The sequence below is a fragment of the Gambusia affinis genome, linkage group LG20, assembly GCF_019740435.1.
Source record: "Gambusia affinis linkage group LG20, SWU_Gaff_1.0, whole genome shotgun sequence".
Taxonomy (NCBI): Eukaryota; Metazoa; Chordata; class Actinopteri; order Cyprinodontiformes; family Poeciliidae; genus Gambusia; species Gambusia affinis.
Genome location: NC_057887.1, coordinates 19883073 through 19993041, shown reverse-complemented (window position 1 = coordinate 19993041; position 109969 = coordinate 19883073). Strand labels below are relative to the sequence as shown.

General features: G+C 38.2%; 2 protein-coding genes across 4 annotated transcripts; both read right to left on the bottom strand.

Moving 5' to 3' along the window:
• Positions 1-28745: 28745 nt before the first annotated feature.
• Positions 28746-77406, bottom strand: svild (supervillin d). 2 transcript variants are annotated; one of them, XM_044102284.1, is made up of 30 exons: positions 77294-77382; positions 65351-65448; positions 63317-63801; positions 60355-60389; positions 57973-58016; positions 51921-52018; positions 50229-50328; positions 48503-49050; positions 47219-47354; positions 40955-41102; positions 40569-40643; positions 40348-40434; positions 39498-39681; positions 39138-39310; positions 37747-37902; positions 37084-37220; positions 36156-36303; positions 35915-36060; positions 35053-35228; positions 34709-34844; positions 33638-33938; positions 33393-33547; positions 33187-33289; positions 32050-32257; positions 31835-31968; positions 31593-31748; positions 30515-30658; positions 30085-30197; positions 29827-29982; positions 28746-29746 (listed from the first exon to the last, which is right to left on the bottom strand). In XM_044102284.1, the coding sequence occupies exons 3-30, from the start codon at positions 63679-63681 to the stop codon at positions 29660-29662; spliced, it is 4449 nt and encodes a 1482-aa protein (XP_043958219.1). In that variant the 5' UTR covers positions 63682-63801; positions 65351-65448; positions 77294-77382; the 3' UTR covers positions 28746-29659. The 2 variants fall into 2 exon arrangements, with proteins under 2 accessions (XP_043958219.1, XP_043958221.1); XM_044102286.1 differs by lacking the exon at positions 65351-65448 and having other exon boundaries at positions 77294-77406.
• Positions 77407-78390: 984 nt separating this feature from the next.
• LOC122823062 (glycylpeptide N-tetradecanoyltransferase 1-like) lies at positions 78391-88076 on the bottom strand. 2 transcript variants are annotated; one of them, XM_044102295.1, is made up of 12 exons: positions 88024-88076; positions 87837-87945; positions 87474-87618; positions 82549-82667; positions 81964-82055; positions 81419-81535; positions 81119-81289; positions 80180-80288; positions 79879-80049; positions 79590-79757; positions 79350-79487; positions 78391-78785 (listed from the first exon to the last, which is right to left on the bottom strand). In XM_044102295.1, exons 1-12 carry the CDS (start codon positions 88041-88043, stop codon positions 78762-78764), a joined length of 1383 nt encoding a protein of 460 aa, XP_043958230.1. In that variant the 5' UTR covers positions 88044-88076; the 3' UTR covers positions 78391-78761. The 2 variants fall into 2 exon arrangements, with proteins under 2 accessions (XP_043958230.1, XP_043958231.1); XM_044102296.1 differs by lacking the exon at positions 88024-88076 and having other exon boundaries at positions 78410-78785; positions 87474-87652; positions 87837-87943.
• Between the last annotated feature and the right edge of the window lie 21893 nt (positions 88077-109969).

The following is a 109969-nucleotide window of genomic DNA, read 5'->3' as shown; positions in this document are numbered from 1 at the left end:
CAAAGTGCTGATTGTCTGGGGTCATTTTCTGAATTTAGCCTGTGGTCAGGTTGCGCCTGAGCTGACCTTCACAAAGTGCCCACACAGCACATTTCTTCTTCTGTCTTAAAGTAAAACTCCCCTGGTTCAGCCAAAAGATTGAAAGATTGGGCTTCTTACTGTCAAGCTTAAAGAATGTTGATGGTTTTTCTCTATTATTCATTAACCCAGAGTTGAACCAACATGCTGCAGCATGCTAATGTCTTAATCGCTTTGCTAGTGAGCACACAGACTGTGTGACATCTTTGAAAAAAGTGGTTCTGACAGGGGGGGACAGGAAGAAGGAGATATGAAGCTGCTGAAAGGAAAAGTAATTTGAAAGACAAAGGTCACTGCAGGTGTGTTAATGTCAAAGTTCTCAAACTGTGGAGATTAAAATGTTCAGTTTGTTTAGATCGTCACAGATCTCCAGATTTAATCCACATTGGGCTGAATTTCAGGAAAATATGTTTGAAAATTATTTTTAAGTAGCCTACACAGACATAGCAGTACAACATCAGCATTTGATGGTATTTGTTTCTGTACACCTTCTTTCAATTAGTTTTCATGAATATAGATGTAAACATTGTGTGGCCTTTACTAGGACCTAGATTTAACTTCTAGAGACCCAAAACATCCTAAAGTAATAAAGCTGTAAATGAAAATCCAAGAACATAAGTGCATAGAAGGAGTGAAAGTGGCATCTAGGTACTACTAAAAAATGTTTTGTATAAATTGATCAGGATCGACGTGAGCAGCGCTATAAAAGCAGGAGTTGAGAAGGTTTATTTTTTATGGATTTCTTTATTGTAAGGTTATTACAGACCCAATAAAATGACCTTGCAGAATCAGTTATTGCAGCCCAGCAGTCTGAAAAGGTTTTAAGCACCACTTCGTTCAGCCTCCCTCCCTTTTCTGTGTGCAGAATATTTGGGTACAGCTGTTGCTTTGGCTGTACACAGATACAACATCCTACCAACAACCTCATAAAATGCATCAGGAACACAGTTCTAATATTTTTCCAGCTTCAAAGAACTTTTCCCAGATATACCAAAATAACTCTTGTGGCTAGAAACAAACAGCAAGAAAGAGACAAAGCTACTCTTCCACCGCAAAGTATCTGGAACCAGGTCTCTTGGATAGACAGCACAGAAGTTCGGATGTTTGGTCATAATCTTCTGTCAAACCATCTGTGACCATGAGTTCCACATAATCCACAGGACAAACACCACAAAACCCAGACAGAAAATAACTTCTCATTATTGTCGCTGAAGGTGATTCTAGAATGACTTGATTAGAAACTTAGCAGGTGAATCAGCTGCTTAAATAAGATCTAATGGAGCCTGTGGGCATGTAAAACATGCAGGACTCCAGGGTTTCATTGCTGGAGTTGGATATAACATGTTCTAGACCAGGGGTGGGCAACTCCAGGCCTTGAGGGCCGGTCTCCTGCAACTTTTAGATGTAGCTCCACTTCAACACACCTGAGTCAAATAATGAGGTCATTAGCAGGACTCTGCAGAACTTGAACTTGATTCAGCTGTTGGATTCAAGTATGTTGGACCAGGGAGACATCTAAGAGTTGCAGGACACCGGCCCTCGAGGACCAGGATGGCCCACCCCTGTTAATGCAAAAAAGAATGTAAGCATATTCAACTTTTTCTTTTTTAACCCTCATTTTTGGTAGTAAGGATGACATGAAATCTGCTGTGTGCTTTAAGCTATTCCTGGTCAAATGTAAATTATTTTAGGGCACACGGCCTGGAAGTTATTTTATCATTCCAGGAACTCATGCACAAAACTCTAGAATGCTAAGACATGTTTTTTTAATTATTATTTTTTTTACCTTGAATTTACCAGCAATGGTGTGCAGTAAAATTGAATTGTACAATTTAAAGGAACGAAATGAATGCTATCATCTAAAAGTTTATGCTTACATTAATAAGAAAAGCTTATTAAAGAAGCAATGAATGGAACACACACACCATGCACCATTGAATAAAGTATTTATGTGAAAAACCGGATGTCCTTCTCTGTTTTTTTTTATTTTTTATTATTATTATTATTTTATCCTTTAGAGACATTCCAGCCCAGGAAAGATGACTTAAATCAATGCTTGAAGCTTTATGTAACTCCAGAGAGGGGAAGTTTTCTTTGCTCATTCCCACCCCTACAGAACTGACCCCCCCTGCCCCCAGCTGACTTAAAAAAAAAATAAGATAAAACCAGAGATATGAAAGCATATACATTCAAGTATTCTTCTGCCGGGCTTTTGCTTAAAAATTCATAACCCGTTCAAGGAAAGCATGTTGGTCTGCACCCTGTTCACTTGGAAAGTACTTCACTTTGTTTTGCTGACAACCTGCAGTCAGCGTTGCTGAGCTGGCCTTGGACAAACCAGCAAAAAATTGCTCAAGCACATCAACAACTACAGCAGAATTTCAGCTGACTCTGGTTTAGTGTCGTTCTGTAGTGAAAATCTATTTTTGAGGCCTTTAATGGATTCCTGCAATGAAGTCTATTGATACACAGGGATGGATGAGTTGCGGTCGCGGCTGCTGGAGAAGAAAAGGAGGACAAAGGCTTGAACTGATAATGTGAGGAATTTCTGGTTGACTGATTGGTTGAATCCTGGAGCTGACATGCAGCTTTAATTACTGCCACAGTGACTGAAACACAAAACTGGCCTTAAACTTCAGTGTTATTTAGATATTGAATGAAGCAGATATCGCACCATAACAGCAACACCAGATGCCTTCTTCCTTTCAGAATATTTCAGGAATTGTATGACTTTTGCAGTTTTAATCTTTTCTTTGTTCAGATAAAGTTAGCTGTCTGCCGTGGGACATTTTGTACCTAATGTGTAAATTTCCATTCATTTTGGTGACATTTCGTTCAATTTTCTATCATTTTCTCTAAAATCTAATCATCCTTTTATTGTAGGGAATTTGCTATTCTGTGAATATTGTCTATTAGTTCTTGCTCACTCACATTTAATCTGGTTTGATAAGGAGCCAGAATTATCCACCATTAATAAGAGCTGTACAACCCAGACAAAGACCAGAACCACACCCAGTGATGCCAAAGATAGTATCTGATTCACAGCTTGTCATTTGGTTGAGTCTGTGTTCATTTAAAACAGAGAGGCATAGATTCAAAATGAATTATTCTACAGCAGTATCTACTGAGAAATTCATTAAACAAAACCTTTGATTTGTAAAATCTTTATTATACTTGTAAAGATGACATAAATACAACTTAAGATCATAAAAAGCAATAAGATAAAACCTAGACCGAACTGTTGTAGAGTAATAATGGAGGATTTTAAACTGTCTAATTGATCTGAGTGTGCATATAAATTACTATCAGACTGACTTATTGTTGCTTTTATTGTTTCAGATAAATTGCATTGGAAATAAATCCTTTGTTTCCGGTGTGTTGGTCATGTGTTTTGATGAGATGGGCCATCCATTTACCCAGCAAACTACTCCTGCTAGAGACTTGTTAATCATTGCAGGTGGCAGATGAAAATAAAACTGTAATAAACCGTTTTCTTTCAACAGTTACATTTTTCAGTTTAACAAACTTTGAAAAAAACATGAGTTTCAGTTTCAGTTTCTTAAAAACACCACAAACTTTGCAGGCCAATTTCATGAAAATGATGAGACAGATCAATCCAAAGAAACAAGCAAAACAAACGTAACCCATGCATATTGTAAATCTTCCAAAATGTCTTGTGTTTGACTAAATCTATGTAGTAAAATTTTTAAATTTAAGCCAGGTTGGGGGAATTTCTCTTCGTTGTAAGAAGCAATATTGATTTATTTTCCACCAGCAGCTTTGTTGTAACAACTTAGAAGAATTGACAGTTTGGTTTGTGTCTGCTTCAAATGAAACAACTGACTAAACACACAGATGGTTTTACCTTTTGGTGGCTCTCAAACTTAGAGTTCCTTTCAGGCTGAATTTCTCTAAATTTCTTTGTGTCCAGACAGTAGATTGTGTTGCATCCTGTCCTCCTGCTGCCTAACTTGAGGAATTCCAGTCTGTCACATTTTGATGACAGTCTGAGATCAGTAATGAGATTGGGACATCTTAGCTTTAATAAGTAACATTTGGCATTTGAAAATCCATGATATCGGTTGAATTTAGACATTGAGCCAAGAGGTTAAAGAATCATGCAAGTAAAGAAACAACAGCTGTCTTGAAAACGAAAACTAAGACGCCAATTCACAATCCAACTATTTTCAGATCCGATAGACTTTCCAAAATGGATCAAACTATAAATTCTGGTCTCTAAAAGGAAATTAGAATCCTGGTTTTAATTTGATTGAGATTCTTTAGCATGACCTTAAAGAGACGTTTCCGGCTATAAAATCATTTAACATGGCAGAATTAGAACAATTCTACAAAAAATTGTGAACCAATAATCCTCCACAACAATCTAGAAGTTTCATCGCCATCACTTGATGACAGCTGTTGCTGCCAAGGGTGGCCCGATTAATCATTAGGTTGAGAAACCAATTAGATGCTATGAAGATGTGCACCTGTACAAAACAATGTGAGGGCAGTGTTACTCACAAACCACCTCTGGATATCTCTAGACAGGTACGCACATAACTGCTCATTCATGCAAAACGCTCGCAGCAGATGAACACAGACAGACTCCACTCTGAGGTGAGCTCCTGTCGAATGCTGCTTATTCATGCGCTCTGAAGACAAACAGGTTTCCCCTGAGGAACAGCGCACACTAATCAACTTATGATTCTAAGCTCATCCGCTGCCATTAGGTGCACACCTGATCCCGTGATCTTTTTCCTGTTTCCTGCCAGAAGCTGTAATGAACGAAGCATGAACACAATAGCTTATTAATTTCTTTTGGACAGGGACATTCAAAGCTCCTCCTCACAAGTTTGCTTGATTTTATTTGATTTTATCTCCTGTTATGGCCAGACATTGAGTCTGAAAGTTGCATGCAAGAAGACTTGAACTCCGTTTTTGAATCCTTCCTGTGTGAAGCATGTCTGCACACATATAATGTGGCAGAAAGAGAAATATTTGCTGCATGTTTTTTTCTTAAAAATAGTGATGGTATTGCTGGTAAAACCCCAAAGGGGATAAAGAGCATGCAGAAGGAATGTCATATTAAAGCACAAATAGGTATAAATGACACAATTGGCTTCAGCCATTAATTTTATGTAAGTGAATTCATCTCAAACACAACAATGACACATCAGACAAGTAAATTAGACATCCAGAAACATTTGTACGCAGTTAGTCTTGAGTTTTTCTCCAGGACATCAAATTTATTCAGTGAAATTTATTCAGTTATGTATAATAACTGCACATTATGCAGTGAGCATCTTCGAAGGAAAACATTGGGTCAGAACAGAGATAATAAAGTGATAAGAGCCAGTGACTTCCACAAACAACTAGAAATACAGACATTTTCTGTTTATGCACAGCTATACATAGAAAATATGAATGGGCCAAGAAATCAACCCTGTGGAACACCCATGCTGTTCAGTGAACAACAGCATAAAAAGCTTTAGAAGCAGTGGCATACCAAGAAAATGTTCACAGGGATGTTCAGACCAAGGCCAGTAAAACCTTAGAGTATATAGCTCAAAGAAAATAAATAAAAATAAAAAATAATTAAAAACAAAGTAGTCTGAATTACTACCAACAGTTTTGTAAGATCCAGCGCAAATGTATTTAGAAAACTGATAAAAGCAACATAATTTTCAAAGTAACTGATGTCCTAGTTAAAGGTCTGTCTGTCTGGTTTTGTACTGAGAGCAACTGTCGGGGTCCATGTTGCTCTGTGCAGTGTTGTTAGCTGGGATGTAGCTCTGACGATAGCCTGCCAAATTCACAGGAAATAAAAAGAGCAGTAGGTTATTTTCACAGTAACAGTCCAGTTAAATTTACAGCCTTAAATGTAAATCGATCCCCCATGTCAGTAACTTTCACCATCTATTTAAACCTGAAGACTTAATTACTTGTAATTTTGCCAATTTGCCATTAATGCTGTCAGTTTAATAGTCAAGCTGTGACTGAGTCTTAAAGTCACTCTCCGGTCCGACACACCATGTGTCTTAATCACAGCGAGGCCTTTTTCATCACGGCTCACTGGAAACAACCCCTGGTAAAAAAGCACAGACTCACTCCTGGAAGTTGTTTCATTTTGCTGCAAAACAAGAAGATGAAAAGTCAGTCGTGATGCATGCAATTCCTTTGCTACATACGACCATTCTGATTTGCAAAGCTTTCTTTAAAACTGCTTTTTGAATGATCAGTTAGACGAGCCCTGTAAACATGTCTATAGTGCTATTTCACAGAACTGTAGATGTTTTTGATTGTCTTTAATGGTCCTCACGAATGCTTGAAAATGCAAAAAAGTAACTTTAAAAAGTATACAATACTTCTATTTTAATTTATTGTCATTGTATTTTAGGAAAAAATATGGTTATATTAAATGAGTTAGGCATAATGTTGATTTTATTTGTAATTAAAATGAATTTCAATCAGCGATGTTGACTTGGGACCTTTTCTGTTATCTCTACACAACAGACTGTCTCTCACTGCAACTATAGTTATGACTGGACAGCAAGGAAATGAAATCACACTGAAGTGCAGCGTGAGCCTCAGAAACCACAAACGCATAAGTTATATTATTACATCCTCCCAGCAAACGACAATAAAGACCGGAAACCACAAACACACAAGCAATAATATGGATTTCATTTTGTGGTATTAACATAACCAGGGGAAGAATTAACACACAATCACACGCAGTCATACACACCCACTAATTTTCCCTCTCCTCCACACCCCATACTTCTCGACATGCAATTAGATAAGTGAGTGCTCAACGAGCCACTCGACGCCCACGCTTCCATTTCAGAGCCGCTTTTGTAACTCTGAAGCTAAACTCTACGAGCCCACTTTGACCAAAATCTGTGAAATGCAACCCCCCCACAACACTCCCCAACCTTCTGCAATGCAGAGAGTCGCATCCTGCTGTCCCTCTCCTAACACCCCAACTTCCCCCTCTGTTATTCAAGGTCATCAAACAATTTGTCAGAATGAAAGTGATTATTTTAACTCCGCTATCCAGGTGAGAAACAGCCTAATCACTGGGAAATTGTTAGTACAAACATCTCCCTGCTGTAAAGTCATAATAAAATGTAAGTGTGACCTTCTCTAGTTAACATATGATTACAAAACTAATTATTTAATTCTTCTGAAATCAGGAAGTTTGGTAAATATCTAAAAAAACATGGATGAACTATAACATTTGATGATATTCCCATTAAACCTTAAGTTATTTTGTTATACAAACGTTTGACTCTATAGTGGCCATTAAAAAACCCAAATCATCAGCCTTCCTCCACCGTGTTTTGCAGTTCTTCTAAACTTGTGTGCTGATCTATTTCGTACTAAAAGACAGTCTTCCAGATGTTTTGCACATAGTTCAGGGTAAAGATTTCAAATTGATAAATGATGACTGGAAACATAAACTGGTATAATCCTAGATGTCAGTTAAAATAGAGATCCCACAAACTGAATACTAAAGAATTTTATGAAACATTACAGTGTACAGTGTGGCTTATCTTCGTCCTTCTTTTTTACATGTCCTGTCCAGTGGGTGTTGTCTGTGTCAAAGTGAGATTTACAGTCACAAGCGAAGCATTACGGCTTTCCCATGATGCTCCGCTTCACATGAAACTTTATTAGAAATTGCCTTGGGGACGGTGGGTGGTTCACCGTGTGCAGAGGCTGCAGTCCTCGACTCGGCTGTCCTGGGTTCGATTCTTCGTCTCTCTCTAGAGTTTTCTGTCTATTGACAACAAACTCTATCAATTTACTATTGAATACAGACCACTAGTGCTAAAAAAATAGAAATGATTTAGATTTATTTCAAGTGTAATGGACACAGCAGAAAAGAAAGGGAGGAAGAGGAGCCTTTTCCTGTCCATTTACTGTATAACAAAGGCCACTACAGCCTAATAAAGACAGGGAGAAAGGTGTGGAAAAGATTTAAAGGGAAAGAAGGAAATAAGGGTGGAGGAGAGAAAGAAACACAGAGAGATCACAAGTCAACACCCTTCAAGTCTGTTTCTAGACCTGCAGAAAGAGAGAAAAAACAAAACCAGCAACCAACAGCATATGGATGTATGATAATAATTATAATATTACTGAAAAATACACAACACAATTTAATACAAGATGTATTTAGAGGTAACTGCATCTAATGAGCATCTTTGAAAAACATATAAATCTAAACATTTTCCATAAACTTCAAATCTCTGCTATCAAGTTTGGACTCACATCCACCTTCAGGCTGATGCAGTTACCCAACGATGGGTTTCTGCTTGTGGTCATTTACATGTTATTGGTGTAATAAAATTATTTCTTATGTTTTTCAAAACAAGATGCTTTATTTTCCTGCCATTTCCTGTGAGCACATTTCACTTAACAGATTCCAAACAGAATGGTCTTGGCACACCAAACACACCACCTCTTCAAAAAACAAAACATATCAAGATTTTCTGTGAGCTTCTGCTTGATTCTGTTGGTAACATCAACCTTCAGTTTTGCACCTCTTACAGGATGTGCATCATTGCTCTTTCCTCTCCGTTTAGCCTTCAGGATCTGTCTGCAGACTGTGATCTCTGCAGCAACGGTAGAGAAAATATAACCAGTGCCTGCAACATTAACCTCTGACGCCGTGGGGCTAAATTTCTTAGCTGGCTGGACAGCTTTTCATTTTTTACTTTCCCAAACAGGTCTGACAAGCACGCAACCGTCAGGCACCATTGGTTTAAAAAGATGCAACATTTTGAAGGCATTTTAGGACAAAACTGCCTGCAACTTTTGCAAATCTCCACGTTGGTGCTGATATGATTCATCTTCTCTCCCTGCTCTATCATGACAGGGTTTTATTTTCACTCTAACTGTGACCTTTTATACCAGCTATAAATGGCTTTGGCTTCGGGCGTGTTTTGATGACACTTCATACAAATTATGCTGTTTTTTAGGCTTGTTGAACTCCAAAATGGACTGTAGGTGTAGCTCCAATAGGAGCATGACTTTAATGGATATTGTTCATCCAACAAGAATGACTTCATGGTTACACTCTGCAGATTTCAAATATGTTCTTTACATAATTTTGCAGCTAAAATAATTTGTATCCAGTACGTCTTACAATGTAAATTTATTTTCCAGAACAACAAGGAGAATGTCAAATAAAAACACCTGAGTGTTTGAAAGACATTTGAAAAGTTAATACACATATTACTCACTGTCAAAGGGTCACGCTTCGTCATATTATGTAATAATCTTTAGAAATAATTAAGTGCAACTTTAAATTCAGCACAAATCACCCTTGTTAAACAGAAAAAAAGCCTTACATTTTATTATTAAAATGTAAGGCTTTTAATAATAAAATTATTATTAATTTTATTATTAAAAGCCTTATAATAAGATTATAAGGCTTTTAAAGTATTGACTTTTTACAATACAATTGTAAAAAGTCAATTGTATTTTTACAATTGACTTTTTGAAAGTCAATTGTAAAAATACAATTCCAGTCTAGCTGAATTGTTATCCTATTTATTTGTGGAATTAATAAACTCCAGTTTCTTACTGTTCACTTTCAAAGCAGCAATTTATTGAGTCAATTTGGTTTTATTCAGCTCAAGTTCTCAAGAAAAATAACGTGAAAGAACATTACGAGACAAACTCATCCATTCATCCATTTTCTGTTCACCCTCGTCCCTAATGGGGTCAGGAGGGTTGCTGGTTCCTCTCCAGCTACGTTCCGGGCGAGAGGCAGGATTCACCCTGGACAGGTCGCCAGTCTGTCGCAGGGCAACACAGAGACATACAAGACACACAACCATTCACACACACACTCACACCTAGGGAGAATTTAGAGAGACCAATTAACCTGACAGTCATGTTTTTGGACTGTGGGAGGAAGCCGGAGAACCCGGAGAGAACCCACCATGCACAGGGAGAACATGCAAACTCCATGCAGAAAGACCCCGGGCCGGGAATCGAACCCAGGACCTTCTTGCTGCAAGGCAACAGCTCTACCAACTGCACCACTGTGCAGCCCTACAAACCCATCCAGCATATGAAATATAATTCAAACTCCTTTCAAATCCATCTATTTCATTCCATTATAATTCCGTCATAGTAAATTCAGAACCAATAGTATTAAATCTGATTCAATCCTAATGCCGCAGTCAAATTCAGTAGCGGCCTTCTCACATGTTCTACTATGGATTAGGTGGAAAAGAAACAGACCCAGAAAAAAACTAGAGAGTTTGTATTTGTTGTGGGAAAGAAAAATAAGTAGTTAAGTACCCAGTTAATGGTTTGTCTAGGACAGAGACAGAGCTGAACACAAAATCACTGAGCCAGAGGTACTTTCTATGGAACAAAACACAAAGTGAGTACATGTGTAATTGGAATCAATCGTGCTGTTAATGGCCTTTTCCAGTAAAGTGATGTTCTTAAATACAAAATCACTGAACCAGTATCAGTTTCTATGGAAAGAATAACATACAGAACCAGAAAGAGACACAGACAAACACCGGACTGAGCTGATTGTACTTTCTCTTAGGAAAAAAAAACAACAATAATTGACAGCAACAGTTCTGACAAAGAGAAAAGTGATACAGTTAAATACAGAATGGCTGAGTATGGAGGTGACAACAGTAATATGGCCATTCATGGTATCATCCAAGAAAGTGACGTAGATGAAGAACTGAGCTAAGATTGATTTCTTTAGGATTGATTGAGAGCAATATCTCCAAAAAAGGCTTCATCGAAGAAAGAGAGACAGTTAACACATTTATCAAACTTTTTGAAAGTCAATGATACAAAGTATTAGAAGCTATTTAAAGATGGAGAACAGAGAGAGATAACCTCAAGAGCCGAGCAAAGAAAAGTGGCCATCACTTGCAGTTCAAGCTAATGGCTCGAACTGCAAGCTTTATCAAAACAGGACTGGGTTTATTGTAATTCCTAAAGATTCATCTGGTGCAATTATTAAATCTTGTTTTAGCAAAAGGAAAACACTCACTTTAGAGCTTACTATTTTCACAAGGGAGAGTTTTTTTCTGATCTGTGATGGGTTTACTCCTCTAAAACTCAGGTCTCCAACAAAAACTCAATCAAATCTTCCCAGAAAAAGCTGTTTGATATGTACCTCCTTCAGCAGCAAGACCTGCTGCAAGGCACAAATATGTTAACTACGTCTTGCACTTGTGGTTTCGATTGTCTCAGTCACAGCTGAATGTGTTGGAAGGGCACCTTGAGGGTCGATGGAGGGCCGCTGCCCTTCCAGAGGCTGACAGAGTCATTTGTCAAACGAGGAAGGCCATGAATTTACTTCACTCGCTGTCTTTCTCTGCATGTTTAGCCCCATGCGCCACAAACACACACACGCACACGCCCACACACACACACACACCACCTGCCTCTGCAATGCACGTGAGGGGATCCGGATCTGATGGAATTAGAGTGAGACAGGGAGAGAGTTTATTTAATTAAGAAGAGACAGGAAGAGGACTCCGTGACATCATTTCAATGTCGCCTCTCACTCTCCCACACCCGAAAATGTTAGCTGTCAAGAGCTCCATCTGGTAAACACAAGACGCACTCGCATTCACGTCCACACCCGGACCGACACAGACACCCGGGTTTCCACACTGAGTCAGCGGTTCAGATGATAAAAGAAGACAAAATCGAGAGGAAACGCTCTTCCTTTCCACACATGTGGGATGTAAATCAGCTGCTTCAGTCCCACCATATGGCTGAGACGTTCTGCCTGTGCCGGCGCTCATACAACAACTCATCCCTCCAAATCTCCCGACTCTGTCGAGGAGGAACACATGCGTGTTAGCTACTGTACAACGTGACGCCTCGGTTCACCCTGAAGGTCACAGAACCACAAACAGACCGAGTTCCTGTGTTGGTACAGAGGATGTCACCTGCAAGAAGCTTTTAAAGAAAGAAACTTCAGAATATGTTCACAAAGGACAGTTAAAAATATTGGCTGTTTAACGTAATTTTCATTAACTGGAAGAAAACTAACTTTGTCCAAGAGATTCTTTGTGCAAAGAAGATGAAAATTAGCATCTTTCTTTCTAATTCAAATTAGTACTAATTACATTTTTTTTTTCTTACGTTATGGAATTTGTAAAATATTGAAAAGGCCTTAAAACATAGCAATAAATTCAAGCTGCAATAATTTCTATGTTCTACAAGAACTATGGAGAGAATGTATTATCACTCAGGAGTAACGAGACCATCCCCACATCATGCTCAGCTAATATTAAAAATCTCATTTCCCTCACTGACGTTCACTTTAATGATTGCTTCATTAAAACTACTCCGGAAATGGAAGCTCAATTTCCCTGCAACGCACAAAAAGGCAGAGGCCATTGGCAACTATTTTAATTTCTATCGATTGCATTGTTTCAGACTTTAATCCTCTAAATACAACTGAAGCTGCAAACGAGGCTGGAGACACTTGAAAAAATGGACACTGAAATGACATACAGATTCTTTTTTTTTTTGTTTGTTTCTTTTTTATTGATTTCATTAAAACCCAACAACAATCACAGAAACATTTTGTCTGGACTGGGGACAGATTCACTGTGGCTTGAGATGCTCTGAAAGGGCTTCTTTCTATTGAAAATAGAAGAAGAGAAAATACATTTTATATTTCTAATGAAAATTAAAAACTCCAGATTCTGGAGGAAGAGTGGGAAGAGGCAGAATCCATGTTGCTTGAGGTCCAGTGATGATTTGATTTGCTTTTATGGAGATACTTTAATTCTCCAGCAGGACTTTGCACCTGCTCACCCATCCAAATATACTTCCTGATTTAACGACCAGTGGAAAGAGACTGGTCAGCAAACTGGCCTCACTTGAACCCCATTCATAAAATATTGAATTTAATATTGAAGTACTCCCTTAATATGAGTTTGAAATTGAAATAAAGGGAATTTACATTGATATTTCAGTGACATGAGGTTGTATTTGTTTTCTCTTCGATGCTGCATGGTCTTCACATAAGATGTGCGATACAAGCCCAGATTTCTGATACCAGTACTGATACAGGCACTTTTTATCTAAGTTTGATAAAAATGTAAAGATCAAGATTTTGAGCTTTACAGTTTTGTGTTTTTTTTCTTCTCTGAATTATTTACTTCAAACCTTGGACAGAAATTGAGCAAAGTATATAGATATCTAAAATGTGTTAGAAAGATCTATTAAAATGACATTACCGACTTGGTATTGAGGTCAATACTACAGATCGATTCAACCACCTCTAGTCTTCATGCTTTCCAACTTCCAACTCTAGTATTTATTCAATTGCCCCTGTAATTCGTTTTTCTGTACAAATGGTTCTTATTGGCTGTTAAGCTTTGACACAAACATGCTACTCCGTTCCTGATTCCATGTGTCTGGATATTTCTGGACTTCTGTTTTGTACTTATTTATACCAGGTATGCAAATATTTTCCTCTACTCAGCTTTTCTATACCAACCATAAAATTTAGGTGTTTTTGTAGATTCACCCTCTAAAATAAAAAAAAAATTAAAAATACTGTGACTTCCATATAAAATCACCCTAACCTGAATTATTGAAACTCTGCAAAAGCTTTGGATTAATACTCCAGAAACTGATGGTGATCATGAAGAAAACACGCCGCTGTAAATTCAGTTCATTAGCAGATGCTTGACACTCAGAGGTTTTTTGTCACCTGGCTGCTAAGTGCTACATTAGCCACCTGCAGGTTGGGATGGATTACTGTGATAGTGAGGTAGTAATAATTTCCTAACAAGGTTTTTATTCTCTGGAGTCATCAGATTCAGGATTCAAGAATAAGCTAAGAGAATGAACATGTTAGTTCATTCAGGAGAATGAACTAACATGGCGACACCTTAGTAACAATGATAAACAGAAATTAAATGAACATGGAGAGATCTATAGAACAGAAATAACATCCAAAGATCGTGACAACAACCTTCACTGTTTGATCTATAAAGTTCTTATTTCCTTCCCTGCCTCCAAACTGTCCTCAAAATTATCATAGGATCATTAATTAGACAACAAATACTAATAACAGCATCATAATCTTCCTCTTGGCTCTTTTGTAACTTTGCCTTTGAACAATGTGTAGATTGTGAGTGGTCTTGCAGTAGTAATGATTTATGTGTTTTCATTTCTGCAGTTTCCCTCATCAGCACAGATGATCACATCAACGTAATATTAATGATAATCTTTTTTGGTAATCTTTGCTGTTTATTAGCGATACCAGTTTTAAAACCCCAATAAAAAAGGTTTTAATGAAGCTTCAGATTAAAAATGAGTTTCACGGAAGTTGTTTGGTTTTTGATAACCAGTGTTTCTAGTTGGGTTATGAACAGTAAAGCCATTTAAAGCAGCTGATGATTTGCTTGATCTGCATTCTGACCAGGTTTCAGAGCAGTTTTAGGATGATGTATGATCGTCTCCAGATCCCCACTGAGTCCACTGTATCTCTGTAGCGTCATGTTTACTTAGCCCAAGGATCCCAGCACAAACGTGCATGGATAGTTAAACAGTACACAGTCCAGGTGTAGCTTAGCTGTGAGCAATTTAATCGGTTTATCCGCAGACAATGTGTTGTGAGAGTGTGAATGTGTGTGTGTGTGTGTATCAGTTTCCCTCGCAGCTTCCCAGCACAGAAACTCTGAGGAGAAGAAAGATGTTATATGCAGGGAAGTTTGCTTCATCTGTCTCAATGAGAGTGTGTTATGGATAGTCTGGGCAGAGTGAGCCTCCTGTGGAGGGATCAGTGGCTCAGAGAGGAGAGGAGGTGTACATGAATGCAGTGAAACGCAGCAGGAGCACTTCTTACACATGAGCTGCTGACCTTTTTTAGCTCTGCTCCATTTCACCACATGGAAGACTCTAAGTATTACAAAACACTGAAGTGACATTGTTCTGTACATTAACACCCCCACTCTTCCCATCTTCAGATTTAGTTCTGACAGATCAAACCTGCTCTTATTTGCGAAGGACTTCTAAGATTTCTTTTAGTTTTCCAATGTTTTCCAATCTGCTGCTCCACATTGGGAAACATGCGACCTTCAGCTGCACTGCAGGTCGAAGGTACAGTTAGAGATTAGGAATGTGAAACAAAAAAAGAACAAACCACATTTTCCTCCTGCTTACTGTTGTATTCATGTTTCCATGACTACAGCCCACTTGAGCCAAATTCAAACCTCCATTTTACTCCCAAGTATTAGACAATTACTGATAATTTTATTGATAATTATCTTATTCTTTGGCTAGTCTGCAACCTGTGACACAGTATTAGGATCATATTAAGAAAAATAAAATAAAATACAAACATTTACGAGAATATAGTCATATGACAATAAACCTGTGTTATAAATAACACAAGAATAATGTTGTAGAATTGCAAGAATAAAGTCATAATATTGCAACTTTATTTTTGTGCGAATTCAGACTTTATTCTTCTATTATTTCAACTTTATTTTTGTACAACTTTATTCCTGAATAAACTGAAGGGCATAAAACCCAAAGTAATGACAATTTGAACCTGATTTAATTTCTTGTAAAACGCTGACTCACAAACATCTTCTACAGATGTCAGCCAAAGTAAGGCGGTAATCAGTGAGACTTTGAGAAAAGGTCTTATTGCAGAGAATGGAAATTCAAAGTGATGACAAGTCTTTAAAAACCAAACAAGAAGACCACCTGGAAACTCTGCAGCAAAATATCTGAACTATACCAGGAGAAGCAGGGAGACACCATGTCTTTGTTCTGTTCAAAGGTTAAAAAAAATCCACATTCGAAGGTTCACAAGTTAACACGCTCTATTTCATTCCTCCATTCTCCATTTCAAGGGGACAAATGACAATGTCACCGTCTATTTGCCATTTCACAGGGTTGTTATGTGTGGAAAATGAAATCTTGAAATCTTGCCGTCATATTAAGGTTGCCCGGCAACAGACAGAGACTCATTTCTCCTGATCAGGAGACAGTTCATTATATCTGTCAGTAGATGTTTGTGTTTACATGATGTAATTGTGGGAAAAAAAACATGTTTTTAAAGAAAAAGAAAAAGAAATTTGTTAAAACGGATGCCAGGTTTCTCCTTGCATTTTTTGAATCACATGAATTGTCCCATAATCAGACAGATGTTTATCTCTGTTCTTCTCTTCGCTCATTGTAAGTTTCCTTTTGGTGAAGTTTTCATTAAAGTCTCTTTCATCTGCATGCTTTCTGTATTTGGGTCGTCCTGAACAACCAAACGTGACACTTTTTCAGACAAACCTCATTTTAGACGAATAAGATTTGATCAAACCTGATAGCAGACGTGAACTCAATTAGACCGAATACTGGAACTGAATCACAAAGTGGCTAATGGAAGTATTTGTGGCTGCTTATTACAGCTATTAGTTTTTGTTGCATTTTCTTGTTTAATAATACGGGTATACATCACACAGAAGGTGGATGAAACTAATATGATTCATCATGGTGCTGAAATTTTTTACATCACAAAAACAGATAATTTTGCTCCAGTATAGAAGTATAAGACTGAGCTACTCCTGTCCAAAGAGCGACACAGGAAAAATTTATGATTCCTAATCTGCAATATAAAAATATTGATATCAGCAGTATGATAAGATGATTACGTTTGGCTTTGAACAGGAAGAAATTGAAAATGTTTTTGTCATTTAACAGAAGTGCTGGTGTGTTCAGGCACAGGAGCCATCCGTAAAAGTTGAATTAAAAACTTTTAAACTTGTGTTTTCTTCTAAACCCTTTGTCTAACTTATCAAGTGAACTCCACAGAGAAGTCTTCTTCACCACATGGAAATTAGAGGGAGACACCGGGGGTCATGCTGAGACAGATCGGAGCAAAGTAGAAGCAACCAGGCAGCACGAGGTGAAACCATCAGGAGGCTGTAAAACAGCAGGAATGTTTTTTATAACCCACTGACAGGCACACAGATTGTTCTCGAAATATGTCAACATGGATGAGCGGCATTACTGGAAACTCCCCCTGGTTGGAAGCGGTGGTGGGATCACAGTGATTTTTTGCCCCATCTTGTAATAAAATCGTGCTGATGGACTGCGATGAGGTGAGAGATCATAACAATAAAAAAATTAAAATAAAAAAACGAGAATCAGGAACAACAAGTGCCAGAGACAATCTCAAAAATGACTTTCATTGAATATCTCTGCTGTTGTGTTCCATTTATTGCATCACAGGGATATACAGTATACAAAACCACAGAGAGTTTTGCAGAAACAAATCAACAGAAAATGTGTAAATATTAGGGAGAAAGCAGATAATGAAAGCATTCCATCAGGTCCTGGATTTTTTATCTTTCTACTTTTTCTGTTTAAGCCCATATTGGTGCTACAGATGAAATTGTAACAGGGATGGAAGGCAACACATCAGAGAAAAATCCACTTTTGGTGGAAGAAAATTGTAGTTTATTGAAGGAAATAACAGAAACTTCGGGGCTGAGGGAAACAGACGACTGTTTGATGTCACGATGGTGGAGTTTATGCTTTCCTCATTAAAAACCTTTCAGCGTGTCTTCAGCTTTCCAGGCGAAAAAGTAATACATGTACAGGAATTTGTATTTTGTTGATAGTACCAAAACGCAGACATGAACTTAAACCTAAAGTCTTTACCCTTGTTTTTATTAGAATCATAATCAACTAACTGAAGTCAAATGACCAAATTATATATAAAAAAAGACCATCCAAGAAAAAAGTATCAGTATTATAAATAGTGCTGTGGATATTTCAGAGTCTAAGAATTGAGAATTTGTTGTGTATTTACTTGTTATTGGATCAATACCAAAATTCCCAGTCTTGCACACCCCTGTTGTTAAGATGGCCCAGTCAAAGTCCTGATATAGCTTCAACTGAGAATCTGTAGTGATGATAGGAAAGGAATGTTCAACTCTCCATCCAATCTGAGCTTCAGTTATTTTGCAAAAGAGAAAGGGTGAAAAAAATCTCAAGATATAAAAAGCTTTACACTACTTTGTATTGACTCATCACATAAAATCGCAACAAAATACTGACAAATGCATCACAAGCTGACATTCTTTGCAGAAGCAAACAAGATCAGATTTCTCCTTTGTGATCAGAGTTTGTTAGTAAGGGATTAAAGCACCCAGGCAGTTCCACATAAACCCATTTCATTTACCCCTTCAGTGCTCCCAAACAGCACCTATGACTCTCAGTTACAGGGAAGTGCGACCGAGTTAAATGGCCTTTCCACTGCAGCTGATTGTCGATGACTCGAGTTGGAGGGCAGGACGAAGGAAGGATGAAGGTTGGTTGAACTGGAAGAGAGAATTAAAATAACCGGAAAAAAGTGAAAAAGGGGAGAGAAGAGAGAAAATGCAGTTGAAAGTGAGAGACGTGCCGCTGCTCTGCAAAGCACCTGCAGTGACACTGAAAACCAGCTGAGAGTGCTCTGATTGATTTATGGTTTTGAATATTTTTCAGATCATTTTTAGTAATGGCAGCGCGGCGTACGGGTGTGTGTGTGCGGGTGCACGCATGTGTGTGAGCGCGCAGAGAGCATCGCAGGCAAAGGTAAACAACAGTAAAAGCAATTTCACAGCATCTGCGTAGGAGAGTGAGTTTCTGTATAACCGCAGGAGAAACATACGTACAGTATGCTGTGGAATTATAACATTTTTAAGATTGCTGTAAGGCAATGAAAAAATAGAACCACAACAGAGGCTCATCAGGGAATCTCTAATCTGGGAAAAAACATCAAAGCTTTGAAGTACAAAACAGATGAGGAAGGCCTCAAAACACATACCCTCTGCACACACACACACACACACACACACTACACTGCACTCAGTTTTAACATGTTTCAAATGAGAATGACCTGTGCTTGCAGTGTAAGCCCCTCCACTGCAGTTTCCTAAAAAGGTGTCAGGATAATTACTGGTTAGGCTGTTAAACTTCTAGTTAAAAGGAAAAGTTGTGGCTGCACAGTGCAGAAAAAAAAAATATTGTTTGGTTGTGTAACCCAGTTGTTTATATAATTTATTTGTAAAAAAATAAATTATGAGTCTAATAGCCGACTGCTGCAGCAAAGCATCCCAAAGCCATGACAGTTTTCCCTGCTGCAATACTTTACTTGTAAGTGGTTTATGCAAAACATGTCCTCTATCTACAGATAATGTACTTTTTGGTTCATTTGTCCAAAGAACATCACACAAGATATTCTCACATGACATTTTGAGGGTTTATGTTTTGTTTTTTTTAGATTTTCTGCCCTTTTTCTTTCAGAATGAACTTGTTTAGACAGCCAGCTGTTGGTTGCCTTAACTGTTTTTCAACAAACAGAATATCTTATCCTGATATAATTGCTATTTAAAAGAGAGCGATAAATGTAAACTGAAGTATGAAGCTAAGGTGAACAGAAGAGGGAGGGATACTGGGAAGAAAGCAGCATCAAAACATAAGAAATTAGTTTTGAGAATGATTTCTTGAAAATGTGTAGTTTTCTCTTTATTTTCTTCTGATTTTTTTTGTTATGCCAGTAAAGTCTTAGTGACACAATCCTGACAATGTCATTTTGACATAACTCAGCTCCTATATTATGTAGGGGGGATGTATTGCTGTGTGTGTGTGTGGACTGATTGAAAATAAGAGAGCAGAAAGAAAATGGCGGCTGAGGAGAACCTGCAGCCTTGCAGAGGTAATTTGGTTTCCTTTGCTACACAAGGACACTCCTTTGGAAACAGTAGGCAACTCCATTTAGTTGTGTCAAAGAAGCCAGCAGGCTTAGCAAGGATTAGACAGCAAGCACAAGAAATCCGTCTGCCTTTAATAGGAACAAGCAGAGCAGCGAAACCGAGTCTCATCAGCATAAAGAAATTATAGGTCAGTTACAAAACATATTTCTTGGCCTTTGAACACATTTTCACAGGGCTTCAGCCTCCGTTTACAGATTAACAAAGCTCATATCTGGTCTTAAGTGATACAAAGGAAACCTACACTGCAGGAACTGAGCTTCTGATTGTGGTTTATTTAATAACTTTATACATGACACATCCAATGTAAACGTTTTTTGTAATATGCAGACTGTTATATCTACCTAAGTTACATCTCTCCAAGATAGAACTATTTGAATTGTTTGTTTCTCTTCTACCTCACAGACAGAAACACAGATATCAGGAATGAGGAATTTTACAACCAAACAGAACAGAAATCCTTGTCTTTCTTGATTGTCTTAAATAATAACAAACATGTTTTTAACTGTGGTATTGAAACAGAATTTGACAGAAATGGAAAAAGAAATACAGTGAAAACTAAATCTCCACTTCTTCCTGTTCCTGTACTTGCTAATGTAAGTAGTGCAGCACAGCTAACCCATACAGGAAGCTGGAAATGCACTGGTTACATTCTCATAAGCTACTACTTATTCTTATTTTTTATTATTATTATTTTTGCAATCTTGGTAGATAATTATTGTGGTCAGTGCAGTCAGTAGATGTTGAGTGCATGGTTAAATGTTTTCAGTGCTTATGTAAAGCATATGGAATTATTAGCTTACGTACACATAACTATGGAAGTGTGTGTAGTGTGACTACATTTCATTAATATCACATTGTCTACTTTACCTTTGCAGTTTTGAGGCACTTTTCTCACCCACTAGAAAAATGGATACCTCTAGTGGGTGAGAAAAGTGCCTCAAAACTGCAACAATAAAATAGACAATGTGATATTAATGAAATGTAGTTTATTGCTCTATAAGCATATTCATGGCTTTTATTTTAAGTATTGGTCTGGGACTCAGTATCAGCAATGGTCTTATATTAAAAGATACAGATCTGGATGGAGATGATTATGTTGTGAATAATATTTCATGAATCAAGATAAATCTTGAAGTGATTGCTTATGGGATGCTTTTAGCTGAAAGAGTTATAAATGGATAAAATAAAAAGGTTTCAGGCTGTTTGTGTTGTCATTGTGCGTCTGTCTATCCACTACCAGCCTGTGATGATTTGGTTACAACTAATTCTCAGTGATTTTGTAAGTTTGAAGCTGAAATGTAGATAAATCTTTACTATAGACCAAGTCTTTTTGGTCTTAGATGAAATGTTTATGCCTTTATTGCTATAATTTCATAATATATTGTGATTATATAAGTGAACCAGTTTTGCAGGAGGTAAGGTTTCCCCATTTATGACTTAGCTTGTGATAAGGAAACACATCCGCAAAAAATTATGCCCAAACGTCTTGGATCATCAGTTTAGACATATCTGAGAAAAACTTAGAGAAATCCCATCATGTCAAAAGATTAAATTCTGGCCAGCCTTCTGCCTTCCTCAGAGGCAAAAAAAATCCTTGGCAGAACTTTTGCCATTAGATTATAGAAGCGGTTCAAACCCCAACAGCGCCTAGAAGATTCAGTCATCTTTATTACCGGGAGCAGATCTGACACCTTTATGCTCAGAAAGACAAGGTCAGGTAAATAACACTGAGCTTAAACCCAAGCCGAACAAATCGCCGCGAGGGGAGCTGCATTAGAGCCCCAGCTGTGTGCACTTGAAGGCCTCACTGGTGAGGGTTTCCTCCCTCCTTCCAGCTCACGATACGAGCAGCAAGACGATGATAAACGGGCCAACATGATGGATAAGAGCAGGAGGGGGATCTTTCAATCAATCTGTCATCCACAGTTCCTGTTTCATCTGTGGGAAGCACGACTGATGTTTCGGTCAATACTGTCACAGGGAGATGTATGTGTATGTTTCACCGTTTCTTCACGGGTTTTTGTCCTGTGGGTACAGATGGTGTCATGAACATGTCGGAAAGATTGGAAAGATAGTTTATTATTTAGTTAGATGAAACTATGTGTAGTTAAACACATGAGCTCATTATGTAGAATGTAAAATGGCACCATCTGCTGCCTGGAAAAACCTGCTGACAGAACAAATCAGACAATACAAATGGCTCGCGGGGGTCACCTCTCCTAGTACTACACGCCTGTCTGTCTTCTCCAATTTAAATACCTAAAAAAACCAAAGGAGTCTTCATTGAATAAAAAAATATGTCAGACACAAGCTGGTGACCTTCAAAAAAGCTGTAGAGATTCTCAAAACAGCATCTGCGGTTATATGGATCTTGGATCTGATCCCTCTTGTATCTCTAAATCAGTTGTGCCCCCGAGAACCGACTTTGGGCTCCACTGCTCTAAATGCACTCAGATGAGGAAAAAGAGCAGAACTCATTGAAATTCTTGCTTTTTTCTTATCTATATCAAAGATAAACTTTGTAGTGGTCCTTCTGTGCCAGTGACTTATCAAACTACTAACAGTTCAGTTTAAATTACTACCATAAACTTTGATGAATTTAAAAGATAGACCAACACAAAGTAGTGCATATTTTTTTTAAAGTTGTCACATATTCACCCACATACTACATGTCTGCTCAAAAATTCAGTCTGATCTGTATCAGTCCATTGGCTGTAGGATTCGGGTTTGACTCCATCCACCTTCCCAACAACTGACCTCCTTCCCTGTCCTGTCCACTCAATAAAACACATGGTTGTAATAAAATATGATAATGTTAAAATGGTATGAATATTTCTGTAGGTACTGCAGCTCCACATAAAACATAATTAATGTTTAAAGTATTTATAGACCTAACACTTACAAGCCAACTCAACAAGAAGAAACCACCCACTTATCTCTCATTAGCTTTTGGTGATTTAACTGAGCTGTCATTTAATCTTGACAAGTAGTGGGCACACTCCCTATACAATAACTATGCATTGTAATAGAGGGCTCATTATGAGTAACATGATGTTCCAGATGGTTTGTACCATCAAACCCATCTGGGAGGTCAGCCTTTGAAACAGTTTGGGAAAGAGCACGCAGGCTTCAAATCTGCTCGCTCAAAAAGCGGTGAATCATCTGTCTGTCACTGCTGACGGTTAACAAAAGCCGCTAATAAATCATATCCTCGCCAACGTCTGCCTGCAGAAAAGCAAAAGCTTCTTCTGTAAACCTCAAAGACATTCGGGGAATGTTCTCTGCTCCTTTGTCAATAAAGAAATCGAGCTTGATGCAACTGATGCAACGCCACTGAAATCTTTTGTGGCAAAAGTTGACAAATTTGCGTGGTGTTACTCGTCATCGGAGTAGCACCCCCTAGTGGTCAGATAATTATTAGCTGGATTAGTCGGAAAATACAGTTGAAAGCCGATGTTTTCACACTACAAAAAGACAGAAAACCATTTGTGCACCCTGTGGCATCAAATCTCACTAAACCGTTCGTGTTTTATCTCAGTTAAGATTACAAAGATTATTTATATTTTCTAAATGCTATGATTGGTGAGTAAGTTTGGGAAAGCATAAATTATCTTACCATGGTTTTGTTAGGTTTTCTGGTTCATTTGTAACATTTGAATTTATTGAAAGGCCACGTGTAGATATTTTTGACATATTGGAAAAATCAAAAGAAATCAGAAAAGATATAAGGGAAACATAAACCTCGTCTTGTTCAGGAAGGAGATGGATTCTGTGTCTTGCAATTTTGATATAAACTGTATTCACCAACCCCAAAACAAAAGTTAAAGATCTTGTGAATATGCTTGCTGAAACTGTTAAAAAATGTATAGTGTAACCATCAAGTTTCATCTGTTGGCCCAACTCCCCTGACAAGTCAACCATTTTGAGCATTCAGATTCTAGTTAATTATCTCCTAAATTTGCCTCTCCTGCTCATCTTAATTAAATTCAGTTGAATTACAACGCACCAGTTCAAAACAAATATCATTGGTTGGCACTTTGGAAAAATAATTAAATCCATTCAGACAGACAAATTCAGATGCAATCCAATTTAATCACAAGCACTGCAGACGAATTCAGTTTATTATTCAAATTTGTAAAGAAAGTTTTCTAAGTAAGCCCAGGAGATTGCATCGTGTCACAGACCTGCAGCAATCACTCCTTCAGAAAGATGTTTGTCCTCATAGTAAAGTAATGAAATAAAAAAAAAGTCCAACTGAAAACCTGGTACAGCAGCAAAGAGCTATTTGCTATTTGAAAATAAGACAGTTTAGTGATGATCTAACCAGAATATGCAGATTTTCCCCCTCTCTGTGTCGTTTTTAGACCAAACAGATTTCCGATTATTTTATGACCAGGAATACGATAAATTTTTCAAATAAAAAAGACACCCACCAACGACGCAATTTCTAATAAGTATCTTTTGTTTTCCCAAGAAAAAACAATCTATTAACCTTCTGAAGCTTTGTACTGACGTCCTCCCTTTCAGTCTGGGTGGTGTTTGTATTGGTCTGAGCTTCTGCTGTTTGGATCCACTGTGGGGTATAAATTACTGTTTGAAAGCACAGAGGGCCAGACCTGCAGCCACTGGAGTTAACGACACAGAGTGAAATATCCACAGCAAAGTACTGTAGACCCCACCAGTATTCAGTCTGGTGATTTATTCTGCAGCTGCAAATGTGGAGATTAATCAAATACCTCCAGAAAATATCAAATCCACCGGAGAAAAACACATGGAAGTGGTTTACTGTTGAGATACTTCATTTTTATCTTATTACTTTTTGGAATTTAACATCAATTGATGCTACATACTATTTTTTTATGTAGATAATAATGATATGTTAAAAAAATATCACACTCTGCTTGAAGTGCGCAGAACGTCAGACTCGGTCCAGATTGTACTTTGAATGAAAGTGTTGCAGTGGCTTTCATAAAAAAGATATTTGTTTTTTTTTTTTGTTTCTCAGCAACAGGAAACACAATTTACTGACTCCAAAATCTATTATCCTGCAGCCCAACCTTATTATTGCACTGACTGTTATTACTCAGTACCTGTAGCATTGGGCTTCTCTGCGGCTCTGATAACACTCTGCTGCTTCCATCACACAATAAAGGGAGATCTAATGCTCTCAACACACAATCAACTGCCTCATGATTGTACCCAATTTTTTTTTATCTCATGTGCAATTTAAGATGATAGTTTGATTCATAAGCAATATCTCAACTTCCTATTTATCCAGCATATGTCATGCTGAGTGGAGAGCCTGCCTTTTTGTAGAGGTGCTTGAAGGAATTTGTGATAATGGCGCAGTAAAAGTGCTGCACAGTTTGTTTTTATTTTTTTATTGTTGCTATAACTGCTGTGTTCTTTTTGTTCTTTTCTTTCCACATAAGCTTTGCAACGCATTTGAAAAGTATTCACCTGTCTGAGGTGTTTAACTCAATTTATTGTTTTTGTGAATAAACCATAATGAACAAAATTGGACTTTCACAAAAAAAAAAAATGTTGGATTTCTGCAAAATACTCCTTCATTCTCCCTCACAAAGCTGTTCAAGCTGCTGGCTTTACCCAAACTTGCAGAGGACATTCAAAGCCTTATAGATTTTTCAGTATCCATCCCCTGACTGATGCATTTGTATTCATGCTGTAATTGTAGCCAGGAATGCTGATGATCCACTGACTGGACCTTCCAGACACATGTTATTTGATCTCGCTTCTGGTCATTGTGACACTTGTAGCACCAATTGACTGGAACTCTGTTGAATTATGTCAGTGAATATTTACTTTGTAGCCTCTGTGTTTAGCCGTGTTTAACTATTTTGTGTCCTTTAAAGTTGTTATTTAGTTCTATTGGAGGTATGTTCCTTATTTTACTCTTGTGATTGGTGGCATTTCTCTCTAATGTTACTGAATGTTCAGATAAAATGTGTTGGATGCCATAGAGGGTTTTTTTCTGTTGTAATTGTTCAAAGGTCTGTGAGAACTTTTCATCTCTGCTGAAAATTCATGTCACCAGCAGAGATGAAAGGTCAGACCGCTACTGGGAGATGTGCCATGGAGAAACTTTAATGAGCAACATTATCTCTTACCCACTGTCTTCAGTGCAAACACACCATGGTATGCAAACAGCCAAGGTTACTGCAGGATTCCTTCAGTTTGTATTGGGGGCTTCGCTCAGGTCACGCAATACATTTTTCAAGGCCACGGATTTCTCACATGAAACTAGGATTCCTCTTTTTAATCTTTTTCCAGTTAGAAGGGCTTTGTGTGTAATATATCCTGGTTTTAAAGGCGTCTGTACAGTAAGGTGTGTGTACTGCACTATGTGGAAACAGACTGATTATTTTGTTGTGTAGCTGTCTTCAGATTCTGAGGAGTAATTATGACTTCTTCCTGTATTTTCTGTGGAAAGTAAACATGCACAGACAAAACAAAAAAAGAATGAAAATCTAATAACTGTGGAGCAGCAGAGATACACTTGCATACTGAAGAAACCACAGAATAAAAATTTTAAAAAGTCCAGTTTGGTGGTACATTCACAACTATACATGTTGTGTGATTTCTCTGCAGGTTTCCTGCTTTCTCTTACTCTAATTCAGTTAAGATTTTATCTCTGCTTTGACCGTTTAGGACTGGATGGTTTTCAGGCTCTAACTTTGTTTTCATCTCTTTTGGTTTATGTTTTGTGCATTTGCTGCATCTTTCTGGGATGAGACCCAGGTCCCTCCTGATTCCTGGCAGTCAGAATGTGGCAGATGTCTAAATTCACACCGTACACAGAGCTTCTCAGGCGTGGAAAACAAAATCACTCCATTTGGTCCAGTTACTAGAGGGTATTTCTGGAAAAGTTGCAAATTTAAAAGTATCACTGCCCAGTTGCTGATGCTGCTGTTTGCTGGCTGTGACATAAAAATATTTCACGACTGCAGTGAATTAAAAATTTGTAATCCCACATGAATCCCAGATTCCAATTCTCTCACATTCACTTGGAGGATGGATTTTAAATGTTGGGCTAAAAGTTATATTCTTTTTTAAGTACTTTTAGGGAGACACAGTTATGCTGACATGCACTGTCCGGCCACTTTATTAGGAACATCTGGCTACTGCTCCTGTAGTTTTCAGACTATTTCATAAACATTTTGGTCCACAATTACATGACAGAATTTTACAAATGCTGCATATTTTCTGTTCCACCACATCCCAAAGTTCTCTACTTACTGAATGAGATTTGATTATTTGTAATATTCCATCATTAGTTTTTAAATGAGAAGTTATTCCAAACACCGAAATGTGCTCTCAAACAGAAAATTGTGCATTTTTCAAAATAATATGCTCACTTACAACAAATAATTGCATCTATCCATAAGGAAAAAAACAAACAAAAAGGGTTTGGTAAAGTGCACCTCCAGGAAATCTTCTGGCTCATTTTCAGGCAGGATTTGAAGTTCTAATGAAACCATTTGAGTATCCTGCAAGTCCCAGCTCATTCATCTCACACCCGGCACAGAGCCGTCCAGCTGATGTGGCTTGTGTTGGCTGTTTCACTGTGTCTCTACATGTAGGCCAAGGCGTGGGGACGCTGCAGCACCTGAGGCAGGAGGCAGAGTGATGCAGATGATTAATGCTGGCAGGGCAGAGCTGATACATGACAAACAAACAAACAGGCCGCCCAGTTGCTGTTCAGAGGAAGCGCCGACTGGCTCGTGCCATCTGTTGTGTGAATAACTTTGCCTCCGTATGCTTGTTGGCATCAATAAGACATGAGGACGCGGAGAGAGGGACACCTCTTTGATTTTTAAATAAGTCTCCTCCACATTGTGTGCATATGAGCTGCATAAAAACACCCCAGCATTTGGCTTTACACACGGATTCCTAAATAAGCAGGTGTTGTTTAAAACGGCTATTGCAATGCATGAAGGGGGCAATATTCATAATCAGTCACTGCATTCATGAGACAAAGCTATTTAATTTTTTTTTACAGGTTTTAATTTCAGTCAATGATTTATGAGTCTGTAAGGCTTCACGGATATGAAATAAAAGTTTTACAGCTAAAAGGCTGGACAAATAGCGCCCTCTGGCGGTCAAAACAAAGAAAATATATTTGAACCTAATGGGGGAAAAAACGGTTCTGCACATTTTCCATTAACATTTCACTTCTACGTTCATCACAGAGCAGCAAAATCAGGAAAAGAAAAAGGCTGGAATAAGTGCATAAATGATTGCAAATTATATTCTTAAAACTCTTTCCTGTAAGACATTTGACAGTACAACAAAATGGATGGAAATTATAATTTACCAATGAATGATTATCATATATTAGATGCTTTAGAGTTTATAGGCCTTTGCAATGCGAATTAATGCAGCTTATTAAGTTCCAGAATATTTCAGCTTTTTGTTTTCCAGGCTGCAGCCTTAATGTTTCAGTTAACTGTGTTAGAGAAACTTTATCTGAACAGCTGCAGACTGCAGAAACGGTCAACTAACCTGCAAGATGAAACCTCATTTCACCTTTGGAAATGTCTGGTGATGCACAGCTTTGTTTTTACCAAAACAAAACCTTCTAGTTAACCAGCTCACCAATTGTTCTTGTTCATGTTTCAAGTTGTTGACATGCCTTAAAGAAATGTTTAGATATCCTCCATTAACTCATGAAACCAACTGTTTTTGTTTTTATGAAAAGCAACATCCAAAGAAAACAATTTTCTGTATTTAATCTGATTCTCTTATTTTGATCAATATTAACAGTGAACTCTGTTTTTAGTTTATAAATTGAGTGGATAAGTTCATATATATTAATGTTTAGATGTTCGAATAAAAACAGTCACTTCCAAGTTTTTCTTTCATACATATATATATATTTTTATTTCAAAAGAAATACTGATTATCTCATTCCCATACCTGACTTGACCAGTAATAGAGATCCAATTAATCACAAACAGAATGCCACAAATGAAAAGAGCATTGCAAAAAAACAAACTAAACTAAAGTCCAAATCCAGACCTCACCGGCAGTTTTTTTCGTGGCGTTTCAACACAAAGATACTGAGTTTTCTAATACAGGCAGTTTATGCAGCAGGTTCTTACACACATTCTCTCATAGTCACAATGTAACACATGCAATGCTTCTAAAGTTCAGATTTTACCATATTTTGGTAAAAAAAAAAACTTAGACAGACAGGCGCTCAAAAAATACAGACAAATGGTATATGAAGACAGACGGCTTAATTTTGGTCCCAAACAACCAGAAGGAGGTCAAGAAGAGCCCAAATAAAGAGTTAATATTCAGTACCAAATAATACAAGTGTTTTAGTTGGTTCAAGAATAAAAAAATAGATTGTTAAAAAGTTAGTTATCTAAGCAAAAAGATTGGTTTGAACCAATCAAACTGGTCTGTTTTGACAACTTTACTGAGCAGTCTTGTCCCCTGTTGACAGAGCCTGCTCTTTCAGTTAAAATGGAAAAAAAGGCTTTAAATCACAAACAATAATTAACACATCGGAGTAAACCTCAACAAACATTAACAGTATCTTACATATTTATAATAGTGTGAAGGGAAACGATTAATTGCACATAATCGGTTAAAATGTAAAATGAGACTGAAAAGCACAAACAAAATGGCACAGGTAAAACCACATAATTGTACATTTACATTTTGTGAGGATTTTTTTAAAACAGAAAATCAAGGCATAAAAATGTAATAAAAGTTGCAAAGGAGAGTAAAACGTAAACAGATTAACAGAGAGTGTGTGCGCAGTTTTAAAATAAACCCTTGCTCTTCTTCAGGTTCTTCTGCTTCCAGTTTGGCAGGGCGTTGAACTCGAATCGACTCATCTCGAAAAGCGTCTTGCAGGAAAACAAACGGGACACAGAAATCAGAACGTGGTTCTCTTACACACACATTAAGCACAGTGGGGGTGTGATACCTTGAAGTCCTGGTCTGACAGGTAGTCCTCCAGCCGTAACGGGTCCACTCCCTCCGGCAGAGGCTTCCCGGTCAGCTCCTCGATGGAGTACTGCTGCTTGCTCAGTTTGGACAGAGCTTCTTTCACCAGGATCACTTTGCTCTTAGAGCTTCCAGTCTGCATTTTGTTAAAACACACATGCAAACATTTCATATAAAACTTTCATTTACACAGGAGGATGATGATGATGATGAGGAGGAGGAAGTATTTGTTAGTGACCTTAGAAGTGATGCTGGTGTTTTTCTCCCAGTATGGGAAGATGTTTGTGAAGGTGAGCGGCTCCAAGCCTGCGAGGACCAGGTAGGCCCGAGGGGGGCGCCGGGGATTCTTCTCTGGAAATCAGCAGAAAGACGACAATTGAAATGTTTAGTTTTGGTTTAAAAGTGTATTAAGTTTTATTATCATGAGCCAAAACACTCCACTGCCAAAGTCAAAGACTAAAACCTGGTGTGTGGTTTTATTTTTATCTGCTGACAAAAACAAAAACTTAAACAAAACCAAATGAAATCAGCTCCTTTGTTTGGGAAAGAAACTTTATTCCAGGAAAAAATGGCTGACTTCTGCATTTCTTTCTCCACATTTTGGCACATTACAGTTAAAAATTCACTTGAGCCAAAGGGCCAAAATGCACATGTGTGTCAGCTTTAACCTTTGCAGTACTGCAGCACGGTTTCCATGGCACACTTCCTCTCGCTGTCCCAGCGCATCTTTGCAGATCCGGTGCTCTGGGTGTCGTCCGGCTGCCAGCCCTGCCACAGATACACCTCCATGCGGTTGTCCAGGAGAAACAAGGCTGACGAAGAAATGACATGAGAACAAAAACATAAGATGGACTCCAGCAGAAACAGATAACGGTTAAAAACAGCTGCTGTGAAGAAAGTACATGACAGTCAGATTAGGAATAACTTGAGGAGGTAAAGTTACAGAGCTCCCAGGTTTAATGCTACAAAGAATGTTCCTGTTTGTCTTTCTGATAATTGCTCCTCCATTATGGAGGAATGTGACCGATCCTGTTTGTGGTTCCTGAGAGTTAACACAAACACTAATGACTAAAGAGAAGTAGCACCAGGAGAAACAAGCCACTAAAATACAGAAAATAAAGACTTGTTTATATCATTTAAAAATGTAGAAATATCTCTGGAAATATCAACATAAGATCGATTTCATCTCTCTGATTAGTCAGAATCTTAATTCAACATATCTGAAATAGAAAATCTGTCTAAAGAAATCTCTGAATAGTTTGGAGATATCTTAAAACAAACTAGTCAAAGTTATGGCTACAGATATCTATAATTAAATTTGGCCTAGTCATTAATTAATTTGTTATGTTTAATTGATTAATCAGATAAAAATAATTGCACATTTTGCAGATTTTTCATAATTGACTAATCTCAATTAATCCAGTTAATTGTTACAGGTTTATATATCTCCCACCTAAAAATACATTTAAAATATCTTTAATTAGAAATATGACTAGTCAGTTTGAAATATATGTTTCAGAGAGTAAGTAATTAATTGCAGATATCATGAATTAAAGCTCCTATATAAATTAAGGGTAAATCTGACATTGTTTATATTAGTCAGAATATAATTAAAGATATCTGAATTTACCAATACATCTATTCATGAACCAATTTCAGATATCTGGACTGTTCAGTGTGGTGAAGCTGGTTTTATGCTAAAACAGCCTGCTGTTCCTATGTGCAGTGGAGCTGCTGGAGCGTTACCTGGCTGCTGTGCGGAGTAGAGGCTCTCCTGCAGGAAGGGCATCGCCATGACGCCCTCCGTCACCCTGGCCGGGTACAGCTGCTCCTCCCATCCGAACATCCCAGAGCTGGCGCTCAGCCGGAACAGGCGGGGTGTGTAGTTGTACTTCCCAGGATCTTGACAACAAACACACCATCACCGATGATGTCTTCCATTTAGCATATTGCTAACTCCCCACCAGCACACCAACATCCTCCCTTACCTTCCAGCATACAGTCGTAAGCCTTCTTGTCCTGTGGGCCTAAAGCATCCAAAACCTCTGCAGGCTCAGAGCCTTCCTCCACCTCCTCCACCTTCAGCTTACTGCTGCTGTTCAGTCCCAGCTCTGAGGGACACCTGAAGGAGAGACAAAGCTATGAGTTCCCTTCAGGAGACAGTGAGGCTGTGAAAACCTTTCAGTTTCATCCCAAATCCGACCTCTGCTTCAGTTTGTCTGCTGCTCTTTTGGCCACCTGCTTGGCGTCTGCCTGGGCTTTGCATCCGTGCCACAAGTAGAGGAGAGCTTTCTGAGCGTTAAGAAGCACCAGGCTGGCACGAGAACGCAGGCTGGCACGCTCACACGCCACCTGCACCAGGGAGGCCTCCACCTCGGCCTCGCCGCGGACGCAAAACAGCCTCCAACCACCTGGGTGCAGCAAGCAGAGGGTGGTACTGCACTCAGGTTATGGGAGTTCAGTGAAGAGCTTCCAAGGTGTTTTTATGGAAAGGTTCAGTAAAATAGGAAGAGTTGTTAGTCCTTCAAAATGTAAAACACAGAAGTTCACAATGAACTACAATTGTGGGTTTTAAACCAGAGGATGGAAGTAAAGACAAAAAACAAGGAAAGAACAAAAACAATAAATTAATAAAGGAAAGAAAGTACATGAGGAGGGAAGAAGCTATAGATTAGAGGAAAGAGCAACATGAGAAATGAATAAAGGACATGAGGGAGAAAAAAAGGATGCAAAGGTAGCAAGGACAGGAGAAAGAAGGAAAGCAAGAATACGAGGGAAAAAGGATAAAAGGAGATGAGGGAGAAAGAACAGATGAATGAAGGAAGGAGAAAATAAAGGCCCATGGAATATCGGAAGAAAACAAGAAAGGACATGAGGAAAGAAGGATAGATGGAAGGAAGGAGCGAAGTGAGGCAAGAGGAACATGAGCATGGAAGTAGGGACACAAAGGAGGAAGAAAGGATTTGCACAGAAAAGAAAGAATATGAGCAATGAAGGGAGGAACAAAGTACAGACAGAAAGAAATAAACAAGGAGGAAAGAAGGACAATGCAAGAATGCGTGCAAAAATAGGAAAGGTAGAAGAAGGAAAAATGATGTTGAAAAGAAAAGAAAGAAAGGAAGCAAAGGAACAAGAGTAAAAGGTGAGGACAGTAAGGAAACAAGGAAGGAAAAATATGAAGGAGGAAAGACAGAAAGGATACATGAATGGAAAAAGTAAGAATACCAGAACACCATTTTCCACTCTAACGTATTTTTGCAAACTGATCCCAACTGGAAAAATCCTAAACTCAAACGTTGTTGTTTGTCATTGTCAGCATCAGGAAGTGACTCGTTTGTACCTGAGCTGCTGGAAGCGTCGTCTCTGCTGCCCTTGTGGACGATCAATCCTCCCTGGAAAAGCTGCAGGAAACATGGCGGCTCCTTACCCTGAGTCACCAACACCTGCACCGGCCAATCAGAAACAAGCAGATGGAAGTCTGAACTTTTCAGAGGAGGAGGCATCAACTGTTTGAATGTTTTTATTGACAGTTAGTGATGAGCTGACCTGTGACCCCCGGTGGCTGCCCAGCTCCACGGTCATCAGAGCCGACGTTCCTTTCTCGCTGGCGCTGGAGTGCCGGCCTTGCCAGAAAAAACACGCCGTCCTCTCTCTGCCCGGAGCCGCTGTGCTCAGCTCTCCAGGTTTCTGCCGCTTCCCCACTGAGACGAGTCAGAAAATCCAGCGTGACCCGGTGAATCACCTGCCCTGCTCTCCCTTCTGATGGTTCGACTTGTTTTCACGCGACTCACCGAGGGTGGTGATGGAGTATTTCCAGCGGATGATGTAGGCGTCGCCCTCGTGGAGCTGGCCCACGCTCTCCTCTGGAAGCTCCTCCTCGCCGTGCTCCTTGATGTGCCACGCCTCCACCGCCACGGTGGCCAGCTCCGCCTGCCTGCCGTCCTCGGTCTTCACCAGGCCGTAGCCTCGCTGCACGTCCACGCCCTCCAGGACGGTCCGCACCGGGTCGGCTTCATTGTCCAGCAGCGCTTTGGCGTCGCATGGCTGCAGCTCCAAGTCGAGCGGCGAGCGCAGGGTGGAATGTTCCGGGCTCTGAGCAAAACAACGAAATACTTGGTTTTTGTTTAGTTTCTGCATATTCAAAAAAATGATGGCGCAAAGCCCTCTAGTGCAAATATCTCAGTACACTTAAAATAAGACAAAACTAACTCATAAGTAACTCTTTAACAATTTACAGTAGCTTCTTTAAGGGAATAATCTCTTAATAGTGATGAAAAAGCTTATCTGGCAGATTATTTCAATATTGAAAAATAAAGAGTAAACATTTCCAAATACACATTACCACAAAATGCGTTACTGCTTATGTGTAAAATGTTGTGTGTCCATGATAATGGATAATATTTTTTTTAAATACGATATTCCACATTTTCTGATTTCTCTAATTTCAACGGTGTGGGGGGATTTTTTTTACTTAAGGACATTAATTAGCTAAATTTAATGTCCTTCATTTTTGATCATTTTATTTGTTAACTTTTACAACCCTGACAACACAACAATAAAATCGCCCTGTGTTTAGATTAAATTTACTACTGACACTTTTATGCTAACAAATTAGCAAAAAAACCCTCAAGTTTAATTATGCATTGTTGGCAGTGAAAGCAAAATAATTTATGCTTTCTGTCTAAAACAGCATTTGAAAATGAGTACTGTAATTTATTACAATTAATTTACCAAAACGTGTCCTGATGTCTACAGCTGATCAGGCTACGATGGGAAACAAACCATGACGTGGTAATAATGACTGACTCCAATCAGCTTTATGACTGGTGTGGTTGGTAACGGCTCGTTCCGGTCTCATCTACCTTGACTTCCTCTGTTTGAGCCGCTTCCTCTTTCTTCCTCTCAGCCCAGTCCAGGAACTTCTCCCTGAACAGCGACGTCTCGTTGTGCTCCGACAGTCGGCCGAACAGAGTCCAGCTGGGACGCCCCTCACCCTTCCTGTAGGTCACACACAAACAAACTTAAAACACACATGCCGCCATGTGTATGTAGCTGTGCTGGAGCAGATTAACCAGTAGGGGGCACCAAATAAACATGAAATAATGCAGCAGATGTTTCTCTGTTTATGAACAACTCAAAGGTGAGTAGCAGGAGTAATCATCTTAATGAATCTTGTCCTCTGGTGTCATTAACTCGTCTTACTCACTGAGGTACGTCCGTATTGTTGCAGGATGAATCCAGAGGGTTGACTCTGCAGCTGCTGTAGTCGTAGCTGCCGCTGTAGAGCTGTTTGCCCAGTTTGACAGCTACTTTTCTGTCACCCAAGGGCACATCTTTTCCGTGCCATACATACACTTCACTGCCAAAGTCAAAGACTAAAACCTGGTGTGTGGTTTTAGCAGGAGAAAAGAAGATTGGAAAAGTTAATTTAGCTACAAAAACAGCAACAAACATTTAAAATGAGCGATATCGATGATCAGGAGATGGAGATGCATGTCAGATTTTGATACAGGATTTTGACTCATTCTGAATAATTCAGGTGATAAAGGCCAAGGAGAAAAGAAATGGGCAAAAGGCTCTTTGATACAAAGGGCATTATATGTCAAATAATAACAAAAAAAATAAACAAAGTTTCTCGTTTTAGTTTAGATAGGATTCCCAAAATTATTTCTATTTGTAGCATGTCAAAAAATGAATCGCAAGCAGAAATTTTGTGTCTATTTTAAACAGCAAATAAACAGGAAGTGGAGGGAGGGAGCAGTTGGGAATCGAAGTATTGCACTAATTTAGTTACAAAGGCGCTAGAAGTAATTCATTCAACTGATGATCCTAAATGACTGAAAAGGGATATTTTTAGAAAGAGTATGTAAACATTTGGTTTTAATTGTGCAAACCTAAGATTTTGGATCTATTTTATGAATGATACTAAAATGTATTTAAGAATTACCCCCAAAAATGATATTTCAGCATCTAACCTGCAGATCTATCAAGGGAAAATCTCCTGATTCTGATCTCTAGTTGACTGATTGGTGCATCTCTAACAGAGATCCGTTTGTTAGTGACGTTACCTCTTTAGAATCGAGCAGAGACACACTGGGGATGGAAGCCCAGGCGTCTTCATGAGGTACCAGTTTGTCTCCCTGGAGTCTGTAAACCCCGTTAGAGTCCACCACCCCACTCTCATAGAGCTCGTCCTCCTCTGGTTCGCCTGCCCCTGTTACATGCACAAGCACAGATGCAGTATGTCAGTAATGGCACCACCTGTTTACATATTCTGTTCATCTAAAACAGAAGGTTTTGCTTTCATACCTCTGTATTTGGTCTTTCCACCTATCAGGCTCCAGAACTCTTTGGCCCATCTGCTTTCAGTGTTGATGCCTTCCTCCAGTATGGACACCTGGGGAGCCTTGCAGCCAAGGTCCCGCTTGGCTTGAACAAAAGATGCCATCTCCGATGCCTGGCCAATAAAAAGCATACTTAACATCATATATGGGCATAAATGGAGGATTTACTGTCGGTATCTTCAAAGTGGTCCATGCAGGCTGGATCCAGCGTAATCCTGTCCTAGATTAGCGCCAGACAGTCTGCTATCAGTCTGAGGCATGTCAGATTGTGCAATGATTCCACGCTGACATACAGCGTCTCATAGAAATAAACAAAATGCTGAAACCTATCAGCAGCTTTAGTCCAAAGAATGCCTTTTGTCCAAAGTCAGAAATGTGGGTTTAGCAGCATTATCAGAAGGTGTTACGAACTACTACTGTAAAGTCTGCAGAGTGTGTCATATTATGTTGTGCAATGTTAAACCTGATGACAGTCTTTAGTGGCTACGTTTGACTTTTGCTACTGAGCTGGCTCTGCTGCATTGTCCTCAGCAGACTGTCTGCATGCGATAAAATAGAATCAGACTGAAAATACAAACAACACGACTTTGATCAAACGGTTTTCATATTTTGCGCATTGTTCTTCTAACATCTGTAGAAATGATGAAGAGATAGAGAACATAGCTGCCATTGTATTGACAAGCCTAAAGAAGTCACATCCAGGAGCTTGAAAAACAGAACAAATAGGAGATTTGTGAACATTATTGTTTGTTTAATGTTCCAGCAGGATCTGGTTTTCTTTAATAGAGATGATTCATCAGGTGAACTGCTACCCGTCTAAACATGTAAACAGAAGTTGGGAAAACCCCTTCTGGGGAACTCTGAAGCGTTTGATTCAGTGTGAGCTTCCGTACCTTGGCTTTCTCAATCACGTTGGCGAATTCTCCGCTCCACATAAAACAGTGCTTAGGGGTTATGAGGAGGAAGCAGTCCCCACTGTTCAGCGAGCGCGCCGTCGGTTCAACCAGGCGCACCTGGATGTGCCTCCGACCTGCGGATGGCAGCAGCTTTCACTTCCATAACCAGGGTCCCAAAACGGTTTTCATTTAAAATAAGAGATTTCTCAGTTGCCTGCAGCCATTTTCAAAATATATTTTTGGTAGGTATTTCTACAATGGGAGGAAGAGGTTTTAATGTGGTTTTAGGAGATACCAGACACTGGAAGGAAGGAACAAAGTAAAAGTAAGAACACAAGGCAGGGAGGAAAGCAAGGTACGGAATAGGTAAGGGTTTATGGAAGGAGATAAATTCAGAAAAAAGCGCAGACACAAGAAAGGTTTGAGGGAAGGACAGAAGACAAACAAATTCTCAAAATACAAATGTTTCTTCTCTAGTTTTCTAGACTGAATAGCAACCCTAAAAAAAAAGCTAATAAAACAAACTTCAACCAGAATATTACAAAAGTAATTTATTTTTGATTCTTCAAAATAAACCACTAATTTTTCAAAAATAAAGTTGAGGTCACCATTAATGTTTCACATTGTGCAGAGAGAGAGAATTCTCTTGTGTTTTCTGACCTTTGATGCGAATAAGCATGAGCTTGTGAAAAGGCACAGCGCTGTTGTTAGTCACGACCTCTGTGGACTTCACGCTGCGCAGGTTGACTTTGCGAAAGTTCTCCTTGCTGGCGAGCCCAGCCAACGCCACGTCTGCCAAGTTGGAATGTTTCGCCACTTTGTGTGAAAGAAAACAAAATAATAGAAAGACGTGATTATTATACTGTACCAACAATAGTGCCTCTTTTCAGGTATTAAGTAACTTCTGTGCTTTAGGCAAAGATATTATTTCATAGTATGACTAAAAAGCTTCAACGATACTTCAGTAGAAAGTGCTAGAGATGAGTCATGCTTTCATATTACTTTGTTCATGCCAGCTCCACTAGACAACGCTCGTGTTGTCATCCTGCCCACATCCTCAAATGCAAACTATGAAAAAGTGGCTCAGGTAAGAGTAGTCTGCAGAGTAGTGAAGACATACATACAAACAACCTACCATGCAGCATAAAAGTGTCCAGCAGCTGACCACATCATTTTTAAATACACCCAATTTGTCTCCAGCTTCAACATTTTCACAGTACATGTTTTCAGTTTCCATGTGAACAAGTACAGTCAGATCCTCAGGGCTTTTTTTAAACATTTTGTCACATTATAATTACAAACTTTAGACCAACACAAACCTAAGCATAGTTTTTTAGCCAAATGAACTAAAATGGTGGTGTGCATTTGTCTTTGAGTCATCGTTGTTTAGGCAACTCACCTGATTTGTGTATATATGCAGCTCCTCCAAAGCTAACATTAGCAATTCAGCTGCTCTTGTGTCCTAGTTTAGGTGGACGGCAATGTGTTGCTACGTCTGTAGTTGGGCCATCCTCTTTCCCTTTGAGATGATGGAATGAGCAGGACTCAGAGATCCTCAAAGCATGTTATGTGAAATGACCCTACTTTAAAATTCTCCATAACTACCTCACAGACCGGCCTATGCCTTGGTCTCCAATATCCTCCAATCAGCCTCCAAGTTTTCACAGAACAGCTGCATTTACACTGAGATTCACCATTTAGGTGGCTTGTGGGATTATTTTAAGGGTAGTAGAGTGAAATAGACTGAAAATAAATGCAGGCCACATATTTCAGATTTTTATTTCTAAAAAAAAAAAAAAAAAGTAATCTCTTTTATTCCACTTTACAATTACATCATATTGTGTTGGTCTACCAGACAAAATCCCATTTATTAACTGAGATTTCTGGTTATAGTGTGACAACATGTGAAAAAGTTTGATGGATGTGAAGATGAAGAGAAACTAAACATGGAAAAATCCAAGAGCGTCTTCATTGCTTTGTAATCCATCTTATTTGCCGGATTGTTCTAGGTAAATATCTTGTTTACTTTAGGGAAACGTGAGCAGACTTACTCCTCTCCACTTGAATCCTCTTGGTCTCCACTGACGCCACATTAAGCCTCTGCTCGGTGTAAACCTGCCGGATGTCGTTACGGGCAGCGAGAGCCCGCAGGGGATTCCTGGAGCCCTGATTCCTTCTGGCTGGTCGCACCGCTCGCTTGTGCTCTGCTACCGCTGAGGTCAGCCTAGAGGCGAAATGCAACAAAAAAGTATTTTATTTATATTAAAACACTTATAGTCCAACAATTATGGACAGCAAAACTGTGTTAGTACAAAACTAGAAAGGAGGTAGCAAATATTTTCCAACAAATCAGAGATGATAAATATCACCAGAGTAAAAGGGAAAGACACATGGGATTGTTTTAAACTAACTTTGGTGTATCAGCCTGGATGTCACTTAGGTCTTCCTCAGTCAAAACCACACTGGACTCCAGGAGAGTGGATGGGGAGACAGGTTTGTAGAAGTTGCCAAACGTCTCATCGTCGTCCAGAGTCATCACCTCTTTCTCCATCTCTTCCGTCACCTCGATGGTGGATGACTTGGCTTTGCCCACACCTAATCCCACAGAGCCCAGGATGTATGCCAGGAAACAGGAAGAATAAGGTTGATTTTCTTAGTAAAGTAGAAAAAAAAAAAATCTGGAGACCTTCAGGAATTTATTTGTAAACAATAATGCTGGTGTAGTTTCAGCTGGTGAATGCTCACGACTTAGCACAGTTTAAAATAGGAGTAATGTGCGGCCTTCTTAAATAAAATAAATTAGAATATATTAAAAATATCTAGTCATTCATATCAGTGCATGTACATTTGAGATTGCAGAAAGTTGCTGCTCTGTTAGCTGTCATACAGTGGTGGGAACAATTCTGCTAAGGCGCTAATAGTGGGGCTAATTTTTAATTTAGTGCTAGCTAAATGTAAATACAATACAAAAACAACATAAATACAATGTCCAAGGGAATTATAGAACATGTCAATTATAGTTTCAAAATTGAACTGGACCTTGAAGGTCGTAGTCTTTCAAGTGCAGACATAATTTGAATGGAAGTCTGTATTTTAGCATTAGCTTCCGCTACATATTGTTTTGGTATAGTCCTTTAGCAAAACTAATTTTTTAGTTAGCAGCACCCCTACCACTTTTATATTTCAGGTGTTAGTGAATACGTGCTTTATTGACAAAGAGTCAAAATAAACATTTAAAGTAAATAACAGCACAGATTGCACCTTTATTGTGGAGTTTGTCTAGGAAGGACTCCAACTTGTCGAGACGTTTATCTCCCTCCACTTTGACGTCGGTCCTACTGGAGATTTCTGCCCAGTGGACAGAAAGATTGAATCAGTCCATGTGAAATCAGCAGGCGGGTTGAAGCACATAAACAGTTTCCTTAAACCACTAAGACCAGGTTTAAGAAACAAAAGCGTTACAGTTGAATCCCAGACAATACCTTCATGTGGTTTCACAGGCGTGGCGTTGGACTTCTTGAGAGTGATGATAGGTGGCTCGTCCTTGGACACGAGACCTGAAGCCGCACAACATGGAAGTTATTTCTTTCCCGGTTTTTCAAAGAGCTACAGTATTAGCAGCTTGTGCCAGTTGGTGGTTGCAGTAGCTCAGGTTATACGGTGCCTTTCTTTGAATCTTTGTTTCAAAAGCTCAGTAGAGTTCCTACTGAGCTTTTGATCCTTCTCCTGAAAGTTTTATTTGCATTCTCTCTTCAGAGAGATGTTTGCAAAGCAAATTGTTGTGCCTGACACTGCTCATCAAAATGCCTAGGGAGAGCTTACACTGATACAGCCGTACGGCAAATAAATAAATTTAAAAACGCCCTACCTTTCTTGGCCATTCGTCCAGCCACTGTGAACTGAACTGAGTCATTGGCTGCTCCTTTGCCTTTGCTCTTCCACTGCTCCTCTTTGTCTCTGAGGATCTTCATCCTCTCTGCCAGCGACATCTTGGGCTCCAGATCAACATTGGACTTCTGTTGGATTCAGATACGACCCAGTAAGAACTCTGCGAGAACACTGAGTTTCCCCAGCGCTGGTAGATTTCCATGCAATATCTCACATATTAACAGATGTACAAGGAAAAGTGTTTGCATGACACAACCTGATGATGGTGGTGAAAGTTAAAAAGATGCATTCAGATTCTGGCAGAATACAACCACAAACATCAATGTCTTTTTTTTTTAGTTATATGTATAAGATAAACAAAAAATGGTTGTGTTGGATTTTATTCAGGTTCATCAGCCAACAAGAAAACGAATATGGAAAAAAACAGTTTTCAAATTTTTACTTTCTTGCTAACTGTGTATTTCAAATAACTAAATAATAATGATAGTTTTGAAAAGGAATGCAATTTTACAGAAACAAGAGACTGAAATATATGAATAATATCTGCAAGAACAACTTGAGCCTCTGGTTTTTTGTTTTCCAGCACTTATCATTTAGAGTTCATTATGTCTCTGTGGTATACTCTCCTGTCATGTGAGCATCCAAAGTCGATGATTCAAAAGTAACTTTATTAGGACACTGTAACTTAGCAGCGTTATTGAGTTACAATACCCCCCTCACACACATATATTCACAGCATGTTAAGATTACATAAGAACTATTTCTATCACACACTCGTTTTTCTGTAATAATGAGCAACTCAGAGTGTGTAATTCACTGTGACTGGTGACTTCATTTCAGCAGTAGGTTAGAGCAGAAGCAGACCCATCAGAAAGCAATTCCAAGAAGAAAAATGTCTGCTTGAAAAAAGGACTTGTGGAGCATTCATCAACAAGTATTCCCGCTGTTGTGTGTTGACGTGAAACGTGTCACGTTCTCTCACTTCAGAGCGACTCTAAGTCAACTTTAACTACTTGAAATTAAAGTAAAACATAAACAAATGTTCAGGACTCCTGCAGCTAAACAGCGAGTTGCAGTCCCAGTGGACGTTTTTCTTTGTGGCTGAATGATGATATGTGGGATCTCCTGACTGTCGTCATCTTCACGCTCTGCAGTCATTTTAAGCATTTCCACATGTCTGTAACTTTAAAGGGGAAAACATGTTGGGATGAAGCAGTGATGAAAAGCACTCTGGCATGGGAAAATAGACGCGTTGGCGTTCCTTAAATCTTTTAATCATCACACTGAGGCTGACTGCTGTCATTCCACAGGAAGATTTGAAGGAAAATAAAAAGCATATTGGATTCTATTCAACAATGTAGCATATGCAGAGTTGATGATTTTCAGACAAAGGATTCCCCCCAAAAAGTGACAACTTTATTTTGTAGTTTTGTCTAATAAGAGACTAAACAGATATTAAAGCTGACATTTACAGGAAGCTGTTGTTTCTTGTATCTTTCAACAACTTTTTTAAATTGAATACAGTACTCCCTGTCATGGACCATGAAAACAAAATTAACCACAGAAGAAGAAAAAAAAGATAAGTATGTTTCCCTGGTGACATAAGAAAAAAGGTTTAAAGAATCCCATTTGATCATCCTGATATACTGCAAACTGTTTCCAATCTCATCTCCGCTTCACACACACCCACACACTCCCAAACACAAATGGAAAACAGAGCTGCCATGTCTGACTGCCTATCAGCTGGGGGTTTAGCATCGTGGATGAAACGAGTCGACCTACTGAGAAAGAGCCCAACAAAATCACTGGAGCTGAACATCAAAATGAGGTGATTGTTTACTTTGCATGTAAAAAGAGAAGCTGTAGAGGACACGGGTGAGTAAATCCCTCATTCAGGCATGAGCTGCATTTTATTGAAAAGATGGAAACTGAACATCTGTGTCTTAATGAGCAGCCTGGAGGTTTTTCTTACATTTTCCTATGCCATTCTGAGAAAAATTCCCTATAACATCTGTACATTGGTGACAAGAGTAATAGAAATGAAACTGTGCTCAAGAGTTTGAGAATGAGGTGAAATCAGTCCTGGGTTTGATTAAATGTCTAAAGGTTCAAATCCAAGCATATTTAACACAATTCAGCATTGAATTAATTTTCATCCACTTGATCTACAGTCGGGTTCAGCATGAATGCCAACATGTCCGCATATAGAAGTCCTCTTTGTCCTCTTTTCTCTCCGCCGGCCAATAAAACTATGCATATCACGAGCGACCAGCTGAACTCTGATGCTGTTACACACTGATTAAGACGTTAATGGTATGCTGTCATGGTACAAACACCCAACATCTTCAAATAAATACATCATATTTTATAAAACTTGAAATGCTTAAAGCACCACGTTAGAGACTTTTAATTCGATTCAGCGATGTTACCATATATATACACGACTACCTAAACATGAGCTCTGCTACATTCTTCTGTCTGGTCATAAACTATAGCTACAAACCTGTCTGGAGTCAATCACAGAGGGGAAATACCTCGGCCTGACGGGACCCCAGAGATGATGAGGCCCCAAAAAACTACAGCTCTTCCCCTCTAACCCAGCTGTACCCTTCAGCAGAAACACTGGTATAAACCACCTGTGAAGCAGCAAGATACATTTACCTTAGCTCTGACTTCTCTGTGAGAAACAAAAAGGGAGACAGCTTGTCTGGGACACATGCTGCATGAGAAAAGCAACATAGTAAGTAGGGCTGCCCTAATAAATTGGTGCGAATTTCTTTCATTTTGTGAGATCGGCGGCAGGCCGACACGTGTCAAATCAATCTTATCCACCAATCATCTCTCTCTGGTCTCTGCTAACGTCTGAAAATCAGTAATAGCTGCATTTCCATAACAAATGTGTGCAAAACATTGTCAATGAAAATGTTGCACCATTATCCTCAAACTACTTCTCGTCTTCTTCTTTGTGGGTTGCACCGGTGGCAACATCTGCTTATTGATCATGTGACTTGTCTGATGTGAAAAAGGTGTTTCCATTGTTGCTTTGCAAAATAAACCAATTTTGATTCATCCAAATTTCATCCCAGCACCAAAACTTTTTAATTAAAAAACAAGTTTTTTTCAAAACTGGCTTATTCTATTGAGCAAATTTATTTACAAAATCTCAAATTGCACAGTCGTATGGTCAATGGAAACACAAATATTCTACACTTTTGACGTGAGGGCTGACTGACAGATGACAAGGGCATGGTTAATAATAAGTCACCTGCCAACTTAGCAACTTTGTTGCTGTATTTAGCAACTTTTCCAATAAAATAAACGAATAAACAAATAAATAATTGTTATTGGCCAAAATCGGAATCGACTGGTCAAGCTTTTTAAAGGTTTTGATTGGCCAGAAACTGCAATCAGGAGTGACCCTTAATAGTAAGCAAGCCCATGCTAAACAGGAACATGCACCATTTCATGTGCACACACTCACCTGAAGAAATGAGGAAAGGCAGAAAGGCAGGAGTCAAAGTCAAAGAAAGGAGTAGAGTCTGTAGGTGTAGACAGGAGCCACAGAGGGCAGGAGGAACTAAGAGAGCAATAAAAGAGTAAAAAACATAAAGAAAGGAGGGAAAAAAAAGGAAAATTACAAGCAGAGAATGGGGAAGATGCAGATTACGGTTTCAAGATTTTAAACAGGAAGACTACAGGAAGCGTGGGTCATTTGGTTAGCATGAAGTGAATGGGGAGGGAATGTTCATATGCGTTTGGAGATGCAAGGACAACAAATCATAATGTGTACAAATAAATAATTTATCTTCAAAGTGGAAGGATATAAGACCAGCTTTCTAAAAGCTACAGATGAAGAAAGAAAAAAATATTATGCTGCAGGCTTCCACAGACAATTCTGTTTTTGTTGACTCATTACAGGTGTATAAAACAAAGACATCTTAAAGGAAAATCTTGCATTTCCAATTTATTTATGGATTTAATATAACATGTTTGAAAAGTCTATACAAGGGCAGACCTTCATTTACAGCCACAGAGCAGCTTTTTCCATGTTGTTTGCTGACCTTTTGTAAAAAAGAAAAAAAAAAAAGGTGTCATCATCAGTGATCACAACATGAGTAACAATTATTCCTCATGACTCAACTTGCTTCGTTTTAAATCAAATTTACAACCGGGCATCGTTTTACAACACCAGGGTGTAGAGAAAGGCTTAGCAGGACTAACAGGAAACATCTGGACCTAATCACAGCCTCAACCCCACATGTTTTATTCTTTGTCATTTCACATTTCAACGAAAGAGGACAAACATCTGATCTAACCGTGAAAGCTTGAAGGAAAATAAACACTAGCACTTCAAACAAAGCAGTTTTCTCAAAAGAGAAAGGAAAAAAAAAATGTTGCAGGAACGTGTGAGCTGAGGAAGAGGTGGCTTTGGTGCTCGTCTCAGTGTTTTTCAGATGCAGACATCATATTTAAGTAAAGGCCATAATTTCGGACAGAAATAAAAGAAAAATCCCTAATGACCTTCTGGACAACTGCTTGGTCCTCGCTCATGCATGCGAATGTTGTAAATGCTCATTTTTACACCATTAATGGAAAGTTCACAAAATCTCCACGGATTTGTGCTGATGTATCATAATCAAGACCGACCACACAAATAAAATATGACCTCATAATTCAGCATGAGACAGAGGAGGGGAATAGGGTCTAATTTTATTGAGCAGCTTTTTCCAGACTTGGAGAGGATCTAAGGTTAGCTCATCTTTGGATGAAGTTTGAGCTCAAACCAGAAATCCCAAAAGGGGCTCACTGATCTTCACAGACATCGAGTCAAAAGATGCTCTACATAGATGCACAACGTGGCACAAAGTACATGAGCTCTGTGAGTGGAATGGTTAAAATAAAAAAAATTGAGTGTCGTTTTTACTTTCCAATTACAAGTTCATCTGTGCAGGTGATTATATTTTCCCTGAGAAGGGTGTGTGAGGTGCATAAGATGATAACATGCACAACTAAACCAGGATTTGTGGTACAAAACTGTTTGACCTGACAGTTTATACAGATATTGGCGAGAAACTCAATTATGCTGTGAACACAAAAAGCTGGCATGTGGAGAAATCTATTTTTCCAACCTTGAGAACAGGAGAGAAAAAGTCAGCAGAAAAGCCAGAAAGAGAAGGAAGCATTAGGTTGGAGGCTTTTCAGGTGTTTGGTCATGGCGTGGAATTTTATTTTTACAAGTGGAGGGAAGCTGTGGGTTTCTATTCTCTTCGGGAGGTAAGCTGAGCTCTGGATCTCCGCTCTTAAACCTGCTGCAACCCCAGAGCTCTAAACCACACGCTGTCCTGGCAGCGGCCGGAGGAAATATGCTGATTCAGCAGACGGAGAGACATGTCCACAGCCAAGTCGCCCCTTAGTTCTGCACATAGCCAAGTAGAGGCTGAAGTGTTTGGCTGGGTTCGCTCATTACTGCCACTTCTCCGAATCCCTAAATAAAAACTTGGTGCCATCATAAAACCGATGCAATGCAATAAATGCGGTTTTTATCATCAAAGTCTGGGTAAGAAAACAATAAATATGTGCTTTGGCATTGTCACGTCAGAAACAAACTAATGAATGCGAATGATTAAAATCACACCACCAAACGCATAAAATATCCTTTGGTTTAAAAAGCTGCTGTGACCCTCTGAGACCCAAACACTTTCTGTTGTGCCTCATTACTTCAGAGACAAAAACACCAGACTTTTCCAGAGAGAAAGGAAAATTGGAGGGAATACAAGGAAAGACAAAACTGAGTAAGAAAGGAGACAAAGAAACACTAGAGGAAAGATGAAAGAAGGAAAGTCACAAAGAAGATGATGAAGGAAAGAAAGGAGGAGACATAGAAGGAAAGAACGATGGAAGGAAGAACAAAATGAAGAACGAATGGAGAATATCGAGATAAAAGAATGATTTCTGGAAATAGAAATATTTTCTCTTAGTTATTTTTCCTTTGTTTACACATTTCCAGACATGAAGAATACTGAAGTCAGATTTTGAACTGGGTCAACCATAACTTCCCATTCAGCTTCCAGATTCCTAAACGGCACTTCAACTTAAATTTGGTTCCACTTTATTACCAAATCTGTACAAAAAACAGAAAATTTGCAGCAAATTTTTTGACATTTTATTTGATTCTTGTCTTTAAATAAAATCAGCTTTTTTTGATGGACTGTTTCTCTGTGATAAACCCGGTGTGGGAACTAACCTTTTTCATCCAGGCATTCTCGGCACCGTGAAGCTGGTTGAAGCGATCTGCCAGTGACGTTTGGACCACCTGCGACGGTTTGGACTTCCTTGTTCCGTCTTTCTTTTCACCGTCCTCACCAGACAACGCAGCTAGTCTGAGAAAAAGAAAAGGTGTCATTGTAATTATTGCGCAGCCCTTCAAACCTGACCCACACAGTGTTTGCTTGTCTTGTTGAAAAACTTTATTATTTTGTGTCAAAAGTAAAAGTAGTGAAAAGAATTCAGAATAAATTTTTTTCCACCTGGTTAGGTTTAAACCCAATTTAATAGAACTCTAGTCAGTTTGCATGAAAACAGGCACATGCAGAGGGAGCTTGAGCCACTGCCCCTTTTATCCTTGATGCCCCTAGTGTCCGTTTATTTATTTACTTTTTTATTTTATAAAAAAAAAAAAAAAAGATCTTATTTTTTTTATCTATGTATCAGAAGGCCTGCTTGTGCCCCTCAGCAGTAATATTTAGCTAAATATAATAATTTAGCAAAATAAACCAGTCTGGCTGCCCTCAGTCTAATAATGATTCTCAGTTTTTCTGCCTCCATGTTGTTCAGACATCGGGTCCGGTGAGGAGGAGTGGGGTGGATCTGTGCCCTCTATGGGCAAGAATATTTTTTCATACACTGGTCTGATGTTAACGTTAGAAAAACTGTTTCTATTTATATTTTCGTAATTGTCCTCACAATAGCAGGAAAAACTTGCCTCGCCCCTAAACACAGAAATGCTTCGGCTGCAGACAAAACTACTGACTTTTAAGTTAATCAGGCTGCTAAAAGCCCGGTTCGCTACAGGCAGTCTGAGTCGGTCCCACCGACAGATATAAATATTGTCTGTCTTTATATCAGATATCCTGATATAAGACACGGTACTGCGACTGTCACCGCGAGTCACAAAACACCTCAAAGCCCCGGTACCACCTGGTACCACCTGGTACCACCTGCTGACTATTCGCTCTGCTTTTCCTTTACGTCTCAACCAGGTGGGTTAAAGCTGCTGCTGACAGGATCTGGGCTGGAGGTTCGCGGCTGGAGTAGAAGTTATTGCAGAACCTCAAGATTCGGCCCAGAGCATTTGGAGTTCACAAAATAAACATCAGCGAAAATACTGTAGCAATAATTAGAAACGCAGCATAAAACACCAAATATGCCACAATTAAATGAATCAAAACGTTCCCAAAGTATCAGGGGACTGGCAACATATTTCACTGCTTGATTCCATCACTATGTGCGTGTCTGTGCATATCCTGACCTGTGTTTCAGCGCAGAGCCTTGACTCTGATCCAAGCTGCTCTCCAGCTCGTCGACGTCCTCGGACACGGTCGACGTGGTCTCCAGGCTCTCATCGGGCGATGGACTCTGCATCTCCTCAAAGCTCTCTCTGCTGCTGGTGCTGCCGCCGCTGTTCTTCTCCTCTCTGTGCACGCTGAAGCAGCCACCGTCTGGGATGTCATCAGTTGGTGAATCGTCCTCTTTATAGCTCTCCCTACTGACCTCTTCCTCAACATCATCCTCTTCTTCCACTTCATTATCCTCGTCTTCCTCTTCTCCTTCCTCCTCGCTCTCAGGGTGGCTCAAGGTGACGCTAGTTTGCCGGGAAGGCATCCCGGTTGACATGCCCTCGCTGTGGTCCGACTCCACGCTGGTGGAGCGGCTCTTCTTTAGGATTCCCTTGATGCCTTGAGGCCCAGAGTCTTGGCGCTGCAGTGAAGGTGCAGACTGGCTGAGCGGACTGGAAGGGGGAGACACATCTCTGCTCTTGTTGGGGGGAGAAGCTCTGTCTGAGAGGAAACTGAAAGGCTGCAGCACGGGAAGAAGAAGAGACACGATTTAACTGTCAGTACAACATAAATTTCGTTTTGCCTGGGGACAATAACTCTGTAAGACGGCAAGTTTCAACAATTCCTCTTTCTGTTTGTTTCACAAAAAAACCATTGAAAACCCAAAAGTTTGTTTTGCGGCTCTGAGTCACCTCCTGCCTTTGCTCCATTTCTTACCCATTTTGTCCTTTCCTGCTCCCATTCAGTACATGTAAACAAGCTAATTTATTTTAAAAAGTGACATATATCAGAAGACGTTTTCAAAAACTTACTTTTATAATTTTTGTTTTAAAGGAGTGTAAAGGCTTTAATGTTTAACAAATCTGTAATATAACTGACAAAAAAAACAAACAATTTCAGACTCTTTTTTTCTTTTGAATCAAATCAAAAACATTTTACAATTTAACAGGGAACAGGTGTTACATAAAATAAAGGTGCAAGGCTGAGGCATCTAAAAATATCTAATGCTTTAAAGCTGTGATCAGGAATTTAAGACTGCAACACCAAGCATTGTATGCAGTGTGAGCTCGGTATGTTATCACTTAGGAGAGCCGACAGCAGCTGGAACAGTCCCCACACATTGTACGGACGGGCCAAAGGTTGGGAGGGAGTGCTGATTTAGGAGGAGAAGCAGATTGTGAGAGCAGGCTGGGTGTAACAATGTAATGCTAACCTGGTGGTCTTCTTTAATAAATACTGGAGTGCAGAGTGCGGCTGGCTGCATGTGTATGGGGTGTGTGTGTGTGGAGTTAAAATCATCACCTGTGGGAATTAGTTTAAGATTTGGGCAGAGTATTAACATTATCTATGCTTATGGAAAAGAAGGAGTGAGGATCTATATTGTAACTCTACATTAAGAGTATGAATTATAAACTGAAAGTTGACTTCCAAAGAAAGAAAGGGAAAAAAAAAAAAAATCTAAACTGAACCAGGCCTTAAAAACGCCCGGCCAAACTTCAGGGTGAGTAAGGGTTTAGGAATTGGCTTGCATGAGGTCTTTTTCAGTGCAGGAAAATACAATCCATCCAAACACAACCCAAAGAGATCCCTTTAATACTGTAGCTGAGTTCATAGATTTATGAAAATGCGATCCGATTCTTAAGCAAATGTTTTAGCTTTTGAGCTGCACGATGCATCAAATTTCACATTAAAACTGACCTGCTTCTCCTCCGTAGTGGCAGTATTTTCCTGCTGCTCCTTCCAGGAAGATTTCTGTGTTGACTCTTCCATTGCCTTTTCCTTATCAGCATTGGAGAGGCTGAAATTATAAGAAAATAATACATAATGCTGATGGGAAGAATACACAAAAATTAGTTACAATGTAGATTTCACTCATCAAAAATTTAGACAGAAAAAGCACATTAAAAAGGAAACGTATTTAATAAATAAAATTCCAGCTGTTTGATACATAGGTGTACATAGAAGAGTCTGAGTTTCAGTATGACTAAGCTAATCTTTAATATAGATCACAATTTAAATGTACAATTATTTAGTTGTTCTAATATAGTAATAAAATCCCATTTTAATGTTACACCTCCTCCTAATACATATAATTGACAACCCTTCAGAGCAGAAGGCATAGCAAAATGTTCTGAATGTTAATTATAGTTTCCTCATATCAGAACTAGCTGAAACTAGTATTGGCAGGTCAGAGCGTCACAAAACCAGAGATCGACGGCATTCTGGAGCATATTTACTTTGTGCATTCGGTAGGCTTTTTAAAAAAAATTTTTTTACCTCATTTAAAGACTGTGAAACAAAAAGTTTAGTCAAAATTTATGTCAACATCTGCATCAGTTATTTCAATCTGGGAAAACAACAAGAGACGGTTAGAGATGATGCTTTTGAGAGCACCATCCTGTTTCTAACGAGTCCATTTCTAAACCGATGGGAAACTGATTCAGCATAATCATAAGAGTCAAATCTGGTAATGGTAATGGAAGTCCATTTATAAAGAGCCCCTATAGTTTTATTGACCACTCAATGTGCTCTTTATACAAACACTCCATGCAGGATTTCTGTCTCTCCATTACACACAGATCGTTAATGACAATCAGACTGCAAGTATCTTCCTGAAGTAAACTTTGAAATAAAAAATTTAAGTCAAACAAAATGTTTTAATTTTCTTTTACAACTGTGTTTCAGCTGTAAGTTATGTGTTCAAATCCTGAACTTAGGACCATTAAAGCCCACAAGAGCTCCAAAAAAGGGAACTTTCTTTTACCTCAAGCTTCACATTTTTAAAGCAATGACTAATGTCAATGTGTTTTTATTTAAAGAGATTTTTTTTTAATCAGTGAAACTTCTTATTTTGTCTAGCTAAAGTTTGCTAAAAGGACTAGCGACAAAGTCTTAAGTGGAGAAAATAACATGAACTCAAATGCTTCCTGATTGAGCGGGAAGCTGAATAGTATGAATGACAATTCATGCTGTTTGAAAAAAGACAATAACGAAAAAATTAAAAAAATGGAAGAAAACTCAAAGGTTACAAACTGCACTGCAAACTACAGTCTGGCTATCAGCCCAACAATCACTCTGGTTTGGTGCAAACCATTGTGTGTTTGTATTTTTACAGTCTCATGTGGGCTAGTCCTACAGGTTTACCTGCCTGGTTTATCCCTTCAGCTGCTTATGACATTTGACAGGCATTCAATAGGATCTGTAATAACCTCCGTGCTCCATTCAGCATGCTCTGTTTGCTGTGCGGGGGTGGCACTGCTTTCCAAGTTGTTTCAATTTATTATTAGTGATGTCTGTCCCCCAGCTCACAAATTTCATTAGGAAACAAAAAGGTTGGATAAAAATCTAATAAAACAGTCCCGCCCACACTGAAATCACTGAAGCGCTCACCTGGTGGAAGTTTCCTCTCTGTCACTGCTGATCAGTTGCTGCTTTGTGCTGTCATCACAGCGCTGGGTGCTGCTACCACCCACTTTTCCCTCCGCTTTCTACAAATACAGAAGGGTTGGGAAAATAAAGATTAGGTCAAGATATGGAAGCATATCAAAGTCTGAATATCCCGATAAAAGGAAGTGAGTACATAAATAAGACTCCACCCCTTCTTTTAAGAATGGCAGTTAACCCTTGCAGTGCTCCAGCAAAGCTGGAATGTAGCAGAATGGTGCTCAACTTATGGAATACATGTGTAAAAAAAATACTTAAATGCACTAATACCAAGTGTACATTTTTGAGTGAATGCATTTGTAACAAATTTTTATCCATCCATCTTTTGTCTGTTTCATGGAGGGCAGTCGGGTAGATTTCCAGATTTAGAACACAGAAGTCCTAAAGTTTAGCAATTTGGGGCCCAAAAATTGAAAGTTGCCTATTTGGGAATCCTTTGGCTTTAAACAGGATAAGAAAGGTAAACTACAGGATGTGAGCAAAGCGCTTTGCCAACTGTTTCAGCAAAGGACAAACTTCATGACAAACGTCCGTGAGGGTTACGTGTTGAATACGCTACGCAATCACCAGGCGCTGCAGCTCCATCGTCAAGCTCTGATAAAGGTTTTCACCAGCAGAAATACAAATAAATACAAAAAGGACAAGAAACTTAAAAACTCAATTCAACTGAATCATCCAGTTAAGGAGAATGCCTTAATGAATGAACTTGAAACATATTTAAATTTCTTCTCCCAGCAGGGTTCAAAACTATTACCTGTATTACAAAACCTGACAGTATGTTTCCTTTAAAGGAAAAAAAAACAGAATACGCACGCTGCACCTGAAGAAAAACTGATATCGGCCAGAGACTTGATGGATGCATCTCCAGATATAACTATGCAGCAACTTGTTTTAGCAAGATATGGGTTACATTTTCACTTCAGGGATCTTTGGCAGGAACCACTGCAACTGTTATAGCTCTCCTCTGTTTCTAAAGCACGTATCAAGGTAAATATCATACACAGGTGGACATTTACACCAGAAAAAGGTCAAGTAGGAAGAACATTTGATATTATACTGAATCTACAGAACGGACCTTTTGGGATGGAGCATGCAAAAAACATTTTTGGAAAGATTGAGTTTTCTCAACGTCGTATTTCAGTCATCTCAGTTAAACTCCCTCATTGTTCATATTTTCAGCAGATCTCCACTGTCATAGATTTTAAACCCTAGCCCTGTCTGTGGAGAGTCAAACATATATTTTAAAGTTGTATGTTGGAATGCTGTGGAGTATCATTGAAAAATATGAATTTATGGCTATTGAACAGCTGGTTGTAATTCTGATGGACGCCACAGTCCATCTCACCTCTGCAAAATGTATTGAGTACATACAGATCATGCGAACTGGGTTCCAGGGCATAAAAACTCTAGATAGCATGAGGGAAACCCAGTTAGAAGGCTTTTAAATGGGTTTAATTCTTCGTAAATGGCTTTGAAGACCCCATCTGCAGATTTTTGAAAAGATATAAATCCAGGAAACAAAGAATTGCTAAACTATGTACTTGCACTTACTGGGATTATTGTGGGCTCTGAGGTATATTTGAGGCATGTCTAGAGTTGCTCTTGTTTCCCTTGAAAACAAGCAGTGATAAGTTTCCTTCAGGAACGCTCAGCTTTTTTATGGAATCCATTGTTCCCTCAACCCAGAAAATGTTACCTCTGTGCTTAACTGCCTAATTCTGCACTCCTTTTTTCCTCCACTCAAAACACTTTATTGTGGCCAGATGTCATGTGTGCTAACATTGTCAACCTTTTGTAAAGAGGATGAAGTTGTTTTCTGCTGTTGAGTCTCTCATAAAGTTAGAATTTTGTTGGATTTTCTCACATCATGAGAAAATCCTTACATAAACATGCAAACTGCTGCACATCATTGTACCCCTCTCCATCTATTACTGCAAATTTGGTCGTTTCATGCCTCTTTTCCAGGGATGAAATGGTCATTTGCAATGCAATAGAGCATCGGGGAGAACAGTTGGTGGTCACTTTCACTAGAAATAATTCCCTGAAGGGTGCTGTTAAATAGGTTGGTGGTAACATTTCCAAAACACTGGTTAGAAATTTGCTATATGATCATATCAATAGTTTGTTTTTAAGGTTTGATTTACGTTAAAATGTACCTTTTAAATTTTTCTGTGTTCTCCTTTTAAGGATTTTATGCAATGAGTTTTAATTAACCATTTAAAACTATGAAAGGAGAGCTTTGTTTTTTTTTCTCTGCTGGGCTATAGTTTATACTTTCTTAGAATATGTGGAAAAGAAGAAAGCTCAAAGGTGGGGGTGGTAACACTATCAATATGGTAGATGAATAGCATCTCAAAAGCTAAAATAAATATCTGAACTACAATTCCCAAAGCCCAGAAAGTTGCAAACGAGGCTCCATACATGGACAGCATGATCACAAGGAGGGATTTCAAACTGTGTCTTCCATCAATCATAACTATCAGATTCTTGACTCAAATGTTAACATTTTTGCTCTGCTGTGAAATAGCTGTAGCAGTACAGCTATTTTAAGAATGTTTTCTGTCATTCTACGGCTTTTTAGGGTTGTTGCAATTATACAAGATTGTTTCAATTAAAGTTTTTCCGAGTTCTTCATTTTTTCTCGTTAAAATAATTTAACAAATCCCATGTTGCTGTTAGTTGTAACAAAACCTCAGGTTGCGTTTAACCATGTCAGTCTTTTTAAATGGGGAAAGTCGCTCTCTCAAGGCAACACTTTTGGCCTCGATTACATATTAAAAGAAACTGGCTGAGGATTTTTGAGAACAACAAATCCTGTCCTCTACGACTGACCATGCATCAACTCATAACTCACATATGGAGTGTTTCGTAACAGTTTTCGGTAATCATTTGAAATAATTTGCCATTACCATCAAATTTTGTGCCGTTTCTGTACAGAATAAACGAAACCTTCTTTAAAACCATTTTTAAAATGACTTCAAAACAATGAATAGACAGGAATTTGTCAGTTTCTGTCGTTTTAGGTCTACTAGCGAGTCTTTTTCACACATGCTGAGAGTGAAGCTTGCAGCTGTGAGAGTAAACACTTTAGCAAACCCCTGGTGTGACCTGGTGAGGATAAGTGGGCCTCCAGCTGTGAAGAAAATACCTAAAATTGTGTAAATACCCCAAATTAGAGAAGCTTCTTACAAGCTCAGTGCTGCCCACTGATCGTTGAGAGAGGAAGTTGTTTTCTATACAGCAGGATTTACCATCTTCTCCAGGACAAATTTTCACAGAGAAAAGTGAGAAAAATCCAATTATAAGCGAGTTAATTCTCTTATCAGAAGTGTATTTTTCTGTTTATATTTATGCTAAAAGGTTAATGAACTGAAACTCAACTCTTCTCTTACTTAAACACTGACTGACTTTTCAGCAGAAACTGTGAAGGAGGCATAAACGACCAGAGAATAGTGAAAACAGAAAAATAGCAGTTTTCAATACAGTTAACCATCAAATGAGACACTGTGCAATAACATATATCAGGGAAAATCACGGATGGGATAGAGCATTGTGAGTACGATGGAAACCTGCTTTCCCACAAAGTTTGTTTGTTGGAGCAACTTGCTACCATCTGGGTTTACTTGGCCAAGATTGGATCTGCTGCTGGTCTGTAATCGCCAAATTAGAACAGCTATTTACATCAAACATCATGAAACCAAACCACTTCTGAAACCTAAGCAGCCTGGGAAAACCAGATATGCGTCCATAGTTCATTTTCAAGCTCACATGTGCAGATCTCCCCCAGGATTTGGGCCATTTTCAAATTTTGTTCAATAGATCATCTTTTAGCATGAAGAAAAAAAAAATCTTCCCACAAATGCTTTAATCTCTCCATAGACTGTGCATGCTGAAGTCATGAATTTGGCCAGGTTTGCAACCAGGTGCAAGAGTGTTCGGTGTGCTAAGAAATGGCTCAATTTGTTATTAATGGAGCTAAGCTTCCAGAGAAGAGCTGAAGTGTGCAACAGCTGCTCTGGAAAAGGCTGGGAGTAAAGCACTGAGTGAAATGGAAAGAACTAAACACAGGCACAGTGTGTGACATCACCCACAAATCTGCGTGTTCAGGTTTTTGTAGCTTGAATTTATCCTGTCAGTTTGATGGCTTTGGGGATTTTCATACTTAAATACTAGCTAAATAGAAGGACCACTCAGAAAGACATGAGAGGTTCAAATTTATAACAAGAAAAACCAAAAGACAGGTGGAAGTCATTCACATAGAATACCGGTACTCTGCAATTATTGTCTAGTGATGAATGTAAAGGTGAGGAGGTGACACCGAGTCGACTGACTATTCAATGCTGAAAAAGGTTCATATTTAGGGGTTTTGAATAAGTAAGTGATTAATTTAAAGGACTGAATAACTCATATGCTCTTGTTTCTAACCTTTCTATGGATTCACACTGACTTGAGGTAGTTTCTTTCAGGTGCAAGATAGTCTGAAAACGTTTGCTATATGCAAAATGCAGAAAAAGATGTTCATAGAATACCTTGAAATTAAAATTTTACGCTACACTAGAAGAACATACCCTGATGGAACTGTAATAACAGTAATCCGCCATTCTTTTAACCCCGTCCAGGACAAATTCAAACAAGCATTTATTAATATAATCAGAAAACTTTAAGAGGACGAAAAGGTCCATTTCTAATGACCATCCCTGCAATTTACCTGTGGGGTCGGTGCTTATCTCTAGCAACTAACTGATGAGAGGCAGTCCACTGCAGGAGACCACAGAAGGCAAACTGGGGCAATTTAGAGCAGCCAATAAACATGTAATTGCTTCCATAACTACTTTCCAATTTTATACTTTTGTGGTTTTCATTGTATCATATATATTCCAATTTTCCAAGAACAAAACAAACCCATTTGCCAAAGGACATTTTGTACTGATCATACATCAGTGTGTCACCCATTATGGGAATGTTTTGATTTACTTTGGTTTGATCAAAGATGCAGAGATGAAAATCCGAACCATAATCAAGGTGAAAAGAAGCAGAGAAGGGATGAAAAGTCAAGGCAGATGTATGAAATGATGGCACAAACAACCCCCCCAAAGAATAAAAGGTCCTAATTGACCTCACACCAAGATTGGATCTTCGGACCTTCTTAATGAAAAACATCAATGCTAACAGCTGCAGCGCCAAGCAGCCGAAATGAGACAGAGGCAAACTAAAACACTTTGCTTAAAATGGCTACTCATTAACAGACATTGTCAATGGAAAGCGAACAAAGTTTGTACACGTCTTGAAACCATACTGATCATTTGTAAGTAATGTTAAGCTCTTTGGAAAGCAATCCACACCGCCATGGCAGATGTCAAAACAACCTATGCACGCATTAACTCCTGTAAAACCTGTCACAGACAAACAGTTGGCAGCCTAATGTCAGTTGTATTTGATTTCAATAATTGTTGATTTCAAAGCAAAAATGGTCATAAGATGAAACATAGTCAGCTGTACAAACAGACAAGGATGCAAACCAAACCAAAACCTTTTGATGACAGAAGATGGTAATTGATTTTGACTGTCATACTTCATAAGTAAGATGCTGTTTATGACATAATGACAACTCATGTGGTGTGAATTCAGGCAAAGTGGATGATTTGATAAAATCAACACGTCAGGAGCGAGAAGATATGGGTTGGTTTCTAAGCTAGCCATGTCCAGCTTTTTAATATCTATGAGGTCCAGCTAGATGAGCTACTTCAACAGACAAACTAGTTTGACTTGAACAAGTAGAAGCCACGGTGTGGGCTCCCTGTGGGTACACAGTCTTCATCCAACAGACCATAATCCCGTCTGTTAGGCGAATTGGTTATTTTAAATTGCCTCTAGATATGATTGCTGGTAGTACGTCTCTATGTTTTGCCCTGTGATGGAATAGCAACTTGTGTGGAGTGTGCACCCTTTAGGGATGGGCGGGTTCAGGATAAGGATGGATGAACGAATGGATTCTTACCTTAAAAGACGACATCTTGCCTGCAGAATCTGAAGCCTTCTCAGCTGCAAAGGACACAAGCAAGCTTTAAGTTTACAATGAGGTCAACAATGAGGATTAAGGTTCTCAAACAATAATGTGTAGCATGCAATAAGTCAGAGAAAGAAAGTGTGATTGTGATTAGTTGTGGTTAGTTGAAAAGAAAAATAATTATCTAGCACCCCTGCATGCAAATGTTGCTCTGAAATACATATATATATATATATATATATATATATATATATATATATATATATATATATATATATATATATATATATTCCATATAAAACATCTCTACATAATGACTTGCACAGAGAAATGCTTGCACATTTTTATGGGTCGAAGTGGAAGTTGTCCTCACAAGGGACAACATGGGGATAACATCTTGAAAAATGTGAACAGTGAAGTTGTCAACATTGTTAACTTCAGCAACTTCAATTGAAAACGGCAAATGGAAAACTTGGCCTCGACAGCTCATAATAATAATAACAATATTAATAATATCAGATTTTTCCATGCAAAGGAACACATTCCCTTTGGGCTTAGGCATCTGTTCAGGGGAAAGGTAGAATCAGGTCTCATATGAGCTACTTGATGAAAACCAGCACTGAGATTATCATCTCCTAATACGAACATGAGGAATTCATTACATTTAACTATCTTCAAACACACCATTAATTTCTTAATTCACCACAATTCCATCCATTCTCTCTCTTTAAATCTGGTTTTATTTTCGTTTTTTAACCAAAATAATTGCTTGCCTCTGAAAAATTAAGTGTTTCGAATGAAAGAGGAAAAATCCTCCACGTTCTGATTTATGCTTCCCAGCTCCCCTGCTGTTCGTAGCTTAGTATGATTTACTTCAAATGAGGAAACATTAGGCATTGCAGAATGGTGACTCTACTCAAACTGCACTCATAGTTTTGACTTGAATCCAGTGTTTTCCTTTTAGATCATCAGTGATTCAAGGCCAAAGCTGGAGGGAGAGGGAGAAAAGAAAACCAAAGCAATGGAAAAACTCCCACTAAGGTCAACAGACGATTCAGTAAGTGTTTGCATCTGTCCTTCAAGATGGCCCTCTTAGAGCTGTGGAGAAATTATTGGATCGACCTTTGACCTGGAGTTGAAAATATAAACATATCTAAAGCTTGTAAGCTCTGAGAATAGGGCAGTATATAAATCAGCTTTATAAGACTAGGAGAAGAGGGGAAGTCCTCCATCCATTAACAAAAGTCAAAACTAACAGTATTCACAAACTGCATGCAGTTAAATGGTTTTGTGGTCACAGTTTAACAAAGTTGAGTCTGGGTAAGCAGTTCAGAATAAATCGGCTGAATGATCAAGGAAACTCTTCAAGTAAATATGAGACATTGTCAGGCAAAAACTTCAACCACAATGCCAGCAAGTTCTTTAGCTAAATAAATATACTGACAGTTAAAACCTTAATTATCTCCTGTCAAACAATTTACCAGCAATGTTTCTGCCATTCCAAGCACACCATAAATATGTCAGTGTTTCAGCCCAAATCAAGCAAACGATCATCAAAATGTCTGTGTAATGCCAGAAAAATCCAAATGTGTCTTTAATCCTGGGCCGAGTCAAAGGGGCAGCAGCCTAAGCAGAGAAGCCCAGACATCTCTCTCCCCAGGCACTTGGACCAGGTCCTCCAGGGGAATCCCAAGGCCTTCACACACCAGATGTGAAACATAGTTCCTAAAATGTTTATTCAATTTCTCAAACAGAATATAAAAGTGAAATAGCTGCAATAGCTGATTCTGATTTCATGCTTTAAACTCTTCAAAATGAAAAGACAGAGTGGCTTCCTGGTTGCAGGACACAAACTATTGCACCACCCTCCCTCACCTCTTGATGTGCATAGTCAGTTGCACACAACTTTTAGCTTCAGTTGGTGAAGCTAAAATTAGATCCCTGACATTTTCTTGTCAGGCATTTCATCGGGCTACCAGAGGACCTATTGTTGATGAAGGCATCTTTAGAAAGCATGTTGATAGGATACACATTTTACACAGAAAGCATATCAGAATCAACAGAAAAACAAACTAGCATAAGCATGTTTGCATACATGCACAAGCAAAAAGTTTAGACAGAAGGCTGGAAACTAAATGTCAAGCAAAACCCTCTTCTTTCTAATTGTAAAAAAAAACTCATCATCAGGAATATTAGCTTGCTATACCCCTCCTGACTGGAAGGTTATTACAATGCCAGCATCAATAAGGTGATCTGACATCAGCAGTGAGTGAGCTCAGTGTTCCTTTCAGACTGACTAATAAGCAACAGTTGAAAGCAGCTTGTGGAACAATAGAGGATCTGAGTGCAGTGAAAGTCGAGGGTTCATCTTACGCTTAGGCTCCTCCGGGTCATCAGTTTCCAGCAGCCTAACAGAGTGAGAGAAAGGCAGATATAGATGAGGTTACTCACCAGTGTGATGGAGTAATGGGACTGCATGGCTGTTATAACCAAAGCTTGCTAAGATCTTACAGTAATTTCGCAATCGACGCATTTTAAAACAGTTCAGACAATCTTGGAACTCAATAACGGCAGCCATCCAGTTCATTTGTCTCACTTGATATGCATTCGACACATTAACACATGCGCCTGTTTCAGCTGCACGCTAGCAGTGATGTACCAGCGTTCTCTGGGTCGCATCTGAAGGGAGCAATTCATCTCTAAGTAATGGCCGTTAAAAATGGATGGGGACGGCAGCTGCCTGGGGAAAGAGAAGCAGGGGGGGAGCGATGATGTAACAGGAGGAGTGGGATGGAGGCTGGTGACACAAAAGGAGAATCATAGTGGGCATCTGGAAGGGGTCAAAGGTTAATGAAGGGCAGAAAGTGGCAACGTGCAGATCAAAATCAAGGCCTTAAGCTAGGGTGTAGAGGTAAATTATCTTAGATCCAAAAGATTCCCATCAATTTGAAATCTTTATTTTATCTAAACGGGATTGGACCAATCAGGCATTCAGTCACAACTAAACATGACTGCAGGACATCATGTGGCCTGTCACTTTAGATCAATAAACTTGTGCTATTTGATTATTAGTATGGAGTCAATGTTTGAAAGTGATGCTGGTTAAATTAAATTTTTAATGTGATTTTTTTTGCCTGTTATGATCTGCATATTAGTGCTTAAAACTTTAATATCTTGGCCAGAAGGAGAGTCTCATTATAAGGTTAAAAGAGAGCATTAACACAAAAATCTGTGACATAATTTAGTTTTCATTTAAAATATTTACGTTGCTGCAAATGTTACATATTGACTAGAAATTTTTTACTTAGGCCATTATTTTAGGAAGATGACGTAATGATTTGATTGCTCTAATGTAACACTCCTTTGCAACCGCAGGGCAAGGTGACATTGGTTGAGTCAACAATCAGGTCTGGAGGAGGGATACGTGCATCAGTCGTCTGCTGCCAAGATAAACGGCAGAGAAAGAATGGTTTGCTCAGCAAATAAGAGGAGAAGACAGGAAGAGAAGATTGTGATACAGAGGAAAGTCAAGAGAGATTTATACTACAGCTGCTCCTTGAAGTGAATTTCCTCTTGCTCCAGTGAATTATGTCATACATCCACCGCTAGGTTACAAAGGAAAATACAGAGCAGGAAGGGTTTTATACAGTCCATATAGGATGTTGCACATCAAACATGAGAAGGCAAATTTTTATGCTTTGCCAAAAATAAAAAAAACTGTAAGAAGATTGCAATTTCCAACAACAGAATCCATTTTGTTACAATTTCACTGATGCATGTTTATCCTGCAACTTAATTGGCTTACTTAATTTGATGTTAAACTAAGAATGTTTACAGATTTTGCTTAATATAATTAAGCTAGAGCTGCACAATATAATGAATTGCATTCGTCTCTGCAACATCAGTTTGCAATATCATAACTGAAATGGGCTGAGTGCAATATTTTTCAGATATTTTGCATTCACAATCTGAATATCAATGACGTAGTCAGCCTGTTGCATGGACTCCAAACCGACCAAATCGGGTGTATATTTCTAGCAAGTGAGATACTAAAGTTCACAGTGAGTTTTGAAAACAATATGCAATGGTAAAAAAGAAAAGCAGCAAAAATAACGTGTTATTTCTAATTAATATTTTACTCCAAAGGTATCATAATAAAAACTTTTTTCTGATTCGGTAAGCTGTAATTAAATCAGGTCATGGAGCAATAAAGAAGTTTCACTATAAGAAGTTGGGAAAATATTTAACAGCAGACTAAACATAGATTTTGGAATGGCACTTATCAGGTCTGACAGTCAGAGTGAAGAAGGGCTGTTTGGCTCAGATAGACGTCATGAGAGACCGTTTTCTTTATCACTGAAACCACACAGTTTCCTTTATACTAACACTTTAACAAACATGTCGTCAATAAAGACATTAAACAAAGATCACAAAAGTTCAAAATTTTTCTTTTCTACAATACAATTACACAGATTTTATTTTAGGACAAATTTGAAATAACCTATAGAATCGTAATTCCTAACCGAACCAATAACAGATGCATTTTTTGTTGTCAGCTGACAAAAACAAACAAATTGTTGATTTTCTCTTTGTTTGACACAAACTCAAATCATCCCTCTCCTTTGCTGCTCCCTCTGGCAGTTTCTATAGTTACAGACAAGTTCAGATATGTGCAAGCAGCACAATCCAGTGCTTGATCACAGCTCAAACATCCCAGGTCCTAGGAATGGACATGCTCTTCCTCCGCGTATGTGCAAACCCCAGAGGAACATTCCAGGTGAGCAATGAACAAACTTTAAGTCTTCCAACTGATCCTGACAATGTGGGTTAGTTTTCAACCTCCCAGCTTCCATCACCATATATCAAGTGAGTCAAATCAAGCCGCACTGGGAAAAATGGCTAATTAAAAGTGCTAGCTCTGCCTTGCACACATCACCATTTTTGGAAACGCTTCACTTTGTGTTTACTTCAAACAGTACACAGCTCTAAGTGCTCCCTTAATGGGTCAAGCTGTCTCAGTGCTGTGAAAACAGCAAACTGCTTTATAGGAAGGCTGCCTTCACTTTGCTCAGCGATGCCGCAAAAGGAAGCCATAATGCTTAACTATATAACAGTTTAAGCAGATGCACATGCAAGTTGGCTCCAGCTAAGAGCTGAGTTTTCCACTCTGACGTTTAAATGAAGCACGTGTTGCAGTGTGTTTTGTAGCGACTCTGCCTCCTAAATGACTCCGCCATCTGCAGCGCTGCGTACTGCGGCTCTCGTAAACTTCATGTCTTGTTGACTGCCCTTTTAAACATCCAGCAAAACAGATTTGTGTTTGTTCTGCACTCACCTGAAGCTAGAAGACGCCTTAACGGAGGACACAACCTCTGACTCTGTCTCTGTTTTAAGGTCAGTGTTTGCATCAAACTCATGGGTGGCCTCATCACCGGAGTCTGCCACTTTTGTTCTCATCCCCCTCCTGGAGTATGTTGGCTCTGACCCATTATCCTCGTGTTTTTCTCTCTCCTTGGTTCCTGAGGATGCTGTTTCGGATGTCTCACCAATTTTCCGGTCCCTTCGGACATATTTAGAGGTGAATTCCTCCGTGTTGCCATAGCGCTCTGCCAACTCCCTCCTCCTTTCTGCCTTGTAGCGAGCAATGCGCTCAGCCTTTGTCTCTGGGGTCGAACTCTGCAAGGTGTCTATTCCATCCATTAGGCAGTTCAGATCTGTCTGAGCGATGAGTTTCTAGGAGAGTGGTTCAACTGATCCGGTTTTCAGCTTTCAGTGGACGCTCCTTGGAAGGCAAGCGGTCACTCCAAAACCATAACAATGCTGCAAACAGAAAAAGAAAGTCTTATTAGTTCATGATTGACAAAACAGTTGTAGCAACTTGACTCTTATGCCATAAAAAGGCTGTGTGAAAGCTCCCAATTTATGAAAATTGCATTAAGATTCTCATTTAAACATTTATTCCACTAACTGATGAAGGGTGGGAGTGGAAAAGAGAGAGAGAGGAGGTAGAAGGGGACTGAGAAACACATAAAAATAACCTCATAAGTTCATTTTATTGCTTGCTTGATTTTTGATTTGCACCAGTGCTAATCACCTACCTTGCAATGACTCAACATTTAAAACAAAAGCAAAGCCAGAAAAATCCAGCACGAGTATAAAAGTGTTTTCTACTCATGTTTTATGCCTAAAATGTGCAAATTATTTTGGGTAAACATATATACAATGCCTTTCCAGCCACAAACGTAATTATGGTATTTTATTGGGATTTTGTGTGATCTACAAACTGTGAAGAAGGAAAATGATTCAGCCCAGATTTGCACACAGCAAAAACACAAAATCTCGCCAAGTACTGTATTCTTGGTACAGTTTCTAGTTCAAATATTTGAGTGCTTGTGAAATAAGACAAAACTGACTTACAATAAATTTTTAAAGCAGGATATGGGAGCTTATTTCAAGTAAATAATATCTTATTATTAATTTTTAAAGTGTACTAAAACCGCTGGTGGATTTTTTTTCCGTACGAGAAATTTTCCCCATGTCCAACGCTCCTAAAAACTATTGTAAACCGCATCAAGAAGAATAATTGTGATAACTAGCTAAATGTGGCATGTCTGAAATGTAGAAACTTCTTAAATGAGACAGAGGCCAGTTTCAAGCTGTCAGATGTCAAGTCAAATTTCAGTTGGTGTTGATATATAGAGCATTTTTATAACAACTGAAGGTAAGTTGATTATGCTATAAAATGGAACTATGTGTCTGGAAAATACACAATACCCACTCCTTAATGCTTTAATTATCTGTTTTTTCTGTTGAGGTGGAACAGCCATTTCTTGACAACTCTGCAATTGATTTATATCCCAACACGTCTTTACAATTTTCCAAAACATTACCCTGCACCTGTTTCTTCAATAATGTTTTATACCAAAACTCTGAGCCCTTCATAATTAACTAAATAATTTAATATGCAGGCTGTTTGGCTACTTGTGATGGCAGCTTGCAGGAACAGACTTAACGTAGGAGCAATTAGAGTAAAAGAGGCAGAAAAAAAAATGCAGGATGAGCTTCTAAGAGTTACCTTGTAGAAAAATTAGAAAATTGTGCATTCTTTTTGTTTCATCTCATAATAGCGTGCTACTTTGTGTTGGTCTGTCGCATAAAGAACCAGTTAAGGGGAATAAAGTTTGTGGTTGTAATAGATTTTAAAAAGTTCTAATACTTTTGGAAGAAACATTTAATGGAAGGAATGACAGGCAAGTGGGGTTTGCTTCCACCAGTGGCAATTATTAGATTTGTTAAATTTCCCTTTCTCAACATTTTAGCAGTAAAAACATCAAATAAATCGACTACCTTCTGAAAACAAATAGCTTACAGTAAAAAGTTAGAAAAATCACAAGGTTGAGTTGAAGTCACTCTGTTCCATTGAGTAATCTCAGGGCAGAAAACCACAAGTTGGATGGATGTAGAGGCCTGAAAACGACAGACACATAAATACATGCCAGCTGACAACACCAATAATGATTATGTGCCGTTTCTGACCACTCCACACATCAAGCACAGGGGCTTTTCCACAGACATTTCTCACAGCTAAAGCATGCCTATGATGTTTTAGAACAGTAAAGGGGAAGCGAGCGAGAAAGAGAGAGGTACAGTTACACACTAGAGAGACTCAGATTTAATGAAGCCCCCAGGTCTCCCTCAAATTACAGGCCCTGACCTAACTCAATGTATAACTTCTCACATTTATAGGATATGGGAAAACATATTTCAAAGCGCTGAGCTTCGACAGTGTTAGTAATGAGAGACTCAAAGTGAAAGAAGGAAGGTAAAAAGGAAAGAATGAGGGGATAAACAAACTGACTCAAATAGTCTATTCTGCGCTGCTTACAAACTTGAACAAACCTGGAGTTTATCCTTTACGAATCTTTCTGGTGTATAAATACTGACCCATAACCATGATTTTGGCCCCATAAAAAAATGCTGTAATAAAATACTCAGGTAATAAGACACCAAAACTGCAAAAGTAAAAAACATTGAAGGGAAGAAATTATCACATCCCAACTTAAAACTATGGCCTCATAGGAAAAAAAGTCACATAAACTCAAGAAATGAATCAATCCTCCTCTAAAAATGGTAATATTGACAAAACTGGACTGGAAAAAAAAGAAACAAGGAGGCAAAAGTTTAGAAACTTTTTGAAAGTTATATACTGTAAAAGTTTGTGTGACTTTGCACTTCTTCACAACAAAATATGCAAGAATGAATTTTTTTTCTGTTTTCCAGTTTCCAGTTTCCAGTTTTTCTTTAGTTTAGTAATTAATCCCAAGTCTCACAGAAACCTTAATGTTCACAGAGACTCTTAGAAAGAAAGACCTCACAACAAGCTGGATAAGCAGGAGACATGCCAACAAACCCCTTTATAAAACAACACGATAAAGTCACAGCACCAAGCTGTTGCTCAGTCCAAAACAAAGCCAATGGACTGCCTTATGAAGTCAAGAGCTCTTGAGTTTAGATGATGGTTTCAGGACACTTACATAATCACCTAGGCGTCTACCTATAAAAGGAGTGCTACACAGTCCGCTGAAGTTTGGTCTTTTAGACCCAGCACATTTAGGGTGCTTTGTTTGGAAGCTGCTGTAGTTATTTTAAGAAACAAAGAGGGGACTAAAAACATGGTGAGTCATATCTCACTTCGTTCAGCCGATGTGGATGCATCTAGAATATATGATTTGTTAGGAAATCAACAGCAATGAAACAATGCATTGTGTTTTGGTGCTGAAATATATTCAGAAATACAGCAAAGTTACTTGCAGATAAGCCAACAAATTTGGCCAGTGAGATTCTGTCATTGCCAATGTCGGTTACTTGCCATTTTATGTGGTCATATTTATTTCTGCTCCAATGCAGAAACTGGAGCAGAAATTATGCGAATAAACTTCCAGTTCCCAGTCAGCAGGATGATTATGTTGCTACACAAGGAGTTGTCACAGAGGAGGATCTAAATATGTCACCTCCTGACCATAGCAAAAACATTTCACCACAAGAGATTGTTTAATAAAGGAAGTTGCCCATGAACATGGCAATACAAAAAGAAAACATCAAGAGAACAGACAGGCAGAGGCAGTGAGAAAGCCTGTTTTAACAGGTAGATACAGGTTTGAATTTCCTCATTTAATAAACCAATCTGAATTTTGAACATCCTCCCACTTACGAAAAGTTGAGTAATTACAAGCAAGCAATTGCATAATGAAAGCAAAGTACCAGTAGAAACAGAAGTTACAACGCAGCTCAAACATTATTAATCAAGACATTTAAATACAACCTGCTAAATAAACACTAAGGCACGAAGATCCAACATAGAGTTTGCATTCTTATGTTGTGGTAGAATTTTCATACCTTTGTTTGTGGACAAAATTATTATTATTTAATTATATCGTTCGACATTAGTCAGCATAAATTATGCAGCTGCTGCTAATACAGTCTTGACTATTGAATGCAGCAGAGCAGAACTCGAAAGGAGGAAGAAGTTGGTGTAAAAAATATTCATACAATCCTGCAGTTTAAAAGAAAGTACTGCAGCATGAGGTTTGAGGTGTAAGCACTAAATAGCAAAATATTAAATTTGTGTAGGTGCATCTGAGTTAATCAAAATATAATTAAAAATGTTTAATTTAAGAATTCTGACTGACAAAGCTTTACACTGGATCCATTCTGTACTTTTCCAACCTTCCTCCAGACTCTGGGACATTGATTTCCAATTGAAACAGAGAGTTTACTATATTGTGAAAAGAGGACTTCGGACCACCAACCTGCTTCTTTTTTCTTCCTAGCCCAGATAAGAAGCTTCTCGCTTTGTCTTTGGTTACAAAGTGGCTGAACAGAATGGGACATTTCCAACAGGTATCTGGGATATGCAGTAATCAAGTAACAAGTGAACCTTTTTTTTTTTTTTTTTTTACAAAATATTTTCCTTCCACTTAACTTTCCTTTAATAAGTTCTAAATAGTGAACTTTTTAGCAATAGCTTGTTGTGGCTTATTCTCTGCAAATCAGTGGTGTTCCACATTATAGTGTGGACCATAATGTTGCATTTTCACATTAAACATGATTTATGTGATCCTACATGATGTAACTTTTGGAGAAAAGTTTGGGTTTTAATTGGCTTCAGTTATTGTCTTTTAAAAGGTTGGAATATAAAACTATGTGTTTAATTAGTTTAAATGTGAACTTCCCTTTATGAGTAGCTATTGACAGTGTTTCTTGCCTAAAAAGGACAAAAACCAACCAAAAACATTTATATTTCAGATTAAGATAAAGACCAGGCAGAAACCCGCCTGAGGGTAAACGCTGACCTGTTGCCTAACAAACTGTTTTTCCTGCAGAAATCACATGTTCACACAAGAATGACAAAACAGGAATGCAGCCGCAGCCCTGCACAGGAACAGTCAATTTACATCGAAAAGGTTGCATGTCTCAAATGTAACAATTAAAAGAAATCACATTTATTTTACAAAGTGAGTAACCCAAAGACTGGAAACAAAGAGGCAAACTTTTTGTTTTAAACTAGAGTCATTTTTTAATGACAACCATGGAGTCCCTGCTCCAAATTCCGTGAAAGAGGTGTACGGAGCCCGTTGGAAGGCTATTTACGTCGTTTTAAACTGCGTGGTTGTGAGCGTGACTGGGAATAAACATACCAATACGTATTTCGTTCTATATACCACAGTAGGAGTGTAACCAGTAAACCTTTTATGGACGGAAACTCGACTAAAAACCCACTTGTTTAGGATTCTATTTGAAACATAATAAATTACAAATTTATTGATGGGACTTGACTTAATGTCGTGTTTTGATTGTTGATTCTATGTTGTGTGTTTCTGTGTTTGATATGATGTAAAGCACTTTGAAATGCCTCGATTCTGAAATGTGCTATACAAATAAAATTTAATTGATTGATTGATTTGAGTATGTCATCTTATAATAACGGCATTTAAATTAATCAAAATGCACTTCCATTGAGTGGGGCTTGCTTTACCAGTGGTATTTTTTTTAATATTACTTTTTTTCCTTTTGCAACTGAAAACCTTGAAATGACATTTAAGAGATCTACCCCAGAAACTGTAAACATTTTGACATATTCTTGGTTCAAAACGCACAAAACTGCATAAAACTGCTCAAACACCTGAAATAGTTTTTGGAGAAGGTTTATTATTGCTCTGTATGTTTACAACATGCTGGCACTGTTAATGTTCAGGAATCCACCTAAAGTTACCACAGACATCAGAGACCTATTAAGACACTGCTTTGCAGCCCTGGACAACACAAAAGGAAACAGCATAAAAGAGGGCCAGCAGCTGACCCACTTTCCTCCAGAGGGAAGAAGGTGGAGAGTGGAAACTTTGCTTCACTGACAAAACCAGGTTTTTGTATGTGTGTGTATCTTTTTAATAAGAAGATACACACACCTAAGTTACGTCTTAGACCTTTTCAGCTATCTAGAAATATGAAAAGTTCAAAAAGAAACACTTTTTCTTTTTGAAAAAGGAGTTAAATAAAGGAGACCTGTTTGACTTTCGAGAATGTTTTCCTCAAAAATTCAATTCAGCATGATTTGCTTTATCGAACACACCATAAGATCAATGACTACCTGACAGCAGTTTGAGAGACTGGACGGTCAGCAGCACAGGAGCACCATAGGGGACTGTGCTCTCATCATTTCTTTTCATTGTGTACACCTCCAACTGTTCACCTCCAACCTCCAAATCCCTGTCATCTGCAAAAACACTCCGCTGACTCGGCATTTGTTGGGTGAATCAGAGATGGACGAGAAGCGTTGGTGGATTACTTTATAGCATGGAGTGGAAACAATCACCTTCACTTAAATGTGAACAAAACAAGAAATTGATTGTTGATTTCAAGAGAAACAGGGTTAGGTCAAACACTTTTTCCATCATGGGAGAAGACGTGGAGGTGGTTGAGAACTTTAGGTCCTTCAGTGTTTGAAGAAAGACTCTGCATATTTTCTATAAGTCTGTTGTGCACACAGACCAGCACAGGAGATCCGTCCGTAGCTATTAGCATCTATAAAAACTCTATGAAGAACCTTGGTTACTATGAGTTACGACAATATTTAATTTCCCTTTGGGATTAATAAAGTATTTTTGAATTGAATGTTCTGCCATTAACTCTAACCTTATGAGCGCATATTAAGGTCTCCCTTCAATAAATTAAAATGACACAAACAAACAAGACATAAGGAAAGGAGAGAGGGAGAACAAGTCATCAGTTTTTAAGCCACCCTTATGTAGCAATCAGCCACATACAGAGTGGCCAACATGTTTCTCATTAAAAACTAATCTTTATGCACTAAAAGCGGTTTAGGCACACTGCCTCCAACAACTGGTGGAACAAAGTTTTAATTGAAATTTCAAAAGCTTACAACACTCTGTAGAAAGAAAAGGGCTTCCATTAATAGAAAGGTTGGAAGGATGATCATGACAGGAGGGCGTGTTTGTCTTCGACAGAACAAGCTCTTCTTTCACAAGACCGGACTCCACTCGACCTTTCAGCCGTAACGACAAGGAGCAAAGAGGGAGTGACGTGGATTAAGTGGCAGAGGAAAGAAAAGCAGCAGACGGAGGAAGAGAAGCCTAGCTGGAGAAGCGGATACAAAAAGCACAAGAGGAAACACTGGAAGTCGTAAAGCGTGTTCAGCAGAAGGATGAAGAGAACTGCAAAGGTCAAAGAAGTGAGAATGAGGGAAGGAGATAAAAATGTAGAACAGAACAGGCTTTAGTGGAGTGTGTGTTTCCAGGACGTCAAAGACATCTAGGCAAGTTTTAAGCAGGAGCAGAGGGCAAAGGATGGAGTTAAAAACAGGGCCTGAGAGTAATCCCTCCCTCCTTCCCTCCCTCTCCTTCTTCCACCCTCCCTGTCTCTTCTTCCTCTCTGCCTTAGGAAGACACAAACTCCCCTAAATCCCTTTTACCAGAACTCCTGCTGACTGTATCTAGTCACCCGAAAGGCAGTTGACATAATAACCCCCCGGAGGCACTCATGCTTGTTTTCAGCTTTGCCTTAGTAAGTGACACTGTAAAGACCTACTGACCTGGTCAGGTCTGAGCCGTAACTGTCACCACAGAGACAAAGAACGCTGCCTAACCTTCTGTAATGGTTCAGTATTAAACACACCAGAGCGGTATGTGTGTGTGTTTTCCCCCATCTATTTACAGGATGGCTCTTTGTCCCAGTCTTCCGGCTTTCCATTTGCTGCTTTCACAGGAACCATTAAATGTGACGTAAAGGAAAGCAAGCACACACGTACACAATACCATGCAAACTGAAAGACATCTAGCAAGAACATCACAGAAAACAGACCATTAGGCATACACACAACAAGACTGCAATCAGGGAAGCCTGAGAGATGAGAAGGAAGGGTGGGGTTTATAGTGCTGTATCTAGCCAGGCCATCATATGCATGCAACACACACGTTTGTACAACAGACATGGTGAAGCCTTTCATGCAAGCCAGAAAGAAAAATCCAGATAGTTGTTTGGAAGACATATGTTGTGGAAGAGCTCCATTTGGAGCTCTCACCATTCGACCTACTTCTTATTTAGTTCTGTGTGTTTGTGTAGAAGCACCTCCACCCCTTATGACTTCATTTGCATTTATTTTGCTTACTCTTGACAGAAAAAGCACAAATGGACAATGGCTTCCCACAGGTTACTTTATCAAGGCAATAATCCAGTTTGTTTTTGATCTGATCTTTTCATTTTCGTGCAAACTTTCTGTTTCCCTTCTAGTTTCCCAATGACCTTTTCTGTGCTTGTTTGACGTTACTGTGCAAGGACTTAAGATTCAAAGTCAGACAAATGAATTTTGACAAGCTGTAGTAAAAACTCTCATTGGCCAGAAAGTGAATGACAACAACCCATTTTCCAATTAAAGTTAATGTGGCCAACCATTACCACACTTCTGACAATAACTCTGGGTGAGTATGTATACATGAACCATATTCCTGCTGCAGAGTTCACTGCTGAGCAACAACAGAGCTGTCATCCCAAAGAAACCATAATGAGATTTTTCCTCACCTCAAAAACGTTTCAATATGGACTCTATTCCCAGAATATTCTGTCTGCAAAATAAGGGCAAGGACAAAGCTGGATGTAGAAAACCAAGCAATTTGAGGAGGGGTGAGAATCGTTGGGGTAGAGTGTGTCGTCCAGAGAATCCTGCTGGTGGGGTTTCTCCCTCCTGGCTCTCTGGTGTCCACTATGTAGAGCAGACACCATCTGGCCAGCAGGAATGTAACTGAGGAGGGGGCTGGAAGAGTTAAAGGATCTGCTGTCTTTACAGGGGGTGTAGGGAGGTAGATAGAGCATTAGCTGTAGATGCATTAACCATTTCATGACATACACTTTAAATTAATTAAGGCCTGCACAGTTGGTTTTAAACCTCATACATCTACAAAACAAGTTTGTTTTACTGAATGGCTATGGCTGGTATTAATGTTAAATACATAAATTTCCGTCAATAGAGTTGAACAGTTAATATTCCTCTCCCTCATGTCAACAAAGACAAATATTCATCCCCAAAATTAAAAGCAAATGTTTATCAAACTAGTGCAACACTGCCTTAAAACAGTTTGCAAGAAAAAAATCCAACTTATTTGTAAAGCAGCAGAATGCGGACTAGCCTAAAAAAAAAAAAGCTTGTCAAACTCCGAGCAGTATGTTAAAAACATCAGAATGTCCAAAAGATAATATCCTACACCAGAAACACATTTACCTGAAAACAAATGCAAAATGTTTTGCATATTCAGTCTATACTTTCTTGCTATGATTGGTATGTTATATTTTAGCAGCAGTAAGAATAATTAGTGCTTTTATGCTTTAAATAAAAGCAATCTATTTATGTTACTTTCTGTTTTAAAACGTCTTGTGTAATTCTAATAATACCATGGAAACACGAGCATCTACTACAGGTTCATGCCTTATGTCTACAGCAAAATTCTGTTTCTATAATCTGCATTATCTTTCACAACTCTGAAGAAGAAACTCAATTTGTGTAGATATAACTGCAAAAGTCCCCGAATGCAAGTAAAGATAAGGCATAAAAAAGAAATTCCTGTTTCAGTGAGGTCGGCAAACATTGCTTATTAATTCTTTTTCCAATCTGTATAGGAGCAGCCTGATGGCCTGGTATGGTTTACTGATTATACATTAGAGCATCCATGTATTATTCATTGATGTTTAATGGTAACATCTGTTACTCACATGGGCATTAATGCAATGGCCAGCGGGTAGACATGAATGGAAAGAGTTGTTTTGAGGACACATGTTATTCTCATGCTTTGTTTTCATTGGTGATGTTAACTGACATGTGAATCCAGCATGGGATAAGTTTTATGCAATAGAAAGTACCCTGTGTATAAAAAAAAACCCAGAGGTGCCATGCAAGAAAAACTAAACGGGTTTAGGATTTTGATTCAGATGCTGGAAAGGGTCCAACAACTTTATAAGTATGTCTTAGCTTGAGGGTGACCCCTCGTACTCTTCCCTCTGGACATCCTTGCTGTCCCACTATCATTTCCCTTCTGCATTATGTAAATATTTGTACTGGAAGACTTCTTGCAACAGTTCAACTATAACTGAAAGCAAATGAGAAAAAAGATGGAACCAGAAAAAAAGAAAGAGGGATGGGTATGTGTGGGTGGTTACTGTCTAAATTACTGCAGCCTCCTTTTACAGTTAAGTTGACATATTTTATTTAACTGTTAAGTAACACAGCCAAGTAGTGCACAGGTCAGGCCAGGGAGAACTCCCAGAGAGGATGAAAGAGTATCAGTAAGAACTGAATGCTGACTTTTTTCTTACTCATGTTGTTACATTCGACTATTTGATCATCAGCAAGACGAGTTTCTCACTCTACGTTGATTTCAGAAACTTGAAACCTTTACAGCAGCAACTAAAATGCAACATCACTTTAAAAAGGTAAGAGTCATTCAAGACCAGATACTTGCTGATGCCGACAATACTAGATGAAAAAATTAATCAGTACAGCAAAATAAACCCCTACCTTTCATCAGTACAGCAGACCGCCAGTATTCACAAACCAGAGGAGCAGTGTTAAAGCTAGAATCCATGAATACTTGAGACCCCCGCTAAAAATGTTTAATACCTCCCTACTTTAATAGTTCAAACAGTATACACTTTGTCATGCATTGATACGCACAATGGAAACCCTATTGGCGCTAACGCATAAGGTAACATCTACAGTCTTCCTTATCTCAACTCTTGGGCTCCAATCAGCAGCAAGGAAAATAAATCACTCTCCTGAAAAAGCTGCTACACAAACACCAGTCAATTTTGTGTCACGTAGAAACTGTATCCGAGTATATATTGTCCAAAGATGTATTTTCTCAATATGCTCTACAAAAAAAAAATAAAAATACATGACGACAAATGACAGACCAACAGATAGATAGTACAGTGATTTGACAGAGAGAGAGAGAATATTTGGTCAGTTAACTTTGAAAAGGTTTTGGGAAGGATGACTTTGCACAACTATCAAGGATACAGCACTGTAACATGAAGCCTAAGACACATTGTAATTTTTCATTTGAATATTTTCACTGTTCCAGAAATTGAAACCTGATTATTTCCTGGTTATGTTCAGTTGAACTAAAGGGGAAAAATTCCAGTACAGAACAAAACATGTCTCTGCAGCAGAGGCCCTCATCTGGGACACAATCATACACTATTTGGAGGAACTCTTGCCTGAGTTTAAAAAACAAGATTCCTGCAAGGGCAATGCAACACCAGCCTCTCCTGACTGAAAAGAGTTATTCAGGAGATTAAAACCAGATAACCTTCACCTTTGCTTATCAACGACAACAACCTCATTGTTCAAGAAAAAAAAAGAAAGGAAAAAAAAAGCCACTGGAATCTGCATAAACACCTTCTTCAGAGGCGTTTTCTTCTTGCCATCTTGCACAACTCTGTGTGAATCAGGGAGGTTTGGGGAGGCCTGTTGTGACACCAGCAGCTGGGATGCCTTGGAACAGAAAAATGACAGGTTGGTGTGCCTCAAATTCCATAACCTATAGGTATGAGGGCTCAGTGTGGTTCATTCAGTTCATAATGTGGAAAAAGCAAGATTTACTTCTAAAACGATAGCTACCACACCTAAAAATAACTGACAACTTTTTTTCTGCAACTGCAAAAAACAGATCATAGATACTTCAAGATTAGTTTAGTCTCAAGGGAAACCATTAAATATGTCAAAACTAATTAAATGGACGCAGGACTGTCAACAGCTGTACAATGTAAACCAAAGTCGACAGTAAGGGTGCATTTAGTCAGTTTAATGGAACTCTGGTGTGTTTGTCTAGAAAGTCCGGTTCACTAGGGGCGGTATGAATGCACTATCAAACTCTGATGTGGACCAAAACAGCGAACTCTGGTCCACCTAAAAACCAAGGTCTCAGTTCGGTTGAAACAAACTCTGGTGCAGTTTGAATGCAAACGCTCCAAAAGCAAGAAGTGGACAAGAGCAAAGAGCATTCTGGGTAAATAGAACCAAAACAATCACTTGTTATCTAGCTCTAGCAGAAGAAATGGTTTGTAGGGTTTTAAAAAAAAGACTAATTCTACAACCACTAAAATTTCATGTCACTCTATTTTTGCTTACATTTGGGGAAAAAGGAAGTTGCACTCGTTTATGTGTTGTTTTCTTGAGTGGTTCTTGGTGCAGCGCCACCACAGGCGAAGGGGTGAACAGGTTCTCATCTTTCTTTTCCTCCAATTTGAAGTTATTTTAATAAGAGTCAACAGAAAGTGTCAGAGTGACTAGATTTCTCAAAACTGGAGCACAAAGGAAACTTAAAATAAATGTTAACATAAATAGATTCGAGAGCTCAAGCTGGAATAATTTATTTACTGTTTTATATAAAAACAATTACATTAACACATTGTTGTTTTAAACTCACATGGCATACAGTATGCCCTCAATAAAACAAACATCAGTTTTTTCTATTTCTTTGCTATTTAATTATTAATAAGCCTGATAAAATATGCCCTTACAATAAACAATCATTCACAATAAGTCTACATCCATGAAAGAAGTCATAGAAAGCATTTCTTTGCAGAACAGAAAGTTGGTAAATAGACCTAATTCACTCAAGGTACAAGTATTTGTGATTTCTCCGTTTTTATTCACATTTCCTCTCTGGAGAGGTTTACTATTATTCAATCTGACTGTAGAAAAACAATTGAGCAGAATGTGAGAACATGACATAAATACCATAGATTTACAATTGTTAAAAATGAAATTCAGTTGTATTTTTATTCACAGTTACTACAGTGTCGTAACTATCATACCACCTCATTGCCTGGAGCTACAAATTGCTCAATATGTTTGACACTATGTGCATTGCCTGGGCAGAACGACACAGACAAATAGATCTGTTTCAAAACTATAATAATGTTAACTGTGGGGAACTACAAGAATAGTTCTCACCACTGAACCGAAGGAAAAGGTTTTACGGAGTGGGGGTATTTCAACTTTCCTAAAACTTTTTTAAACTCACTTTGTTTTTACAGCTGGGTTTGCACAGCACTGTCCCAAACGTTGACCTCTTACTATGACTGTTTGCAGAATAAGGGTAGCAGATGAAAGGGTGCAGGAAAAATCTAACAGAAAACACCTATTAAACTGTAACACCATGAGCAATTCAATAAACTTAACAAGTGAACGTTAAAGACAAAAAATAGCTTGATGGGGTTAAAGTGTTGTGAACGGAGCCTTGACTAATGCAGTGACAGACCATGAGTTTATGAATGACAGGTTGACTTTACCGTACCATACAATGAACAACGAGTGATTAACATTTCCTTTTAAAAAAAACACTGAAATGACTTGATATCGTCACAGGAAGCGCAGGTTTTTTGCTAACCCCCGCCAGCAACAATAGAGAAGTTACGCTGCAACGACTCATTTATTACGAAAACGTAGAAATAATCTCGCAACTTTATACCCTGGAACAACATACCTGCGCTTTGTTTTAAATCTGAGGTCTCTTCAGAAGCCAGGAAAAACAACTAGTGCACAACAACAACGTCTGTGTGAAAGTAGGTACTACAAAGTGTGAGGAAACCACAGAGTATAAACGCTCATCAGCTGTTTTTTGAAAAGTTCCTGCTAACGTTAACCTGAGCACATCGCTCGAGGCGGTCGTTGACTTTCCGCCAGAGAGAGCGACCGTTAACCAGAGCAATGAGAGAAAAGAAAAAGAAAATCAACACTTACCTTCTTCTTCAGAATGCAGTCCGGCTTTAAATGCACATTCCTCGCAGCTCAATGCTCGTTAGCAAAGCTTGCAGCGAGTGCTCCGGTGAAGTCCGGTCTCTTCAAACTTAAAATGCCTTCTGGCTCCTGATTGGTCAGATCTCGCCACAGCGTTGCGTTCATGAGACGCTAGTAAACGCCCCATTCTCTATTATCTCTTCGAATTTTATCTGGGACCTTATAGTAGCCTACGAATCATTTAATAGAAAAATGCTAATCTTTTGAACACAGATAAATAAACTGAACCTGCTTGGTTTATTTGTCTCGCAAAACAAATTGATCAAAGATAATTTAATGGTCTGCTCTCTTTGTACAGAGAAGAACAACCTAAACATCCTCTGAATTCAGATTTTGAAAACATTAGCAACTTCTTCCTGTGTGAATAGAGTACAGTACTAAGAACGGAGCAAAAAAAAAAATGTTTTTTCCGATCAATTCGTAATTCATAGGTAAAACAGTGTAAAAATCGAATTCACTGTAATGTTTTTACCGGTATGCTTTTAATTCATACTTAAGCTCATCTATAATGTTGTCACATTACTTCAAGATAACATGGTACACTTAAAGGTTTTGGAAAGCCATAACAATATCTAGAATTGCATTTGACCTGAGTTACATTAATACTGCTTGAAACAAGTAAGAAAACAAAACAAAACATATACTGCAGGCATGTTTTTACCTTTTACTGAAATTATAAATCTCTGTAGCTTTACAATAAATGAACTTTCTTTTGCTGACATTTGCTTAATATATGCTGTTTAGTTTATACGCCTTTTCCTCACTTCATTGTGTGTCACTATCCAAATCCAAACTTTACTTTGGTTTCCAGTACATTCAGATGCAAAACCTGCCTATGACATTATACTGTAGCGCACCCTACTGCTCAACCTAAAACAATATGCAACATGTGGCATTTGTTTTGTGGTTGGCTCACACAGTGTAACAGTTACACAGCGATAAGCTTTACTGTTTTATGTAATTATTAACCCCTGAAAGCTCTAACCAGAATTGTTTGCCTCTTTTGCAGAGATAAAATAACAAAATTATATGCATTAGACGTTCAGGTTTTCAGGACGGATTTTATTAGGTTTTCCTTTGTTCTAACATGTATTCTGAATTAAACTATGAGTTTTATATGATTGCTTATTCTTGACATTCTGAAGGTGGAGCTTTAGTCAATGATTAATGCAGTTTTAGGACTGATCACGGTAACATTACAACCTTTTGATGTTGATCATTATACCCACGCACAGTCTCATACATGTGCATTCACATGTAAACATACAAACAGGCATTACAATGTAATAGATGAATCCATCTGACTGTAACTGCTCCATCAGCTACTTTTCCTTTTATTAATTTTGAACATCATAGTGAACGCTGAAAGCACAGGTAGTGATGCAGATCATTTCATCTTCAATGCTTCAGATTAGTTGGGTAACACCAGACAGACCTGTAAAATAAACACCTGTTAGTGTGGATGGTTGCAAACTATCACTGCTGTAGCCACAGAATCCAGCATGGTGGCGAAGGTGTGAAGATTTGGGCTTAACGTCTGTATACTAAATAACTAGGGTCAAATGTGAAGCTTTGTCCAAAGGTTGAAGTTTTCCTCAACCTGGTCTCTCAACAGGATTCTGGCCTAAGAATGAGCAATTAAAATCTGCATACAATGGCTTAACAAGAAAGGAATCAGATGCTCTGGTTCAAGCAAATTACAAAAGCTGCTTTTTATGTGTAATAAATAAAAAAAAACATTCAAGCTTTCTTACTTCTTTCACACAGTTTTTTTTTTTTTTTTATAATTTTTACCCGATGTATCTTCCTTTTCAATTTGGTTTGTAATAAATAATCTCAAGCCTAAAATTTTCTGTTTTGTGAAAAAAATTGTAGTTCCAAGTAAAACAGATTCAAGCCTTTGACAGTATTATCAGAAATGAAAGTGGTAAAAGATCATTACAGGTCCTGACTGACAGATGTTTCTCTTGGCAAGTGGAGACTTTACAGTGGTGAGTACCTTGTCCGAGCTCATGAGAGGACATTTCCAGTTGTACAGGTAGTAATGGACACTCTTATCGCTGATGGTGAACTTGAGCTTTTCCAAGAAACTCATGTTGTCCATCACATCAAGAGCACAGAAGACATCAAAGCCTTTCTGTTTGTGGAAGGAAAAAAGAAAAACAAAGAAAGAAAAGTGTGGGCATTTTTCACTCCACTGCTTGTTAAATCAGAGATGCTTATATTCAGATAAACTCACAGCTTTAGCCAGAACCAATGAGTCCTGCATGAGGTCAGCCACCCCAGTGACATTACAGACGGCGTACAGAAGACAAGCGGCTCTGAGACTGGTGTGAACTGGATGGTTTAGGACCCTGGAGGAGACGGCATAGAAACTCACCATGTCAGTCAGAGTACCATTGTCCGCCTGTGTGCGAGGAACGGAAGGTCAGTCAATTTTACCACCACCGCAGCGCAGCTTAAATTCTTAACAAAAAAGTTTTTCTCTGTTCAAAGGAATTTAAAGTACAGATAGAAGAAGGTCAAACCTCCAACACGTAGGTGTCATTCACATTCTCCTTTGGTAAGAACCAGTGCTCTACTTCCTGCAGCGATAAGATGGGGCTGAGGTGGAAGTTGGAGAGGTTTTTCTCAAGTAATGAAAGGACCCTTGGAGTATCTTCTTTAGTCATAGGACGCAGGCCCTTTATCTTTGTCACCTTGAAAAAAAATATTTAAGAAATCCTTACTGCTTAAATTAGTTCTCTTAGGATATTTTTACAGTCTAACACCTCTGTCCCTTCAGTAACAATAATACATGTTTGTCTCTAGATGGCAGCACACACTAACCTCAGGTAAGCGGTTAAACTTCAAGGCTCGCTGCAGATTCATGTTCTGCTTTAGACAGGGGTAGTTGACCTCCATTAGCTTACGGGGATTCAAAGGGCGATGCCACTGGCTGAGAGGATTCATTAGTTTATATCAGGGATGACAAAGGCAGATGTTGCTTTAGAGGAAAAATATTGTACATACAGTGAGATCACTGAACAGAAAGACTATTACAAATGACATGTATGGCCTTGAAAAAGTTTCTGCCACCTTGCATTATGCTACATAAATTTTGAGTGAAAGTAAAACATCACATGATTGTCAGAATGTCTATACTTTGTATGTACTAATATTTAATAGAATGGATTTTTCAAGTATCAGAGCTGCAACTCTTTTGGATTTGCACATGTAGAAACTGGATTTTTGCCAGTTTTTCTTTTAAAATGATTCAGGATCAATCAGACTGGATGACAGAGCCAGTAAAAATAAAAATCTAATCTCTCCACTTAGTTGCAATTTGATTTGGTCTTATCTGTAACTTGGTAATTTGGCGTGTAAAAGGTACTTTGATTAAAAAAAAAGACAAAAAACAAAATTATAGTAGATCTTGCTGAATATGTAGGTTTGTTGTGCTAGAAGGTGAAGCACGCACCTTTTTCTCCTATGTCTCTTGCAAGGCTTGTGGCATGCTAAATTTTAAATGTGTGCCACACTTTTCAGATTTCTTTGGAAAAATAATTTAATCTTCCCTCTCCTTTATTATTATCCACTAGTTTGTGTTGCATTGCCCCAATTCTGAATGAAACACATTGAATTTGCATAAGTCATGTTGAAAAAGGTGGTAAAAATGTAGGCAAGGTCATGTATGTACACATAAGAAAAATGCAATTTCAAATAACTGATGGCTATGATTCTGCTTTGAATTTACTTTAATGTGACTCAGTCATGTGCAGTAGCTACCTGCAGGAGCTTATTGGTGTTGGCAACACTGTGCCAGCTGCATAGACAGCCTGGTAGATCCCCTGCTGGTTGACCCTTCTGGTAAGTTCCCGAATCAGAACTGGGGTCATCCGCTTGAGGCGCAGTTTCTTATGAACACACAGGAATTTGACCTGCACCAACCCCTTCTTCCTGTGAGACAGATTTCAGGCTCTTGATTTTGGGTTTACACACACACACACACGCACACACACACACATACCAACGCGCACACACACGCACACACACACATATCTTTGCATGAATTTATGAGCTACTCACGTCTCGTAAATACGAACATCAGCAGGTACAGCAGCAATGAAACCGACTAACTTCTTATTTGCGTCTACTCTCACGCCCAAGTTCCACTGGAGCAGCCAGTTTGGAGGCTGTAAAGCCCTTAGGAAGAGATCAGTGACACTTAAGTATGTCTCTGAAAAACATGTTCACTTTCAGTACATTTCTACATGAATTTTTTTTTTCTTTATCTTCAGGGACCAACGGTCAGCTCTAGCTCTTCTAAAACTAATGACAAATATTAAATTCAAAGTAAGCGTTAAATGGTTTGCTGCAAGTGGCCCAAAGGGTTGGAAAGCAATCAATCCAGAGCTCTAAAAAGAAGGAGATTAGTACAGGCAGTTTGCTTACTTTAAAATAAACAAGCTGAATTTATTGGGCTGTGACAGACCGACGAAGATCTGTGAAATGCTCTCAACTGAACATTAATTGGGGGTAGGTTGAAACAGAAATGTCCACTGGATTATTAAATGGACTGCATAAATATTTAAAAATTGATTGATAAGGTACTATTAAACACAGCAGCTTACCACAGTAGATACTCAGGAGAAAAGTTAAATCTGATTGTGTTGTCGTCTTCTTCCATGTAATTCTCATTTAGCAAATGGCACAGCTCTCCCAACTGTGAAGAAAACCGGAAAATAAAACAATTCTTTTAACCTTATTTGGCTGGGTCATGATTTTAAAAACTGTCCACCAGAGTGAGCAGCACCATATCTGGTAAACAAGCCTATCTAAAACACAGGTTGTCAAGGAAACAACAGAACTACAGGGCCTTAAAAATGTAGTCATACCTTTTAAATGTTTTCACATTTTGTCACATTACAACCAGCTGTTTCAACTGTTCTGATAAGGCCTGAGAAAACCTGAAGAGCAATAAATACACGTTGTCAAGAGGCTGTAGAGATCAACATAAATCAAATTACAACCAAATACATAAATATTTGTGTTGAAATGTGACATAATGTGAAAAAGTTCAATGCTTGAATACATTTGCTATTTTTGGATGTTTTATGCCATAGAAATACCAGCTATTGTTTGGCTTTCCTTTAAGATGAGTTTCAGATAGGTTTGTAGTTATTGATGTGTTCCAGTGGTGATGGTGTGTGATTTACCACAAAAGGACTGCTCAAGTCCAGAGTATCCCAGGAGAATCCCTGAGGAAGTAAGCATGGTTCACTCCGGATACTGGCATCCACCTCCTCGACTGGGCCATGAGTTGTAATGTGGTCACCTGAGCGAAGCCAAAAAAAACAAACAAATGAAGTTTGCCTACTATCACCCTTAGCCATACGTACCGAAAATGACAACAAAGTAGTGATAAAAAGAGAAACAATTCCAGGGAACGGAGGAGAAAAGACAACCCAGCCCTGAAGAAACTCAACCCCAGCCTCTCAATCTGGATCTGTTTGGGAGCGTTCCCATCTCAGCTGTTCTGGACTCTGTCCACGCTGGTTGTTGCGGTTCCCCGGGCCCCGTCGGCTGTGACTTACAGAGCCCGAAGGCAAGTTGGTGCCTGAGTCTGCCGTCTGCTTCTGCTAATGACTCTATCACAGCTATCCTCCCAGTTTTCATGTGTGGTTTTAGGAACGTGAAACCTTTAGTTGGGTAAAGTTTGCCTATCCAAGGCATAAGAAAACTAAGCAGCCGCTTAGGGCCCCCTCAATGGAGTTTATTTATTTATTTTTAGTAATTATTTCTGTCATTATAATATCAAAAACACAAAATTTCACTATGAAGTTATTTGTTTTTACAATAATATATATTTGATAATGTAGAAATCATTATTTTATGGATAAAAAGAAAAATAAATTGCTCTTGGGGACCCCTGGCGGCCGCGGTAGGTACCACACACTTCGCTGGTATGAGCTGCTGTGCAATGTGCAGTGAGCATCCAAACGTCCAAAGCTCCGGTCAGAAGTTAAGTAAGCAAAACAATGTCTCAAAAAAGGACTTATCTTGTGGGGAGGGAGAAAAGATAAAGGAAGAATAGGAAAAAGCCAAGATAAAGGTTTGTTTTAATATGCCTTGGTAATGTAATGTAAAAGATTTGTAAAGCTACTAATAGAAAATTAGCTTTAAAGCGACCTGGAACGGTCCAGTTCAACAGCCAAACATTTATGAAAGGGTCTTGGTGTTTGAGTAAAACTGAGTTTTAACCTTAAATGAGTCGATTCTCATGGTTGGCTCCGTATATTTCTGAGGTATTTTTGGCTTCAAACCACCGTGTTTGGTAATAATAATTAAAATTTCTCAATGTTTGATATTGTCTAGCGAAATGTTTTTACATAGCTGCTACATCGATGGGCTACTCTATGCTGTAGTTGGGGATATGTTGTTTGCTGCAGAGTGTAATCATTTTGTGGCTAAAACAAACAATATTTTTACATCAACTTCTATGTTATGTAAAACTTCTGTTAAAAGCACCGATTGCAGTTTTCTGGCCGATCCCTGGTGAGTGATCTTTAAAAAGCCTGACCTGCCGATTTTTATTTTGGCTGATATGAATTTTTTTGTCTGAAATATAAATATATATATTTTTGCTAAATGTAGCAAGAAAGTCTCTGAGAGTTGGCATCAGTGGGGTGAATATTGTTAACTGTAAATGTTCAGACCTGACCTGGTGGGCTGTTCTGTCAGTCAAACCTCTCACTGCAGAGCAGAAGAGGACAGAGACTGATTTTCAAACCTTTGCTGACCAACATAAGATTAGGAGATAAGATCAGCTTCACATATAAATATCAGCAGATCACGATCCCCCAAAATTAAGAAAATCGGTACCCAGAAATCAACTGACCGATAAATCAGTTGGCCAATAATTGTATCCTATATTATACATGTATATAGTGTAAACAGTATGCCAGAGATACAATAAGTTTATAGCAGGTGTGTGAATGACCTAATGATCAAACTACTGATTGCAGCCAGTCTACATTGTTAGCAGAGGGCCCCAAAATCAAATTTCACTTAGGACGCCATGGAGGCTTGGGCCAGCCCTGGCAATAAGTTATTTGGCCTTGGCTGCTTGCAAAACCACCTCTCAAGGTGAACATAATAGTGACATGCTTCATGAGTCACAACACCACTTCAGTCAGTTTTCATTTTATTATTTTTGTAGCTCAACCTCTAAAGCCTTCCACTTCCCCAGGTTCAAGGTGAAGCCGTATCCATTTTTTTTGTTTTACGAAAAGGAAATAAAAACATCTTCACAGTTTCTTGTTTTTAAAATCTTCTTTTTTAAAATCAAGTTAATAAATTCAATTTTTATCCATACATCTATTAATGATTTCCATGTATCGTTGATGGGACCTCTAAAGGTCACTGGATGAGACATGGGGTAAACCCTGACCAGGTCACCAGTCCATCACAGAGTAACACAAAGACACACAGGACCAACACATGAACACACACACGCTCACCCCCACGTACATACAAACCCAAGGATAATTCAGAAACTAATTAATCTAACAGTCATATTTTTTGATTGTGAAATGAAGCCAGAAATACAGCGTAGAAGAGGAGAACCTGCAGAAAGAACCCAGGGTGGGATTCGACCCCAGAACCTTTTGTAGTGGTTAACAGAGCCAGCAGCTGCACCACTGTGCAGCTCAAAAATTCATATCAATGCTCTGATGATTTTAAAGTAAACATGCATAAATATCTATATCAAGGGTATAATGGTTCCTTACAAAATGAGTCATTCAGTTCATGACATGCCACGGTTCTGGGGGTGTTTTGGTTTTTATCGGCATATGCATTTTGATTATTTTATTGTTTATCTGTCTTGCTATTTCAGTTCATTCTCTTGTGCTCAGTTCTTAGTTTATTTTTGCATTTTATTTGTGAATTTTCTCAAGTTAGCGTTAATCTTTCATCCCTCTGGATGTTGTTTTTCCTCCTCAGCTTCTCTATTTTATTACCCTTCTCTCCATCTGCCTGTTTCCTTCTCTACCCTATGTTTTCTTCTGACTTTGCTCCTACTCCATGTCTTGTTTTCCTCCAAAGTTTTTTAAGTCTTCCTATCATTTTCTAATAAACTTCTCAAATCACTACCAGTGGCTATTTTTCCTTGGGCCCCTAGTAAAACCCTAAAACATGACAGGACATGTTTCTGCTGCTTAGCCAAGAATTAAATGGTGAACCAGCAGCAAGACAATTTCTGTCAGAATGTCAGAATTCACATGATTAGAATATATGACCATGAGGTGAGATGTGGAGTAGAGAGAAGCCGCCACATATCCCCAGGTCGGCGAACCATCCCGGGACATTAGCTTTTTTCTATCTCTACTAATTTCCTGTCTGATCTGCTGCACATAAATGCCACCAGTGGTAGAAAAACCTTTTTAAAAAAGAATACAGAACAAACAGAATTGTGTTTTATTACTTAAGATAGTCTGAAAAACAACAGAGTTTCTTCTGGTCTTCACAAGTAATACTTCAAAAGCTCAACTGCAGAACTCCAGGCACGTCCTCACAGGTGCTTTCCACTTCAGCCTTTGTAAATATAGTAAATATCCTCACTTTGGATTTCTGGCCAATCACACAATAGTTCTCAGATACCAGTTCATTTGAGGTATGGACTGCATATCTGGAGATAACCAAAGCGATGGTGTTGAAGCCCACATCCTACATGCCGATTCTATCGTTCTGTGATAGAAACTACAATCAGTTTTTATGGGTTACTCCCAATTTGTTTCTCTCTCTTCTGAATCTGTTTCCACTAAGAAAACATAAGCTACAAACATTTTGGCAGATTGTTTAGCCTAGAACTGCTTTAGCCATGCTTTTGTACATTTTCAGGCAAATTGTGATATACTTAATGTCCACAATGCCTCAACCTTTGTACCTGTGGCCATAGTGCACAGGGATGCACATTTTTCCAAAATGGGAGAAAAAAATATCCGCGGTAGGGTTGCTGTCTCCTAAATTCCATCTCTTTTGTCCCAACTACACTACTATTGCAGATGTAAATAAATTTTGCTCATGGAGACACAAGCAACACAAAGCAAAAATGTACAGCACCTATATCCTATTGTCTCTACAGCAAGTTACAAAAGTCACCAGAAAAAGATGATTGCTAACTTCTATGTTTGGCTGCTGATTGTTTAACTCCTGAGATTTTTCATAAAATTTTTGTTTTGCCCTTTAAACCGTTATAACACAGAAGCACACAGTGTTCCTGAATAACCACTAGGTAGTGAAAGTTGAAAATTGTCTTTAAAAAAAGAGGGCCATAAACATTCACCCAGTGTACATGTCTTGACATTTTCACCATAATGGCATCTAAATAAAATTCAGGTGATCTACTTCAAGTTTTAAGAGGGACATAATGTGCACCATGTGTTGTTCATGCTAGCAGCAGCACATCCACAGGCTCATCCACAGAGATATTTGACGACCAACGTCATTACTGGAAAGGAAAGTTGGACCTGCTTGATACTGCTAAATCTAATCAGAAAACTGCTTGAAAGATTATTTTGAGACAAAATGCAAAAGAAATTACGGTAGCTTATTCATTTACTCTGACTAACTTTTGCAAGCTAGTCACTAAAATCTAGGTTTTATTATGCAGATTTTGGAGATTCGTATAAATATTAAAGAGCTATTAAAACGTAATATTTAATATAATCTAACACATTTGCCTAATTACAGAATAATGTATTCTATAAAGTCATAAAATCATAATAAGATGAAGATTTTTGTTTTAAAAGAATGGTCAGATTTTATAAATGCAGATTTGAGGAGGTTAATGTTGATAGAAACACTTTACATTTTTACTTTCTGAGGTTGAAAAACTTCATGTGTCCAACTGCACAATATCCAAGTGACTATTTATCTCACAACGTATCAGCACATAACCCAAAATAAGGAAAGCTATCTGTCTCCAAAGTATGAAAAATGTACTTATTCTTCTGCTCTGATCAGTAATATATGAATGTAATTTACACTTTTTCCTGAGTTAACAGAAACCTTACAGTGAATCCTCATATTTAAACTTCTGATCTACATAACCATCATGACAGGATGACTTTCTGCTTACCCAGTTTGATGACGGGCTGTGTGTCCCAGAAGCGGTAGGTGTGGTTTTTGGCCTGTTGCAGGGTCTTAGGCGAGCTGGTGCCCAGAGAGAAGAGATGAAGGGCTTTCTGTATCTCCTGCTGTTCCTTTTCTGGCAAAGAATCCAGCTGGCCAAGAGCACGAAAGAGGAAGGACACTTTACTGTAATTTAGCACAAAAACCCTGAGCTCAACTGGCCAGCTGCAAAATATGTCAGCATGAGTACAGCTAAGCAGAGAAACATGGTCGTTTAACCCTAAAAACTCTACTTAAAAGAAAAAGGCACACCAAAGTAATTTTTTTAGTGAGTGTAACAATATTTGCTTTTATCTGTGGAGACACTAACCATAGCAAATGGGTCTCTGGGTCCCTCTGGTCTCCAAGCATTTTCTCTCTTTTGCTTCTTTTTGCTCTTTTTAAGACCAGCACTCTCACCATCTGTTGGCGCCTTATCCCTGAAACATATTAGAAACTGCTTCCTCCCATCCAGTGAAGTTAAACACAGTACACACCAAGAGTATTTTCGTACTTACAAAGACTCTGCGTCAGTCATCGTATTAGAAAGTGTCTCCTTGAAGCTGTGGTCAAACTGGTGCTGTTTTTTTTTTAAGTATTTGCAGTTGTTCCGCTGTTATCTATAGAAGCAGTGAGGGAGGAGATTTGTTGGTTCAACAACCCAACCCATCTCACACCCCGCTGACTGATAAGAGGAGTACTAACCAATAAATGCAACATTTTTAATAAACTTGTTTTATGTCCGTTTACATTGACAGTTTGGCATCAGATGATCAAAACAGCACAGCAGTGCAAAGGTTCTTCAAATGGCTAATCTTCATCAAATATTTTCCAATAATTAGGAAAAAGTATTCAATTCAAAATTCAGTTCAAAGATACCTTATTTGTCCCAAAGGGAAATTAAATGCTAATGTACCTAGTATCTTAGGTAACTTTTAATAACCTCAACAGTTTCATGACTGTTATGACATGCACTGCTAATCCACCTCATTTGCTTTTGCTGCTCTTCTTCTTGCTGTATGGTTAGAAATCCGGACAGAGACACTTTGCAGTTGGTGAGGTAAGGTAAATCTCTCACAATTCTGCCATTTAGCAAACAGAAGTACATTTGGTAATCCTAACTTTTCTAAAATAGGTAGATTTTAGTCTGTTTTAATATCAGAGAGCGTACTTTTGATAACAGTAGCTATGTTTTAAAACTTCTGCTTTTTAACTTTAAAATTTCTGTTCTTTTCGCATTTCGCATTTAAAAGCCCGCATTTGCCAAATGAATGAGGCATTGAGGGTCGTTTAAAATAACCAAATTAAATAAATCAGTTAGCTGGGCCGTAAAAGAACACGCTTCCTTCCCGCTGATCCTTCGTGGGACTTCTATAAACAAGTGCTGTGACATTTCTTACATCATACATGATGAACAATCTCTGTGCTTCGCCCCCAGGGACGTTAAGTGTTTTCCCTGCGGACTCCGTTCCGTGCCGCTTTGGATTTATTTGGTGCGCGCCGTCGCGAGCATCGAGCTCACCTCATCCGAATAACCATTTGTGCCTAAACAACCCACCAGGCTTTGATCCAAGCGCTTAAAACTAAAATATGCATGTGAAACAGACACAGACTGCATGTTTTTCATCTTTCAAAAGTGCAGCCTGAAGCTATTTTTGTCCATGCTTCACGCCTCTGTCTTATTATCCTGCCACTCAAAGCTAAATGCCACGAGGAGAAGGATGCTACTAACACCTGCCATCATTCAGGGCGAGGCAGAGGAGCTGGTGCGAAGTGGATAAACAACTGCTGATTGAACAACAAAGAGACAGAGGGCAAGAAAAGGCAGACGAGCACATTCATTATAAGGCTCAGGTTCTTCCAACATAACGCACACTACATTTTAGAAATTAGCTCCCAAATAACCAGGTCAGAGTTATTTATAATTCTTTCTTAAAAAGGGAACTTTGTTCTAGCAAGGCATTTAACCAAATTGGCGACACTGGGGGCACAAATGCAAACCATAAAGGCAGAGTGTGAGAGCTAAATTACCTCCTCTGTGAACATCATAAAGCTATTCTCTTCTAATCTGTATTTATCCCTATAATCATGGCTGTATCCAGTCTTTGTTTTTGTTTTTTTTGTTTAAAAATAAATGCAATTGTGTCGGCCTCAAGAGAGATGGAGCACTCTCAAACTGGTGAAAGAATCTGGATGGGCTCCTTTGTTAAAAACAAATAAATAAATGTAAAAAAAAATCACTCTTTTTCTCCCCCCTCATATTTTGGCAGGTGAATCAAGACAAATGGATTCACAATTTGAGCCTGCTTATGGTGAAGCCTGTCATGCGCTATAATTTGACCTCAGATTCTGTGACTTAAATGACGACAGCTTTTATGTACCGCATAAACACATTCATTTCATCTGCTGCGAGGGTGATGTGCTCACAGCCGTGGTGTGTGCTCAGCTGCACGCCGTGTCTTGGTGATTATAGTAGACATAAAATTCTGAAAGATTTCATTACATATAGCATAACTGCCCTTTAGCGCTCAGTCTTCAGCGCAGCATAATTTCAGTTATTCTGTGTTGAACATGTTTAAAGAGAAGGAAAAAAAATGTATTAGGAGTGGAAAAAATGTATTGAGTTAATGTAATACTTAACATCGCTCTTGATTTGTTTCACAAACTTCAGTATTTTTCATGTTTATGCGATGGACCAAAAAGAAGGTAGTTCATAATTATAATTATAAAATATTCTATAATTGTCAGGAACTGCGGCTTCAGCAGCCCCTCTGGGTTCCTTAGACATCCTTAGCCTTTCTTTTATCAACATGTGACCATAACCAACTTTCCGGTCCCTGCAAAAGAAAAGCGTGTGTTGCCATGGTGATGGTGTGTTAAGAATGACCGGCAGGTTTAGTTTTTTTGCAACACATTTTTTCCCCCACTGGTACTTATGGCCACTACAGAGTAATTAGCTAAATTACAGGTCAAATTTAAGTTTTATATATGCTGAATTTGGATCCTCAAGTTTTTTTTTTTTTGAGCAACAACAACAAAAAAGAACAAAAATAGGAAGCATGGAATGACTGCCCTTTTACAAGATATCAAGCAGAATTTTGTTCAGTATGAGTGAAGTTTGAGAGAACAGCAGACATTATGCAACAACACACAGTATGGATCTGTCCAGGAAAGCTCAGAAACACTGAGCCAGGAGTACTTTCTATGAAAAGAAAAAAACAAATCGAGTGCACAAGACCCTGCTTACAGCCGGTGCTAACATTTTCTCTGTGTTATCAAAAACAAAAAGCACTGCAGGTGGTTTTCCTGAGATCACCGCTTACAGAAAGCCAAGGACACTTGCATTAACGGATCCTAATGTGGTGGACAGAAAATGTAGCAGAATCTAGAAAACATTTATCATTTCTGATAACAAATCTTCTAAAATTAGGTAATATCAATGAACAGTGAATAACATTTGACACAGAACAGTATTCATTTGACAAATACTATAGGTTCCACAGGTAGAAGGAGTATGTGGCCATTTAATGCTTCTGTGGGAATGAAGAAACTAAGTAAAAAGCTGATGACTGATCTCTCGGCTAACAATTCATCCTTTATTTAAAAAAAAGCATTTAGCAACATGGTTGCACCTCGTGCTGATTTTGACTTAAAACTGATGTTACTTTCTTCTGGATATCCTCTCTTGTGAATTGGTGTAGGATGAAACTAAACTGAAAAGCATTAAAATACATCAACAAGATCTCCAAAAGAAAATGCTGCTGGCCATCACCCTGGGAAGGATTATTATGAGCCCTTGGAATTTTTTTATTTATTTTCAGAAGCCTAAAACATTCAAGGTAAATTTCACTCTTTTCCTGGAGTGGATGTCCCAGCACGAGCACATTGAGTTCAAAGCATGCAATAGTAAGAGAAATTGCAAAATACCCAAGAGCAACATTTCAGACTCTACAGAACTCAGTTAGCATGTTAAATGTTAAAGTTCATAACAGTTCAGTTGGAAAAATACTTAGTAAGTATGGCTTGTTTTGGAATTCATGCCAGGAGAAAGCCTCTTTTTTCTCTCTCTCTCTAAACAATGCAGCAGGACATTTATTTGAAGAGGGGAACAAAGGACAACAATATTAATGAGATAGATATGCTGAAATTGAGGGAGTTTTTCCATGAAGCATAGAGTACGCTCCATTTACTGTAAAATTTCAAACATGCAAAACAGTACATGGTAGAGTAAACGAGATAAGATTTTACAAAGTGTATTTTAAAGAAACTGTAGTGAGAGAAGACTGATTAAATACAGATTGAACCACTGTGTATTCTCTCTCTCTCTCTCTCTCTCTCTCTCTCTGTGTTTTATTTAATCCTGGTCTCAATCTCTGGAGGTCCTAATGTGTGTTTTTACTGAAACAAATTTTGCAATTCTCAATCTGTGTTTTGAAAACCTCGGCTTGAGGATCAGTCATTTCAAATTTGACCAAGGCATTTTAGATTTTCACCATGAAATGATAAAAGGCAATCCAGATTCTTTAAAACAGTAAAATAAACTTTACTGTTTCATTTATTAATGGTAAACTTCTATTTGGGTGTTAACTTTAACATAATCCGCTACCTGGTGTGTACAGTATTAAATAAATGTTGCTCATCATATTTAAAAACCAATCCTGGAGTGCAGTTCCATTTTCCTGGGTGCTGATTGGCTGAAGAGCAGAGGGCTGCATTGGGTTTTGAAGAAGAGCAGAGACGGTTTCCACTGTGTGACTCAATGGATATTTGATTTCTGAGCTACCTAAAAGTTAGTTATAAGCATTTTCAAAGAGCGTTTCAAGTATTTGTGTATTTTAGATAATTGTGGGCAAATTACCTCTTTTCTTTTTTCAAAATATGAGTTTTACACAACATCTCAAGTTTAAAAAAACCCTTAACCACATAGGGTTTATCGCTATTAGCTTAAAATTAATTCCCCATGAGATAGACTTCATTTGTCTCGTTTTAATATCACGAGGTCTCCGGCCCATGAATGCAAGCATGTGGTGGATGGAGGAAGATCTTGTTTTAAAGGACAAGACCTTGAACCATCGCCTCATGTACAAATATTAGTTAGCATATTTGTACACGAATCTGTTTGACTCTAGACCTTGTTCATGCAAAAACACAACGCACTGAGATCTAACAGGCTGAAAAAGAAAATCTTAAAGCTACTGAAATAACTCAAAGTTTAGAGAGAGTTCTGGGAGAACATACATACTTGTGGTTTTTTTCCAGTGATGAATAATTTTAGCGTTGTGGTTGTCCTTTGGCGTTTGCTGTTTTCAGTTCAGCAACAGAACATATTCAGATGTTTCCAACAATACCTCTGTAACTGTTAATCTTGCATTAGCACAACAAAACCAAAACTTTCTGCAGAATTTATTACTTTTATTTACGCTTCACATTTTTGTGGTGTGGTTGGGTTGGGACAGGGATTTGAGAGAGGGACATAAAAAATGTGCACACCAAGAAGGAAAAATATTATTGTCTGACCTGCTTGGCCTCTTCCTGGTGGCTCCGTTGTATGTTTCTGTTTTGTTTTTTTTCTTTTTGTGACTTTGTTTCTTTTAGCTGCATGCACAATATACAACCTGACTTTTACACCTCAAAAAAAAAACAAATATTCAATTCTGTGGCACAAATTTAATTTCACCGTAATTCTTTTGTTTGTTGGTCTTGTTGTTCCCCTTATGCATTTTTTATAAAGTCCAATCGGAGTCCAGCAGGAAGGTGAATTTTTCAACAGCTCAGCCGTCAACAAAATGAAAGGGAAATGAAGAGGTTTAAAAACTGAAGAAAACTCCTGTAGGTTTTTTACTCCCACCACATTTTCATGTCTATAATCTCTCAAATATAATGTATGGTTCAGTTGACATGAAATGAAAGGCTTTGGAACAAATGCAGCCCTGGAGATGACACAGACATACCTACAGTTAATATTCAACCACAAACTGCAGCCTGGTCATTTGTTGCTCTTCTGTTCAGGGGGTATCATGTTTGATGTGTGTGTATGTGCAAGTGAATAGTTGTGTGGCAATGCTAGTCTTGTTTCCTCCTCATACTTCTGCGATTCAGAAATTCCTGTTGGCAGCAAGAATGTGCAAGTTGATTCTTCATGTGAGGTTTACATGACGTGGAGGAATTTTTTATGTCCATGAAATGGTGCATATCTGGGTGTTAAATTGAGTAAACTGCTATGTTAAACTTGTGGAAAGGCAATGTACCGTAAGTCTTTTAAAGCCATTAGAATAAAAGACCGAAACACAACGAACGAACGATGTTACAATTTCCTCTTGTCACAAATGTTCGTTTGCATTGAGGTCTGAAATGCAGTGTCTGAAAAATAAAAAAAAACATTTTTAACTGATTGTTTTAGTTTCCAACTCCATTAAGCTGTCTAAACACTTCTCGCAGGATGCACTTTTTGACTTTAGTGAAATCGCATTCTGTCAGCGCTGACATGTGGTAAGCAGTGAAAAGAGACAAAACAAACAAGTGCCTGTTCTACAATATCTTACTTATCACTCATTTTGATGAGCTGTCTGGCTTGGAAAGGTTCTTAGCCTGAGGCTATATGAACTATATTATTTTTGTCTTTTTCAGTTTTTATATTATTTAATTTACATTGGTTTTTATATTCCTACTTGCACTGATTGAACAAATTAAAGTTCTGTTGATTTACATGTTTGACCAAGCTTGTGAAATTATTGGTGTATTGAAGCGTGCTGTGCCGGTTCATAGTTATCTAATAAATTTCTAATTAAGTACATTAATGTCTGTGTTTAAAAAAATAGAAACATTTTAAATCAATTCAACACTGGTTCTTTTGTATTGAATCGGTATCAGTTGGTATTTAATCTTAAATATCATTATTGGAAGTGAAAAAAGTGGATCGGTACATTCCGACCCATTACAAACACAAACGTCAGTGTACTTACAATGTTTTACATGATACCTTACTGAATCCTCTCTGAGATAAAAAGTTAAGAAATTCAAGGTGTGTAAAAACATTTTCAAGGCTTTGATATCAGAAATGTTTCAGGTCGTTGGAAAAATCTGCTGCAGAAACTAAAAGCTTGAATCCATCTCAGTGAAAAGTGACTTTTTTAATGGTATGTTGGTGAGCAGACTATTGTGGAAGATCAAAACATTTGATCTATAATAATAGAAGAAACTTTGAGAAAAACCCACACCTTCACCTCACCTCTTCTTTCCTCTCACATCTTCATCTGCTTAGTTCTTTCACATTTTTCTCCTCCTGCAAAGAAATGAGAACAAAATGGGAGACAGACATGCTTTGATTGTCTGAACCTCAGTAATTTCTTGGATTTAAGTGAGGCCAGGTTGGAAAGTGTCCAGCAAAACTCTTAAAATGTTGGCAGAAGAAAAAGTACGTAAGAGACATTCGTCTCAGAAAGTCTGTGGTTTTTCTTTCAGGTCTATTCTTTTGTTAACAGCGATCGTCCCCAGCATATGAGATTTTAATTTCATTTGGGCCTTTTATCCATTTATGTGTGTGTAAGTGAATCAAACTGTGCTACAACAGAGCTCTCTCCTTAGACGAAAAGTCACCATTCCCGGTTTCAAGAACATTCATTTATACTTCTATCAGAAAAACTAAATGCAATTTATTTCCAATCGGGATCACAACAACAAAGCTTGCAGAATCTGATGTAGCTGTCTGACAGTTTATGTTTTGGGTAAATACTGATAAAGCGAGCTGCTGTAGGATTTAAACAGAAGTATTCCGATTATTTTTGTGTTTCCAGCACAGTTTAAATAGCTGATTTATATTTGCAAACAATCCAAATTTTATTTGAATCCTTCCCAAAAACAATTGGGTTTTTGAATAAACATAATTTCACAAGAACAAAAAGAAACAAAAACAGAACTTACAGAAAGACAAAAAAGACAAAACACTTTGAACTTTCAATTAATCTATTTATTTATCTGCTTATTTTATTGGGGAAGTGCAGGTATTGGTGTCTATTTCCCGAGGTGGTGTACACCATGTTGTCAGGTCACACAAGACAAACAACCATTCACAAACACACTCTCACACTTAAGGGTAATTTAGAATTGCCAACTTATCCTAAAGTGTGTTTATTTGAGGTGGGAGGAAGTCAGAGCACACCCCAGAAAGCCTTGAATCTACTCCATAAAGATGAGCTTCAACTGGGACTGAAACCCAGGATCTTTTCTTCATGGCAACTGGGCCAACAACTGTAGAAAACAGGCTGCAGGTCAGGAGTTGCACAGAATGCATTAATCGATGCATCGGAACATGAATGCCTTCAGCTGTGTCTTCCTGGATCTCTATCTACAAAATAACACCACCGTTGGGATGCAGGAATGACACACTGAAGAAAAAATGCAAGAGACAGAGTGTATTTCTGAGGAAGGTGAGTCAGAGAACAGAAGGCTCTGAATTTAAATTTAAGGTGTAGAATATCAAGGGTTCTGTAGAAACTAAATAGTGCATTGAAAGTTTTTACATCCCTCAAAGTTGTTCAGATTGTCTCAGAAAAGCTCCCAGCAATTTTATGCGATGAAGCAGGTAGAGAGTGTTAGGCATTTTTCCACCACACACAGCATTTCTTGCATGTGTCAAACATTTGGAAAAACCCAAGGAGGATGAATATTTTGCAAACCACGTTTTTTGGTGCTATCTAGCACGGTGTGTATCTGTTGCCATAAAAATCTCAAACTTTAAAAGATTACAGCGGACCCAACTTGTGACATTTAATAATTTCATGCTTTACAACTATGTATCCACTTTCTAATAAACATCGATATTCATTATATATTTATGAAGCATAATATTCTTGGCTGTCAGTTTCAACGTGCTATTTTTGCTCCTACAGTTCACTATTATTTGTAACTTCATAAAACGTTGATAGTGAATACATTCATCATTTGTAGCCATGGAGAATAATCTACCAGCATTTCAAGGCTGTCTTCCAAAGCTTCTATGCAACTTTCCATCCTACTCACTTGTATTCAAAGTGGGAAAACAAATAATGCATTGGATTGTGGCCACTGAGGGTTCTGCCTTCCAAGACTCATCAGTCTGTCCTATTATTCCAGCAGCTGTAGTAATCTTGTGCTTTAAGTCTACCTTTGTTTACAGTTTTGAGTTCCTGCCAGGGCGTAAATGCAAACAGCATCTGTGTAACTCTGTAGAAGTTTAATCAAATGTGTTTTCAGTTTCTTTACCCAAAGCTAATATTTGCAATGCATACTATATAAAAACTTGAAACAATATCCAAAAATCAAATCTTAGTCAACAAAATTATGCACCTGAATCAGTCAGCAAAATCTTTTCATACCTGTGCGTTTCGTTGACTACTTTCTCCTTTTATCATACCCTTCAAACTTTGTTAATATTTATGTCAAAAAGTTCTTTGGAGAGATCAGCTTGACAAGTGTGTTTATGAAAAAAATAAGGTCGTAAATTAAACTGTCTGCCCCCAATGTCTCCGGAAAAATTTAGCAAAGTCTTTTTTCGAAGTGTCAAAGCTGAAAAGATAAGACTTTAAAAGAAATAAATCTTAGACTGACAGCAGCAACAGATGCCTAAGGGTCAAAGAGATAACTCTGTAAGTTAAGAAAACAGTTTGGCTCCGTTTGGGACACAGTTTCATTCCAGTTTCATCACAAATCATGGAAGAAGATGCAACACTTAGACATACCTCTTTTCCCCCCCAATATGATCATGTTCAGTATTTTGATTTCTAAAAAAAAATCCTGACAGCTAAAATTAATTCTATGCTTTTAAAGCCTGAATGCATTCTCGTATGAACACTTTTATTATTAAAGTGTTCATAGTTTAATAATCAGTTAAACTTTGTTCAATACCTGACCACTTGGAGTCACAGACAGAGAAGTGAAATTCAATACCCAGACATTCAGCTGATCTTTAAAAATGAAAAAAAAAAGAAAAAAGAATGAATTAGCAACACCATGGAAAAAGTGATGGTCCCGGCCTTGCTGCAGTTGAAAACTGCGGTTCCACAACTTTGATCCAAACACACATGCACTATTCAAACTAACAGAGCGTCAAAAGCAACATGCACTTTAAAGCTATGATAGGACTGTATTTGGGAAATGAACGTTTTTCAATAAATCCAGATGAGCTGCACAGACTTCTCATAAGAGTGTTCTTAAACTTTTGAAGATTCTTTCAGAAGCACATTTGTAAGGTCAAACACTGATGTTGGAAGAGAAGGTCTGGCTTGTAGTTTAAATCATTGTGTGTTCTTTAGGGTTGAAGTCAGGACTTAATGCAGTCAAGTTAATTTCATCCACAGGAAGCTCAGTCATTCACATGTTCATGGACCTTGCTTTGTGCTCTGGTGTGCGGTCATTTTGGAGACAGAAGAGATCGCTCCCAAACAGTTCCTGAAACTAAACTGAAGCATTCAGAGTTCTTTTTATTGGAACCAACTGACCCTACTGGTGAAACATAGCCCACCACCATCATTCTCTGCACACCAAACTCTACACTTAAAGTCAACCCAGTGCTGATCTCCTTGTATCTACCAAGTGTAGACTCATCCACTGGATTTGTAGAGAGGCATGAAACAGAGGACACACGTCTCGACTCACTGGAGATCTACTTTTGCCAATATCTGTGTATTAATAACAATAAAATCTTTTTGACACTAACAATGTGACACTTCACTCCAGAGCCTCACAACAGAACTTCATTTCATATCCGCCACTTTAACAGAGATTTTCCTGGTGAACTATGTGATGTAAAGCTAAACCTGCATAACTAGCCAGAATTATTATCTTAACTAAAAGTAATACAGCGTTTAAATGAAAGAAAACTTTACATTTTTATGCTCTATTATTTTTCACATTTATGAAATGCTAGGACCATAAGCCATGAGCAGCAATGATTCAGTAGGTTAAGCTAATTTATTTGGCAGACAAATGCACTGAAACTGGACCCTCTCTCACTAGGTGTTGGCTTGACACTCCGGTGGGAACAAATCTCAAAACCGAACAACTCTGGCAGAAGTCAAATGCTTGTAAATACCAGTACCCAAGTGGTGAGTTGGAGAAAAATCTTATTATTGTTCATTTTCATGTATGCAAAAGATGTAAGCTCCTGTGCTAAGAATGAATTCACATCCTCTCACAGAGGGCAGCAAAAAGCTGGAGATGCAGGTAATGTTGAATGAGAGCTATTTTTCTTGAGAACACCATCACCACGCTTTTTATCATGATTATACCCAAACCTTTCTGAGGGAGAGGTGAGTTATTTGCAGAGCTGTTTTGTAATGTGATGTTCATGAAGTTCAAAGATGTAAAAGTTCAATCATACTTGCTGCTCCCTTTTGGAGCCAAAAATGGAAGTTGTTGCAAAAGTAATTATTATAATGTGAAGTTTTGTTATGCAAGGACTTCAGAGCAATACAAATTGATTAAAAGTTTTATCTTGTCCAAGCAAACACAGTGGCTCTCTCTTTTTTCTTTAAAAAAATAAAAAAATTAATGGCACTTTTAAGACTATATTATGATGTAGCTCATATCCTTGTCCATATAAGCACTACTGTAATTTTGGAAAAGACTGTGAGCATCAGCTAACAGATGTGTATGTGCTTTTCTCTGAATGCACGTGGCTTCTTCATAAAGCAGAAATCAATAGGTCTCCGTCTGTATTCAGACTGCTGACAGACAGGCCTGCTTCAAAACAACCAAACATCACCTCCATTCCACATTCAGAGCACACAAATGCCTTTCTGACACCTGTGAAATACAGCGTAAAAGGAAGAGAGAGATACGGAAGAGCTTAAAGAGAGGAAAGAGGTGTATTTTTTTGCTGTAGAGCAAGCCAGACAGTATGATAGTGAGCGATGAGTGTGATGGTGCAGAGGACAGGTCTGTTCCCCTTGTACAATAAAACAGCACAAAACAAAGATGCATATAGTGTTGAAAGTGGACATTTTGACATCTGCAAAAAAAAGACCTTTCAAGAAGGAGTCAGAAGAACAGAAGGCAACAAAAAACACCACCGCAAAAACACTTTCATTTGTTAGTGTGAGGCACAAGTTCCACCATAGCAGGTTCTAACGTTCACAAAGTAATAGGAAGGCATTGATAAAGTGATAGCATGGAGATTAGTATTAGCTGGTTACACAACTCTTAGGACCAGAAGTTTCATTGTTGACTTCTCACTAGAAGGCTCTGCGAAGTTTTACTGCAGGGGTGTCAAACTCCAGTCCACAAGGGCCGCTGTCCTGCAACCTTTAGATGTGCCTCTGCTGCACCACACCTGACTAGAATAATTAGGTCATTAGCAAGACTCTGGAGAACTGATCTACACAAGGAGGAGGTAATTAAGCCATTTAATTCCAGTGTTTTGTACCTGTGGCACATCTAAAAACTGCAGGACAGCGGCCCTCGAGGACTGGACTGACACCTGTGTTTTACTGATTAAAGTGAAAAGTGACGAGAAAGCTATTAAGAGTGCTGTTTATAACAACAGACAAACTGAATATCACATTGCAGCCTTGGGCTCATTCTCCAGGCACTTTTATATTTTTCTGCTTCTGCATCCTCCCAGTAGGAAATATGTCTGTCTTGATGTGACTTTTACCAATGAACTACTTGAGGACAGAAGTAAAGTTTTACTGTTAAAATGGTACTGAAAGGCTGCAGATGCATGAGTATTTTGATCTGAGCTGTAATTGCCAGTATGCAGTTAATGCATTATAGATGATAGTAGAGATAGTGATTATCTACTTGTGTGTTGTTTAGCTGTGGCATTAGTGGCAGTAGTTTGTGGTAAAAAGACAAATGACCACCAAAAGGAAACATACCAGAAGCCAAAATTACACCCAGTCAGAGTTTTCCTCTATGAGAAATACATAATGGCCTCCAGTAAAAAGGATCTATTCACTTTTTGCAATTTTTTTTACTTATATTTGGTTCTCTGCTTTTAGAAACAGCCCAAGTGCTTAAAGAAAACATCTAGTCATTTTCTGCCAATGAGTTAACATTTCTTGGTGTCTGGAAAACAAGTCATTTCAAAAACCTCCTGATTATTTGGTCACAATCAGCAGGAGCTGCCTTTTTACGGTTACTTAGCAACCCCAAATTGAGCCCCTCATCTGGTAGAGCATCGTGAGCATGTTTGTTCCTTTGGATTTAATGCTGTATGCGCTGCTAGAGAAGTTGTCATCAACCTGTTCAAGTTGATGACAACTTGTTTAAGAAGGCACAAAATGTCAATTTTTAAAATATAGACAGTCAATAAATTAGAATGTGTTCAGATGAGGTCCGTTTGTCAAAATAAAACTACATTTTGAAAAACAGCCTTTAAACAGGTATTAAACATTTTTTATTAAGCCCATATTTCTTTATTAAAGAAGTGTTTAATGGTCTGAATCAACATTCTAATTTTAAATGTCAGATTTTCATTACACATAAGTGGAAAATTATGATTATTAAAAGAAGTAAAGGCTTCATAAAAATCCATTTGTCTTAGTTATCAAGTGGCTGGAATAAATTAGCTTTTCAGAAATATTATACTTTATCGAATGGATTTGTATATATATGGGTATGTATTAAGAACATACTTTTCATCAAACCCATGTTTCTTTATTAAAATGGGTTTTATTGGTTTAATATGATTATATTAGCTGTAAGTGAAAAATCATCATAACCAACAGGAATAAAGGTTTGAAAATCTCAGCCTGTTAAATCACATTTAATCACTTTATATAATATGCTTCACTTAGTGAATTGAGTTACTAAAATAAATGAGCTTTTCAGTTATATTCCAAGCCATCCAGCCATTCATCAATCCATGAATACAAAAATATGGAAGTGTTAGTGGCTCTAAATCCCTTTTTTGTAACATTCAAGTAATTTAGAAGTGGCATATTTTGAGCATTTTTACAGCTTAGCAGCCCTTATAGTATTTGAATGTTGACCCAATCCAGACAAAAAAAAAATAAAAAATGAGAAGGAAAAACAAAATGTAGTAGGCTGCAAAAACTAACTACATATGATCTTTAATCTTAAAAACTGTTAAAGAACCATTTATCTTTGGAGAACTTTGAAACCGCAGCAATTTAGTCTGCTTTTGATGTGCAAGAGTTTTTTCCTCAAACTCTTTCCTTCACTTGAAGAAAACTCATCAGAACTCTGCAGCAAACCAAACAAGCAAACTCTGGTCTGTCTGAAAATGAAGTTGTTGTTTCACCTGGAAGAGAGCCAGGATGTATTCACTTATAGCGAGAAAGAAAGCAACAATGTACAAAACCGAACACAGAAAGGGGGGGAAAAAACAAAACATGCTGTTAGTGCACTACCTCCTATATGGCAAGATATATTACCATTTAATAGCCGGAATTGATCCGTAAATCAATTTTTTCTCCACAGCAATTATCATTTCAGATTTCCAGACTGGCATTCTACCCGTGGTGTGTGGTGAGGTCCATGTCTGGTGAGGCACTGACTCACCTGCAGTCAGATGCACAAACCCAAGATCCAAAATAAAAATTTAAGTTTCCATTTTTGACGTGATTTGGAGAGTTTGAATCAGTGACGTGCGGTGAGTTTCATAGCTGGTGAGGCACTGACGTAATCAGAATCAGATTTGCAAATAGATGCATAGATTGACAGCAGTTTACAGGTTATGTTTCACTTCTGCATCCTTACACATACAAACTGTAGCTCACAAAACACACATTTCCTTAAAAATGGTTAACCTTCTGTCCCGTAGTCTGAAACAAACCTTTCAGCTCCGGCGTTGGTCTTCCTTTGGTTATTATCTCCTGCTTCGATTGAAAGTCCACTTGAGAAAACTTTTTTAGTGTTGTAATGTAGTCATCCATGTCGAAAGTCGGGATAAGCGAGAGGAAAAAAATCACTATCTCAATTATAATCTATCGCTGCACTTGACTTGCTTCCCGAATCGTTTAGCCTTTATTTATTTGTTACATTGACAGGTGAGGCAGTCCCACCTGCCATGAGGCAAGAGAACTGCCTGCCTCACCTCGAACCTGTTCTCTGCCCTTTATAATCGCTCATTACACGAAACACGTTACACAAACACAGTTGGTGACAAAAAGCACTGTACATTATATACATAAGCTAAATTGTTGGAAATAAGTTCACATATTAAATTAGTTTAAACCATTTTATTGACGCCGTACAGCAACATGCTCTCTCCGCTTAGCAGCCAGCGCAGAGCCAGGGGTTGCACAATCCAAGGTGAGGCAGAGCTGAATGGGAAAATAAGAAAATTCAGCGATTTTGAACAAATAAAAATTGAGAAATTGGTATTTTTAGTACAAACCACCGGATGAATATAACAATTTAAATGACTTTATGATTATATATTTTCTTTCTTTCCATGATGGCTGGTGAGGCACTGCCTCACCTGCCTCCCCTGACCGCACGTCACTGGTTTGAATTATGCTTTAATCAGTTATGTTCTGTTTGACAATATGCCAGCAAGAAAAACAAAACTATTTGATATAAGGTCAAATTTAATTTTTTTTGAATTTGTTTAAATTTGATTTGTTAAATTTATTTCTTTGTTAGCTTTCTTTTTTGTTAATTAAAATTGTGTATGGACTTCATAAATATCTGTCATATTTTTGCAAAACCTGTCCTTTTTGTCTCTCATTTTCCTTTCATTTTTAAGACAAGCTGCTTCAAGGAGGACACTCACATTCTCACTGCATTTATTTATTTATTTATTTTGCAGGTTTCTGATTATTTTTAGTCGTTGCAATGTATAGAAGAGCACCTGTTGCAAATTGTCTCTGCGGCTCAGCATCGCCCCCTATTAGTGTGGCATGGTACTTACATTAAAACAAATGACAGAAATGTCAAGTGGATATATTGATTTTCTCTTATCATTGTTAGTACATATTTTACTTGTTACATTGACAGGTGAGGCAGTCCCACCTGTCATCAATGATTACTGCAGCCATATAAAACATCCTTGCTTGGACAAATTTCCTATTTTCCAATAATTTTTACTGGATTTGGAGTTTCACTGGGAGGGAGTCTTAATTCAAATATCAATCACTAAAATGGGAAATAGATATAGTTACATTTTTGATTGAACGCTCTACTCATATTGAACTGATTAGATCAATATTAATATAAATGTATCAGGAAAGTTACACTATGCAATGTGTCTCTATATTGATCTACATGTATTAGTAATTTATCAAGTACAAGCACAAATTGTGTGCAGTGTTGTTGAGAAGGTCAGAGAGCTGTCAATATTAAAATAGTTCTCTCAGGGGGAGGCAAGAAATCAATGCCAACAATCTGCCCTTTCTATGCGAACAGTTGATAAGTTACATCTGTAACCGGTGTTTGGAAGATGCCTTTGAGGGTCATTAAAATTCTTCTCACTGTACAGAAATCATTGGTATTCTCAAACAGTTTATGTGATATCACATAAAAGCTTTGAAGATGTCTCAGAAATGGAAGAATTGCCCTAAATCATTTTAAGGTTTTTTTTTTAAATCACATTTTAACCACGAAGTTTGGTGCATTTTATTGGGAATAATCATGGTAGACTAACACAAAGTACTAAAAATAATGTTTTTTGTTTTTTTAACCAAAAAACAAAATCTTTTAAAAATTTTTTTTCAACATGCAACTAAACTTTGTTAAGCTAAATGTTTAATAAAAACATAACAAAAGAAAATATAAAAGCTAAAGATGCATCTAAAGTGATCAACATTTTACCCGGGAATTGAAATGTGATTAAATGGACGAACATAAGATGTAACTTTTTGTGGTAAGCCAGGTTGAGTTGTATAGTATAGCACATATATATAGTTTTTTTTATTTAATTAGTTTTTTTCTAGGTGTAAAAAGGCTGTATCAATAATAACTGACTAAAATACAGCAAGATTCTCTCGACTAAAACTAGACCAAACCTAAAATGCCTACAGATGACTCAATTCTGAATAACAGCATAAGTTTACAATTATTGAGGACTGTGATTTTAAAAAACAACAACAGCGTAATGCACAACTAATACAGTCATATTCAATAAATTTGAATGTGAGTCAGATACTTTTAAGCAGGCATTAAACACACCAAAGTGAAGCAAACTATCAAGTTATGAAAAGACAAAACACATATATGGAAATCCAACAGCGACAGAGCCCATAATCTGACCACTTGCATCCACAGGCTGTTTCTGCACATAAATGGATCTGCCAGCACTACAGACGGACAGGCATGCTTGGAGGATTTATTTATTTAATTTTTCAGGTTTTTTTGGAGGAGACAGAGGGATTGGCATGGAATAACTGAGTGAATTCCTTGCAGCACAAAGGAAAATGTGTTTTTGCGAGTCAATATTTTGGTCTAACTTGTCTAACTACCTGACTGTTTCGAAGAACATTTTTGCAGTTGCATGATGAAGGTGCAGATGGTTTATTTTATTTTTATGTTAATAAATCAGTTTTCTGCACAGTATCAAAACTTCCCAATTTACTTAGATGAGATTTTAATTAACATTTTACACATTTACTGCGCATTTATTTACATTGTATCATCTTGTGAATATTGTTAAACAGGACTAGTTTCCACTAACTTCATTGCACCATCAGTGTATGTAAACTAAATTAAATAAATTCACAGGATGGGTGAAAACATTAGAAAGCAGCACACCATATAACATAAGTTACTTCTTCAACCCATCAGATGGAGCATGTTAGAATTAATCTGAGACAGTTTTAAATGTGAAGCGTAAAAAATAAAACATTTACTTTATTCTCTTTAAATGAGACGACTAATAGGGTTCCACACCATGAAAAATCATTTATCAGTGACTGAACTACATGCGCCTTAATATTTCAGGACTTATTTTACCAGCTGTAGATTTGTTTGAGTCTCACCTCCTTGAGATAATTACCCTGTAAATCATCTCCGTTTCGGCTTTTGCTCCTCCTTTACTTCAGGGTTCTCTCTCTTATGTCAATTTTCACTTATAAATCAGAGGTTATGGCACTTTACTCAATCTATTTAAGAGCGAGGTGTATAACTTTTTGTTCTCTTTCCAGCTTCAGTTACTGTTTTCTTGAGAAAGTTAATATGACGACTCTGTTACACGTATCCCTTTATAAATGCAACTATGTAATCTAATGAAGATAAAGAATTATATTTTTAAATTGCCCAGAATATAATAATTCTTTGTGTGAGTTCTGTAGTACGCTGTTATGAAAAGCAAAAATAGCTGATGGTAAAAGTCATTTTTAATGAATTGAGCAACTTTTTTATTTATGCCCTTTTCTAATTTTCTATGGTTGCTTTATGTTCACTGAAAACACTAATCAGTGAGTATTGGAAGAGAACTTTGAGTCATTCATGTCAGGGTAGTCATAACAATGTAAAACAGAAAAATAGGAAATATAAAAATATGAAACAGACATGGTACACAACCTGTCTATTCAGTGTTTTGTGGTGAAGCACCACATATTTATCTCTGCAGAGCTGTCCTCTTAAAATCTTCAAGGACGAAATATGACATCTTCTTTTCAGGACTTTAAAAGCAAACATCAAACTTAATGTGTTCTTAGCTTCCCCTCTTTGCTGCTTCTGTTCACTATTCATCTCCTTTTCTAAACCTTCCTTCCACTATTCTTTTCCGTAACCCCATGCCGCGGCCAATCCACTTCATACTGTATTCATTTAAAGTCCTGCTCATCAGTCCGGTTCTGGAAAATTGGTATCACTGCACTTCATTTCCCTTCCTTGGGCTCTCTTTTACTCCTAGAGATTGTATTAAGTAATGTACTTTGCTGTTCTATTCGTATCTTTATGAGACGTCATCCTACTCACATTTTGACAAGTAGGGGTTTCTTCCTTCAGCCTCTTTCTGTCGCACTCATTTTCTTCACTCATCAGCAGCTCAGAGTGCTCCTCCTCAGCCTCACCTGGCACCTTCTTATATGTCTTCTCACTTCCTGCCGTCTTAGATTTCTTCACCAGCCTTTAATGTCGATCTTACCTTCCACATGGACTCCAGCCGACATTCTTCCTCCTTCAAAAAAGTAAACCATAGCAGAATTACCCATCAAGACTCTATTCTACTGGATTTAAGCAGGATTTATGACACCCTAAGAGCGCAGACACCAGATCTCGACAGGATGAAATTGGAAAACTAACACACAAAAAAATTATTTTTTTCTTATTCAAATGCTGTCTTCTGTAAGGATTAGAGAAAGTTTTTGGATTAAAGAAGAAGTAGTTCAATGCTGATTTCAAACTGGAACGTTCAGAAAGATTAAATACCTGGCTTCTCCTCATTCATTATTTTCATAAAATTCTAATAAAATCGGTGAAAACCGTTTGATCATGGAAGCTGTTTGTGTATAATTTAGTAAATTATATGCAGTCTGAGATAATGAGATGATATGAACATTGACTCAAAAGAGCATGGTTTGTTTTCAGTGAATGACATTCATGTAGCTGTATACTGATGTATTACTGTCAGAAAGACTGAGCCTTATCCCTACAACTACTTAACTCATTCTGACACTTTTCCTGACTTTAATTAATCAAACAAGAAAATTAAGATTTTACTTTTCAATAAATATTGAAAATAACTTTTATTTAGGCTGAATCCTTTGCGAACCTTTTGGCAAAAATACTAAACCTTATTCAAAATAATTCATGAAGAAATAGACATAAAATAAATTCTGTTTGAGTGAAATTTCCCCATTCCTTTTAAGTTGTGCCTGAGGGTGAGAAGAGTCCCCCAACTAAAAACCAGTCTCCCACCACTTACTGACATCAATATAAGAGATTACATATTAAATTGAGTTTTTCCTTTTGTGTCCCTACACTGACTCAGTGAAACAAAAACACAAATTATTTTTTTAAACAGCAGGAGCCTGAATGTAGCAAAATTATTCACAACTATCTCTCCTTAAAGGCCATTTATTTTTTTTAAAATATCTATTTTTTTCTACATTTAGTATTACCTCTCACGTCCAGCTCTTCCTGATGCATTAAGTGGAAGCAACACAGTTTACCCTGCAGCAAAATACAACCGGGCATTTTTTTGCTCTTGGGTATATATTCCCTCTTTCATTTCTGTCAAGGTTTTTATGTACCAGTAAAGAAATGAAACACCTAGATGCCCATGAGTTGGTGAAATTGACCAAATAAAACATCAAAATAAACATTTGACACACATCACTAAGGAAAAAGTCTTTGCCCCAGAAGGATTTATTTTGTTATTTATTTTTCACAAGTCATAAAATACTTAACTTGCTAGAGGAAGAGAAAAACTGACTTGAAACTCTGTGAAAATATGATATTCTGTTAACTTTGATCAACAAAATTATTTGACAAGGTGAAGTAGCAACACATCATCCTCCAATCTAAGGAAAATTACAAAAAGTTGATCTACAAAGTCCCACATATCTATCAGTCTGAACAGGGTTGCAAAGCTATTTCTAAGGACCTATTTCAATGTCAACCCATAGAGAGAGCCACTATCTACCAATGGAAAAACATATTTCAGAAATCAATCTTTGTAAGAATGTCTGATCTACAAAATTTATTCCAAGAGTCAAAAACTGGTGGTGGTAGAGTGATGGTCTGGGGCTGTTTTGCTGCTTTAAGACCAGAATGATTTGATAAAACCATGAATTCTGCTACACAGCAGGACAATGACCCAAAGCACACCAGGAAGTTCAACTCTGAACTTCATAAAGAAGAAGGTTCTGCAGTGTCTAAGTCAAAATGTAGACTTCAAACCCTTTAAAAGTCTATGGCATGACTATTAATTCAAATCAATAAGGGGAACTTATCCCAAAGGGAAACTAAATGTTATTATAACTCATATCATCCAAGTATGTATAAAGAGTCGTGAACGACGATGTGGTGGACAGGAAGGATCTCTGGTAGCAGTCAGTCTTGCACTGAATCAAAAGAAGCCTCTGATTGAAGACTGACGTAACTAACACTCATGACATGCTAACAGCTAAATATCTGGGCAGCACGGATGATATTTCACAATAACTTATCTGTGAATCCACATCATTTGCTTTTGCTTGAGCTATGTTGGGGGTCAAAGTTCAGATTACTGTGCACCACTTCCTTGTTACAAGACAGATACATTCTAAAGCTTTATACCAGTTAGATTAATGAGAAGCAGACATTGCCAAATGAGAAGGAGACTAGCTTTAGCATACAGAGGCTATTGAAAAACATAATAGCCCAATAATATTGTTAAACAAGTTTGCTACCAGTACTGGCTGGTCAGTTACTGAGTTACTTTCGTTAATCAGGTCAGTAGCCTGTTGTGACAGAAAACTAGCCTCTGTTAGGTGTGTAGTAGTCTTCATTTTGGCTCCAATGTTACCAAGTATAGAAAGTCGGTCAGAGGGACGTTGGAATCATTAAATCCTTTCCCGTTACGATTGAGTGAAGAGATGGATGGAATGTCCTCTCTCTCTCTCTCTCTTTGGCCCTGCTCTGTATCCATGAAGCCTCCTTTACAACTCCTCTGGGATCTAGAGTGGCTCGATTAAGACAACCTGAATCTTCATCATCTGCATCATTTCAGCACAGACAGGAAACACACTCATAACCTGATGGCACGGTATAAAAAAAGTGTGTGTTGTTTACGTAAGTATAAGTGCTGCTGAAGACCATCTTTAGTTTTCACTTTGTTCTTGTACTTGTCAAACATTAAAATTACTTTCTAAACAAAATGACTGGTCTTCATTGTAAAACTCGCCATAAGAAAAAAAAAGTTTGGTCAATGTTAAAATAAAGTTTGTTTACAACGAATGCAAGCTGCATATTTGTTGAAGCAATACCACATATACAATATAGGAAAAAATATAAATACAAACAAGATTCAGGTTTTGCTTGAGGCAGTGCAAACTCAGTCATGATGCAAATTCATAGTTCTTGGGGGAAATTATTATTTTTCCTATACTGTGTGATTGTCACAAAGTCATGTATAATGCATTGTGATTTGTTCGGTTGCAGCAAGAGCAAACATATGTAGTGATGGTGTATGGAGGGATGCAATAAGTGCATGCTGAGGGGAAAACGTTTCGACGAAGCGGCTCTGTTGGTCCATTGGTTGTGTGCAACACAAAAGGTGAAGAAAAAATTGCACCAGAAAGCAAAAACAAAAAAAAAATCTATAAAGATAATCAACAAAAATATTCAGAATTTGAAGGGATAAATACCAATGTTTTCTTTCTCTCTCTTTTTTTTTTGCATTTATTTTAAGAATAAGAGCATCTTAAAAACTATGGCTTTCCTGGGGTATTCTGGTTCTGTTGCAGCGTCTATCAGAGGTGGTACAGAGAACAAAAGTGAAGCCCGTTTGTGAGAGGAAAAAGAAGCAGATCTTTCTAAATGTTTCCCAGCATCTCAGGCCATAATTTCATCATGTCTCATGATGCCTCTGCATAA

Bases quoted from the DNA above. Each gene is read 5' to 3' on its own strand.
- LOC122823062 (XM_044102295.1), bottom strand. From the start codon at position 88,043: ATGACTGACGCAGAGTCTTT. The intron at 82,668-87,473 runs GTAAGCAGAAAG...GGCTTCGCTCAG, and splicing joins ACAGCCCGTCATCAAACTGG to GTGACCACATTACAACTCAT. The intron at 80,289-81,118 runs GTAGCTACTGCA...GAATCCTCTCAG, and splicing joins ACACCAATAAGCTCCTGCAG to CCAGTGGCATCGCCCTTTGA.
- svild (XM_044102286.1), bottom strand. From the start codon at position 63,681: ATGGATGGAATAGACACCTTGCAGAGTTCGACCCCAGAGACAAAGGCT. The intron at 50,329-51,920 runs GTGAGCGCTTCA...TTATAATTTCAG, and splicing joins AGAGAGGAAACTTCCACCAG to CCTCTCCAATGCTGATAAGG. The intron at 37,903-39,137 runs GTAAGTCTGCTC...TTTCACACAAAG, and splicing joins GAGGATTCAAGTGGAGAGGA to TGGCGAAACATTCCAACTTG.